Below are 122,261 nucleotides of genomic sequence, written 5' to 3' on the forward strand. Positions count from 1 at the left end.
CTTCTTTTACTGTAAATGACAAACTACTCCAATAAGTATTACAGGAGTGAGATAGGAGTTCTTTAAGTTTGTGATGCGTAGAAAGCTCGGGTGTCAAAAAATCATAAGTTCCACCATACATCCGCCGTCCGGGCGGAGAGTAGTAAGCTTCTTCCGAGTACAGCCAATAGCAATGACTATGTAGAATGAAAGAGTACTTTCGTAGATCAAGGATCGAAATTATGGAGAACAGAAGAAAGTCTCAGGAGGTTTTAGGAGGTATTCCAAGTTGCTAAATTCTGCATGGTTAATCTTTTGGAAAAATAGACTCGTTTCCAGCTCGTATATATGAGAGAGGCTTCGAGCTTTGTGTGTGTTGATTGGTTGAGAGATTGGCCGAGAGATTGGCGGATAGCTAGAAGGATGAATAGTCTCGTAGGTGCATCAATATGAGAGGGGTGGGATTAAATACTTATCTTATAAAATGGATGACGGCTAGAAAAGTTCCCGTATTCCGAATGATAAAGCTCCATTCGCTTGCTATTCTCACACCCATTTGTAGCATTGACAGGAAAACCCAGAAACTTACTGCTTGGCTTCTTTTCAAAATCCCACACCCACTTTATTATGTGGCCATGCTTCATATTTAGATTTGATTCATCGAACCTAGTCCAGTCATATTCAGCCTTATCGACGCTTATCTCATAGTTCAAGACCCGAATACGCTGCTTAGCTTTGTAGTAAAGCCTGGTTATATCGAAACGAAAAGTTTGACCAATCAAATCCGGTAAAAAAAAGATTCCAATATAAAAAATGGGAATCTAAACGTTTAGTCAATATTTCTATCAGATTTTAGCTTCAAACCCTGATATTTTCGAAAAATATTATGATAGTAATCAAACGAAGTTTATTCGGCTAAATTCATTATCAAAATTTATACTAGATTCGAAAAAAAATGTTTGGTGTTTCAATTTTGCCTAAAAATTCAACATTCCCATATCAAAAGTGATCAAATGAGGAAATTCTTCTAGTATATCCAAGATCCCGGTATATCCCAGTCCGGTATAGCCAAGTTCTACTGTATGTACATCCCTCATTCCTTATGAGTATGGGGACTACAAACATCCGAGATAGAAACTTCCTGACTAGGAGCTCACACTCCGCACTCGACTAGTAATGTGATGGATGTCAATGCATTGGCTTAAGGAGCGAAGAATTCTTGAATTGTTATTCTTGTTGTCTAGAGCTAGACGCCACCCATTCCAGACACATTAAGGTTGAGAATTGAAGATTGTACCCGTGAACAAACATCAAGGTAAACAATCGTTTATGGTATGGAGAAGTAGACAAAATCGAGTGAAGATTCATACATGAAAATACAATATCTCCCCCCAGATAAATACAATTGAAGAACGGATTCGTCGTTCGGTATAGTACATTATCCTCATTCTAAAGGGATACAACAGGCTTTGTCTGACGACTAGATCTGCGTCTCGGTTGAATTGTTTCAATATCTGCCGTGGCTTTTGATTCGGTCGATTTTGACGTTTTCCCCTTAGTCAGCTTACTTGCTTTGGTGGAAATAACCCCCGCATTATCATTTATGACCTCTTCTTTAACCCGAATTGGTTTTCGAGATCTGGCTTTCACCTTCTTTCGTTCCGTGGTATCTTCATCAGTTTCTTCTGATTTCGTGGATGCCACGGCAACCTTCCTCTTTCTCGAGCTTTGCTTGTTCACTGGAGCATCCTTGACATCCTCACTATCACTCGACGTACTTCTCTTCTTCATATCACCAGCAACGGCACCTGTTTTCTTCTGTACGCTTGGCACCACACAAGACGTTCTTCCCCCAACGGTAAGAAAGGTGATTTTCTCCCCGTTTGGTAATGCTGTTGGGCCATCTTTCTTCCCTTTCCCCCATCGATGCTTGAACATCCAGTCATCAGGAAATTTTGACGAATCTGCCAACAAGTCTACTGCGGTTTGACAAATGGACATCATCGAAGTATGCAATCGCTTGATCTCTTCGGAGCTAAACGTGTAACTATATTGTTCAGGATGAAGTCGTGCATTATATAGTATTTCGTCGCTTCAAGTGATGTTAGCATGATAGCACATCGAGGTTGAATTTGGTAACCAGGAGGGAGTGAAACAATAATGGCAGGCTGGATAGTTCGGGGTCGAACAATTCGATTGGGGTAAAATGTAAGATTCACTGACCCGACCCAATTTCCAATTCCACTGATATTCGCTTGGTCAAGTAATAATGCCTTTATTGGCACCTGCTTCTTGTTCAATTTTTGTTCGAGCCACTCAACTGTCAAGATGTCTTTATCGATGACAGGATCTGGACCATTCTCTTTAAGTGGGGAAGTGTCTCGAATGGCTTCAGCGACACAATTTACTAGTCGAATCCTTGAAAATCTACGTGAATCTGTGAATGCAGCCTCAACCTTTGGTTCTCCGGCTGTTTGCAGTGAAAATTTCGAGAATTTCGGTGGCCAGACTTCCTTTTCGTCCTCATTTTTCGATCTATAATAGTAAGAGCCTTGCCCTCGAATGTGAAACCATCCTGAGTTTTTTTTTAGCACTAGTCAAGAGATAACTTCAACTATTTCCATACCCGTCATGCCAAAGTGGAACACTGGATGTGGTGGCGAGGACATGATCATCCTGTCACAACAATTTAGCATTGACTCTTGAAGCATCATGGATGGCCCAACCAGAAGTATTTTCCTTGCTGTCCAGCACCTTCAACCTTCTTACCAGTCAATGCCTTCTGGAATTCGGCAGCACTGGTTCCGACCTTTCCAAAGACATTGGCGTCATCTTGAGCGTTAACGACGGCCAATGTTTTGCCAACAAGACTTTTTCGAATATAGTGCACAGCTCGCGCAACTGGAACGTCAAGTCAGTATTTCATCGTAGCTGGTGATGGAAATGAGCTGGTAGTTCTACCCTCGGCGATTTCGGGCATCTCGGAATGTGCTGTAATTGTACTGAAAAGGGTAGATGGGGTAAGTTAGAAGATGAGACGAAGGAAGTCGGATGTATTTCAAATTCCCGGCATGACAAGAAAAACGTGAAAATAGTCAGTTATCAGTAGGTACTTAACATTTATTAGGTCACCAGCTACCTTGGTAAGAATTCTAGCCTTATAAAGTTTCATAAAACGTGACTCGCCTTCTACCAGCCATACATGATGTTTGTATGAGTGCCTTAAAACTAGACTTCGGCTTTTTAAATCATCGGGCCAAGGATTCCCCATACTACCGAGGCATTGAGATGGCCATATCCCATATCCCTTTCACAAGCCATCTATTTCATCATCTCATGCCTTCAAACGCCCTTTGCATTTCCAACCTTAGAATCTAACATCTCTGTTCATATTTTCTCATTACGTTCCTTCTATTTCCTAATTCCATAACTCAGATTATCAAGATGGTTGCCGACACTCTAGTTTACCACCCATCCATTGCACATTACCTCAAATTTGTCGCAACGACCGTTGGTCGCGATAAGCTCCTCCGAACCCTTCAATACTTTTCCAGATTTTACGCCTGGTATCTCCTTCGCACCAATGGAACTCCTAGTGAAATTGCGCCTTACGAGGCCATCAAAAAACAATTCGGACTCGCGCGCAAATTAATGCGCTTTGGCAAGAATGTCGAACATTTGAAAGCAGCTGCCATCGCTGCGGATTCTAAGAGCCTCGATCCGGTAATCAAGTACTGCGCTGTGGGAAGGCAATTAGGATATGCAGGTTATTTAACTTTTGATGCGTTCACGGTGTTGGATGCTGCGGGTATTAGGAAGAGCCCTTCGACGAAGAGGATACAGAAGGAGGCCTATAGGTTCTGGTTGATGGGACTATTGTTTAGCACGGCGTCGGGAATGTACTCTTTGTATAACCTACGACAACAATCTGCAAAAATTGATAAGAAAGATGGAGAAAGTGTGGTGACTAGTAAGAGGATCGAAAAGTAGGTTGAGCCTCACAGATGTCTGTATCAGGCTCGTTGCTAATCTCTCGGTCTAGGGAACGTGCTGCAATCAATATGCAACTCCTATCAGATCTCTGCGATCTCACAGTCCCAAGTTCGGCAATCGGCTTGGCTAACTTCGATGATGGTATTGTTGGATTGGCAGGAACTTTGAGCAGTTTGATCGGTGTTTATGGTCAATGGAAGAAGACTGCTTAAATAATCTTCTAGTTAGGTGTTTCAAGAGCAGGAGAGCACATGAATAATCGCAAGACTTGACAAGCAGCTCTCTTCCGGACTATCAGATTGGTCACGGATGATAAGATTGTACGTACAAGATTGGATCATGTCATTGCAACCTTGTAGGTCTAAGTAGTCTGGAATCAATCTCATGCAATAAAAGATCACGATGAGGGACCAGAGTTCACCGGAGTTCATAACCGAGACTTGTATAAGATGGTTAGAAGGCCCTTACCCGATTGTTCCGAACACTCTTTCTTTCGGAATCTCCATTACAGATCTGCTTGATTGTGTTTTGTTTAATCACAGACGCTCCATTATTTGTTGACAGAAACTGAATGTTGAACGATGGGATCTCTCTAGGTAATATGCTTCCTACTAGCCTTTATTCTATGAGCTTTATAATATAGCAATGTCTCTTTTAAGGACCCCTTTTTCTTGTCGAACTTCCCGTCTGCTCGTGAAACCAATCAAATCAAACCATACCTAACAGACGAGGCGTTGGCTGCCTTTCCAATCGACTTCGGCAGCTATGATGGCATTCATACGCCGCGTGCTAAGAACATTTTCGATCAACAGATACTATTCAACGGCTGTTGGACCGGCCGATTTGACCTAGTGTTGGATATACCTCACGGTATCTGGGTCGCCGAGGTATTCTTTCATCCTGGTATAACTTGAAAGGCACATGCTAATATAGGCAGTGAATGTAATTCTTGGCGCCTTGAAGCGCTCCTATTGGCTACAACCATAGCAACCACTTACGTCCCCGATCGATCACAATGTGACTAGAATCGTTTTCTCTTGGACAATACACTGAGCCTCGCCTGTTCATTGCCATCTCAATATATTTTGAAATCAACCATTCCGACATCAAATAGTGTCTAAATTCGACACTATTCTTGAAGATTTGAGCCATCTGGACCCTCAGATAGTTTACTGGATATTCGATTTCCGACATTAGCGGAAAGCCCGACCCAAGTTAAAAGCTTTACAAATGTCGATGAAAGTTGACCCTTGGGAGCGTGCAATCGAGATTATTAAGTCACCATTTTCTAACATGAAGACCGAGCCTATGCCGTATCGCCTTCTCATGTCGGCCCGATATTATCTGAAGACGCCTCATACCTACAGACCGAGTACGATAGCTACTCTAGAGCAGATCTTCCATTGGTAAAGGGTATTTGATGCCTATCCGTGCATCGACGGCGAAACGAGTGCAAGGCACTTGAGTGTGAACTGCTAGCGTTGTTGGTACAGTATCTCGGAAATTCTTCAATATTGCAGCCCGACAACCTCTCGGGACATACCGAATTCCACTTCTTGTGGGGTATCATAGCCGGGGACTCAGACTCCAGACTCACAAAGTAACATTAACCGTGCATGATACCAGCAATCAACAACCAACAACCAACCAACAGGCAAAGTACACGGGTCCGTATCACTATTGGACGAAGCATATCATATGAGCCCTTGGCAACCTGATAAGAACAGTCTCTTCTAGGAAGTTCAGCGTTAGACTAGGACAAGCCCGTATGGAAACCAGCGGGAGTGACGGGTAGTAATACTTCCCCGCTGCATGGAACTTCCACCGAAGAAAAAGCGTCCACTAAAATAGTTAGTGAGCAAGAATACAACTCTTTAGCTACGGCTTCTTGATAATGAATGACTCTATGGTGTCTCATTTGGAGGAGAACTACTGAGCATACTCATGTAGCTAAGATAGTGTCATTCACTTATCTTGCATCTAGAGCAATCTACTCGTACATGAGTGGAAGTCTTGTTTCCAACTCGACTCCCACTGGCTTACATCGTACATGCAATATGGAACGCCAATCAAATACTAACAAAGCTTTGGCGGCAAGGTTCTCCGATATCAGATGACGGAATTCATCCCACTACAGATTGCCCTGCTTGCGGAGATCTGGTTGCCAAACTTGCTAGCATGCTTGGTGAACCATTCTACCGGTATTCTATTTCGAAATCTACTGGACCGAAGCCTTGCCCTTAGTACTGTCCACTCGGTATTTGGTGTCATTCATACACGGGCCGAGCGATCACCTGGTCTGACCACGGAATGTGTTCCTGCAGTTGGGCGTGATATGGCAAAGGTTTCGACGGAATCAGTGATGAAAAGTATAAAAAATTGCCTGTCTTTAAGTTACATCGCGATCTCTTTTCGGCTAGAGCCGCATTTCCTGAACATATGGAGATTGCTACCCCGAATTAGAGAGCTAGTTTATTGAATGGAAATCGACATACTGCAGCAGAAGGTAGATTCAAGGCAGAGAAGCTGATTGCTTGTATCTCTTGGATATTTACTGGAATTCACTTACAACTCACAATCGTTATCAAGCTCAGACGGGAGATTATGATTCGAATCATGCAGGCGTCTGGTTACCAGATTTGGAAATAGAAGCTTGCGTAACCATTATGTTGGTGATCACAAAGTATATGGCCGGAAAGTGTTGCCCAAGAAGAGAAGGTGCGATGCACCTCGCACCAAGGTATAGCGCACCAAGCGGCAAACCTCTCTTCCAACATACATGTTTACCTTCATATATTCACTCATTCTTGCGCCGCCTATTAGGATAACATCGACTTAAGATTTCTCTCGCTTTTCTCAGGTTTTCAATCCCACACCGCAACTCTGAGAAGATAAATCGTGCTCTCTGACCATTTCACATTTTCCTACACTCAATGGCGCATCCATCTTCTGATATCCCTTTGAGGAAATTCTTCGGCTCTGGTGCAGATGAATCCAAAGTCCAAGCGGCTGTTGCAGATTTTGGAATTCCACTTTCAAATGCAAGCACTCGAGATTTGGAGGAAGGCACCAATGACCAAGACAACACGGATGGAAATATTCCCAGAGCAGATGGAGGTAAAGATGCTTGGCTGTTCTTAGCTGCATGCTTCTTATTCGAAGCGTTAATCTGGGGTAAGTGATTTCCTGTGCAGGTCCGCCTCATCGCGTCCATTTTCTGAACAGCACTGAAAATTACCATCATTATCAAATTCTCAAAACTATGATTGCTTTAATAGAAACATATCAAAGAGAAATTGAGTGTTCATATCAACTAACACATCAACAGGATTTCCGTTCGCTTTTGGAGTTTTTCAGACATATTACTCTACTCACCCGCCCTTTGATGAACATGCAAACGGCATAGCTATTACAGGAACTTGTGCTACTGGAATCAGTATGTGCAAAATTGAATTTCATTTAGATGCTTCTACAGAATTATCTCACCCCCTCTTCGGCTTCGCTCCTTAATAAGTACTTACAAGGTATCATTAGTGTATCTTTTTGCGCCCATCTCCCTATACGTTCTGGAGACGTTCCCACCAATTCGCAGGCTATCATCAGTAGCGGGACTTGTTATTGTATTGATAGCGCTGGTTGCAGCTAGTTTCGCCACAGAAGTTTGGCACCTCATTGCTACTCAAGGATTTCTATATGCTGTTGGAGGAAGTCTTTTATACTCTCCAACAATGTTCTATCTCGACCAATGGTTCGGTATGTAATCATTCTCTTCTCAATTATGGTCCGACCTTATTTGCCTGTCCTAGTATATTGCCATGTTCAAACATGGCTGGATAAATCCACATGGTTATAATCTCTACTTTTGTTTGGTTTTTTTTATGTTCCTTAATTTCGCTACGTTGCTTCCTCATTTACTTTAGCAGTAATTCCCACTGACATTCTACTGGCTGTGTGATAGTCGAGCGAAAAGGTCTCGCACTTGGTGTTATGTGGTCAGGGTAAGCATCAAATATCAGTGGCCCAAAGCTCGAGCTGACCTTGGCAGTGTGGGAACTTCGGGTCTCATCTTCCCATTTCTCTTGTCATATCTTGTCGATCGATGCGGATTCCGCGGTACTCTTCGAATTTGGGCTGCTATTCTGTTCATACTCTGTTGCCCATTGATCTATTATATCAAACCGAGGATTCCAAAAAAGGATTCCAGCCAACCACCATCAAAACCGAGCTACACATTCCTTAGGTCACCCGTATCCTGGTTTCTACAGATAGCAAATATCTTGTCCTCAGTTGGATTCTTCGCACCTTCCATTTATCTTTCGTCATACAGCGCTTCGCTTTTATTCTCCCCTGTGCTTGGAACATCACTCATCGCACTCCTGAATTCTTTTTCCGTGATCGGAGCCATTTCACTAGGTCATCTTTCGGATGTCAGGCATATAACCACCGTTGTGCTTCTTTCTTCTACTCTATCTACTCTATCTGTATTCATGCTATGGGGCATTTCAACTTCCCTTCCATCTCTTATCGTATTCGCCATTATCTATGGAATTTTTGCGGGTGGATGGAGTGCTATCTGGGCAGGTATGATAACAGAGGTCCAAGGCGCAGATAATAGCGCCGGCTTTGGAGTATTGATGGGTCTATTCAGCGCAGGAAGAGGAGTGGGAAGCGTGGCATGTGGACCAGTTACTGAATGGCTCGTTCAACATAGAGGTTTCGGGGGCGTGGGAGGTGGTTATGGCACTAAGTATGGAGCGGTGATTGTCTTCACCGGAGTAAGTGCTGCTTGCGGATTGATAGGGGTAGGAGCAAGGTTTTGGAAAGTAGGAAGAGTTTGAAAGACACACGGTGCACGAAACAACTCAACAGCTATCAGTGCTACTAAATAGCACACTTCAATGCTTCAGTCCATGTCTGTCAATCAAAAAGTGCCTCAAATAATTCCGGAAAATTTGAACGGATTTAGTTCTGGTGTAAGAGTCTATCACATGATCGGGTGTAAGTGAGACAATTTACAATGGTGTCACGACTTGATAAATGAAGCATAATTTTTACACGCTGCTGGGAGCCCTAGTTACTGAATGGTCTCTGGAATTAGATCAAAGATACAAACCTTTCTTTTTGGTGTATAAGAACGAAAAATAAAAGGGCGGTCTTTCCTCAAACATCTAGAACTCTTCGCTTAGTAAAACCCCCACGTTTCCCCCGTGAATGAGATTCGGCCAGCAGGAACATTGGGATCTGCTTGTTGAGATGTTGAAGTTGCTATACTCGGTTAGGCAAATGTTACCTTCCTACTCGGGAGACCTCGTACGAGGGCACAAGGGGGGTACCCAAGTATCTTTACACTATACTATAGGGAGATATGGAGATATGAAGATATGAAGTGGATTCCCTAAATCATTTGCATCTTTAAATAACATTTACGCGATCAACAATCATTTCTCTGACGCAAGCAAGTAAAGTATCATTTTTATACACCTTCAACCAACTTTTCGAGCCAGCCAAAAAGCCACATGTCCTGTATGGAAAAGGATCTTCAACAACGTGCGGGTGTGTTTTCATAACCTTTTGTCCCGTGTTTGATGAATCCTGAATGGTACACCACCACCGTGTAGGTACTGGAAGTTTGTTCCCCCGGTTAATGTAAGATTACTATCGTACTACATAAAGGTATGCTATCCTTGGTGCCTGACCACAATGAAGGATTTTTCCTTCAAATGTTACAGCGCAGCTTCAATACAACCTTTTTCATCCTTCACTCTTATTCAACTATATCGAGTTTGATACCGAATTCAATATACTCCTTTTATTGAATTCTGAAGGTAACCTACATTCTCTACATGGAATATGGTGATTGTAAAATTGCATGGTTTTTATAACATGTTGTTCTTCAATTGCGAAAGATCTTCAAGTGAAGAAAGCCTAGATGACGTTACGGATCTTCATCGTCGGAACACATTTTCTCCATCAAACAAACATTTACATCTAATCAAGATATCTACTTATCATTCTTACATCTTTTTCAATAACATGCAGTACAATCTGACTACATTAGCGGCGGGAAGAGGCGCAGTTGCCTCGGTCCAACGAATGAAGATTCTCGAAATTGACGAGGTTGAGCGGCACAGCTGTCAGTATATGCAAGGGCTAACAGTATTCATGGAACAGCATTCGTAAGTAACCACTTAACTGCCTTCTCGCTCGGCACAATTGTTTCTATTTCTCATTTGGTGTGGTAGTATCTGTGGTGGCATGGTATCGTCTGTTCATTTTACACAAATACATTTTTTTCTTGCATGATGTGCGAGTATGTTTGCGAGGGCTCTAATAAAAAAGACCATGTCCATATCCGTGAGGGTTTTATCTGATTTTACTTTTGGTATTTTTTTTTGGCTCATCAAGTATTCCTTTGGAAAATGCATATTTGTAGTCTTAAAGAAGGCCTTACTTGAAAATGCACCGTCTGGTCTCTCTCCTTGTATTTTGCATTTTTCTGAGGTGCATCAACGCAGATATCGCTTTCACATGGCCCTCTCCAGGAGCCACCTTGGGTTCAGGAGATGTCACTCTTTGGTGGAGGGAAGATGGAAATGTGCTTTTGATCGAGGAAATGGGTAGTCATTTGTTAGTTTTATTTACCGGAAGCAATAATGCTATGGTATGTGGAAGTTTCCTGCTTCGAAAAGTATTTTGAGTAAGTTGCTAATGTTTGCATAGCAAATTTTGAATGAATGGGTCATTCCCGTTGGAACGTACAATGCAACTATACACCTCAACTCAAACATCGGACCCAATGCAAACAATTCCTAGTAAGCAATCACTTTCGCAGCACTTACAATCCGGTTCATCAGTTCGGATAGCTGGATATACTGCTTTCATGTCACTCGCATCAGTTGATTTAACAAATATCAGTTTCTTCGGCGTTCAATCAAACCCCGTAAACATAACGAACTATCCATCAACCTCCATTCCAGTTCTGACAAACTTCTCACCTCGTTTCTCCCTCACGAATATGACGGGCAGAGATTTTAACCCTTCTATCAGCGCTGAAAATGCCCTGTACAATACCACAGACGGGCCGGATTCTGTAATTCGAGACGAATCGCAAGATCAAGTATCTTTTGCTATGGCTCAAGTACGCTCTCTGTCATGCGCCCAGATCACAACTTCCGGGGTGATTCACAATCCAACTGATGGTGTACTCGTTACAGCTATCCCTTTGACACCTCTTGTTTCAGCGACTACTTCGCCTTCGTCCCTTGTAACAACTGTCTTTTTTACATCAACGCCCACTGCCTCTCTTCAACCCGTTACAGAGACTCCGACACTGACTCCGACTTTCACAGCCAATGCACATAAAAAGATTCTGATCGCCGTCCCTGTCGCTATAAGTGTTGCTGCTCTGGCTGGTCTCTTCCTCTTCTTCGTTGTTCGATACAGGCGTCGGCATCCGTCGTCTGAAAAGGTTGACCCAGACGGATCTATTCTCCCATTTTTCCCACCGCCACCTACTCATCCCAATACATGGATGGATACCACGAATTCCACTGTCAAGAGTAAATCCCATCGTTTCTGGTATCGTCTGAAAGCCAAGTGTCCACGAAATAGTGTTGCTGAGTTGCCTGGGTACGAAGGCCCCGGTACATTGAAGTCTGCCTCACAGCGTAACACCAGTCCAAGCGGAACGACAATAACGAACAAGAGTGAAATGGCTCACTCGCCTACAATTATTCCTTCCACTGCAGCAGCTAGAATATTATCGACGAAGAACCCACACCAACCACAAAGCTACCCAGGACGCGAAGTCGGCTTTTTAGCTGTAGGTCCAAATTCGGCAATCAATAACCACAACTCGGATCCTCAAACTCCTCTTAGTGTCACCCACACAAATCATTCGTATCCACGTGCCTCAACTATCAAGACCATCACAACGGAAAGTTCAGGCATTCCATCTTCATCAGCTCTATCTTCATCTTTTGACCGCGAACGCGAACGCGGGCCCTTTCCTTTAGACTTCGGAATTTCTACATTCAAAGAAAGAGCAACACAAATTCCACCACAGCCACCAAGCCCCGCAGCCCTTAGAAGTATGGCAAAAATAGTTACGATTCCGAGGAGTAATTCATTATCACGTTCGGGTTCGGATTTTGGTGCGATACCTCAACCTTCTTCTACTTACTATCCGGCGAGGAAAAGCTCGCTTCAAAGAGGAGGATCAGATGGGTATAATTTTTCGAATCCTACATCGACATATCAAAACTTTTCATATCACACAACTTCGTCCTCATATCAAGCTCTGCAAACATCATTTCCTCCACCACCAACTTCGATGCTATCTCAGGCGTCTCAATCGAAGAGATTTAGAAGTCCAATGGGGAGGACAGATGAGAGTGCGGCTGTTAGAGAAGCAGAAAGAAGAATTAGAGGATTACTTGGGAACAATGGGGGAATCGCTTCTGGTAGGGATGAGATTGTGAGTCCAATTAGTCCGGTTAGTCCTATGTCGAGATGAATGAAGGAGGAATGTTTGGAGAATCATGATCTGTGTATGATGTCTGTTTGTACGTATGTAAGATGTATAAGTAGGTAGGAAACGAATGAAATGAGATGAATGATAGGGGGTATGGGTGGAGGAAATGGCGTTTGGCACTTAATGAAAGGATTTGGTAACGAGGAATAGAGGTTGTTTGTGATGGAAACCGAGTGGAAATGAAATGAAATGAAACAATGAGTTGATTCAATGAATGAAAATGTATATAGCCCACTTCGCTCGTTGAATGTCATTATTTGAGCTGTGTATGATTGAAAAAGAACTTCTGCTCTGAATCTGGATATCTGGAAATTTGGATAACATGATTATTATTAGGTATAATTATGGTTTGGAAATTGACATAAGTTATTCAACTGCTTGATATGAGAGTTTATCTTTTGATTGCTCAATTTCGAATAAAACATTGTAAGTATTCTTAAGATATACTAATCGATATATCAAGAGATATTTCTAAATCCATTGTTGGGAGTGCCCATCAATTCGTATACCTACTGGTGGGCTGATATCTCTGCTGACACCTCTTCTTACTTTTTTTTTTATAGCTTGGTATGTCAATATTTGATCTTATAATAGGAAGGTGCCTCTTCTGAAGTATGAGAGATTAAGGAGAGGTCTTTTGAAAAGCATCAAGTCGAGAGGGGTTTTGGAGGAGCTAGGGTATACCCCCCGCTTTTCTTCGAAGAATTCTTAACGCTCTTTTGATCAATTTTTGCTTGGTCAGCAAATCCAAAATTTCAAGGAATTCATAAATTCGACCTTTGGAAGAGGCTCTGCGTTGTGTGCAAGTACGACACCTGTTTAGACAGGGGGATTGAGAGGGTTGTACTCTCATTAGTGGTGGAGAGATAAGAGTGCGAGGAGTTGAATCGAAGTTGACTTTTTGGCATGATGGTTAGATTTGCGTCACGAAATCAATACACCCAGTGAGATGTCGAAACTCGTCTTGCTGTGCTGTTGCTTCATTGAGGAGATTAGGAGAAGAGACTATTCGAAAGCGATGATTCAATGTTCGTGTCTAATAAACATTGATACGCATGAGAAGAAGAGAGAAGAAGAGAGAAGAAGAGAGAAGAAGAGAGAAGAAGAGAGAAGAAAAGAGAAGAAAAGAAAAGGGAAAGAATGGATTGGAAATTAATTTCTCTATGAACATGAGATCTTATCTAGTTTGTATGTTCGACTGTATTCGAAAAAAATGAAAATGGGATTGATAATATCGGCTCCCTTCCTCATTGGGCGCATACACATACGTCTGACATTTAAAAGGGTCCTCTACCCCGCACTGGGTTTTCATTCTTCTTCATCTTTTTACAATTACTAATAAGTACTCGTCTCAAGTTACAATGTTCTGTGAAACTTGTATAGATTTCTTCAGAACATTAGGGGAGGCTTCAACAGAAAGTGAATTCAAATCCGAAGATACATTCCCAATTACAGGATTATTCGAACACCATACTACTGATGATGCCTTCAAGCGGGCGCTTGACACAGGCTGTATTCTATGCAAGAAATTGAGGGAAAATCTAAGTTACGAAGCTCTTGACCTAGATGGTGATAAACTTGCAGCTTTCAGATTGGTTTGTTCGTGGTATCAGACGGGCCCTAAATCAGGTTTTGATGTCGTATGTTCCGTGGATGGGTTTACAAAGACTTCCCACATTTCTCTTATGCCAGTTAATCCTCCTGAAGGTATCCTATCTATTCCCCAATTCATCAAAGTCTGAAGTCTGTGGGCATCATACTGATAGTGGTTTCAGATCGACTATTGCTACCTGATTACCACGAAACTACCAACACAGGCACTGATGCTTGCTTTGCACTTGCTAACCATTGGCTAAAGACATGCCTAAGTTCGCATCAAGGCTGTAAGCATCTTCGCCCCTCGTCATTGAAAGCTTGGACACCAAGTCGCTTGATTCGTATCAGAGGTGTTGATGATTTGGTTTTGTGTTTACGCCAAATGGGGAGCATTCCTATAGGGGTAGAGTACGCCACATTATCTCACTGTTGGGGCAAAATCCCAGCGACTCAGAGGTTGGTATTAACAAGTAAAAATGTCAGTTCATGGACGCGAGGAATGCCTGACCTCAAAATTATGAAAACATTTGATCACGCAATTATCATTTGTCGAAAACTTGGACTGGAATATATCTGGATCGATTCTCTGTGCATTCTTGAAGACTCTCGGGATGATTGGTATCAGGAGGCATCGCTCATGAGCACGGTGTATAAGTATTCCAAGTTTACTATTACTGCCACAGCGGCCATTGATGATACTGTGGGATGCTTCTTTGATCGTGATTTGAACATCTGTCTGCCCACTAGAGTAGAATTTCTCAAGAATCAGATATGTTTCCTTGGCGCCAGCAAACAATCAATGACTAAATCCAATATTTTTCTAGATGATTCTAGGTCTACGCTTCTGCGAGGTCGTTATGACATTCAAGAATGGTCAACCTGGACCCAGCGAATCAGTAATGCCCCTGTAAGCAAACGCTCTTGGGTTCTTCAAGAGGTATGTACACTGTACAAGACGAATACACTCACTTGATCTACTATTCTAAGAGGATAATCTAGCGTCTTCTTAGCCCGCGAGTTCTTCATTTTTCAGACAGACAGCTCTTCTGGGAATGTGCAAAGCTCCAAGCCTCAGAGTCGTTACCATTCGGAATGCCCGAGGATGCAAATGCACATTTCAAAACCCTAAGCCCCTGTAGATATCAGGGTCAATATTTCACTGATCTCGATTTCGAGGGAGAAACGTTGTTACAAAAGCATCGGCATTTGGAATATGCTTCTCTGACTTGGAAATCAGCAATAATCACTTATACAAAGGGGAAATTGACTAAAAGCTCCGACAAACTCGCTGCGATTTCCGCCATAGCGAGAGAGCTCCAGCCCTTGATGCGATGTCGATATCTGGCTGGTCTTTGGGAATCCGCTCTTGTATTCCGGCTAGCAAGGTATAGTTACACAGACAGCTATCCATCGATGATGTATCGAGCACCATCGTGGTCTTGGGCTTCAATTGATGGGTCGATTATGTTTCATCCTTGGAGTACTCTTGAATCCTTTGATCCGCTGATAGAGATCCTCAAAGTGGTTACAGATCTTGTCGGCGGAGATGAGTTTGGTCAAGTCAAAGGCGGCCATCTGAAACTTCTGGGACAAGCGATCGATTTTGAAATCATTCTCGATATGGCCGAGCACAGAGAGATAATCCATATCAATGGTCAACCCACCATTTTATGTCTAACAAAGGATGATAAGAACATGGGAATCGGGGTTTCAACAAAAAAGTTTTGCTGTCTGCCTCTCTATCTAAATTTGAGCTTCCCACAAGGATTCAGCAGCCTTATCCTCGAACGTGTTGATATCGATAATGAGGTGTATCGACGTGTAGGAACATTAAGCACTTCGTACTTTCTCCCTGAGAAAATCGTGACGGCGTTTCGAGAAGACCCAATACTGTCCATTATTGGTGATATCGAAAAATCAAAAGACGGTTCACTGGCCTTCAAAAGGGGGTCTGCAGATTTGCGAGAGGTTGTAATAGTGTAGACATTCTTTGCCATTAGGCAACGGCTCACGGGAGACTCTTCTTTCTGAAAGTTGGGGCGTGGGGGACACTGACATGGCATAACGAAACATCAATCGAGTTGATGAGATAGCTTTGCACTAAGCAAAATAATTTACGAGCTCAAATTCCGATCATAAGGTTGAAGGTTTTGGCCTGGATTGCTATAATTCATTTCCCCTCCTTCTCCTTTTCCTCTACCCTTAATTTACAAATTATCTACTTCTCACTCCACCATAACTACTCTCCGGAATTCCATCAAAAATCCCACAACTTCCATCCCACCATTTTCATTTTATGACTTTTATCCTATCACTTCCATCCTACCATCCTACTTCTATCCCCCATCATACATCTCCTCCCATGCACTCATTCCCAGAATCTCAGCTCTCTCTCTCTCTCTCTCAACCCACAAGATTCCCCATTTCCTCCCGAGATTCCATACCATCTCAAAATAATCCATCCCACCCCATATCCTTTCCGTCTCATCCCTGGCTCCTCAAAGAATTGGGAGTCAGGACTCCACAGTAATAAGTTACGAACTCTAAACTTTAGTCCAGAGTAAAAGACATGAAGCACAAAGCATACGAGTATAAAGCAAAAAGCATGAAATATAAATTAGAGGACTTGAAGCATGAAGCAAAAAGGTAAAGAATGTTATTTTGACACTGCACTACACTACACTACACTACGTTACACTAGTATCATATAATCAATGTTACTTTATTATACCAACCTACAATACCGCAGGTAAACACGACGGCAGACTTTAGATTTGAAATACAGGGCGAGTAATACTCTAGTGATGTGGAGTATTTTCATCTAGCGGGAACTTATGATAAACCTCTCCTACCACTACCTAGATACTAACGCGTCCCATATTGACATCAAATGAAACAAACGACAAGTATATTCAGGAGATTGACAATTTACAGTATCATTAAGTATCTCTCTAAGAGGTCATTACTGCATTACATACTTCTTTTCCATGTCTGACTCCCTTCTAATTATAATCATCACCCCAATCCTTATCCATTAAAGCTACCCCTCTCCTCTCAAGAGGCAAAAAAACAATTTCTTACTGTTTTTCTCCAATCTCCTGTCTGATAGGAGACTCCTCAAGATTGTCCACTTTTCCCAAGCCCATTTGATTGGTGTCCCATCCCTTACTCTCCAGATACTCTCTAAAAGCTGCATCTTCTGTTGTGATAGTATCCTGTCCAATATGTGGTAAACAGAAGAGCGCCAAAGCCGCACTCAAAACACATCCCGAGCTCGAAACGTAAAATGGGTATTGCGCAGAAGCATTTCCACTGCCACCTGCTGCCTCAATATATGGGAAAACATAAGTACCAACAAAGGCACCAACTTTACCAATAGCGGCTGCAATGGCATAGTATTGTCCTCTAACACCTGTCGCGGAAGTTTTGGACGCGAGAAGTCCAATGTTGTCACCTGGACCGAGTTCACCGAGGGAAAGGAAGATTCCGTATACGACAACAAATGCGGGGACATTCTTGACTTTAGATAATACTGGGTACAAGCCGGACATGATGAAGCCAACAATACCCTGCAATGTGACTCCTATGGCAAGAGCGTAGCGAGGTCCGACCAAATCGGAGAAGAAAGAACCAAGAACAGCGCCTGGAATATAGAAGAGATTGATAACGGTATTCCAACCGAATGATTGAGATAGTGGCGCCGTATCTCCATAAATGTTACTGAGGATTTTAGAGGAGTAAATGCCAAACGAGTAGGTTGAAAACTATTGTCATGTGTTAGTAAAACCCAATCTGAGGATTTGAAGATTCACATACATCGTAAATGAACCAAATCAAGGAAACTATTAGTAGTCTAAACCAATAGTACTTAATTACAAGACCGTAGGGAATTTTGGTATTTTTCATGCTCTCTCTGTTTATGATTAGCGAGTTCTAGGAACATTCAACGGCCGTGGCACATACCTTTGAAACTCTTCTGGCTCCTTCAATTTTAATCGAAGATAGAACAAGAGCAATGGTGGGACTACACCGAGTCCAAGTGAGATTCTCCAGGCAGCTCGCAAATGGTCTTCCGTACAGATGACAACCAACAGATATGGAACAAAAGCGCCGATAACAAAACCGAAATCAATCATAACGTTCGTGAAGATGATAAACCATCTGTTTCGGGTACCCTCTTTTAATTCTCCAGAAGCTTCGGAGCAACCGACAGATCCAGCCGGATATTCTCCTCCAATACCGACTCCGACCAGGAAACGATAAGCAGCCAGTGCAGCGAAAAGACCCTGTACACTTCCATGATATCCATATGAACCAGCGCCAAGAGCAGCGAAGACGATAAGAATTACCGTGGACAGCGTAAGTGTGTTTGCTCTGCCCCATTTATCACTAGTATAACCAAATATGAGCATACCAGCAACCGTACCAGCAAACGTGATTGCGGAAATATTTTTCACGGCGGCAGATTTTGTGTATACGTCTCCGTAGATCACTCCGAGCATAGTAGAGACTGATCCGATTACCTGTACGCCCACATTAGTATGTTTATCATACCCGAACTTATGGCTGGAAGATTAGCATACGTTATTAATATATCCATCAGAGAATAATCCTGAACCACATGCCATAGCTGGCCAGAGTTTTTCCCAGTTTGTCTTTGGAATATTGGCGAGAGGGTCTTCATGGTTTTGCGGACTCGAATTGGAATCGATAGCAAGATCATTGGCATCAGCCGCAGATTTCTTGTTGCGATTAAACATTTTCCTCGAATGACAGTCGCACAAGAACCTCGACTTATATTTTCAATTGGGGAGATTGAGAAAGATTGAAGACAAAGTTTCCAAAAACCGGGTAGACAAGTAGTCTTAAATGAACAGAGCAACGTGCGAACTTTTGAGTGAAGGATCATGGATATTTACTAGTCAGCTAAACCGAACCCAGCTTTTGCCGAAAATGTCTGGGGTCCTAGAATGGGACAGGGTAAGTAATAGGTAATACCGTCGAAATAAAGTCAAGCTTCGTGTGCTAGGGTTGTTAGCTTTGAATCTAAATACGCCTGCCGTACGGATTATTGGCATTTGCTTGTTGTTGTCGAATAACATCATATTCATACTGTATTCACTTGCCCCTCAGTAAACGCAAGTGCATACCTGGGTATGTAGGGTAACATTCAGATTTCTTCTGCAGCAAGCATCTTTTGAGTTGCAGTGAATCCATTCAGATACACTAGCAATACATTTGTCAGACTGCAACACAAGGCTTGCCACTCCTTGAGGTTGAACCTGATGATCCCTTCTAATTTATCTGATTGAATAGGATTCTAGAATTCTGCCACTCATCTGTCAAACACAAATCAAAACTGGCAGGTGCTCAGCTCAAGGCTCAAGCATCTCTTCCCTCATCCCATCGTGTTGTTGCGATGCAACCAACAGGCAAGCGTTGAGCTGCATGTGATGAGATTGATACCCACTATACAGTTTTGGAGCCGCGATTTATTTACGCCGTACGCCGTACGGAGGATTTGATGTTGTATTTAATGGTGGCCCGAAAGATTGTGACGTTGTGAGCAGTCCGAGTAATAAACAATAAACCGTCGATTTGCTAGAAACTTCCATCCAATAATCAGTACTTATTTACCAGGTGGTGGGGAAGTGGACTCCTCTGGATGGAGCAAAATGCTAAAAAATGGTCCAAGACATTATTCTCTCCCCCCCTACCCTCCATACTATTTCAAAGGGGAAAGTATGGCCGAGGTCTTTGCGATCACATAATCCGTAGATAGGAACAGTGTCACAGACTCACGGATACCTAGTCACACATAATGGCAGATAAGTTATCACCGTAATCTTGGAGTTTCGCAATATACTCCTCGTCAACAGACGAGTATATCCAAGATTCGGTTAAATCAACATACATACCATACCTTCTCTTCATCACGAGTGTGTTTTTCCATTACTTACCTTGAACATCCATTGCTCACAAGTTACAACCTACCTTACGTCGGCCCACTTGGCACGTTTTCAAGAAGTTTAAGCCGCCGCCATCTCGACGGGAAATATATCCTTGCTAGATAATCAAGCTTTTTACTATGGAGCCCTCAGCTCAGTCAGCCCCGAGATCCAATCATGAAGAGGTGATGAAGCACGCCCATTTACGATGATAAGCAACGCCTATCGGGAAAGATACCCACATCGGTTTGCCCGGTTTTGAAAATGGGGCAGGCTAAAAACTTAAAAGTCCATCGGTCAACAATCGCATTATCCAAAATGGGACGAGAAATGCTTGCGAGTTCACTCGACTGACCTGAACCAAGGAGGATTATCCATCCCTAGGTCCGATTTCCTCTATCCACTACAGCTTCCACTACTCGAGCATTTGCATGTGCAATATGCAGGTCCTCGATTGGTTGCCAACGACGAAATACTTCGTCTACCATTTTCTAATATTCGTCAAATTTGGCAATTTCTAGAGACGCGTTAGTAGATCAAGGATATCGATGTAGATCTAGTTCCATCCAGATTCGAAACTGTCGGGCAAGAGCTACTATCTTGGCACAGGACCGATATCCAAGGGTCAAAATTTCAATTGTTATCTTTCCCGGCTAGGATTTGGCCACTTCCATTGCGTATGCTCGAGGATGTAGGTTAACAAGTTTTGGAAAGTTAGGTATCAATTTTAACTTTGATCTTCTATTGTTCAAATGCTCAATCATGTGTCGATAATTGTACACTGCTGTGGCACCTCTTTTTGTGTTATTGATAGATATTGGAGTCTAGTGTATCATATTTCTATGACAAGCTTCAGCCCTATCAGCTTTGTGAGATGAGTTTCACGGGCACACCATCTTTTGTGTTACCCAAGCAAACACAAAGACATTGAGCTGCTTGACGGCTCTACACAGCCGGCAAGATCTAGCTCGACACAGCAACGGTGTTGACTGAGAAGCAGAGCTAGCTGGTGGTACCCATGAGAATCGTTTTTTCTTAACGATGATTTATCCATTGCTCCCTCAAACTTTAGCCTTGACCTCCCCATCAACCTTCCTTTGACCCTCAAGCATGGCCACTGCTCTCCTCAAGGTCGCTTTTGTTTCGTCATAAGTCGCTTTTTCCGCCGCCTCATCCCACGAACACCACTTGTATCCTGCGACTTCTTTTTCCTGTAGCTTGATTTCCTTCTCTCCCTCTTCTTTTCCTACCAACGCAAGCCAGTATCTAACCTCCTTTCCATTCTTCCTGACTGGATTCATGTATCTCTCCGAAAAACTTCCATCCCAGTCCTTAGAAACTTGTCCCTCAATCTCCTCCGTGTGTTCAGCTGGTTTAAATCTCAAGATATTCTCAGGTTTAACCTTCAAGGATGTCTCTTCCTCGAGCTCTCGAATGGCAGTATGCAATGTCGACGCATCGCCACTTTCGGCGTGACCCTTTGGAAAACACCAAAATGGGGGAACACTTTCCCAAATGGTTTTCTGAAGGATGAGTAGGATTTCAGTATTATCTGTGCTTGGAGCAGGTGGAGGTGTGGAGAGTGTGAGGCTGGGCAGGTAGCGGATGGTATAAATGCCGTAAGAGCGGTCGGTGATCGGTGGGAAGTCTGCCATTTGAAAGATGAAAGATAAGTCTTCTTTCGATTCCTCGAAACTGCGTAGATGTCATTAAATGTTGATGGCCGCGGAAGAGAATAAGACCATAGTAAACGAGGTTCAAGTTGCGATGTGAGAGGTGATGATGATTATGATGATGATAGCAAGAGTCAAACAATAGATCATAGAGCCGTAGAACAAAGAAGGGGAAGAAACTTGAAACTTTGACTGCGGATTGCTCATGCTTCCTAGATCGAGGTAGGGCTGAATGTTCAATTTTGCCTGGAAAGGCGATCAACAGCATAGCCGTTCTGTCGTTTCCCCTCTTCTTTTCTTAGCATCCAGGCACAGTAACTTCACTGCGCAAAAGGATAAAGCCTAGCGTATTTATTGCCCAACATACAATGCTTCAAGTGAATTCTCCCAAAGCCGTGCAAACGCAGGAAGCAAATAAATTTAAGCATTTGGAATCGCAACTTCACTAGAGCCTTGCTGCTACTAAACAACGATTTCTAAAAACAATGTAGATTCAAGATAAAAAAGACTCACAATATCTGCCGTAGAAATAATTATTCGTGCAATTTTTTGCGACTTCCTTGTGAAATATCTAGTTCTGGAATGAATATGATATAAAATATACCGTAGTATCAGGTGCTCACGCTAACGGCTCGCGGACTAATACTACTGAGGCTTATCTGAATAATATTATCAATATACTAAAAATAGAATTCTACTTGAGCTAAAAGTATGTTTAATATTTTGTAATATAATTTTAATAAAAACTTATTAATCTAAATCTTTTAAATCTTTTAATTTTGTTATATATTCGAATTTTTATGAAAAAGTAATATTTTGAGTTATAAAGTTATATTTTTAATTAAATAAATTTTAGTAATTTTACTTTAAGATTTTATTTTCAATGATTTTAATAAAATCAATTATTGAAGTTAAAGTAATTGAGAGAGGGGGAGGTTAAAGAAAAAACTAATTTTTATTTTATTAATTAAGTGAATGTAATCTTATTTATTACTTTTGTTCACAATAAAGGAGCAGGCCAGTGGAATGCATGTATTATTGACTATGTAGATTAATTGTACTAAGGTAAAATCTAACTACGAAGTGGAAGTGATATATGCACAGTAGCTTAGAGCACGTGCCACAACTTCCAACACTCCCCCAGAGAGCTTACTCTCTCAGCTTCAGTAGTTAGTTTCTTTAAAATTCCTTTTATACGCCCAATAACTGATTGCTTCGAAATTCGTTATTCCTTGATCGTAGGGTTACTGTTTTAATATGGTAGACCATCAAAATCCGATCGTATGCGAACAGACCTTAAGCTTATCTGTTATTCCACGTGATTTTCTTGAAATCATTATTTTTTTTTTTTTTTTTTTTTTTTTTTTTTTTTGATAAATTCGACGTAAGATGAATCCAATGAATCTGATGAAATAGGTGAAATGGGTGGATTCAGTGATTTTGGTCGATTTGGTCAATTTGGTCGATTTAGTCGATTTTGGAGCACATACCACAACTTCCAATACTCTCCCAAAGAGCTTACTCTCTTTGAAACCCCAGCATGTTCTTGAATCTCTCAAATATCACCCTTGCGCATGGTTTTGTTAATCCATCTGCAGCCATATCACTTGTATTGACATAGCTGGTATTGACTAGATGTTTTTCTGTGAGATCTCGAATGAAGTGGTGACATATGTCAATATGCTTTGATCGCTCGTGTAGATGTGGGTTCTTGGTTAACGCTAGCGCTCCTTGGTTGTCTCCGAGCATTTGAACTCCGCTGTTGCTCCCGATATACTGTGGTCGCTCTAAGTCCCTCAAGAGTTGGGCTACCCATTGCCCTTGTTTGGTGAACATCGCCATGGAAATGTACTCAGCTTCTGTACTAGATGTAGCTACAGATGTCTGCTTCTTGCTTGCCCATGAGATTGGTCCACCATAGAACATTACTACCCCACCAGAGATGCTTTTTCGATCGGTTCTATCGCTTGCCCAGTCTGCGTCGGTGTATACTTTGATGGTGCGTTGTAGGAGGTCATATTCTTTGCAAATATCTGATTGAACTCCCCCAGGCCCAAAACGTAGTTTCTGTTTAATAGTTGACCTCAAATATCTCATAAGGTTTTTGAGTGCAACGCTGTGATGTTTGGCAGGGTTAGACATAGCTTGTGCTAATCTCCCGAGACCGAATGCGATGTCCGGTCTAGTGTAAACCATAGGGTGGATCGTACTGCCGATTGCTTGCTGGTATTCGTTTACATCAGTGAGCTCGTCGTCTGGGAGCGTTGGTCGTAGTTGGTTGTAATCCGAGATTGGTATCTTCCTTGGAGTGTGTTGACCATGGGAGATCCCGAATCGGGTAAGCATTGCATCCAGATACTCTTCTTGATCCATAGTTAACACTCTCTCTGATCTGTTACGAATGATGCGCACTCCTAAGATCTTACTAATCTCCCCCAGGTCTTTGGTGTTGAATCGAGCAGAAAGGTTGTGATAAAACCATTGAATATCTCGTTTTTGTGCAGCAGCAGTAACAATATCATCTACATACACTAGGAGAATTAGCTGGCGCGGGTGATTGGTGTATAAACACGGATCCGCAAGGCTTTGTACGAAACCCATCTTGGTTAACTCTCCTTTCAGAAGAAGGCTCCAATCTCTACCAGCTTGCTTTAGCCCATAAAGACTCCGAAGTGCATGTAGAACGCGGCCGCGACGAACATGAACACCTTGAGGGGGTGCTAAATAGATTTCTTCTTTCAAGTGTGATTCGGTGAACGCATTTTTGATATCGAAATGGGAACACTCGAGGTCCTCTCTTGCAACAATTGCAAGGAAAAGGCGAAGAGTATCGAGTCGAACAGTGGGGGCGAAGGTTTCGTTGTAATCTTTACCTAAAACTTGGCTGAACCCTCTAGCCACTAATCTGGCCTTGAATCGCTCTACCTTATTATCCTTCGTCTTAACAACAAATACCCATTTCGTTGAAACTAGATTGCTCCCTTGTGGTAAAATGAACTCTTCCCAAGTGCCATTCTTGACCAATGAGTCTACTTCTTCTTGAATTGCAGCTTGCCAGTCTTTCGCGTGCTTTTTGTCTGCCATTGCTTCTTTATATGTATTCGGTATCTTGATCCCGAGTATTTCCGTTGCTGGTAGAGCGGTCTCAGCTTCTGCTGGTGCATCTGCTAAAATAGTCAAGATCTTCGAAGCAATTTCATTATTCGTCTCCTGTTCGAATTGATGAATATTTGGAATGGCAATCATGGCGTGCTCAATTGATTCTGATCCTGGCTTATTTAAGGAAGCAAGTAAGGCCCGAATGATTTTGGAGTCTCTCTGTTCTTCTATATCGTCGTCATCGCTTCTCTTTCTCTTCCTAAGATTGTATCTCAAAGGTGGTGTGGAAGTAGATGCAGATGTAGATGCAGTAGGTGGTAAAGTTTCATTAGGTAGTGCAATATCAGGTAATACACTCTCAGGTAATGTACTCGAATTCGATGGTGTATGATCAAGTGGTAAAGTTATATCCTCAGGTGCCCTTGACTTCGGTGGTGTATGATCAGGTGGTGAAGTTATATCAGGTAAAGTAACATCACTTTCTTTGTTGTTTTCCCCTGCCGGTCTTGTTAAATCATCAGCCACTTGTCGGATATTTCCATATTCATCTTCATCAAAGCGTGGTATTTCAGTCTTTGTTCGTTTTGGTATTGGCAAGCGCACCTCTATCGAGTCTGTGATTATTTCATTTGGTGATATTGGTGGATCGACTGGAATAGACGATGATTCAGGGACATTCTTAGGTCTGCCGCGAGGCCTGCGATCAGGTTCTATATTCTTGGTACCTTGTGATCCAGCTACACAGTTTCTGAGTTTGAGATCCAGATCCCCTCCTTTGTAGCTTTCGTCGATTGTAACACGATAAGAGCGGTAAGTATAACCTAGCTCTGGTGAATAAACCTTTATATGCTTGGTGGTGTCTTTTGAGTATCCCAGGAATATCCCAACCCTTGCTGTGTCGCGAAGTTTATCATGCCTTTGTCCTTTTGGGATGGTTTTGGGGTTGATATAGGCGTAACATCGACTCCCCCAGACCTTGCATGTATCGATATCTGGTAATGTGCCTGTAAATGCTTCGAGTGGGCTTCGATCGATTCCATTTGCATCTGGGCCAATACTAGTGCGGTTTCGAATGTATACGTCGTGCTCGACAGCTTCGTCCCAAAATTCTAATGGTAAATGAGCTTCTTTCAACATTGCTCTCATGTCGGTTTCTGCGGTGCGTATATTGCGTTCAGCTGGACCATTTTGGTGAGACGATACAACCACTGTAACCTCTGATCGCACACCAGTCTTCCATTCCCGGACGGCTTGAAGAAGCTCTGGTGCATTGTCGGTTCTGGCAGCAATTACAGCTACTCCTGTAGCAAGTTCAATTTCTTGCTTCCAGGCTTTCAGTAAGGGTATTGCATCGCTCTTCTGTTTCAATAGGATGACCCAATTTACCCTTGTGGCGCTATCGATAATAAGGAGAAAGTATCTGTGCCCTCGAATGGTCCTTGGGAAAGGGCCAGCAACATCGAAATGGATCAATTCTAGCCTTTTGGATTTTCGTGCACTTAGTTGACTTGGGATTCTGTTAGTCATCTTTGTGAGAGCGCACACTTCACAGACATCAAGAGTTGAAGGGACCTTGATCGGTCTCTGGAGTGTAGTGACTTTGTGCAGATTCCTGATTTTGTCAGGGCCGAGATGATTGAAGCGTCTATGCCAGATAAGGTATCTTTCCTTCTCCGTCATGGTTAATTCTTCGACTTCCCCTTTTGTACCATCAATGATCTCTGCAGAGAGCGCAAAGAATGCAGAATCTTCGTATCCTGGTTTCACATGCGAGATGATATACATCCCATCTTTCATTGTTGCTTTGATGATCTTATTATTCTTATCGTTTTCTGGTGTGAAATACATCTTCTTGAGACTGAATGTACCCTTGAGTCCTGCCTCACAAATTCTCTTGGCTGAGAGCAGGTTGACCCCCAATCCAGGTACATATAGCACACCAGCTAATGATGTCCTTGTTCCATCCTTGCACACCATGTCCACTGTTCCTCGCTCATCCGAGTACATAGCTCCCCCACCAGCCGTTATCCTTCGTCGCGGAGTACGAATTAGACTTCTGAATAGAGAACGTTGGTCAGACATGTGTGAAGTGGCGCCGGTATCAGCGTACCATTGCGATGGGGATGCCTTACTAATACTTTCTTTGGTGAGATGACAATGCTCAGAATCAGACTCACTATCGACGACACTTTCAGTAGCATCGGAGCTTGATTCGGCGATATGAGCCTTGTGCTCCCTGCGTTTTTTGTCTTTTCGCACTGGAGAGGTGGATTGTCTTCTCTTCTGTTTGTGCTTTGAATCGGATTTCAAGAGACGCTTGGCGCGACGGAGCTGGAAGCATTTTAGGACTGAGTGGCCAGGTTTGTCGCAGAGTTCGCAAGTGATGATGGATGTGTCGGTCTCCGAGCTTGTGCTAGCCTTACACTGGCGATGAGGTGGGACATATTTCTTTCCTTTTGCAAGGTGTGCCGAGTCTCCAGAGGTCTGGATCTCTGCCTCTTTGACCTGTAGATGCTTGATCTTATCGTCAATGCTTAGAGTAGAACTGACGACACGGATCATATCAATGATGACTTTGTACTCATCAGGGAGAGACAAGGTCAGGCTTTGAAAGAGTGATTTATCTGTACACAAAGCACCGGCTGAAGCATCCGCAGATAAGAGCTTTCGTCGAAGATCCTTGAGCTTATCCCATGCACCTATAATAGTCATATCAGGGGTATCGTCGAAAGAGAAGGTCTTGATCTTGAGGAGGTACTCGTCTGCTGCGATATCATCGATTCTGGAGTATTTGACGGCTAGATAATCCCAAAGTTTCTTTGCTGTATCATATTCGTCCACTAAAGCCTCATCATCGTCAGATAATGAGCGACAGATGTAAGATAATGCACTAGCGTCGTCCTTAAGAAAGGTGGCCTTTTTGTCGATATTGAGTCGAATCTTTGTAGTGGTACTGCCGCTGCCGCTGGAGACTTGAAGTTCTTCGAAATCCTGGATTAAGTTGTCGGCTGCTGCAATCCGTGCATATTCATGCAATGTCTTTTCGCATGTATAGAACCAACCTTTTCCTCGAAGTTGAATTCTTATTTGACGAGTCCAGCGTTCGTGATTCTCTTGAGTGAGAGGAGGGATGCGCTTGGAGTAATCCTTGGATCCAGTGTCTTCGTTCATTTTGAAGGTTCTGCAAGTAGAAAGCTTGCGTCGATGACCTAGGCGTGATTGATGGTGGAATGAAAGAGTGGAAGAGGAACTGTTTAAGACTGCGCTGTCCCGATTGGGATGTACTAGTGTTTGAAGGGAGAAATTCTCTTCAAGGCGGGGTAATTAAGAATAGTGAATTTTGATTTGTAGATAATGATTTTTGAAGTGATATCGAACACTATGTAGCAGGTGATGCTCTTCAGCGTTAAGCTGGAATGAATGGTCTTTTCAGTAATAACTCGTAGTTTTCTTACTTGAGGAAAAGGCGCGATGTAAGTGGTTACTTCGCTGTCGCTGCTCAGCAATCTGTTTGCTGTGCGCACCTCGTATGTTGACGTCGCGTTGCGTAGGAGCTTCTCGTCGTCAACCTCTCCTTTGGCAACGTAAGCTATTCAAAGAGCTTTCGGCCTTAGTCTTACTGCAGAGCTACCGGGCTCATAACCTGTTCACAATAAAGGAGCAGGCCAGTGGAATGCATGTATTATTGACTATGTAGATTAATTGTACTAAGGTAAAATCTAACTACGAAGTGGAAGTGATATATGCACAGTAGCTTAGAGCACGTGCCACAACTTCCAACAACTTTGAATATTAAGGGTTTTAATTAAGTTAATTTTGATTAATAATATTACTTCAAATTAAACAATTCCTTGATTTATTAATTATTCAATTTTCAAAGTAATATATAACTTTAAGTAAATATATAAAATTTAGAAAAGAAGAATAATAATAATAATTAAAATTTCAGGAATTGATTAATATAAGTTTTAGAAAATTTAAATAGAAATTCAAATCGTTATTGAATTCATCAAAATTTTAATTATTTTAATTATTGTAATTATTTACCTTATTACATACTTATCTTTTTATAATTTAAATACTTTTATATTTAATATTATTATATTTAATATTAAATTCAATTTTTATTAGAAAATCTTAAGATCTATATTAATCGATTTCTAAAATTTTAATTAATAATAAAATAGGTTTGATTTTCATTTTATAAATTAATTTAAAATTGTATATTAATTTTAAATAATATGGAGTTACATAAGAACTATATTGTACAAATAATTTCTTCAAGATTTCTATAGGTACATTATACAAATTATAGAATTCTTTTTTGTATTAAGTTAGATAGAATTCTATTTTAGTGTATTTGTAATATCGTTCAAATAGGCCTCGGTAAATACACCAAAATTCGCGTCCCCAGATTTCAGCGCGTCTCCCCACCACATCATAATTTAAACCCACCTTCAACGACAAACGGACATCAGCACCAACACCTAAGACCATGTCTCTCCGCAGACGTCTTCAAACAGGCGCTGAGCACCATGCTCCACAATCATCTCCTACACCAGGCAGATCCCGCCTCTCCAATCTAAACGGATCAATTCCCTTCCCAGAATACACTCCACCAACATGTCCTCTCTCGGCCGATGCGCAACGAGCCATTTCCAATATCCGCACTCTTCACAATAGCGCGAAGCTCAAGAAACATCTCAGTCAAGCAATCAAAAATATTACAGACACCACTGTCGCCAACAATGATAGGATATGGGAGCGTAAAAGACAAGTAGAAAAAAATGCGCGGAAGAGGCAGAGAGATGGACAAGATGATGAGGAAATTCCGGCGGAGCATAAAGATTTGGAAATTCATACGAAACATTTGGCGAAGAAGGTTAATATCTGGACGGAGCAGGCGGAGTTGGCGATGCGGGTCTTGATTGATAAGGGCGATGAGGTGGAGAGGAATGATCTGGTTGTGAGGGATGTTTGTGGTAAACTAGCTGAGGCTAATCCGGCTCCTCCAATGCGAAGGACAAGGGGTCAAGAAGATGGAGAGGAAGCGAAGCAAGATGGAGTGGTTGTAAGTGCAGTGGAGTTGTTAGATCAAATTAAGGAGGAGTATAGGTCGAAATATGAGGCGGAAAGTATGACAAAAAGGTATATTATCCTTGTACCTGCGCTCTCATAAAGTTTGAAGTTAAAGATGCGGACAAAAGCTAATTAAATTCCCTACAGATACGCCTCCCATAACGACTACAAGAGCTTCAAGCGAGTAGTCCACGATTCCCTCCATCCAGATGGCGACCTACCCCTCCCCAAAGAATCCACATGGTTCCCCTCAGACCGCTCTCACCCATCTGCTCAAGCCAACGGACAAGCCGAAGAAGACTCCTCCGATGACGAGATTGTAATCGAACGAGTCGTCAAAGATCTCAAATGTCCTCTTACCTTTGCAATTTTCCGTTTCCCATACACCAACAACAAGTGCAATCACAGTTTCGAGAAAGAAGCAATCATCGAATATCATGGGAAAAATGCAACGAATCAGGGCGGTCAGAGAGTGGTCAAGTGTCCGGCGGTTGGATGTGAGAATTTAATTGCGATGAAGGATATGTATGATGATCAATTGGTGATGAGACAAGTTCGGAGGGCGACGCAGAGAGAAAGAAGTGAGGATAGTGATGACGAGGATGATGCTCCGAGAGGAACGCAAAGGAATAGACCTGAGGAATTAGATGATGAAAGTACATTTCTGGATGTAGATGATGAGGAGAGGCGACGAAGTGTAAAGAGGGAGAAAATGGGTAGTAGGCCGCCACCTACTTTGACGCAAGTTGATACGGATGGCGAAGACGAAGATGATGAGGATGAATGAGAGATTTATGAGTGGATTATGGACGGGCTGGGTAATATACAATATCATGGATTATGAGATGTAGCTATATATATATATATGTATGAATTGGTCTACCGCCAATCTAGTAGCTTTTGCTTTCTCCACGGCTATGTCAAGCCAAGGAAAATGATACCAGATTCATCAGTTCCATCCATCAATCTATGCATCACCAACTTTGAACATCGCCAACATCCAACCAACCAATCACTAACCCCCTCCCCAACTCAATAACGACCAAACAAGAAATACAACGCGCATTCCAAACCAAACTTTCCGAAAGCATTCAGCCATTCCAGTCCATCCATCCACCCCGAACATAAAATTTCTACCCTATGAACCTCTATTCGCCCCATCAAAACCCCTTTAAAACCTCATCATTCGCACACCCACGCCTATCTACACAACCCCCAAATACCTCAAATACCAACCGAACGTAGATGTAAAACTTCAAAAGTTACCTTGATAAAATTATTACAACAGCAACAACAAATCAAATCAAATCAATAAAGCAATCAAAAATGAGATACAAATCCTATCATCTCAAGCCCAAAAACACCATGTAATCTCTGTATTTGACTGATTCTTCTACTTCTCTCATTTCAAGGATTTCGCTTGATCTGAATATACGCAGTATTTGCTGCTAACTTGTGAGAAGTTCGAGCTTGGATTGAGAGACCCGAGAGACCTTGATTTGTGTTTGAGACTTTCTTTTATAGCTGGGACTCAAAGTTTTCGAGTAGTGGTTCCATGGAGTGTGACTTGTGTATCCGATGTATGAATAACATAGTAATATCTTACACTCTCATCACCTTGGCAAGAAATTCATACCTTTCATGGAACACCGACAGAATCACCAAGATACACACATTCTCCATTAGGTCTCCGCGCGCCGGTCAATTTAACGCCAGATCACATCATATCATGATAGACCAAAGATTTTACATGATGAATTTTATTTAACTATGAAACAAGAATGCTAGTATTTTCCTCACCAATCTGAAATCTCAATACCAATACCGACTGTCTGTCTTCTGCAAAGACAAAAAAAGGAAATAACAAAATTGTATCAGAAAGAAAACCATAGAGCCATCTCGATCATATGATCCACGTCTTCCATTGATTCCTGCCTACCATATCATTCATAAAACTATCCGCCAAATTCATATCAACTGGAGAAAGAAAGCCGTATCCCATGTCGAGAAAACGTGATGCTTAATGCCCAAACAATCCTACAAAAAGAAACTTGTGTGTATGTCTGGCCAATTAATTGAAACAAAAGACAGGAATGTAAAAGGCAAAGGTACAAAGATATGAAAAGTCAATGCTAGCATAAGTGAGGATTAATCCTCAGATACAAGTCCAGCTACTTTGATATCGAGTGCTGACGAGCCATTAATACAACAAGGTGCATGCTTGATAAACATGGTCTCCAATATCTAATAGATTCTATGAAAACCATGCTAAGCAGACGAGGAAACTATGATTGCAGCATGAGTTGTGAATATAAGATCCTAGAATGGATAATAAGATATCACAAAGTTACATCATTGCAGTTCTGCTTGACGTCGCTTGATAGATGTATGGCGGGCAATTTCTTTTAGGCAATCAAGATAGTCCTCATTTCCTAAATGCTCTGGAGAGCGATGGAAAGATTGACCACGGCCAATACGCGAGCGGTTCTCTGGCGTGCTTGGACTGGCAATACTCCGGGGCGAGGCCACCGCTGAGGATTTACTGGTACATGTCATGTTGACCATAGCAGGAGCCAGAGATGCTGCTGCCGAGCCGCGATTTTGGAGAGGAACAATACCTTGAGCATTAGCCGAAGAAACATGGGCAGGTGCAGCAATGGCTGAATGAGTTGCAGGCTGAAGGTTCAGCAAGTTCTTCAAAATCTGATTCTTTTGCACAGCACTACAAATAATCAGTAAGACTTGGAAGTTTGGGGAAATAGGGTTTACGCACCTGCTTGTAGTTCTGATAAGTTCAACGAAACTAGATTTGCTCTTTGGAGAACCATCTTGAGCTGAGGGAGTGACGATCAAATTCTCTTTCTCGTTACAAGACTGAGTACTCGTCGAAGTACGATGATCTTCACGTCGGGTCCAAGGTCCCATACTCTTATTATCATCGACATCATCCCCATTCATATATGTTGGTGTGACGGTACCTGGTCTGCCTCTGATTGGCGAATTCGACGCAAAAATGCTACCCAGATGTTCAGATGTGTGTAGTGGAACATTAGAAGCCTCTTCAATCCTGTAAGATGGTACGACTTGTGGAGAACTCGATGCAAAAATGCCCCCTAAGTCTTGACGAGTCAATGACTCATTACCAGTAGGAATTGTGTCTTGGTTAGATGCTGGTGCATGTAGATCGTTCAATGGAGATGCACTGCGCAAGTCTTCAAACGTTCGGGAATTAATGTCAGAAGTAGTCGAGTCTTTTTCAGCCTTCAAGGAATCTGTGGCATCTGGTTCATTTGAGCCAAAAATAATACCAAGATCTCTGCGTGTCAAGGACGGAGTACTAACAGGTCTTGTAACTCGTTTTGGTGTCGATTCACGGGGCTCCTCCGTAGAAAAGATAACAGCCAGATCCTCGGATGTATAGTGACGATCAAGAGAGGGACTTGCAGTTTGAATGGAGTGATGAGTGGGTGTTGATGCAAATCGATCCTCCAATGCAGAAACCACTTCAATATCGCTACGAGTTGACGAGCGTATACTGGCGGAGTTCGCAGCCTGTTCAGTGCAAGGGCTGTGGAAGGCTGCAGACTTCTTGCCTGAGTCTAAATTCTTTTCAGGAGCCTCAGCAAAGACATCGGAGAGTATCTTAAGTCCTTCAGCATCAGCAGTGATCTCACGTGGTGTGTTGACAACTTCGGGAGACGGATTTCCATGAGCGTTGCTAGTAGACTCATTGGCAAGAGATTGGGTAGTCAAATTGAATGGTGAAACTAATCTGCCAGCTCTCGATTGTGTGTCCACAGCATTATGACTGGCAGAATTTCGCATTGGACTATGCCATGGCGATGCATATTTTGTTACGCCTGAATCAGTGGTTTCATTGAGAAATATTGATTGACATTTGTTGAGATAATCTTCCGTACTGAATGTGGTCTGATTGTTATTGTTGCCATGGTCAGGTGAAGTTTGTGCGAGTGTCTGTCTACCAGTATCAAATCTTGGAGCTTGCCGAGAAGAGCCGAGGGTTGAAATATTGCTTGCTGAATTGCCAAAGTACTCTTTTTGAGCAATAAATCTCTCCGGATCATAGCTTTGAGTATTTACTCGAGCGTATGGTTGGAGACTTGTGTTATTTGAACTCATAGCAGGGCCATAAGACATCTGTGCCATCTGCGAAACAGAGATAGGGTGCGTCTCAGTTCTCTGGAAACTTGGCAAGGATGCTGCATGGGTTTGAAATTGAGGTACAGGCATTGTCTGCGATCTTGGCATGCTGATCATGCTTGAGCCAGCAGCAGAGTCCTCCCAGCGAGTCTGACAATTGCCCATAAGTCGAGCCAATCTTTGAGCAGTGTTTTCCGGTGTTGCTGGTGGTGATGTTTGACCTCCCGGACGAGGATCTGTCACTCTCGCAAAATCCTCCCATTCAGCAGCACTGAGATCTGTACGGCAGCCACGGGGTTGGAATGGTGGGGCCATTGCTGCTGTAGCAGGCAATCGTGAGCCAGATCCAAGTTTAGTAGTGGAGGCTCGCGGAATGGTTGGAGAATCAACACTTCGCGTGGTTGATGAGTTTGCATAAGCGACGGAGGGCTCCTGACTGCGTAAGGTGGTGCTTGGGCTAGAGCTGACAATGACTGGACTTCGAATATCATTCGTGTTAGATGAAGTATCAAGTGAGTTTCCAACATCGACAGAGGTTTGAGACGTCACCTGTTCAGTTTGGGCGCTACCTGATTGGTTACGCTCAGACTGAAGTAAATTCGTCATCCTCGCAATCTCTCCCAGGAGAACCTGGCGTTGAGTTGCCCAGTAAGGAACTAATTGTAGCGATTGACGGGATATGTGATCTTCTAGCATCATGAGATGATCTCGGTGTTGTTGAAGAGTCTGCTCGGTGGAGGTCAATTGAAGTGGTGGCATCGGCGACATTGGAGCTTGTTGTGGCATCATTGAGAAAATTTGTCCATTAGGATGTTGCATCATGGGTACTGGAAAGTTTCCTGGAGGCATTGGAAATGGAATGGGACCCAGCATTGGGTGAGGCATATGGTGTCCTGGAGGGCCGCCTAACATAGGAGGGACAAATGGTGGGGTTCCTACCAAGCCGGAAGGAAATCCGCTGGGAGATTGAGGAAATCCCGAGGTGGGGAAACACAACTGGTTATTGACCATCATGTATGGACGATTTGGGTCGAATTGACCAGGATGAGAGACTCTGACTGGTTGCAAAGAGCTATTAGTGCTATCGTTACCATTGGCGCTTTGAAGGAGAGGCTGTGTGTGGCCTGGGTGACTAAATGTTTGGCCTGGCATATTCGGTGCACCTTGCTGAAAATAACCATAAGGTGGTAGGAAAGAACCAGGAAAGACAGGATGAAATCCCGGAGGGCCTTGTGCTCCAACAGGAATTAAAGATGCTTGAGCGTCACCAGCAATGCTATTTGCAGCTCGGCTGCGATCAATTTGTTCAATCTCGTTGATTTTCTGTGCAGACTCGGATGTATGCTTGTTGCCAATAGGCTCAAATGATGGTGGTGCCATTGCTCTAGTGTTTGGAACTATGCGGCCACCAGCAGTAACTCTTACGTGAGTTGGAGAAACAACTGCTCTATAGAATCTTCGAAAGTTCTCGGCCTGATGCAAATTTACGTTAGTCGGCGCAGAATGTGGTTGAATTTGATTATCAAAGGTGCGACGTGATTCAGAGTTGGTGTTTTGACGTAAACACCAACTGCCTTGACTGCGCATTGATTGAGAAGAAGAAGAAGACGATTCTCCGCGACGCGTTGTAACTTCAGGACGTGTATACTTGTGTTGGTTCGAGAGGATTGTGGTCAAACAAGTGTAAGTGTGGGGATTTTGGAATGCTTGCTCAGGAAGGGTGAATATAGCAGCTGCAGACGTCGTTTCGTTAGTAATTATGGATTGGTGAATAAAGGAAGATCGGGATAATACTAACCAATATCAGGGTGCTTGTTTATGTTGTCGATTACACAAGAAACAAATGGAAGAGATCTCTTCAGATGAAGCAACTGATCAATTGTATAGCAGTGTGCCTTCATGCTTGTATCTTCAAGAAGAGACATTGCGGAGAGTCGATGAACCGACTTGCCAAACACCACGTTTAGCGCCGCCTCTCAGCTATATCTTGTGATTTACGACAAGAGTGAGAATGGACCGAAAATTCGATATTGAGAGCGTGTACTCCTGGTTATTGTCCAACAATTGAAGTTGTTCAGCGAAAGAATCGCAGAATGGAGTCGATTGGAATTTAAGAGTAGGGTGGAATTATGTCGCAGAAACAATTCAAAGGTTGAGTTGTTGGGGTTTCCTTTTGAATACCTGATAGATATCCTTTCAGGCTCGTCGCTAAAAGAAATCAAAGATAGCAGTCAGTAATTGAATATTTTCAAGTGAATGCATGAACAAATAGGCATGTGCAATGTCAAAACACATCTGCCAGCTTGAGAAAAGGTGAGGTAAACAACAAACATCCTCGAGGATAGTTTATTGGAAGCTGGGGATGACTGCTTGATGATCTCAGATCACCATGGTGATGGTTGTCATCCACAAGTCATGATATGCTCTTCTCTGATCTCGAATATCATTTTATCATTCTCATTATATGGACAGCTTCACAGGCTTCAATGGTAATGGGATGATATACAACTTACTGGTATCGTAGAAGAGAAAAAAACTATTACCAGGAACAAACAGGTGGTAAACAGGTGAATACCAAACAATTATTTTGCAAAGCGTGGATAGCTGGAGACAGACATAAACAAAGCGATAGAGGAGAAATAAAGAGACTGTCACAAGGAGTAGCAAGAGGCAGAGGGTGGCTCTGTTGGAGAAAGACTTTGCTGATGAATGGATTCCATCAACAGTAATGCTGAAATTGGAGGGAGTGGTGTTGCTGTCCTTTGAGGGAAGAGAAGTTTCCGTTATGTAGGACAGAAAGAGCACTTACTATATTGGGTAATTTTACGATTCGGTTCGAGCAAACGAGAAGCCACTACCTTCAACTGATGCTTACTTACAGAGGGCGGTGTGATGAGGCTGATTGAGGCAAGGGCAAGAGCAAGACAGGAACCACAGATTGAAGCTTCACTTTCAAGCACCGCAACAATCAAGGAATCGTCATAGATGACCCAATAGAAGCAGAGCCATTCCATCTCCCTCCAACTACAAACTTAGAGCTTGATACCGTAATATGTAGAGAAATGGTCTGTCTAACGATCTTCACTATTACCAGCCAGTACCAAAGCACTTAAGCATGGTGGCGAGTCTAGCCACATGAAAATTCAGAACACCCAGGTGCTTTGCAGTTGATATACTGATATTCCATTCCTATCAGTTATCAAACGGAACATACAAATCGAAGCAATCAGAAAACCTCCCCTCGTTCCAAGGATTTATTGACTATGATCACGTGTTGGCAGCTCGTCTAGAGACTTTGGCTAGAACCACTGATTTGAATTTGATGCAGTAAGGCAAGCTTTGAGGACTTGATATGACCCTTCCTGTCCTAAACTGTTCATGCTTGGGTGGGGGGAACAAGATGTTGATGTGCAAAGCACGAAGCTTGAGTGAAGTGATGTTGAGACAGAAGCTAGGCGAGCTTTCAACCTTACTGATTAAGGACTAGTGAGAACTAAGCATGACTATCTTTACACGTGACTAAGATTTCTTGGTATGAACAACTTCGGCGAATCGGAATGAACAGTATCGCTATTATTCTTAAGCTTTTACCGTGCTCTTTTTATTCCTGCTATGTCTCCAACGTATGTACCATAGCAAACATCGATTTGCACAGTAAATTGCAAATACTCGGGAACGACGTGTTATCTCAGAGATTCATTATTGACGTCGAGATGGTTGATTGGCAGATAACCGCTAAATGAATGCTGAGTTCACCGAAAGAGGCAAACGCTAACTGAGCGTAGAATCATGTACTTCCAATGTTTCCGGACTTCTGCTTTTTTTTCCCAAAAGCGAATGTTCTCGTTCAATAAGATCGGAAAGTTGATGTGGTATCAAACATGCAAGGCCGTGAAAATTTTCTCCATACTCCGTGTGTGGCACTGCTCCATTTCTCAAAATTGTATTTGGGAATCTCCTATGCAGACTGCTCTTTGCTGGGTACTTTCTTAGCAAGATCTTTCAATGGCATGAAATATGTGATGAGTCACATGTTTTAAGTAGCTCCCTGGATGCGCACGCAACGCAATCCGTTGTATCGTGATTCAAGATTTTGTTACACCCTTGCCTGCCCGCCGACTTGATTAAAATACAAAAATTCTTGACCACATGAAGATATCCCCATACGATGCTAAACTATTTTTGACAACCAAACAGAGAGCGTCGCAATTGCAGAAAAGCACTTTTCATTTCCAAGTTATCCCATTCTGGCCAGCATTGAAAATTGCCCCTTTTGGCGAGAAAACATACCAGCAAAAATACTATTCTTTCACTGTCGAGCAGACGCAAAAACCGGAGAAAGGAAATGATATCCCGGAGAAAGCAACCGAGATTGGATTAGATGTATGGTATCTATCCGCCGTCCTTTTGTGCTGGTAGAATCTGCTCTCTTGTAACTTGAGAAACAGTACCATCGTTTGCTGGAAGGCTCTCGACCGTTGGTGAAGTGGTTGTTGGAAACTCCACGCTCTTTGGCTCCTTCACTATCCAACCGCCGTCAAAGTCGCTCAAAGCGACAATCTCCATCACTGTATAATACAAACTCCCATCTTGAATCTGTGGCACGATTACCTCCCTTGACATTCTAAGTTGAGATGCAGAAACGATAATTTCATCTCTACCGCTCGCCTGACTGATATTAGCATGTATCGGCTCATGGATGACGATTGGCATACCAAACATTTCGCACACGATTCATTGTTAACCCAGACCCAATTTTCACAATTATACAATAACCAGTACTTACACCGGTACTTGTAGTATCCTCCACCAGACCCACTCATTGTGTTCTGGATATGTTTTTACTGACTGCTAGTAGCAAGATATCTTTCGGATTTGATTGCACTACCCGCTGGTAGGAGAGCGGCTCGAATGACAGGATGGCTACAACAGGGCAGCTTTAATGACACAATATGGCACCGAGAACGTAAAAACTATGTCCTAATTCTTGGTATGGACGCACAGCCTGCAAATGAGGTTTAATAAAATTATGAGTAAAATTTCTACCTTTTGACAGGAAAGGGATCGGAGTCAAGATATATATAACTGACATCAAGACATCTAGAATTATGGAAAGCAGTAGGGTACTTTCGAGACCAATAATACTCCAAATCTTCAAGGCAAATTACATGGATCAAGATGATATTCCCCGCTCAAATCTCATAAGGATTACATGGAAAGTCCAATGTTGCAGATTTGTGTCGAAAATGTATTTGGTTTCTCCAATAATGTCTCATGCAGACTTCACGACTTTCGCAGCGCAGCAAAGAAAGAGTCCGCTCGCATCTGCAGCAGGCCCAAATGGAGTTCTATACGTAATAATGTGGCTTCAGATTTCATTTCAGTGGCACTCATAATATTCGAGAAGTCGACGTATGATCCCCAGATACTGAATCATCTGGAAGTTCATGGACAGACAGTTAGATCCATGCGACAGAGAAAAACAATCGAGGTCAAGACCCCACTTTTGTAAAGGATATCATATTTGACATCGGGCACGGATTCATTCATGATATATTTAAGCAGTCAATCTCGAATACGGACTATTTTCTGGATGACTGTACCTCTGCGGTCGCTTGTTGAATCATCACCAGCATCGATGTAACATTCCACCTGTCAAACTTGCAGGCGCGCAAGACTTATGCAGCTAAGGTAATGCACCTCTTACTAGCCCATACGCAGTTCTCGCAATCAATCGCCCTATCTCGATGCTACATGGGTGACTACTTCTGTCTTTTGAGAGCGTTGCGCCGCAAAGCAATCGGCGATTGTATCCGTATCCGTATCCGACTGAGGACATCTCAGTTTCCTCCGCGAAACACAGCATGTGTAGCTAAGATTAAAGACAATATCGACTGCATTGTTATTTGTAATTATTGCTGACACATGAATGCAGATATGAAGCTATAATCTAATATCCGCGGACGTCTGCAATGTGCTAGGATGTTCGGGTCGTTAGCGAAGGCTTTCCGGGTCAGCTTCCACACTTCCTGCCCGCCTTTGTGCCGTCGCAAGGATGATAATGGTACTTGATTTAGTGGCCGTTGCACTTAGAACGCTCCTAGACTTTCAGCCCCGTGGATAGGCAAACATCAATCCGTAACATTTTCGTCGAACTTGAGTAGTTACACGTGGTGGAAAGCAAAAGTATGTGGCTCAAAATAAGTCCACTTTATCTACTCCGAAAAGTATCTCAAGCCTCAGGACTTCTTCAGTGCAATTGACCTGTCTACATCTAAATGCAGCATTGCTAGCCCCTTGTGCACGCAATTCATTAAGACTGAATTTCAGCTCGGAGTCATTATTGTTAATAGCTTATCCTTACACCTACCAATGGCCTCCGCTTTCCTGAACAATTCACACTTCTCCTTGTTTCTTTTAATTCATGTAATCACAGTCGTGATGAATGCTATACCAGTGGGATAGTCGCAGGCCGATGAATTCGAGTTATGTAACCTTGTGTAGTACAAGCCTACAAAATAACGTTGTGAGACGCTTCACGGTTTCCTGTGAGTTTTAATGCCTCTGATTTGTTACCACAGAAATGGCCGAAGAAAATAGTCCTGATTTAGATGAGCAGATATGGGAATTGGGCTTCCTACAGCGCTGATACATCCTCTTTTGCTGCCGTACAGCACAAGAATCGGCAGCAGAACTTTAACTTTTACATGTTGAGTTAATTCATCAAATCACTATGCGAACAGACAACACACAAGCTCAACGGCTATCGTAATTGTAATGCCATTGGAACAGTTTAATTTAAATGGCTTTTGGCAGACTTTGTGCCACGGACTACATATAGATGTCAAAGCATGCACTAGAGTAGAGCATTTTATGTTCAATCTGTCGACCTACATTAGCCGGGATGAAATTCTTAAGCTTTTAAGCTGTTAGTCCCTAATGCTTAATTTTTCTCTTAAACTTTGTATTCTTGCGGGGAACTGAATCTTGCCGCGCGAGATCTTTGCTTCATGGCCTGATTTTTTTCGAGGCTACTTCCAAAAACCTGGGTTTCGACTGTTGAAACTCAAGCCATATTACACCGCGGCTGTCGTGCACTCTATTGCCACGATCGGTTCGATGATTGACTGCCAGTTACCGAGATATCGGTGAAGTTTTGGACTACGTAGGTATGTTTGCAAACAACGGCAGTTAAAAAGGCCCCGGGTCAATCTTCCGGTTTGTGGATCTTACACGCCTACAGACGACTGTGTCACAGTGGATTGCATGCTTGAAATGGTTTACAAGAATATCTGCATAATGTGAATGTACGATTATCTCGTATCCACAAGTTCAACTGGCGCTTTCCTATGCAAGATTAATTTCTTTATTAGTGTCCATGCTATTGACTGTACATCTCTTATAGGGCATGAAGTAGCTTAATTATTTTGAATCAACCTCGATTACATCAGCTTAAAACATGATCTAATATCGAATATTTGTAATGATAGCCGTTATTTGACCGACCTCTAAGAAACAAGCAGTCACAGAAGAACTTTTTCGAAAACTCGCTGTTGCCCGAAGCATCACGGAGGACCTTAATGTATAGCAGCCATAGTGACATCTGCTATCAATCATGGCATGAGTCTATGTTATCAAGACAGATCTCTATTTTGAATGGTGCTATGTTGAACAACAGCTTTTAGAACCTATCCTGCTTCAATCAAACCATTAGCTGGAATTACATTGCGCTATTCAAACCGATAATTGCACAGATTGATTGCAATTTAGGTTGCATTTTCAGTGGCCCATGAATAGTTTCCCAAATTGGCAGCGCCTCTGTGAAATATTTCTTCCATGACGACCACTAAGACTAATCACCCTGGGGTAAACATATCGGACTGCAAGAGACCAATTTCAAGGTATCATCTCAGATGTTAATCTTTTCCACACTCATTTGAACTGTCACTTTCGGAGAACATTATCAAAAGTGTGTATCATTTTGCCTACCTAATATAACGGTGTCTCCCCAATCAAAATTTTGCCACAATCACCAGCTCGCAGGCTTTGTTGCACCAGGTATGAAAGTCGAACCTCAATTATTAGCCTCTCAGAGTATTATCCCACAGTCTAGATGTGGATGGTGCTTATTGAAGCATTTGTCTAATATTAGTGTTCTCGGAGAATATTGACGCCACCTCGAAGTCGTGCAAGAAATCTTGCCCAGTGCCATATTAGCCTAAATTGCTAATGCAGGAGACACACGCGTACAAGACAAATTTTATATTCATCGGTCATTTTTTTTCAGCCTTGGATGAATCTTTCGAAAGGAATACTCTACTCTTCTATTCTTCTACTAATACTCAAGTATAGGCTACTGTCTACCTTCGTTGGTATGATGAACAAAGAGAAGCAACATTGACCGACTCTAATTTTTCTCATCAGAAAAACAGTATCCCGAAACAATGGACCGGCCGAAATACTGCTTTAAGGCCACCTGCATGCTTGTGATGATGCAAGTGAGCGGAACGGCGCGATACTGATCGAAGATATGGTGCAAACTTATGCAAATCTCCGCGGATATCCCAATTGGCTGCAAATACATGTCATCAACAATGGCTTTAGTTTCTACTAGCTCATATTTAAGAAAACCTACTGCAAATACAGGGAAATTATACTTCAAACATCGGAGGGTGCCGAATTGAGGGGGGGGGGGGGCGAAGACCATGTTTTGCTCCCGGCCGGCTTTTGTTTCTACCCAAACCTTTCTTGATCTTTTGAGAGAAAACCTTGACTCTTTCGTTAAAGTTTGATATTAGAGCCCCAAGATACGTCATTACAAGTACATCCAAATTGGCACTTCAAAGCTTTTACTCCAAGGCTTAAGCTCCGATTATTTAGGATTGCCGTATTTGTCTATTTCTGTATGGAATATTTCTTGACAGACCTCCCCGCCTTAGTGTCATCTACTGATAACGTCACGCGACTCACACTTGACCCCTGAGCATCAAAACAGAGTCTTCAACACTAAATGAACACCACATTATATACTTTATATTCCGTATATCACTTATAAATACAGCATTCTATAGTTTCGGTTCATAATTTCGTCTAGTTGCAAGAATATGCAAGACACTAGTAGGTATCCAACCTCCATCCATCAGCGACCTGGAGGCTTAGCCTTTTCTCAGAGAGAATAGTCTACTAGATCACTAGATGATTCTTTGGGCCCTAAGGAGCATCTACGTATGATGATACCCGAGTCACATGAGTGTTATCACTCAATCAAGGGAGGCAGAAGAGCTATGCCACCCATCCATCTAGCGCAGTACCATGGTTCCAGATATCCATTACGTATCTTAATTTCTTCGCTCAGAATGAACACTCAAATGATACACAATACCATACTTCCGGCAAATGATTCGTTGAAAGTTGCGGGCTGTCAATTTGTAAACCGAACTTGACGAAATGCAATCAAACTTTCAGAAAGTTCGGCGCAAGATTGAAGATTCTCCAGTTAAGTGACATTACCAACTTTTAAACATAGTGTTCTGACCTCCCATTCCGAATTGAGTCCGAGTCTATTTTTAGTGTCTCTTTTCTCTACTTGTTTGCTACCCCGATATCTTCTATGGTAACCGTCTAGCAAGCTCTTCCCAATATCACCTTCTACTTTGCATTCTGCTCCCCTTCATACTGCTTGGTCTGCATGTAGCCTTCTACATGTCGTCTTCAACTGCAGTCTTGCATGCATATGTTAATACATCCAAGAAGCTTATCCTTCCTCAATTCATTCGATTTTTTTTGTATTAACCTGTCATTCCCCATAGCTATCTTACACAATCACTTACTTACGCTTCCTTCTTTGTCTCCAGGTTTTCTCTGATCAATCAATTCGTGGGAAACTTGAACACCCACCCATTGTTCTCTTTCATTAGAATCCAATCTATTGTGCAAACTCCGCAAATATTATCCGGACCATGAACACAATCCCTTAAATAAACAAACCATCTAAAACTAGTAACGGCTATTGTTCTCCATTAGGGACATCAAAAGACATACCAAGGCTGCTCCAATCGCCCAGGCTCTCTCACATCACCCTACACGAACGTTGCTTTCGGTAAACATCCGCGAAGCTAGCTTATGTTCTACTGTTCCTTTTCGGAGGGCATCCTCTTTTACCATCAATTCGTATCGAACCATACATCATGGCTCTTCTTCTCGGACGTCAGAATGCTGCTGTGCTAGAACTCATAAATTTTGATTACTCCACACCTCCCCCTCAATCTCGTAGCCTAATCCTCCTTGCCTCACACATCTATATTATTTCCATCAGATATATCTTAGCATTTCAGCCTTCGAGTCACATCTTGTCGTACTTATCTTTGTCATCTCCGGTTTTCAGATTCCCCGCGCAGACTGTCGTGTCTTCCTCGCCTCTTCACAAACTAACTAATCTTTACTTTCTCAAGGCATCTTCTACTATACCAGTCTTCATCATCCATCTACGTTAGCACATATTGTTTCATCACAAGGTCCTGCCATCTTGGATTCCGATCACATTCTATGGTAGCAGTATATTACAGTTCGGCAACAAAAACATTATTAGCATCCTAGTATTTGATCCGGCTTGCCGTTAATCTGTTTTCGCGGATTTGAACTCTCTTTTTGATTATTGATTCCTAGGGCCGAGGCTAGCTGCCACTACAGGATTTGTTTATTGCAGTGCGTTGTGACGTCTATATTGCGAATGTTATTTCATCTTCGACATCTAATACTTACTATGATTCAAGTCCTCCAGGTGCGCATTGCTAAAGAGGGGCAGCCTATTCTTTCATCTGTTCTTTTAGCTTCTATGTTCAACTTCGCTTTCTGTCATCATGGATCTGTCATAAATCTGTGATAAGCACATTAAATAGTCAGATCGTCTCTTTCAAACAAACAGTCCATTCATAGAGATGCAAAATAGTGATGGAGTAAAAGTTTTTATATTTTTTCTCTTTCCCCTCGTGATCTATCTATCGCATACGCATTTCTAGATATAAGCAATTATTTCACGTTCCCTTCATTTCCTTTTTGAGTACCCTTAGACTATTCTAATAGCTTTCAACGAACTTTAAAGAGTCCATGCCTTAAGAATTGCCAGCCTCGTAATGTTTGTAATCTGAAAAATGTACATGCATAACCCAACTCCTAAATGGCATCATCGAGCGCAGGCTTATCTCTCCTTCTTCACCTTGATTCGTTGATCTGAGTCAACTACTAACACACCATTGACGTAATAGAAGTAAGTCACGACATCAGGAATGTATCCCGTGCTTGATGTGTTGTGGAATTAAGAGGACCGGCATTTATCTACCACCCTTCATAGCCTGCCTCCTCTTAACTTTATCTTGAGCCCGCAATAAAGCTGTCTTAATTTCTCCTTTTCCGAATGTTTCAAGATCGTAGTATGTTGGCGCGATGTCCTGTTATAAATTAGCTTATCTTCAATTCACATGACGATTTGAATTTCAGTCGAGGTAGTAGACGAAGGAGAAAATCAAGGAATAATCATACCAATAACCACTCCGGTCTAACAGCCGTGACACTTCTCACATAGTTCTTTGTCGTGAGCACAAATTCATTGTACAACACCCACTCAGCATCCTGTTTCAATACGGTACTAGGATGCAATAGAACACTCTGGTCATCCTTGACCGTCTTATAGGTCTTACCCGTCGCTTCCTTCTTTGCAACTTGCATGAAGAAACCTGCTACGAGTGCACGACGAATATTAGTGTAGTAGGATTTGTCGTTGAAATCTGTAGATACGAGCTCGAGCTCTGATTTCTCCATGATTCGCTTAAGTTGTTGACGGACGTTATCAGCTGACTGCAGAGCTCGGAGAGAGAGGAAATGTTGATGGCACCAGCCTTTCGGATCGGATTGTGCAGCTTCCCCCTTGAAAGCGTGATAAACGTTGAGCATGGTCAAGTGATCTCCGTCTGGGTGGGCAAAAAGATCTTTCATTTCATCGGCGCGCTTTCTGGCCGAAGCAGGTCGAACAAAAATTTGAGGAACAGAGAGAAGGGCGGTCAGGGATAGGATTTCGTTTGAGCAGTAAAACTCTGGAGATGAGATAAGCATCACTGCAAGAGCAGGGTCGAGAGGGAACTCTGAAGCGAGTTTTCCTAATTGTGTAAGGTTTCCATCATCGTCAAGACAGGCAAGGTAGTTCAGTTCCTCCAGAGCTCTCATGAGGGTTTCTGGAGCTGGAGGATCCATAAGATCGAAATGTACTAAATCGTCAATGCCAAGCTTCTTCAATTCTAAAACAGTGTTGGCCAAATTCGATCGAAGAATTTCAGGGTAGGTTTGTTCGATAAGTTCCTTTTTGAATGCTGCTTCGGTATACAATCTGAAACATTTACCGGGTCTAGTACGACCAGCACGACCTGCTCGTTGTTGTGCAGATGCTTTCGAGATAGGCGACACAAGAAGGGATTCGACTCTGATTCTAGGATTGTAGACCTTCTGTTTACTGAAACCAGGGTCAACCACATAAACGATACCATCAATGGTCAAAGATGTTTCCGCAATATTCGTTCCCACAATAACTTTTCGTCCTGGACGTCCACCGGGTCTCAATGGCTGTGGCGCTGGCTCGAAAATTCTTTGTTGTTGTGCCGGGGGCAATGTACCGTACAGTGGATAAACCTTTAATGGACCAGCATCTGCTTCTCTAATCATCTCATCTGCCTCTAAGGATATCTTTCGGCATGCATCTTCAATCTCCTCTTCACCAGTCAAGAACAACAGAATATCTCCCTCGGCTTCGGTGGCGTGAATCTGTAAAACTGTTCTAAGTGCTGCCTCAACATAATCTCTCTCTGGCTCTGGGGTGTAAAAGATCTCGACTGGATGTGTTCTTCCAGGTACTGCCAAAAGTGGAGCATCATTGAAGTATTTCTGGAACTTTTGCGCATCAAGTGTAGCAGACATGATAACGATCTTGAGATCTGGTCGTCTGAGCGCCACTTCCTTCAACAGACCCATCAAAATATCCGTAGCCAAAGTACGTTCGTGAGCTTCATCAAGAATGATGCAGCTATACCTCGTCAAATTGTGATCGTGCATGGCTTCTCTGAGAAGCATACCATCAGTCATATATTTAAGTATGGTTTTCGAACTCGTCACGTCCTCGAAACGAATGCTGTATCCGACTTCGTCTCCTAGTTTGACGTCCATTTCATTTGCCACACGCTGCGCCACCGACATGGCTGCTACTCGACGAGGTTGTGTACATGCGACGAGTTTGCCAGTAAGGTGAGGAAGATCATCGTAGAGAACGAATTGAGGAATTTGTGTTGTTTTACCAGAACCGGTCTCTCCGACGAAGACCAAAATTTGGGTCTTTTGGAACATATCAAGAAATTCTTGTCTGTAGAATAGTTAGAAACTGATAGACAATTTGCCTGGAGTAAGTAGAATCTCACCTTTGCTTGTGAACAGGCAACTCCCTTCTGGTCTTTAAGATATTGAAGTACTGTTTCGAAAGTGGCTTTTCATTGAAAGGATTCGCAGGTCCATCTTCAGCTTCATGTGCCTGTGCAGCGGTTGTGTGATGACGTTTGAAGTTCGAAAGTCCAGATCCAGCGCCATTTGAACCATTGCCCCAACCGTTACTTTCCTCCTCATACATATGCGCCAAATACGGATTCGTCTTGGGATCCATATCGTCGGTTCTTGCACGCTTTGCTCGAGACATTTCTACTTCTTCTGGACGACGGTCAGCCATTGTTGAACGTCAATCAAGGATTGTTTGTTGTTATATTTACTTCTCCAAGATTTGCTCACAAGGCTGATCAAAATTCACGCAAAAATATTGCAGATAGAAAAAGTTATCGATATGCTGTAGGGACATTGATTACGCTAGACTGATTCAAGTCACCGCCTTGACTCCAGTGAGGATTATATAAGCGAAACCGACCATGAATGTACCAGGAGATATTGCGAATCTCAAGGTGTCGCAACTTCGTAGTCATTACAGGATAGTCAAATTCTCTCCAGAAATATAATCATGGCTGCACCATCTCCAGATCCCGCTATGGACCTCGTTCCTATCAAGCAAGAAGAAGATACTGTTGAAAATGATGCTCCAGCACAAGAACCCAAGCTTCCAACCAAAAAAGATATTTCACTCAAAGAGTTTCTTGGGAAGATGGATGATTACGCTCCAATCGTAAGATTTCCTTGTTTTGCATTGTTTTATGATTTTGGTATCTAATCCTTGTCCGTAGATTCCTGATGCAGTGACAAACTATTACCTTACAAAAGCTGGTCTTCCACCCCCACCACAAACAGATGCGCGCTTGGCTCGTCTGCTTGCGCTTGCGACTCAAAAGTTCATCGCTGATATTGCGGCCGATGCTTATCAATATTCCCGCATTAGGTCTTCCAATTCCTCAAGTGCTAATAACCCCATGGGAAACTTGGGCGCCGCAGCTGGTTTCCCAATTCCAGGTCAGCAACCAGCTGGCGCAACAGGAGGAAAGGACCAACAGGGACGTGGAGGACCTCTCGGTATTCAAAGACCTGGATTTGGTGGTGGTGGACAAGGAGGCAGTCAGAATCGAACGATTCTCACCATGGAAGACTTGGGTATGGCCGTCGGAGAATATGGCGTAAATGTAAAACGCGGGGAGTTCTATCGTTAAAATTCGCAATATCATATGGCATAATTTGGTAATGGTTGGGGGATTCAATGGCGTTACGTTTTACAAGGAGTTTTGAAGAGGCATAAGGGTATATGGAGAACGACCCATCACGAAATTGTAAAACGGTTCTATATTTCAGGTACAGAAATCAAATAGATATTTATTCTCATTCGACCAATGTTTAACTCATTGTAAATGAGTATTTGAGAGCTGGGCGCATGTCTTATAGATACTGCCTTTTCAGTCGGCCTTCTGATATATCAAATGACATGCTACCAATGCCATAGAAGCTTCGATCCGTCTCTCAGCTGTGAAGCTACAATGGTTCTCACTCAGTCATGGTTTTGTGATCTTCGGCAAGGGCTTCCGGAAGTGGAGGCAACCCATAGTTCTTCCAATGTATCCATTGTCCACCAGCTCATAAGATACACCTGATGTGCAACACAATGCACATACGCCAAAGCCCAAAGACTCTTTTCCAACCCAAAACGCCATACCATGACATATGATGCTAAACACTCCGCATTTACTTGTTCTTACTCTGCTTATACGTAAATCGTTTTCTTGTTCTGTCCGCGAAATTAGCCCTTCGTCCCCGTCATTAATCCTTAGAACATACGACGAGAATTCCCCCAACTTATGTCCTACCATATCTTCCGTAATGGTCACCTCATTGTAAACCTTCCCATTATGAATCTCAAAGGTCAAGCCAACGAAATTAGGTAGAATAGTCGCAGATCTTGCTTGCGTTCTAATTGGTAATGTTCGAACTCCCGGTACTGGTTTAACAATGGGGAGACTGGTGAGGAGGGGTGATTAGAGAAGTTATAGAATCTGCAAGGAATGTCTTACGGAACGATATTGGGGCCTAAAGCTTGTATTAGAATTGTATGATTAGACTTGAAGGCATAAGTTAAAACATACCTTTCCAGACCGACCGTGAAAGAAGAACTCTACTGGGAAACATTGTGTCGTTGAATTGATATCAAATTGTCTCGTCGCCAATGACGGCAAATCTTTCATGCACTGAACGGAAAAAGCCGCACCCCCAACACAATTTATAGGTACAAATACCTACTGTATCTTGGTGCTAGAAAACAATGACAGTAGTAGTTTGAGATACAAAAATTGAGATTCTTACAAATGAAAAGATTACTATTAGTTCTAGAAGAACTTGGATCTGAAATAATGATTATCCGATTTTAGATCGATTATTGAAAAGAGTAAATATCTCTAGCTGGCAATCTACTTCGTCCCTACCCTGCGAACCTTTGTCGTCTGATGAATTTTTAAGTGCTCGCATTCTGCAGGGGTAGCAGACACGTTAGCCCAGATCGCGTCTCCCAGATACTGCAGGCAACCAAAAACTTTAGATTTTAATGGAAACCGTAAAGTTGTACGGGAATGCTACATCAACTGTTGATTTTTTCGTGTCTTTGATACTGTTGATCTCTATCTAAGTGATTTTATCGTCTGCGTTAAGTCGGAACAATTACAACCTTTCTGGAGAGCTTCCTCTGGAAGAAAATCGAGTGGCCAAAATGCCGACTTTCACTGGTAAGTTGTATTGCCTGAATAGAAAACGGTTCATTGACTTCATTACAGCAGCAGATACCATTCGAATACTCATTGCGACAGATAGCCATGTGGGATATGCAGAGAATGATGCTGTGCGCAAGGACGACAGCTGGAGAAGCTTCGACGAAGTTATGCGTCTAGCAAAAGATCGAGATGTAGATATGGTCTTACTCGCAGGCGATCTCTTTCACTACAGTCAACCTTCCCGAAAAGCCATGTACCAAGTTATGCGATCATTGCGAATGAATTGTCTCGGAGAGAAACCCTGCGAATTGGAATTACTCAGCGACGCAAACGATATCTTTGATGGCTCATTCAATCATGTCAATTATGAGGATCCAGATATCAATGTTGCTATACCAGTTTTCTCTATTCATGGCAATCATGATGATCCGGCTGGCGATGGAAACTACTGTGCTTTGGATTTACTACAAGCTTCTGGATTGGTCAATTACTTTGGTCGAACCCCCGAAGCTGATCGCATTCAAATCAAACCAGTACTTTTGCAAAAAGGTCAAACGAAGCTGGCTTTATATGGCATGAGTAATGTAAGAGACGAGCGTCTTTATCGTACATTCAGAGATGGTCATGTCAAATGGTTCAAGCCAGGAGTACAACAAAGGGATTGGTTTAATATCATGGCAGTTCATCAAAATCATCACGCTCACACGGAAACCTCTTATTTACCCGAGAACTTTCTTCCTGATTTCTTAGACTTAATTGTCTGGGGCCACGAACATGAATGTCTTATTGATCCAAGTTACAATCCCGAAAAGTCATTTCATGTCATGCAACCTGGATCATCAGTTGCTACATCCTTAGTCCCTGGTGAAGCTGTCCCAAAACATGTTGCCATCGCCAGCATCACCGGTCGTGAATTCAAAATCGAGAAGATTCGTCTCAAGTCTGTACGACCATTCATTACAAAAGAAATTGTCCTCGCTACAGACAAGCGAACTAAACATCTCGCAAAAGTAAAGGACAATCGCACGAAACTTACCAAAGAACTTATGACCATTGTGGATGAACTCATAGATCAAGCACGCGCTGAATGGATTTCCCTTCAAGATGAACCAGAAGAAGAACTCGACGATATTCCCCTCCCTCTCGTCCGTCTCAAGGTAGAATTCACTCCACCAGAGGGCGGTAAATTCGACTGCGAAAATCCTCAGCGTTTCTCCAGTCGTTTCATCAACCGTGTCGCAAACATAAAAGACGTAATTCAATACCACCGCAAAAAAGCCAGTGCGACCCGTAAGTCCGCCACTGAAATCGATCTCCCAGAAGAAGGAACTCTCGCGCAAGTCGCCGGTTTCGACGACGTAAAAGTCGAACTCCTAGTTAAAGAGTTTCTCGAAAAGCAATCCCTTCAAGTCCTCCCCACAACCCCCTTTGGCGACGCAGTAGGTCAGTTCGTCGATAAAGATGATCGTCACGCTATGGAAATCTTTGTCCAGAAATCCCTCAAAGCTCAAGTTGAAGAACTCATCAAGCAAGCCAATGGCACAGACAACGAAGTCGGAGACGAAGATGAATATCTCAATGCGGCCATGGAAAAGTTTCGCGCTCAACAAGAAGCACTGGCCGCTCGTTCAGGAAGTAAATCCAATAAACCAGCCAAGAAACTCAAACCGAAGCCCAGACCTGCGGATTTCGACTCAGATCTCGATGGAGAATGGGGTGAAAAAGTCGAACATTGCGAAACAGACAACGGAGAAAACAATGATGATGATAGCGACGATGCGCCACCTGCTCCCCCACCCAAACGCGGAAATGGCAACGGAAACGGAAAAAACACGGGCGGATTCATCATCAGCGACGATGATTCCGATGACCCCTTCGCAGAAGCCGTAGATGAAGAACCCAAACCCACCACCACCAAGAAACCCCCCGCTAAACGAGCCCCAGCCAAGAAAGCCTCAGCGCTCAAGAAAAATTCTGCGAAACCAACCACCACGACCACATCAAGAAGCAGAAAAAAGATCCCCGAGCCCGAACCAAGCGATGACGAAGACGAAGATGTAGATGTAGATGTAGAAATGGAAGAAGCTCCCGCGGTCAAACCAAAGAGCCAGCCAAAGAGAGCGGCTGCAGCGCGCGGAAGACAAACACAAACACAGTTGAATTTTTCGCAGCCGAGTCAGGTGACGGGGAGAGGAGGGGGAGGAACAGGGGGGAGAAAAAAACAGGTTGTTGAGTTGAGTGATGACGAGATTAGTGAGGATGACGATGATGATGCGTTTCAACCGATGAGTGCAGTTAGTTCGGGGAGAGCGAGAAGGAGATAGTTGAATGGGGTTGCGCGTGCGTGTGTGCGTGTGTGAATTCTGTGACCAAAAGAAAGAATAACGAATGAAAGGAAATGAAAGGAAGCGATTGCTGGAATATTTACGGATCTGCTTGTAGTTCTCCTCCCCAGAAATTACGAGAACAGCGATCACAGGAATAGGAAGTAAGCGTACGTGCTTATTACGAAGTTACGAGATGATGATATCAATTGCTTTGGATCTGAGCAGTTTGCATTTAGTTCAAAAGCTTTCATGGCTTGTATGGATGGATGGATGGATGAATGGATGAATAGATGGGTGTATCTATTTTGCAACTTTGCAATGTCGCAATTATACAATCTTGCAGTACCCATAATCATGGTATGAGAGTATTACATACATACAAATGGTGCAAGAAAGTACGTAGCTTTGCGAATAAGTAAATAAATAGCTCAAGTGAGTATTAGCGATAGTCGCAGCAATGCCATTCCATGCTACTCACAACCCGCTCTTCTTCTCATCTCGTCGCATTCTCCACATCCTAGCAAAGAAAGACATGTAACCGTGTATCGACCCACTTCTATGCTACTTCTCATGCTCGCTCGAATGTTGGTTCTAAAGTTGCCTATGCTAGCTCTCAAGTGTCTTTCAAGTCTCTTTAGAAGGGTAGATACAGATACAGATACAGATGAATCCGCGCATAACCCTACACATACAACTGCAAACTACAAACCACAAACCATACCACTGCCCCCTTTCAAGAAGTTTTCGTATCAAAATGGTCCGTGTAGAGAATACTGTACACCTACCTAACGGTTAACTCAGACCACCTCCTAAAATACTATCTGGCGCTTGATCGCTGTAAGTTTCAGACTCCACTCCATGGGTGTTGGGTTTTCAAGCTGGTAGCTGGTAGCCGCTATGGTAGAAGTTATTGCTTAGGGCGAATGGGGTGAAGGAGGAAGGGAAGGGGGGACGGGCAACGTAATGATGTAATTTGATGCAATGACATAACGTGGAAGAAGAATAGAGTGGTCGGAAGAGATCTGGATTGATAGATTAGAAATCAAATTTCTCATGTTTGAAATGAGCTCACTAAGTGAACTCTCCAAACTTTGTGGTGTGAAACTATTGTTATTTGATACTCCAAATGGTCAAAATGTAGTCTAGCACATCGGAGACCATTGGCCTCAACATTATACTTGTAATTGAATCGGAGTCTGTTATATGAACCTATACACAACAACTCGAGATTACTTTAAATCAAATATTGAGACTCTTTCCTTTTGAAGCTGGTGGTAGTAAGTTTTGTATCAACTCGTCAATTTCCTAGTAACATATCTCCAATACAAGAACCCAATATATCAAACCAAATCCCCAAAACCATCCAACATCCCCCCCAAAATAGACACTAGAAGAAATCGATCCATGTCACAAGAACCCAGATTAATCTTCCACCTCTTCAATTCTGTCCGGCATCATCGTAACTTCTACTTCCTCCACTCCCGTCACGGCCTGCCTAGCCCTATACTCCCGCAAAAGCGCAACCACATCTTCATGACCTTCCATCTGCGCAGCCTCAATAGCAGAAGGATAGAATATTCCCTCAATATTCTTTCCACGAGCCAGGATTGAATTAAAAATGATTGCGGTCCCCCGCTCAACATCAGCGCCAGATTTAAGTAGTAATTCCACATTGACAATGTTTCCCAGAGCAGCAGCAATAACCAGCGGTGATGAATGTTCTTTTTCTTCAAGGTTAGATGGCATTACTCGTGCACCGTTGTCGATCAATAATTGGACAATCCACACCGGACATATCGCAGCTGCAACAAACAAAGGTGACCCCAGCTCTGTGCTTATGTTGGTATCGGCTCCGTCCCTAATCAAGCTTTTGACAACTCTCTCGCTTCCAGAAATCACTCCTGCAACCAACGCAGTAACTTCAACGCTTTTTTGGATCCAATAGCCCCCATTCTCACACGTCTGAAGCCCATCCGAAGTATAAACTTGACGCCCTGAAATAGGTGCTAAGCACTTGTTTACATCATGAGGTTCGCCCAACAAGAGTTCCATGGAATCTGTGTGTCCACGAATTGCTGCCAATGCTATTGGTGACCGGCTCCCATCAAGTATCAGGCCAGGGTGACGTGGGTGATTCAAAAAATGTCGCACCATGATAGATTTATCACACCCATCTTGATCCACAGACCTCACTAGCTGACTTTTTACAAACTCACAAGATAGGGGTTTCGGTTCCGAAAAAAGTGTTTTCAAGATTCCATGTTTGCAGGCCCACTCGCCTGATTTTGCACCCTCTGAGCTTTCAAAACAAAGGCTACAAAAGGATTGCAAGCAGGTTGTGCACGAGCAAGGCACCCCTTTGAGGATAGTGCAGGTGGGATCAGCTCCGGAGGATAGTAGCAATTCAATATTTCTCATACTCCCGGCACATAGGGCGAATGACAAGGCCGTTTCAAGATATCCTTTTGCCATTGGGCGCACCAATGAATCGAGAAATAATGGGACAGATTCCTCCCTTCTATTTAAGACAGCCATATCTAGTGCATTGTACACATGGATTCTTTCACCCATTGCGACTTCCACAACGGATCGAAGAATATCGAGATTACCAATTCTCAGAGCCTCTTCAAGAGGCACGCCCATCCCCGTCGTATGATTCGCATCAGCACCACTCTTGATAAGTAGCTGCACCTATATGATGTTTCAGCTTGAAAGAAATGCGAACAGTATCTAACTTGAACATACCATATCAATACTGGTATTCGATATAGCCAGTAGTAGTGGGGTATAGCCTTCTTTGCATGTCTCTAGCTCTTGATTGTCGAAATTAGGATCAAAGATCACATGCTTACCAACTTCGTAAAGATTGAAATACGAGATGATCATGAGGGCTGTTGTGTCAATGCCTCCGCAATATATTTGTAGGCTCCCGTGATAATACAGTCGTCCCCAGTTTGTGCGTCGATTAGAAAATGAACACAAGCTGGCAATGTCGGCGGGATCGAAAAAAGATATCGCGCACTTATAGTGTACAGTCCAAAAATTTGCACAATATTCTAAGAAACAAGCGAATGGTTCTAAGAGTTTTGAGCGACCGTTGTCAAAAACTAAACAAGAGTTAAAGTTATCAAGGAAAAAGATAGGAGATGCATGCTTCTGCTAGAATTCTTTGAGATATATCTAGCTGGAGACAGTGCTTCCAGGAACCATGCTCTCTTTCGTTTTGTTTGTTCTCGATAAGAAATTCTTTCGCTGTCTGATGTATGAGGTACACTTTTGAATCCACAATCTGTATGAAGAGCCCACAGAGATTGCGAAGCATGCCTGGGTAACGTTTGCTATCTTCCAAAAAAATATCCTCGAAAGCTTGAGACCCACTGTAACATACTTTGATATTCATGGCAATGTTAATTTCATCCGTACTTAGCGGACGTTCAGCCCCGACGATAATGTGAAGTAATTTCTCGGTATCTGATCTGCGTGGACTTTTATTCAGAATGGCCTCGTATCTAAAATGATTATATTAGCATGTTGGCAACATTCTCAGACGCCATGAAACCCCCAAAAGAGAAGTTGGGACGATCCAGAAACTCACGCTTGCTCCACAGTTATTGGTAGTGTTCTCAGGCTTTCTTCTATCTTCTCGGCGTCCCCGCTAGTAGATACCCTCTCGCGGACAACGTCCATAATCAAGTATAACCAAAGATAAGTTCTGTGTTCTATTTCTCGTAGACGAGCTTTAATATAACTTTTAACGTTCTCATTCAAGTCTAGCTGCTGAACCTCATGGTTGATGACTAGGTTGATTTCCTGCGAGATAATCTCAGATTCTATTTCCCCGGCTATGCGGATCACGGGAAAATCGTGACGCAACCTTATGAATATTCCTTCGATCTGTGAATAAGGGCGACTGGTAACTACGAACTTCATGTGGCATGGCTGATTTTCGTATACAAGCCTATGCATTCTCCGAATAAACTGCTCCCGCATATCGTAGCCTGAATCACACTCGTCTAAAGCGTCAACGACGCAGATAATATCACTAGCAGCAGGATCACTAGCTATAGATTCTAAATTGCCCTACATGCTATCATGCAAGTTGCAAAGCTCTCTGCCGTTGAGCTTCTAACTATCTATCACATGTGTCTAGAGATGACGATTCTTCGAAACTATCTGGTGGATCAATGCTGCAATTGCCTTTTTTGGATTACGCTGTTCTGGGGAGAGATCCTTGAAAAAGAAGTAACATATGGTAGTTGCAGGAGATATACTCACCAGTCTTTCGTCCACGAATGCTTTAGAAAGAACTGACTTTCCACACCCTGGATCTGCTGAAATCCAAAGAAGACCTGAGCTTTCACCGTCCCTCCAGTCGCGGAAGCTCTGTGATTCAAATAACCACGTGCAAGTTCCCTCAACACGATCAGGATTCCGATCCTTTTGTTCTTCATAAAGATTAGCCAAACGAAAGGCCTGCAGACATTCCATTTCCTCTTTAGTTCTTTCGCGTTGTTTAGATTCTATTCCAATATCAAGAACGGCCTGATATGTCTGACTTGATACTTTGAGGAGCTCCGATCTGAACAACAATCAGCTCATCATCTTTTTGGGTGTGAAACTGGGGACTTGCCCGATGGTATGAAGCTCTGCCAGTTTGCTATTGTGTTCCGTCAATAACCTACTACAACGATCGCTATCAATCGCCTGGGCTATACCCCAACATCGCCCTTCTATGCGCAAGACATCGTGATGCATGGTTTCCCACTTATCCGTTTGGAAAACTTTTCTCAAATAGCCTTTGATCGTTGATCGATTTAATTGACATACAACCTCAGCCTGAAAATTGAGTATCTTGGTATATAAGTCGATGATCCCACTAGACAACATATCAGCCGTGGTAGCAGTTGCTGAACCTGGACTTTTTTTATTGCACAGATGCTTTCCACTAGACTATACTTGTGGATGAGAAAGGGCAGTTCCTCAAGACCTTTGCGACAAGCATCATCTTGTTGAGAGGGATTGAGTAGTAGCTAAGCCTCTGTTAGCAAACCATAAGCACTGAAAGTCATGAAAGAAGAACAAGAGAAGGTAGAGAGCAAGCTCCGAGTACAAGAACATACCGGAAGGAAAAGACAGACACCTGCCCAAGCTACTGCTCCATGAGGCTCGGCACTAACAACAGACCCCACGAAGTCTTTAGCCAGGCCTACAATCTCAATCGTCTTCTTGAAAACTTTATCAGCTCTGCCACGTGGGGCATTCATGGTTTCGAGGCTATTTTGGCACACTTTTAGAAGCGCCGCTGCATTGGCTAAGGATTTTGCGGACTCGTCGGGGTGGTGTTCATCGCTCTTGTCTGCTTTGCGACGTATAATGAGTGAGTATTGTTCATACTACATGTAGCAAAGTTAGCTAATCAGAAGTGCTTTGAGATGAAATAACAAAGTTACATACCAGTTCCGGATCATTAGCCTTGAGCTTCTCTGAAGCTTGAAACCAAAGGTCATCCTCATTTGAGAGCTGCAAATCGTTTGTGGCGGTCGTTAATGACCCTGTCATATAGCAAGTTGGATCATCGTGTGCAAGCTCCTGTATTTGCTCGCCGGCTGCTTTCTTGCCATTTTGAATAACAGATTCACCACTCTTCCCAACAGCTACCGCCACAGAACTCTTTGTATCGACACTCGATTCGGACTGAACAGGCTCTTGCAGAAGATCAGAGCGATTCTTAAGACTTGCTTTGATTGAGCGGAAGCCTCGTTTGAATCTCTTGCCGATAGGCATAGCTGCTAATTTGACTACAGAAAATCAGCCAATCCTGTAAACCATGACAAAATTTTAGTTTCAAAACGAACAGACAACAACAAGATGAAGACAAACTCGACAAGGCTCTCCTGTACCACCCACCACAGCACAGCCCTCACCGGCTCCCCACATCTCGATCTTCCACCACATACACATATTTCAATCACACTACATACCCTTTTCGCCTCATCTTGTCCTAATTATCTCACCGACCCCAGGTCTCCTCGAATAACTTGATCTCGAAGCGACACCGTCACACCCCAAATGTGCATCTCGTAGGTCGTTTACATTACAAGATGTTACCCTTCCATCATTGCCCGCAAGGGCGAAGCTTGTCTCGTCAACGAAGAAAGGCGAAAGCCACATCATTCATTTGAATCTGCACATCAATTTGATATTCATGCGATGGAAAACTTGGATTGAGAGATGTCGAATCAAAAGCAAGAAATCGTGAGTCGAAGGACATGAAAACGATGTCCGCATCAATTCTGTGCATTCTGTCCCCTCTGTCCCCTTTTTGATTGACCAAGAGTGTAACATTATCGAAACTCAAGTGTGCGAGGAATCATTCCTTAGCGCTTGAAATTCTTGCTCACTAACTGACCAAAAGAGTAAAAACGTAGTCGCACTTGCCTTTCCAAATATTAATCCAGCACGTGACGTACTGCACGGCAGGGCTTCGCACCACAACTTTGAAGACCTACCCTCACATATTACACGCAAATTCGCCTATTTAAATCAACTCCTTCACTGAAGAAGATGTAGAATTCCTATCAACTTATTGATCTATCAACATGTCCCTCTAACCTGCTAATCCTTACTACCCGTCCAACCTCCCTTTCCCTTCGGCTCCGATTCCCCATCTCCCATCTCCCATCTCCCAATCATAATCAGCCACGGAAAAGGAAAGCCAGAAGCGCAAAACGCCATTCTCTTAACCGGTACGCGCCATACCCACAATGAACCCCAAATCTGTGTTAATAAACATAATTCAGTCAATGGACCGAACATTCTGGGGAAAAACAACACAAATTCTTAAACTCTTTTCCCTATACCTCAAAATTCCCAAATTTAAACCCCCATAACCTTGTCTTTCTGCTCCCTTCTCCCAGTTTCAGTATTTACAAACAGAAAGAGGTAAAATGCGTTAGCGTTCGTCTCGTATTTGTGTTATTTTCTTCAAACACTCGTCTGCTTGCTGAATATCAACCGCAAGCAATGTATTAAAATCATCCAGTCCTTGCAATCAAAGAAATGACATAGGAAAATATGCTCGCGAGATGTCTTTTGTCCCATCAATCATCCAAGTGACTCCCCCAAACTCCATCACATAGTATAGACGATAAAGAGTTTCTGATATGATGATCGCCAAAACTTACAATCACCGACCGTCGTATCTTCCATTATGTTGATCCACGGTTTGATGGTGATCGTCACCATCGTGGTGCAGTGTGACACTGTTAAATTCCTCGAAAGGATCAACTTCGAGTTCGGCAGCACCTGGTGTTGCCAAACCAGAATCAAGTGGTACTCCTTTGGCGGACGCCAAGGTTCTTGATCCGCTGATATCAACACTTTCGCTCTCCTTAACATTTCTGAAATTGACGGTGTCGATACCGCGACCTTGGTGGGGGATCATAGGAGGCTTCATATGTCTGATAAGTGCCCATTGAGTTGTGCGGAAGAATGGGTGAGTTTTGACATCAGAAGCTCCAGCTCGAGCCCCCAGCCGTCGGTTTTCGTCCTTGATAAGGAGTTTTCGAATCACTGATTTACAAAGACTAAAATTTGTCAGCATTTCTGGAAAGTCAATTTGTGAAGAGTAACCGACTTTGAGACTTGGGGAGAGCCAGAGTGTTCCGGGAAAGGAACATCATCTCTCAAAATATTTGCAAATGTAGCATTTCGATTCTTTCCCTTGAAAGGCGTTGTGCCAAACAACATCTCATAAATCAAGATTCCCAATGTCCACCAGTCAACTGCACTTGTATGACCGCACCCTTTAATAACTTCCGGCGCTATGTATTCCTCGGTTCCAACAAATGAATTCGTGCGGAAATTTGCTATACATGACTTTGTGTCGATCGTTGGTAGGGAATTTACGTTTGTGCCGTTTCGGCCAAGAATCATGGTTGGTTTTCCGCCAGGGGCCGATTGTTTCGAAAGATCAAAGTCTGACAACATGATATGACCAGATTGATGGAGTAAAATATCTAAGCTTGTTAATATTTAAACGCCCAAGCTTCAAGAAACAACTTACTCTCAGGTTTCAAGTCTCGATAGATGAAACCCATCAGATGTAGATACTCCAAGGCAGCAGTGACTTCGGCCGCATAAAATCGAGCATCATCTTCTGGTATACATTTGCCTGGTCGAGTTTGTAAAGCTCTGAAGAATTCTCCACCACTGCAATATTCCATGCATAGATATAAATGGTCCTCGGATTGGAAGGAGTGGTACAGGGTGACAATGAATGGATGATTGCTCGTAGCCAGGATTTCCTGCTCTGCCAATGCTCTCTTGATCTTGTTGCGCTTAATCATCTCCTGTTTGCTCAATACTAAAGAATATTAGACAACATACAGCATGTCTATCGTGATATTGCATACCTTTCATGGCGTATAATCTGCTGCTCTTCTTCTCTCTTACCAAGTAGACCTTTCCCACATCTCCCTTACCAATCAACTTGATCTTATCAAAACTCCCCGGTCCCACCTCCACATCACGTACTTTTATGGAATTTGAGCTGTACGTCCTCCTGAAGGCTGGATTATTTCGTAGACTTGGGGGTTGCAAGGGTGCCAAGTCATCTTCTGCACCTACACCCATAGCATCTGTTGCATCCACCATACTCAACATTGTCGTGCTCGCATTGTGTACCAAAGGTTCCTTTCCAAGCTCGGCAGTAGCCGGTCGATCACCATCACCCTTACCCGAGAAAAGACCTTGTGCATTAGGAGCGCTCGCGACTCTTCTTAATTTTCGGGCCAATTCTTCTTTGCCAGCGGCCGTGGCTTGATCATTCACACCTGCAACGGTATCGACTTTGAAACTTGGAGTATCGGGAGGACTTGGAGGTATCGATGCATCATCGTGATGTCGCAGGGCAGGAGGGCCTTGATGTGCAAAGTATGGATTCGCATGTGCGGTCGGACTACTGATGCCATCGTCTAATGCGTTGCCTTCACTGGCTACTGTCGTTGATCGATTTCGTCCACCACCTGGAAAGAATTTGGATTGTCGAAACCCCGATTTACCTTCGGACTTTAATGAAGGATCGCTCTTTTCACTATGATTTGTTGAACTGTTGATTCGAAAGAAGTTCTTCAACTTTTGAGGAAATGGACTGTGGCCATTGGAATGCTTGTTCGACGACATCGAGGAACCGGACAAATTCCGCTTCTCGTTATTGGAGGGAAGAGAATTTGGAGAGGCACTGTGAAATAACTGAGTCATTGATATCGAGTATCACAGCTTTAACAAGAGCTGCCACTCGGACTTATAGGGACGATGTTGATGGAGAGAGGAATTTGCAATGGAGTAATAATTGATTGAATCTCCAAGACAGGAGAGAATGTAGAATGTAGATACAAGAGACCAGTTAATAAGTCAAGACAAGGAAGGTTAGGTTTAAGGAAGAATGAATCGCCCGGTGGGTTTGTCGTCCGCTAAGTTGGACCGTGCTCCAGTTTGGATTTCCAATCTTTTGGTATTGGAATTGGATTGGGATCTTGTCCTGTCATGAGCTGAGCTGAGCTGACCTGAAGGAGACGATGACTACCTAGGTAGGTGTACCTAGTGTGGTGGAAAAGAAACCGTTTGTGGGTGAAGTGAGTGAAGTGAGTGGCGCAGTTGGATTTCTATTTCTATTTCTTTTTCTTCTTCTTCTTCTTCTTTCATTTAAAGTTTTGGTAGTATTTTCAGTTGGGGTATGGCTTTGTCAGAGAGTTATTATCATACCAAATGTCAATACGAAGGGCAATGTTTCGGATAATGATTTGAGAGACTTACTACCCTGAGGATCGTACAGTAACAAGTAATAGTGCACGTATGGAGGTTGGATTTGTTGATAACACGAAATGTAGGTGGAATGGGGCAACGTTCGTATTTGAATTATCTTTTGATCTTTTGATCTTTTGGGATTATCCCTCTCATTCAGATTGAATCATTTCATTCTTTACGATTATTTACTATGACCTCTACTACCTTGGTCCTCTTCTCTGAACTCGGGGATTTTGTGAGAGAAGAGTATCACGCGAAACAAGGAAACAAGGCGTGTGGGTGAATGAGTTGGCCGTCTCGCATTTACTGGTTTCCTGTGGTTAATAATAATAATAAGACTTTAAGATTTCCTGTAGGATATTGCACCAGCATTTCTACCAGCTTGGGAATCGGGATCTTAGGGGAAATAGGGTTCACTCTGACCACTGTCTGTATGTAGTAGTCGTATATACTTTTGTTTGAATGGTCTTGGCCTAGCATCGGTAAACAAATGATTTGGGCTTAGTTGAAGGCTGGGGTTAGGGTGAAGATGTAACCTTAACGTGAATGGAGGAAAGGGTAGGAGGAGGTAGGAATTGAATAGGGAGTAGAAGGGTAGGAGGAGGTAGGAATTGAATAGGGAGTAGAAGGGAAGTAGAAGGGAGTAGGAGGGAGTAGGAGGGAGTAGGAGGGAGTAGGAGGGAGTAGGAGGGAGTAGGAGGGAGTAGGAGGTAATAAATGATAAATAGTAAGGAATTGAATAGTAAATAGAAGAGAATAGGAGGTAGTAGTAGGTAGTAGTAGATAATAAATGGTAAATAGTAGTAGGTAATAATGATAGGTAGTAGAGAATTGAATAGTAAGTAATAATAGCTATAACATTCAATACTCAATATTCAATCTGTTACATCTTCATATCTTCATATCTTCATTGTCAGGAAGCCTCAGATCATTAATATCAATATACATGAACCGTTCATTAATTAATCCTCACGACCTAGGACCTAGGTACAGTCTTCATCCACCTCCACCTCCAAGGACGAGACCAAGAACGAGACCAAACCCTTCTCTCTCCACATAAATTGGGATAAACCATCCGGGCAACTTGCCTCTTTAATCTTCTATCTATGTAAACGGCCAAGAATCAATATTCTCCATCACCAATACAGACCCTTTCGACCCTTTCTCATTTCTTTCTCTTTCATCTCCGTTTTATGTTTCGGACGCTGATATGCTTATAGAGCATCTCTTTTGATAAATACTTATTAACCTAGAACCTGTCGCTTCACCTCCCTCATTGGTCAATTCTATCATATCATCCCCTTCCCTCAAACCTACATCCATCGTACACAATTTGATTTGTACACAGTTCAGTTCAGTCCATAGACCCAGACACAATCCACTCCGTAACTCCATACTCGCTCTACGCACGAAACATCGGAAAACCCAAAGATTCCATACAGAACTTGCTCATCATATCGGAATCCCTCATCCGGTTGATCAATTATCCATCAATTATCAAGAATTATCAAGAATTATCAAGAATTATCAAGAATTATCAATCCATCCTTTTTCGTGATTTCATCTCCTCGTCTCCATTCATTCACCATGATATCATCTTACATACTTACTTACATACAGACGTGCCTCCATACATCTTAATAACTCCTTTAATACATCATCACATCATATCATACATCGTACACCATACTTATTACAATCCATTCTCCGCTCCTCCCCTCCCAAGATCAAGATTTGAGATTCAAAATTCAAAATTCAAAATTCACATCTAACCAACCCTCCCTTCATCAAAACCCCCCATAAAACTTCCTTCTAATAAAACCACAAGATTATACACAACATACACAGTACTACCTACCTACCTATTATTATCTCAACTCCATCTCCAATCATAACTCCAACCCTAATACAAAAGAATAACCAAATAAATAACCAACCCACTATCCCAAAAGCAAGCAATCAAAATAAACAAAGATCAAGATCTGCCTTCTCCAACACCTCTCGGGCCTCTCTATCGCGAACCTCGGAATTTTTGCTTCTCTTCGCTTCGCTTCTTTCTCTATAAAGGTCCTAGATAATAAGAAAAGAATACGCTCTGTACGAAAATGAGGCTGGTCATAATGATTACTGAAGATTTTGGTTATGATATAGGTAATGATAGACTTAATCTATTTACGGAGTAATTAGGTGTCTTTCTTGCTATACTATAGGGTTGATACAGTGCTTCTATAGATGTTGAATCAAATTACCGTACATCCATCTAATAACCTTACGCATGATAGTCATGACTTTGAAAACTCACAACATCTAAATCTCATACCTATAAAAAGTATTCCAGTGCATCCCTATCCAATAGGTATTCCAACACACTACCTATACCCCAATTCTTCCCCATAACAACTATTCCATCCCACAATACCATCTACTCTCTACCCTTCCCTTCCCTCCCTCTCATCCCTAACCACCTACCTCCCAACTCCCCAAAATATAAACCCAGAGTCAAAATATAAACAATAATAAATCCACAGCCCCCAATCCAAAAGTCCAAAATTCAAACAAAGAAGTGGAGAAAATATAATGGGCTCCTCTCCTTCTCATGTTTTCACTCAAGCCACCATTACCACTATCCATCCAAACGTTCTAGATTCGCTTACACATACCGAGAGAGAAGAGAGAGACTCCGCCACAAATTACCATCACATGACATGACATGATATACTGTGGCATGGTGTGGTGACTATATATTATATTCTGACAATCAATCGATCAATCAGTCAAGCTATGAAATAAGTCATCTACAAGCTGAACCCTTCACTTCCAAAGTAAACAAGAGTTCCAAGGTTACCCCAGTTAGGTAGTGAGGCGAACTCATGAGTCATGTTGTGTTTTGGCCCGCCTCAGCCTCCGACTTCAGGAACCGAAAGAAGAAATGGCTACAAGGACGTGAGTAAATATGTCACGTGTGTATATGTCTTTTCTTATTTAGGAAGTGGTTTGAAATGGTGTGTGTGAAGTGGAGTGTTGATCGGATAGCCATGTACCTACCTACCTAGGTAAAGATATCTACCTCCGAGATGTGAAGATCAGTTTCGTCTCGAGACGTGATTCATCCTGTGCGGTTCTTTCGAGAAGAAGAATTCGTGCATGAGCTAGTTTGAATGTATTAATCCGATTAGATTCTATTACATAATTCGCTCTTTTTAATAACGGATTTTTTGGTTTCTGTTGAATGTGAAATCGTAGATTTTGTGTAAATTTTTGTCAATCAATGAAATATTTTATCGGTCTTTTAATATAAATCTTAAATTTAGTTTGTATTTTAATTTATATTTTCTATTAATTTATATATGAAAATGAAAAACTTGGATTAAAATATTAATTAGAAAAAGCGATTATTGTTTTTAGTTCATCGAAAAATCCGCGACTTTATAGGTTTTTATAAACTTTATAATCTAAAACTTTAGATTGTATTTATTTAAGTTTTAGATTATCCAAGTTTAAAGTTTAGGTTTTTTAAAATTAGAGTTTAGATTTCAATTTCAATTAAATGAAGTATTATTTTTATATTTATTTTAGTCAAATTAAAGTTATCTCTATATTTGCTTATTTAATTATTTAAATAATGATAATAAGTTTAGAATATTTATATATTAATGATTCGAATTTCCTTTATCTAAAAGTATAGTAAGAATAAATTCTTAATCGATTTAGTCTATCTATAGCTAAGCTATACTAATTATATAATACATTTAAATATATCTAATTATATAAAGTAAATAAGAAAAAATAATAAAACCTATCTCCTCTTAAAACTTATTTAAGTCTACTGTAATAAAGTCCTATTATATCGATTATATATATAGTCTATAATACCTATACTTTCTAAAAGTATATATATATATTCTACTTTTTCTTATTTTTATAAATTTTATATTAGAATTAATATACAAATGAAAAAACGAAATATAAAAATTCACTTTTTTTAAAATAGAAAATTATTATTATAGAATCCGTTGGAATATAAAAAAGCGGAAAATTTGATTGGAATTGACAGCGAGTTTAACTAGCCCTAATATTATATATATTCTTATAAATGACATTAACAATTATAATTAGGGTCTACTTGAAAAGCTATCGGGCTCTTTATTTTGTAAAGTTACTAGTACTTTGACTCTCTACTAATAAGAATACTAACAGACGTATAGATAGACAGATAGATATATAGATGAGATGTAGTTGCTGGGTGTTACGACGACATCTAACATACCGAGTCACCTGATCAGAAAGTCACGGGATTAGAGATTCCCACTGGATCCCACTGCTCCCACCTGGTGGGACACGATGGGATCAATGGGACAACAAGGAACGAAGGTCTATATAAAGAATGGGTTTCATTACAATGTAGAGCTTCGTGCTCAAGATCAATCATTAGTTTCATACTATAGTTACGAGAATTGCAACCAGTTACAACCTTATTGAATTCCTACTTGAAGTCTAGTCTAAACCACCTCGAGAGATCTCTAGACACTTCCACGTGACCCTAGAGGCAGCTCCCGTAACATGCTACTACTATACTTTAGAAGCGATTTCATTAACCTATTAACCTAGATTTTATACATCTTTTTCAATATATCATTCTAAGAAATAAAAGCTTTGATTATTCCTAAAGACTATGTATTTAGTTTAGTGCGGACCCTTGAATGAACATTTACACTAGATTGCGGTCTGAGTCTCTAAGGAGACGAGGAAACTTCTGAATGCTAATTATTCCTCATACCCATTCCTCTACTCTATTCCACTCATCCACTCCTCTCTCTCCATTTCCATACCTTAACAATCTCATATCTCACACCTCTCACTCTAACAATACTATCCCCCTACCCCCCTACTCCCCTCCTTCTTACCCGTACCCTCACCTCTCTTCCTCCTATCCAGATTCTAGTTCTCGCTTCCTGATTATCGATGCTTAATTCTTGATTCTTGATCTCTGTTTGGTAATCTTTGGCTGTTTATATATGTAGTAGAGGTAGTAGAGTAGTAGAGTAATAAAGTAGTAGAATAGTAGAATAGTAGAGTAGTAGAATAGCAGATGGCATACTACCATGTATCCATTCACCAGCCATTCATTCCAACCCACAACCCCACAACCTCAACACTTTTCCGCATCATCATATACAAAAACTCTGGCCTCTCGCTTCTCAATTCTTACCCCGCCCCCAACTTCATCAAAAGAACAACCAACAACAGCAAGATAATCATACAAACCATCTCTAGATATATCCAATGCACTCAACACACCAAATGAAAGCACATCACATCACGCCCCCAATATATCTTATCCATTGATTCTTCAATTAATTCTACTCAAACACTTAAATACACAAACAGATAGATCCATTTTACAACCCCCATAGTTCTTCCCCTCTTCTTTTCTTTCTCGCCACTCATTTGTATGCATTCAAATCTGATCTTATTCAAATACGCCGAATGTCAAATCTCCCCATCCTCTCCATCCAACAAACCAGAAGCAAATCAACATTTCAAATGCCTAAAGCAACGCCTATAAATGCATGCATGCATCCAATTCCATTTTATGTTCCTCTCTCCATCTCCAAGTACCACCATCACACACCTCGCCCCATATACCACACCACACCATACCCCAGCCCTAACTCCTCTCTCCTTTTCTCTCAAACCCCACCCGCAAAGATTCAGAGAAATAGAATTTAAAAATGGGGGTATACACAAACAAAACCTTACTATGATACATTAAAATGTCCCAAAACACCACCATCCAATCCTATCCTGTTCATCCATCCATCCATCCACCCAATTAACTCCATGTTAAGTGCTTAAGGCACCATGCCCACTTCTTACACACCATCTGAATCTTATGTACTCCCCCACTTATCCACTTCCGCTGCTCTCTCCGATCTCTCTTATTCACCACCTATACCTTATTCAACCCCCACTCGAAAAACCTCCATCTTTATCATTCCTTACTACCTCTGTGGTCGAAACCGCACTTCCAATTTCTACTCTATCTTCCGTCTCTGCCGTTGCCAAATCAGCCAAACGTTGAAGACCTTGATTCGCAGCCGTAATCATATGTTGATTATCATCTAGCTTTGCATTGACCACTGCACTTGTAGCTTGCTGCGCTCCTTGACTTTGACCTTGAGACAAACCAATCGATGCTCTTCTTTGAGCTCCCAAATTATTGATCAAGAATTCCCTTATTACTTTATCCCAAGACGAAGATGCAAGACGACCATCTAATATGGTTTTCAATGTAGTTTCTGCCTCTTTCTTTGTAGTCTCGATTTGCAGAAGATTTGGAAGTGCGAGAGCTGCGAAACATTTGTAGTAAATTATTAAAGGAGATTTAAGATCTGGGTTAAAAGAAAGTTGGCTGATAATATAATGAGTAGCTCTCATTTGTTCATCGGCGTCTTCTTGTGGCCCTTGAAGAAGTAGTATGAGGAGATAAGCACACCAATAATTGATATGAAGAACGGGAGATTCGATAGGTGTGATACCAGAATTACTCAATTCATGACGCACAAGTTCAAGTTGGGTTTTGAGGAGTCGGGAGTGAAGTCCACGATGAACTGCGAGCGGTGGCAAGTCATTTGTAGCAAGATTCACCTCCGTGTAGTTTCCAATAACAACGGCGATACCTATGTAGTCAGCAAGAGTCAAGCAGGCAAGATGAGAAGGCTGTACTTACGAATTAAATGGTATGTAACTTCACCCAATATAGCTCGATCATCAGGATAAATCTGTGCAACCGAATCTGGAATTTGTATTGGACAAGCTCTCACTGCAGCATTCCATCTCTCCATAATGACCAAACTGAACCAAACTCGCCTCGCATGCTTGTCATCAGAATCCGGATCATTGTTCGACTTGTCAATGGGTTTGTGTGCGTGTAATTTCGTAGAATAGGCAAAACCAACAGCGGTACTCAACCAAACAGATGGTAACTGAGTAATTTGACCGTCCTGAATATCACAAGGGAGATTGTTGGCCTCAATTGAAAGCAGCATCATGATTTGAAGGTATGCGATCATTGTAGTAGGAGAACGGATGGTTTGCGAATCATATTGAACTGTATGGATGAGTCTGACAGCGTTTGTAATACCTCGTGGCTTGAGAGGAACTGCGGTTGGGAAAGATCTGATTGCCGCATATAACGCCTCCCAAAAAGCATGTCTGACAGGAGCAGGACAAGAAGAAAGCCGAGAAATTAACCTAGCTTTGGTGAGGGATAGTATAGGATAAGTTGGGTGTATGAATTTGTAATAACTAACTGTTGTTAGTAAGTGTGCACTTTGTACGTTCTAAGTGATGACATACTTTTCAAGAAGAGAATCATCGATATAGTCCACAGGATCTTCACTATGAGGCTGTGAGGTATGATTGAGTGTTTCAACAGAACCACTAACATCAGGCGCGTTCACCCACTTCTGTTGAGGAACTGTCATATTTGGCGAGTAGTTTTGCTCTCTGGTGGGTAGTTGAGTGGTACCGGGTAGTGGTGCACCGGTAGGATACGATGAATTTGAAATTGAAGAACGCGGTTGTTCTTGAGGGATCCAATTGGAAGCTGACCTCTGTGGTTGATTCTGATACGGAGAATTAAATTCGCCGACCCCGGAAATTGAAGAATAACCGCGCTTGCGGGGAAGTTGCTCAGGGTTCGGAGTCGGAGAAAACTCTTCGGAAGGTCTTCTTTGTAAAATATCTTGTGATTGTTGATATTGAGGCATTTCACTTCCTTGCACTTGACCTTCCAATGTATTGATCCGATCAGCAAGCTCTTTAATGTAGCTACTACTTTGTCAGTGAGTCTCCTTCAAGATCATGATTGCTGGTTTTACAAAACCTACCCTTTACTTGGTCCACGTTTCATAGGCTGCCTGCTAAATTGACAATGAACACCAACTCTTTTACAATTTGAGCATATATCTTCATTTCCTGGTTCGTTGGCATTGCATCTGATTTTTTTCCTTCGGCATTCATCACAAGCTCTCGATACCTTTGATCTCTTTCTTCCAGCTGGAGATATAGAATCATCCTCATATTGAGGACCCACTTCCATAAGTCCATGGTTCATAGGTGTATGTCCTCCATGCATTTGATGATCTGGTTGGTATTGGTGGTTCATGTTGACATTCCCTTGATTTCGAGAATCTGGATTTTCGCTCATTCCACGATTGGCTCCCATATTCGGCTGTATACTGCGTGATAATTGAGCATCGGCCGATAGTTGTTCTGCAAGTTGCAGCTCATCGGGAGAAGGTAAATGTTGCTGATGTTGATTGGGATGTGGATTCGAGGAATTTGGTCCATAGAAAGGTCCACCACTACTATCAGCAGCAGTCGCGTTAGGAGATGGATAGGATTGCATTGTTGGCGCGTCGTTATGATTCATTTTTTTCCTTCACTTTGACCTCATCGGCGCAAAAGAAAGGAAGGTTGGATATTTTCCTAATTGAAGAAGCGTCAGTTATGAGAATTCTTGCCTATAGTACTTTTATTCACTTCCGTCTCGATCCCAGTAGGTATCGCACATTAGGTTATAGTTATAGTTCCGGGCATTCTCAAACAATGAAATTGGCTTCAATGAACTTACTTGAGAGGATTTTTGAAGGAGAAGATGTATGCGACTCCAATTAATTAGTTTGCAGAACAGTAAACAAGGCGATGCTCACTGTACAACGATCGGAAGTTGTAGATTGTTACCTTGGATGGTGTGATGAATATGGAAATTTTCGGTCATGGAAGAACTGTTGTCCGAGAAGCTTCACAAAGGTAGAAAGTAATAAGCTGAAGCATTCAATCAGTCAAGGACTCTTATTATTATTATTGAAGGTTTGGAGAATTAATAAGAGATATCCAATGAAATTCACCAGCTCGAGACACTAATGAGAATCCAGGATAAGGTGGAGCTTTCTTCCTACCTCGGTGATAGTAACCTCCGATGGGGTAAATATGTTCATTCAATGTTCAACATTCAATCTTCAATCCATACAAGCCAAGAGTCCCGAAGTACCTCGAATGAAGAAAGAAACAGAAACAGAAACAGAAACAATAACCATAACCATAACAACAACAATAACAATGCTGGATTGAAACGGAACTTTCGGATAATCCGTGATGAGGGGTTAGATTTAAGGTTTTAGACCTAGGTAGGGTAAGCATGAGAGAAGTAAGGAAACTTGGAATGATAAGAAGTGGCTTTTAAGACGATGGAAGTCATGGGGAAAAGGGATCGATCATAAGAGAATGAATGAATGTGCAATAGATGGATAGATGGATAGAAAGAAAGAACAGTCCAAGGATTGATTGGCCACTCACTGAAAGATTGAAACGATTTCCAGTATAGTAATATGAGTAGGTAGTTAGGTATGAATGATCCGGTATCTGTATCTTCTTCATTGATGTTTCTTTGCTTCTTACTATCTTCCCTCTCGCTTTCTTCCGTGGTAGAGATGCCACTCAAGATGTTGTTCCACAATACCTTGTTTGTACTGCATCACAATAAAACACTTCGGAAAATTGGAAAACCTATCAACTGTGAGCTTTTCCATATCTATTCATTGGTATACACAACCAACTCTCATATACGAAGAAGTGTGTTGATCTGACCTGGAAAGCTTTAATTCTTTGATTCTGGATGTTGTGGTTGTGGTTGTGGTTGCAGTTGCAGTTGCATCAAGAATTTCATTCCTTCATCCTTCTCCGTTCATATCTCACAAGTATGTCGGTAGGTCATGATCATGTTCATGTTCATGTTCATGTTCATGTTCATGTTCATGTTCATATTCATATTCATGTTCATATTCATATTCATATTCATAAGTGAAAGAAGCTTCCTCGGCAGGTGATCTTTCCAGCTTGTGGAGAAGGGGGAGGGAGGGGGAGGGAGGGGGACGGGAGCTACGAATGTTGGAAATGTGGGGGAGCAGGGTGTGAACAATATATCCACGGCCAGGTTAACTAGGTATCTCGGAGAAGGATTACGAGTGATGTCTAGAGGGAAAATCATGATTGATTGATTTTGTTTAACTTCCTGTTGATCCACCATCGGCCATATCTACAAATACTGACCAGCCTCCATGTACGCTCTCGGGAGCCCTTGCAGAAGGGTTGGGGATGATACCCTCGTCCTCATATCTCCTTCTCCTTATTGGACCTATCATCTACTGCCCTGCCAGTTCCACTTCAGCCTTTTGGAGACGAGTTCACGCTTACATACGGTATCCTGCCAACTTTCCCCAAACAACCGATGGAATCTATACTCATTTGATCACTTGCATAGCACCCTCATGCATCTATCCAGCCTAAATACCCCAGACCATCCTACCCATTCCTGAAGAACTTACAATTCCACCACTTCCCTCCTTCTCTCTGCCAAAAGAAGCCTGATCTCGCCGGAAGAAGAAGTACTCTTGTTCTGTTCGAGTCCACACTATTGATATCCTCCTAACCTCATCATGCGACGTAAATCCTAAGAATGCAACTTGTGCCCATATTCGACTCCCCGATGTAACGTTCAAGTCACTCATCAGCCTATACCGGCCGGGTATCAGTGTCGTATTATGAACTAAGATGTGACCCTTTCAATATTAATAGGGATGTGTCTGTCTTGGCAAACAGGATCTTCTCAATCCCTCTTACCTCCAACTTCTCCGTTCATTTTCTCTCTCGCATACAGCGCAGAGAGGAGGGGGCTCGGTCAAATGTTTTAAAATACCGAGATCTTCTGTCACAACTGGAAGATATTTATCCCATTTCCTCCGCCTTAGAAGAAACATACTTTACCTACTGTTTGAACGTAGCATGAATCGTCCATGCAATCCGACAAGCGTGCAAGTGACTCGTCGAATCGCACCAATCTCACCTAGGACCTAATCACCACTTGATCAATCTTTAATAAACTTTCAATAACGAGATCCCAACAGTCACAACTCCTCTCCATATCTAGATCGTGTTCGATCAAATTTGCGATTTGGATGCCACCGTTTTGCCTATCGGCGCTTTCTTACTACTTTTCTTACCACCCTTCTCGTGCTTTTACAATACGAAGCCAGTCGGGGGAAGTCAACACCTAATTCATCAGCCGATCTGTTGTCTTGTTTATGGTGACATTGCGTCGAGCAAATTGAGAGCGACTGATGCAATTTAAAGTATTCCTCGTATCGTTAGTTCGGCATAACCGTTTTGCCTGCAGAGTCATCTATGTATCATACATGGGTTGGCATCCGGTCCTCAATTTGTGGACGGAAAAATATATCAACGCGAGATCATCACTAAAGTCAGTTACTTCATATCAAGTGCATGCACAGGATGCATCATGATATAATTTGGTCATGTAAGTCATTTATCGCTATTCACACAAGAGACGTCTATAAAATATAATGCCACCTGAAAATGCTGCACTTCTTGTGCCAAACGCTATTGCCGCCAGTCTGTACTTGAAACTCATGGGAAAGTGATCATCGTAAGTAATCGAATTCGATATCCAAAGATCAGGAATTTGCACACAGAGGCCATTTGCCTTTCCACCAGGGTTATTGTCTCCAAACAATCTCATCCTGTACTCCATTCGTATTGTTAGCCGCAATGTTGTTTGCAGCCGAATATTCCGTCATCCAAAAATTGTCGGCTTCTTCTACATCTATGGGCAAAAACGTGTTGTTCTCGTCGAATGGTATTTGCAGATTATTCTTGATCTCGGTTGGATATCCTGTCATAGGTAAACCTGGGTTTGAAGGTGTCAATGGTAAAAATTCGCTGGAGCTTGGTTTCATGAATTCCTCAAGTCCAAAATTTCCAACATCATTGCTTGCGAGCATCTGCATCTGTGACATGTCGAGATAGGATGATGACGTCGTACTTAATCTGTATCTATCAATTTCTCCACCAAATTCTGATGCATCAAGATCAGACCCGTATTGGTTGTTCTGATTGTTCATCAATGCAGGCCTGGAAGGATCCGATACACCAATGAAATCTTCAATTTCTGATTGTTCCCCAGAGGTTGATGTAGTCGTTAATGCTGGATTATCGATACTAGAAAAGTCGAATCCATTGAATGATGCTGCTTGGCTATAAGAAGAGGCTGCGAAATTGTCATCGTTAAAATTTAATCCCGGATAATTACTCCAATCGACAGAAGCGGAACCGATTCCAGCGGAGAATATCGGTTGTTCGAAATCTTGAATTGCCCCACCATATCCATCGAATTGATATATGTTGTTGTAATCTGGGGTCGACATATTTGTTATATCCAAAGGTGGTAATTGACCATTAATTTGGTGGAAGTTTGTTGTAGGGCTGACGAGTGGCGATGCATGTTCGGATTTGATCATTCGCTGCTCCTGTTGAGCACTCACTATAGAGTCTTTGATTTGAGATTCGCTGTGTAAAGTATCGATAGCGCTCGTGTGTGGTAAATTATCAACAGACCTATTGGCCAGACTCGATGATGATTGTCCATGGATTGAGTGTGCTCGGGGCACGGTGTATGGCAGACCGCATTTGTGAGCCATGTTGTTATTCTTGTGTACGGGCTTGTGGTGTCCATTTGTAAATATTGTCAAATTGTTTTCCGATTGAGTGGTCTGCGCACGAGGCCGTCTTGGTTTGGATACTGGTATAGACATCGAAGGGGTTTCATCAGAGTCGGACTCGGGTACTGGAGGGAGATGATCATTTTTCAAAGCGCAAGTGCATCGGGCTCCATGACTGCAACAACAGGTATCTGCTTTAATTATGTCAGAAACTGGAATCGTTGTGCCAGGAGTGTGTCGTAAAAGCTCACCCTGTGTATCTCCATTTTCCAGACAGGATCCTTTGGAATGTGCCTTTTCTGAACCGCATTCACATCGAACATGTGCTGCTCTGGATTTGCGCATTGTTCGACAATGAGTACATTGTGAGACAGGACGGCCCTGAACGAGTCTGGTTAGCAAGATCGGCACAACAAAACACAATTGGTATACCTTTTTATTGATGTGTTGCAGAGGTCTGTCTGAATGATGACAGTTGCTAACACGATGACCTCTGACGCAAGCGTCACAAGCCCACTTCTCCCCGTCAATGATCATCTTGAAGAGAGATGAAATCGAGCGTGAGATATATATGTATTTTATGTCAGAGTAAGGATAAAGTTGGACGACCGTCAAGAAGTCGTCACTGGTAACAAGATGGGAAAAAACCACCCTCAAGATGATAGATGAGATCTTTAGGAAATTGTATGCAATTCAATCGAATTGCTGAGTCGATAATAGATCGAGTCGAAGTAAATAAAAGTTAAGAGAGCAATATGTGAAATTGATCTGATATATAATAAAAGTAAAATGCCGCTGCCGTGGGTATATGCCCTTTGACTCCAAATTTGAATATGTGATCCAACGCCGGTAAGATGCGATATCCGAGAATAGAAAATTGAAGGAAGATTGAGGGGAGATTTGTTTATTTTTTTAGGATTTTATTTTTTTACAATGGCAGAGCCTTGCACCGTCTGGCGCCGGCTTAGAACAGCGGGACACCGAGGCCGGTTTGGCTTTACCAAATTATATGGTTATGTTCCTTTGTTTGGAGGACAAGTTGAAATGTGAATAGCTGGATAGAAAACTGGGCGATGAAAATGAATTATATGAGGAATACGGTGACCCTTAACCCACAGTATTAAGATTTGAGTGTTTGTGATTGAAACAGACCAAAGACGCAGTTTGTTCAGTTCGTTGGTTTATGGTGTGGCCAGTGTGTACCGTGTAATGAGGGTAATGAGGGTGATGAGGGTAATGAGGATTGCGTGGGTGAGAAGTGGGCTGGGTCTGATCGCTTGTGGTTGTAAGAAGAGTCGGTGGGTGTGTATTATTCCTACCCAGGGGCGTGGTGGGAGTGAAGAGAGAGGGGAGAAGTGAGTGGTGGGGAGTGAAGAAAAGAGAGGAGAAGTGAGTGGTGGTGGGAGTGAAGGTGAGTGGGCGTAAGAAAAACTAGGTAGCCAGGTAGTAAGGGTTTATGAAGTATTTCATGGTCTAATTCTCCCACTATTTTCTCCAAAGTGGTAATTGTTTGGTTAGTCTCATCGAAGCGAAACACTTCAATTTCATTCATCGAGTTCATTATTCATTCATTATGATTTGACTACTCGTACTCCTGTCTTTTCATTGATCTTGAATCGGGTCGAATCAGGTCGAGTCAAGTCAAGCCAAATCAAGTCATATCAAGTCATATCAAGTCACATCAAGCAGGTTTGGTGACTGTGCCGGTATAGGCTTTGGACCCTCTGCCAGCGAAATAAAGGATGAATGATGACCACCTGCTTCTGATCATCAGTAATATAGGCTGGGAAGAATTCTTCTTCTCTGTATTCCCCTGCTCTACTAGCTGCCATTACTACAGTGCCACACCACCTAGTGTACTTTACTACCCGTATTCGATTGCTCATATGCAGATACCGAACAATCTACAATCTACAGGAATTCAATATATGAAAGATCCAGTACTTCCTCAGCGCCAAATGTTGATTTGCATGTACGCAATTTCAGCCATCAATGTCTGGGTGGTGGCTTCTTTTCTCTCCTTAAAGGCTATAGAGTTGGACCTGGTGGACCTACACAATCTGTCTGTCTCCCAGTTCAAAGTTTTAAACCATGGCGTCTTGGAGAACTCCATATACGGGCAGGTCAAGATTAGGGTCAAGAGAAATAATATCAAATCAGAGCAAAAAGATGATCGGAATCCACAATCCATCCACAAAAAGTTACTTCCCCGGAAACGGTTTTGACTTCATTGAAACATATTCCTGTGGTCAGCCAATCTAAGTAAGCATTCACACATGCAGATAAGCAAACAGATGATGGATGTTTTTATTGTTCAACAACCGATTCAACAGTGGATCTGTTATTGGTTCACCACAAGAACGAATTCTATCAAGGTTTCCAGTAACTCTAAACATCCTTCCTTCAATGAGAATGCATCGAGAATACATCGAAAACACATCGAGAATTCATCGGCCCACTATCACCCTCGAATCGCTCTCTTTTCACGCCTTGCCCTGAAAACATACATTGAAATTTCAAATACAATGAATGCCTTTACGGTTACTGTACACTTTCTTCAAGGGAGATATGCAAGCCATTCACACATCCCACCACACCTACAGATCCCCCATGAATCAGCACCAGCATTAACACCAACGACTCAGCCCCAAAAATGATACCCGCCCCGTATAATTACCGTTTTTCTGACGGACCCGGAATATCAGTAGCCCAAGATAGTCGACGTTACACCAACTTCCATGTATCATATTTGATATGGCTTGACATGATGTGCGCGCAAATCATGGTGACGAAGAACACTCGGAACTTCTACGGGACGGGAATGTTATCCTCCTCCCATCTTACCTTATGGCTCACGCACGCACCACGGTTGAACGGAGAACACAACCTATACTAATGGCATGTACACAAATCGATGTGCATCTCCCGAAACATGTGTCTAGCTAATTGACGATCTTATCACTAGTTCTACGGCAGTCGGTAGTCGAGATCGAGTCCTTGACGTTTGCAAATTCACCAACTCGAGACTAAAGAACCCTCAATAAAAACATGGTATGACAGGCCGTCATTCACATTAGCACTGTAGTGCAATGCATGGTCGGCGAGTCCACCAGAATGCTGGGATTTTAACGCTGAAGCTATAAGACTGTCGAAAACTTTGTGCAACGTACGAATTTTAGAGTTGCCACGTTCGAAGACAGCTGCACGAAATTATTCGCAAGGGATGAGCTCGCCTGGCTCTTTGTACATATCAAATGAACTCCAACCCCACGAGGGAAATCAGAGGAACGATCAAAATTTGACATGCATGCTGCGCCCTCTTCGTCATAATATGACTGATATCAACCATCATTTAATTGATGGTACAAAATTCCGATGCCACGATGCTCTATGGTGATGAAAAACCAACCTTAAGTGTAATATGATCATTTGCTCACCTGCACTTCTTTCACTTTGAACAATCACACGGACCGATTCTGCTTGTTTATTTACTTTGAAATGATTAAATGCTGTAGGTACAGAAATTCTGCGGGGGTCAATTGAGCTTCTTATATCATGCATAACATGTTGTATCTTTGCAGTCTTGCAATGATAGAATTGTTTGTCCCACAAGCGAATGGAGATTAAGGGATGGACCCGAGAACGAAACTTCAGTAGCTACTCAGCTCCAATGCTTTCCTCAATACCTACCTACAATCCAGATTTCCACCTTTTTCATTCTAGCTGGATATTCAAATTGAACCACAAGATCAGAACAATTAAAACATCCTCTCTCGCGCGAGTCTCGCGCTACCCGCTCTCAATTCAATTCAATTCAATTCCATCCAATCCTCCTCCCATATGCAATGTTTACATTGCCTACAGAACCAACTAATGCAGATGCAACCTGCTTGTAAGCTTCAAAACCACAACCCCACGCATCAAATGTCCTCGAGCTCAAGACCTTAAACTTAATCTGTATCCTCCTCCGATCTCCACGAACAAGATGCACGCAAACCGGGCACGCAAACAGGTTCTCACCGCCAGAGATAGGTACTCGACAAAATGAATGGCATGCGAAGTAAAATGAACCAATAGAATAAATACCTCATTTGTGTCACGTGGACTGCATGTGCAATCCATTCCTCCTCGTGGACTTGCGGCAAGCAGGTCGAGCATTTCCGATTACGAGCAAGTGAGAAAACCCTGGATTCTCAGAGGTGCGGTGCATCATCCAATCATCTTTTGCATAATGTTAAAAACGGGAGGAGATGTAAGGGTCCTAGATTTGCACTCCTAGGTCGAAGAAATTAAAGAATGCGGCAGCAAACTCAAATCAAAATTATCAAATCAAAAATAAGCCACGTGTTGCCAAGGAGACAAAGAGCAGTCTGGATCTTGATTGACGGTCGTATATTAGTAGATTAGTCAGTGGTTTCATGAATAAATTTGGAAGAAGGATGGTTTAATTGCCGTTGCTATTAATGTTTATAGGTGATAAGCTTTTTTGGCAGGTAGGTAGGTATGTGCATTGACGCTCGTGAGTGGTAGGGTGACGATGAATCAGTTCCGGATTCCGAGGGGCGTACGAGGTGGAGGTGAAAGGGGAGAGCATGGGGAAGTTATGGATGTGCTGGATAGGATTTTTTTGGATGTATATTTAGAGAGATTACACACCTAGTAAGTAAAAAGTAATATAATAGTCACTGACTCGAGTTAATGACATTCATCTTAGTCTCTTCCTCTCATTCTCTTCTCGTGAGCATAGCAGATTCATTTGAGATTTCACCTACTAATTCGACACCTGCGCGGAGATATCAAACCTGTGCATCTGATCTCCCAATACGCATCGACTATGGCGTGCGTGGCTATTCACTCCATCCAACTCCTCTATCAAACAATCTCGAGTCTGAGCGCAACCCCAGTCTACAAATAGATGCGCATCCCAAAATCCGGGACGCCGGGACGGAGATACCCATAAAGATCTTCGTCGATGGCTTTTATAGTTGCAGAAACGGGATTATCCACATCTGGAATGAGAATACGCACGACCGAGATGATTCATTTCGATAGGAGAAATGCTTAGTGCTTCGTATTGACCGGTATAATAGGTAATTTTGAGGGAATCAGGCGAGAAAATGAAAACCCCCTTTCCATGCGAGCCTTGTAACCGAATACTACTTACATAGGTGCCTATACTTTATCTATTTTACATGCGAAACATTTGAATGGGTAGGGGAAATGCAGAGGTAGATGGATCAATGCGCCCCCACGGAATCTACAGTATCGCGGAATACATACTCACGTCGTACGGAATTTGTACGATATGACTCGGATTCCGGCTCCGATAGATTCATTTGAAAGGTGGAAAATGTCACACGATGTGTAGTTCATCATCTGTGCGTCACTCCAAGATGGATTTTTGTTGCAGGTGTTTGCTTTGGTTGTTGTATTAGTACTACGTAGTGAGGTATCATTAAGTGTGTTCTGCAAGATAACCGCCCCTTTTTCATTATTTTGTCCTTTCCTTTCATCTCCTTCGATTTCCTGCATCCGGCAAGCGCTCCTATTATGTATCCCAATGTTGTTGTTCCGCTGGAAGTTTCCTAGTACTTGATTTCTTCATATCATGTCCTGCTAGCGCGCCTCTGCGCACCAAGATTTGAGAGAAAATTAAATTTAAGAAGTCTTCTTGGCGCTACCGGGTGCAGCAGTAACAGGTCTTCCTTGACTGCGTTGATAGACGGTGTATGCAACGAAGGTAGCGCCGAGGGCGGCGACGATAACTATGTTGCCTGTTTGAAGAGAAGATTTAGCTTGTGTTCTCACATTTTCATCGTTAATCCTTCCCATTTCCTTTTTACCTCCTATTTCACCAATTGAAAGAAGAAAAGTATACGTACTCAAAAGGAACTTGACCAATCCCTCAAATGTCTGCGCAATACCCGCGAGACCAGAACCGACTGCGGCGAAGAATGCATTGATGAGGCCGAGGATCGTGCTGAGGATTGATTGGAGGAAGGCGATGATGGAGCTGAAGGTTGCGATAATGGCGTTGAAGATGGAGGAGACGAGGTTTGTGAGAGAATCAACGAGGGAAGGCATGATTGCTTTGGTATTTGCTGTTGATTCGAGTTGAATTAGGCTAGATCGTGTCGTTCAGTTTGATTTGTTTTATAATTTGATTGCGATGGGATTGTATTGTAGATAGGTAGATATATCATGAACTAGATTCAGAATTAAGTAGATGTGGCGGTGAAATCTATCAATTTATACCTGCTACCGCTTCAATCCAGCATCCATCGCTTCACCTCTGTGGCGTCACTTATCAAAGATGACCTCATTGTCGTGAGCAAATAACGACACAAAATATAGCAAGGAGCAACTGTTCCTATTTATTGCAAGCATCTGCGTCATATCAAAAACCTGTTTACAGCCCTATCACCGTCAACCGTTTACATCCAATTTCCGCATTCCTTACCCTGCCATTCGTATATCCTGTCTCGCCTTGTCACAATCAGGAGCATCTCACCGTCTATCAAGGAAAACATGGCATTTCCAAAGCCCATCTTTCGTAAACAAGAAAGTGAATGGCTAACTCCAAGTATCGAAATAGAAAGTCGATATTGTATGATAGAATGATCCTCACAGGGTTGGTCGCCGTGCTCGTCATTGTTGCTGGGGCTTTGTGGGGGCGGACGCTAACGGACGCCAAGGCTTGGCGTTTGGGGATGGAAGATTTTTGGTCTGGGGCAGGCCAATTGATCATGAGGTAAAGAGGTAAAGAGGTTGAGAGAAATCATTTGGGAATAAGCTCAGTTCCTATACAGATATATGCACACGGATTTCAGGGATCACGAAGATCGAGGTGTCTGTTTCATCGATCTTGTATTTCATTGAGGTATCTTGAGCTGTTTTTCAAGAGATGCGCGTGAGTTAGGAGACGGCTTTGGAAACTCAATTAGACCCCAACCGTCTACACAAATTCTTCACAAAAGAAAATGGCACCATCTCAACCCCTGCCCAAAAACTGGCCCTCTCAGATCCCATATCTGACAACCCCTACATACTGCACAACAATGACCCCCTCACATCTGAAAATTCTCCGCACGCCAACCGCAGACTCCCTTCCCATTCCCACTTCTCACACCAAAGGCCCCTCACCCCTCGTCAAAATCACGTCCATTAGCGATCCATCTCATCCTGCCAATGGCCAGAGTGGATTATTCGCTACGAGAGACTTGAAACCTGGAACTTTCGTTCTGCAGTACATTGGTGAAGTGCATGCACCAAGTTCTTTAGCGGATGAAAAGATCAAGAAGCTGGTAGAATGGCATGAGAAGAGTGATTATGATTTGAGTTTGGATCGAGAGGGAGGTATTGGGGTTGATGCACAAGGAAAGGGGAATGAAGCGAGGTTTATCAATGATTTCAGGGGGGTAACTATTGGTGGGGAGAGGGCGAGGGTTAATGCTGAGTTTAAAGAGATTTGGGATAGTGCAAGGGGAGAGAGAGGTATGGGAGTCTGGGTACTAGGGGAGAAGGCTGGTGGAGGGAAGGGAAAAGGTGTGGGAAAGTGGAAGGGGATTAAAAAGGGAGAGGAGATTTTGGTTAGTTATGGAAGAGGGTTTTGGGGAGCAAGAAGAGGAGAGGAAGATTGGACAGAGGCTGGGGATGAGACACCTGGAAGTGGTCTGAAGACTTGAGATGGAATGATAGGTTACACTTCAAACAGTGCCCGAAAAGTCAGACGATCTGTTGACGGAAGTTGGAAGTCATCATCGAAGTCAAGGCTATCATCAGGCCATCAGGAATGAAGGTATTAAGAAACTTAATCACAGGACCGGATTCGTCCAGCCATCTTACAATACTCGACAGAGAAGTCGGAAATCATGGGTGATGTTTGTTCATACTCGATCAATAATTGAGATAGGAGTTACATTTCACCGGCGAAGATGAGCCCATTAAGAGAACACTGGGATGGAAACATCAGCCAAAAGGTTCGCTTGTAGCTATGTTGAGAGGGGCTGGCAGAAGACAGACAGCAGGTTTGGATTCGAGGAAAAGTTCAGATACATTTTAGACCTGCCAAAAAAAAATGTTGTGGTCATCATGTAAAGTATACATTTCATCATAGAGATCAGAGTCCAAAGATTGGAAAATGATAGCACAGAACTACGGGCTTCATTACCTAGATTTCCATACAGAATAACAACCAATAATAGAGCGTGCTTCGACTTCCTCTTAAAAATACGATTTATGATAGAAAATATCGAGAATGTATCGAGAATTGCATGAGCATGTGGGTCCCTTTCCTTCACCGCTTCAGAAAATGGCTTTTGGAGTTAAAGCACGAATACATAAAGAAAGCTTCATGCCAATATATTTATTACTTTCTTCCCAAGCTTCATTGAAAGTTACAAATCTTCAATTTTATCATTATATTACGTATTTAGGTAAGAAGTTATGACGGTAGGTAAGAAAACACGATGGGTCTCGTCAAATAATTGCCCCACGTTCAAGATACTCCGTAAGCATGCTGTTGAAGTCGCCATTCCGATTGGCCAGGACATTTATCGCGTCGCACAATATCAACGGCCTTCACATTGTGCGACACATTCCCAATAACCATATCGATACCGACTCAACCACTTTAACTTACATTAACAGCAAGACCGCAGATTTCATAACGCGATATCAATCGAATACATGAAATCGATCAAAAACATTTAAACTCTACAGGTATCGGAGCTCGTACAACTTTCCGTCAATAGCATAAGCACCCCCGCTTCACAATCGCCCAAGCCACCTTGAATTATCGATTAAGACGTCTGGCAGACCAAGCCCAGACTTTATTTCTCTTATATATTACCAGGAGTCTTCCTCCGCTTCAAAACACCTTTAAAAACGCCGTGTCCCCCGAGGCCACAGCTAGGTGTTCATTGAAGTAATCGGAAGATATCCTTCTTGCCACCCTCATCCACACATGAGCAATCTTCTCTGGAAATATTATCTCGAAGATGACGTCGATAAATTTCGACGCATATTGGCAAATGTCGCCAATACGCCGCATACATTGAAAGGACACGGTGGAGGAACGGCATTCTCGAGTAGCTTTGGGAATAAGATAGGAAGTTCGGGAGGGTTTGGAACGTCACCCAAGACTTTCGGCAAGAGTCGCAAGACTTCTGGTCCCGCTGGAAACATAAATGGGACCAAAGGGCAGGGAAGTTCGATCAGTCGAACGGAGTTAAATAGCAGAGATCATGCTGGGTTAACAGTTCTGCACCGAGCTGCGTCTTCGACAGCTGCGAATGCAATAGAATTTGCTACCGCCCTTATCGATCATCCTTCTATCGATCTCTACATACAAGATACAGAAAGTGGATGGACAGCATTGCATAGGGCTTTGTATTTTGGTAATGTCACGATTGCTCGAGCAATCATTGAAAGGGACTCAAAGGACCGCGCTGCTGGAAACACAGGAGCCAAGCCGGACTCGTCAGTTATTAAGATCAAAGATCGGGAGGGAAACACTCCTTTTGATGTCTATAATGCGACCATCGCACCACGATCGATTCGGGAATATATCAGAGAGCAAAGATTACGTCGCGCTGAAAGAGACGACGACTCTAATGACGGTGATTCTGAGCTGCTCAAAATTGATGTGTCAGAACCGGAAATTATTGATGGGGATGAGCTTTTTGCTTTTGGTAGCAACAAAAACTTTTCATTGGGGTTTGGTGATCAGGATGATCGTCAATATCCGGAAAGGATAACACTGAAGCGTCCTGACCGATTGCTCTTTCAATTTTATGAAAACTACCTAGACTCTGTCCGTCATGACAATCCTGTCGCGGGTCGCGAAAACTTTCCTACTACTGTATCAGAGCTTCCGTCCATGATCCAAAACAAGCCCATCATCATACAAGATGTTGTTCTTTCCAAGTTGAGTAGTGCTGTCTTGACCACCGATCCAGAATCAAACCTTTACATGTGTGGCTTTGGTCCTGGAGGTAGATTAGGGATGGGAGATGAAACCACTCGCTTTAATTATGTGCCAGTCAACCAGGGCGGTTTAGCAGGGAAGAAAATATCGACTGTTGCTCTCGGCCAGAACCATACCCTTGCTGTATCATCTGAAGGAGAGATTTTCAGCTGGGGCACAAACACTTGGGGCCAATTAGGCTACAATCTACCTCGCCCTGCACTGAAGGATGAAGAACCCATCTGCACAATTCCGCGCCAAATCTTTGGACCTCTGAAAAGAGAAACCATTGTCGGTATTGCTGCATCTGCTATTCATTCGGTGGCTCATACATCTAGCTCACTGTTCTGTTGGGGAAAGAACGAAGGGCAATTAGGCCTTATGGATTCTGATTCCCGATCCTTGGAGGCTCAACCAGTACCCCGTAGAGTTGCGGCATCTCTATTCAAGTCATCGATTGTGAAAGTTTCAGCTATCAATAGTGCAACTATATGCCTTCTGGAAAACCATACCGTCTGTGTTTTCACGAATTATGGTTATAATATGGTCAAATTCCCGTTACATGAAAGCTCCACAAACTACTATCTTCAAAGCACTTCATTCATAACCCGATATGACAACGAGTCGAACAATATCACTAACATTGAGTCTGGTGGAGACACAATTGCGGCCATTTCTGGTAGAGGAGATTTATACACCTTCAACGTAAGGAAGGTTGATACGAAGGTTGCGGCAGCTTCAACAACTAACCCCTCAAAAATCAAGGAAGCTCTATCACAGCCGCAGCGAGTCTGGTCACTCCGCAAGGGTAACTGGGATGGAATAAAATCTGTTGGTGTTGCCGAAAATGGATCCGTCATAGTTTGCACCCAGGCAGGTGCTGTGTGGCGACGTGTCAAGAGAGCTAAGAATAAGGATTCTTTCACTGGGAATAGCGATTATGATCGTAGAGATTTCAAATTTCAGCGGGTTCCTGGACTTACCAAAGTAGTTGCTGTCAGAAGTAATCCTTTTGGTGTGTTTGCGGCGATCCGTAAGGATTGTGACGTGACTAGGACTCAAGTGAGAATTGAAGATGAGACATTGTTGGAGGAACTTGCACCATTGTCGAGCATAAAAGATCTCGTGGCTTCAGAGTATCCAGTAGAACAGCAAGCAAAATGGAAGAATCGCTTAGACAATTTGGCATCTGATTATGGGTCTGTTGTGGCAGCAATCATTACTTCTCCGGACCTTGAGGGGGACGTCGAACGCTTGTTCATGGGTCAGAATTTTGATAGCGGCTATGATATTGAGATCTGTACCAGCACATCTGACATCGCAATACCTGTCCATAGCTTCTTGGTTGCAGGTAGATCTTCTGTACTAAGATCACTTCTAGCCGAGTTCCGTCACAGTGGAACCGCGTCGCTGCCCGATCGTTCTAGATCGGAACCGGATGTTCTCAACATTCAGAAAGGTACAAGTGGTAGAACACAAATCACTTTCAACGGCCTGGATTTTATCACTCTCGTCAACATTGTTCTCTTCCTTTACCAGGATGAAGTTGCTGATGTTTGGAACTTTGCAAATTACTACCCACAATTGGCTTTCAGGTATAGAAAGGTTAGGGGTCAACTCATGGAACTTGGTTCCTATTTGAATATGGAATACTTGAATGGGCCTGGACTTCATAGACGGCCCTCGGATTCAATAACCACCGACATGGACAATGCAATCAAAGATGAGAAGTTCTTCGATGGTTGTGATGCTCTTGTTGAGCTGGATGGAGGAGAAATCCCTATTCACAGTGCGCTTGCATGCCAACGATGTCCTTTCTTTGATGGTCTATTCAATGGCCGGTCCGGGGGTCAATGGCTTGTTGGTAGACGTGCGGAAAACACGGGTCCGATCAGAATCGATTTGAAGCATATTGCACCAGAAACTTTCGAGGTCGTATTACGCTATCTATATGTTGATATAGGGCCTGAGCTCTTCGACCACATAGTCTCCACAGACATCGATGAATTCTCGGAACTTATCTTAGATGTCATGAGTGTTGCAAACGAGTTGATGATTGATAGATTATCCCAAATTTGTCAGCACGTTTTGGGTCGGTTCGGTATGTTCTTTCCTCAACTCGTGCCTCACAGATTGTTTTACGAGTAATACTAACTTCCTGAAAGTCACTACACGCAATGTCTGCAATATTGTCAATGCTATAGCACCTTGCTCAATCATCGAGCTTAAGCATGCTGGCCTTGAGTATATGTGCTTGCAGCTGGAGTCAATGCTTGAGAATCAGTAAGTCTATTTTCGGCATTCTGATGAGCTGGAATATCTTAGTGTCTAGTCTTGTGCATTACTAACTTGAAATAGTCTACTTGATGATCTTGACGAGGAGCTTGTTCTCGAATTGGATGAAGTCGTACGCGATAATCAATTACATTGTCTGCCGTTTGCAAAAAGTGGCCGAGCCGATCTGGACTTACACGAGAAGTACCCGGAATTGGCAGAGGACATAGACGAGGAAAGGCGTCGCAGACTTGGAGATATGATTTTTCGTGCTCATCTTAAAGAAGATGATAGTCGATTATCTTCGTCCTTCAAGATGCGTATGGGGAGTATTGATGATAATTTGTCCTCTCCCAGTAATGAGAAAGCCAGGAGAAGATCCAGGGTTGCCAAGAACGAACCTTTTAGCCCAAGTATACGTCCCAAAGATGCGGCGGCCGACTTTATGTTCGATATGGATGACGACGAACTGCCTGGAAGTCCACCTGACTTGAACTTGACTATGGATTTGACTTCTGCTTCTCCTGGTGGTCCGGCCACTCCAAGTTTTCCTACATGCAGCTCGACACCCAAGATTGTAGAGTCAGGTTCTCTTACAGACCTACCAAGTTCTGTTGGTTTAGGAATCAATCACGCTCTTGACACACCTCAATCAGCAACTAAGACATGGTCTTCCCCCAATCTTTCACTGAAACTCGATATGAAAGAAATCATGGCCCAGGCATCAACAAGTCGTACTTCCAATTTATCCTTGAGCCTCTCTGCCCAAAAGGCCAAGGATGAAGAAGCAACTGCTAAGTCGGCAACCCCAAGACTCTCACAGAAGGAACGTAAGAAACAACAGGCAGCATTTCAACAAGCTGTACAGACTCCCGTGAGTAAAGGCAAAGAAAAAGCATCGTCTCCTTGGCAAGTTGCGGGTGTCGGTTCGAGAACAAATCTTAAGGAGGTCCTTGATAAAGAGAACAAATCTCCACCGGCATCTTTAGCGCCATTGTCAAAGATTTCACCGGCGATTTCACCAGCAAATACTCCCTCGACTACACGCCGAGTTGCGTCTCCAGATACTAGATTCGCCGGGCAGAAAAGGAATGATGGCAGTAGCATCACAAAAGCACAAAAACCATCACCTGGTCCATCAAAACAACCAATACCATTATCTAAATCTACTCCACTCATTCCTCATTCTAAATCATACAAAGCACCAGCATCCAAGGCAGAGCCCTCTCTGCAATTATCAATGGCCGATATCATTGGAATGCAACAGAGAGAACAAGAAGTAATCAAAGAGGCAGTTGCAAAGAGAAGTCTTCAGGAAATTCAAGAAGAACAAAAATTTCAGGAGTGGTGGGATCAGGAAAGTAAGAGAGCAATTGAGGAAGAAGCACAGAGGATGAAGGCTTCTAGCAGTGGGGTTGGGAGAGGTGATGCAAAGAATGGTAGCGGGAGAGGAAAGAGTGGGACGAGAGGTAGAGGAGGTAGAGGAGGTAGGGGGAGAGGTGGTGGAGGTGGCGTAGAGCCTGTGAGGGGTGGCAGTGGAGGAGATCCTGTTAAGGGTGGAGGTAGTGGAGGCTCTGGAAGTGGAAGTGGAAGACGGGGGAGAGGGAGACTACAGGAGAAAACCAGCGCTGCGATATAATCTGATACTCTTCGTTTCGTTGTATTCTAATATACTTTTGCGCGCGAGAACTTAGGCATGGGCTCGAGATAAGCTTCATAGCACAGCAAACATGGAATTAGCTACGTATATACACATATATTTTTAAATCATGAATGAAAAGACAAGTTCATTACATTAGACGAACATTCATACCATTATGAAAGTTTGGAGTAAAGAATAGAAATAGAGAATAGAGAATTACATCCACTTCAAGTTCTTGCTATTATATGCATGTCTAAAAATATTCCTATTGCGTTGGGTATGTGAATGAATATATCGATTGTTTTCGCTAAAGTATTTGCTAAGGAACATCTGTTTCTCTTAATGGGGGGACAAGATGAGAGGAAGTGGAAGAGTGGGCGATGGTGTGAGGGTTGATTCATTGATAAAATGAAAATCAGAAGCTTATTAATTAGGGGGGATTTTATTTAATGATATTCGAGGAAATCTACATCTGAATTTGGAACTTGGAACTTGGAAGAGGGTTTTGTTGAGTGTGATGATAGTGGTTATGGTTAAGAAATTTGTTCTTGAGAGGAATTTGGGTTTGTTGAGTTGCGAGGGTAAGATTTATTTAAGTAGATAAGGAGTAGGGTGATATGTATACCATGAAAGGAAGGAATTGGGTGGGGACGAGGATTTGAAATCCTTGAGGAACCCCAATTTGAAGGTTTGGAAGTCTGGAGTTTGGTCGGATGGTCTTAGGCTTCGGGGTTCACAGGATGGGTGACGTAGGAACTGCTTGGTTTGATATGTGTATGTAGTTAGAAATGGCAGGGGGGAGACATCATGAATATGAAGACTGCAATGAATCATGTGATCGCGGATTAATTTGTAGTCTTTGATAATTATGCAAATTAGAGATTTAGAGTACCGGCATCTTATAATATAGACAGACGCTGCGCTGAGCATTAACATGAGGGCAATCATTCCTCATCGCTAGAAACATATGATTGATATATAACTCCCACCTCTCTTTTCTTCCCCACATCTACTCCACTCCATCCCCCTCCCAAAATGCCCTCCTCCCCCTCTCCCTCACCAGCCCGAACAACCCACACTCCTCCACCATCTCCAATAATCCCTCCACCAACGCCTCTCTATCCCTATTCCTCTCCTGCCTATCCTCCTCCTGCCCATTCTCCTCCTCTCTATTCTTCTCCCATCCACACCTCAAAATCCCACCATATTTCTCCTCAATCTCCTCTTCCAACTCCCTCTCATATTCTACACCCGCTGCTCTCGCCTGCGCACGTTTTTGCGCGATGACGCTTTTCCAGATCGTGATGATGTTGGACGGGATATAGGTGGTCATTTCTTCGTCCGAGATATCTTCCCAGTAATTTTCGAAGCCTTGGGTGAGAGAAAGGACGGGTGCTGAGGATGAGGATGAGGGAGTGCGGTTCTGAGAGGACGATTGGGGTAATTCGTTTCCCCGCGTCCATTCACTAGGGGTTTGAGATGGTGGGAGGATGTGGGTATTGGTATGGGTATGGGTTTGTAGTGTTCCTGCTTTCTTTCTCCTCTCAGATGGTTTGGGCCAGCGCCATTTTCGGATAGGTGCAGATGCTGGTAAAGTAGTCGATTCGACATTGGCAGATTGCGGTTGTTGGGTTATCGTGTCCGAGCCGGTCATGCTGATTGGTAAATCATTGTTTCTGCCAGCGCTGGAGATTGAGAGGGTTTCAATCTCGGTGGTGATATTAGAGATTGAGAGAGTTTCAATCTCGGTAGTAGTCTCAGACATTGAGGGCGGTTCAATGCTTGTATCAATATTGTAGAGTGATGATTGAAAAATATTTGTATGGGTATTGGATATTGGGAGTAGCTGCATGTGTGTGTCGATGTTGCGGATTGATAGTGGTTAAATATTTGTATCACGGAGAATAAGGTAATCGAATATATGTGCTGATCTCAAAGATTCATAAAAGTTGAATATTCGTATGATTATTAAGATTGAAAGTTGTAGTATGATATCGTACGTATCCCCTTGAAGAATTGCAAGTGTGCGATGCCCAAATCTCTCGTACAGAAAGAAGAAAAAGATAAAGAAGAACAAGAAATTCGAGACATAATTTACTCATCGATCATGACGAAATGTCCATCCCAAAAAAAATTGTGCGGCCGTTAATCTCCAAATCCAAAGTTTCATATCTAGACCCCCCCTTAGTTTGTCGATCGAGGCCATCCGGTTTTGCAACTAAACCTCTTCTGAACTTGGGTGGTGCACCCCACTACCCCAGATTCTCTGAATTGGGACATGGGGTTCATTTAGTTGGCTTGAAACCAATGTTATGGGTCGCACGTGGTAGATTTACTGCTTCGAGTAGGTAGGTTTGGTTGTTATCTAGCTCCTTCCTAGCACCGTCGGCCTCTCGCTTAGGGCCTGTTTGGTAGCCGAATTAATTCTGGTATATATAACATTTGAAGAGTAGTATATGAAATATTATGAATTTCGTGTTTAATATATAGTATTCAAAAACTACTACTACTACTACTACTACTACTACTACTACTATATACTGAAAAAGAATAGCTTTTTATATACTACCTTTCGAAAATATAATTAGAATTTGAAAAATAAAATGATATAATCTTTTAATGTTTCAAAAGCTAATAAACAATAAGCTTATATTATTTGAAGATTTAAGATTCTAATTAAATAATTAAATAATTAAATAGTTATAATCCTTACTTTCTTTAACTTTAAATATAATTAATTGAATTTAATTCAAGGATATTTAAAAAAAGATTCAAATTCTAGATTAAATTTTATTATCAAAAAAGGTTAGATGATTATTCTAGAATTTTTTGATTAATTATTACTAATTATTGATAAATTCAGATAATATATTCAAAATATTCTAAATACTATACTTAATATCACCAAACATAATTTTATTTTAAATATTTTATATACTACCGGCTACTAATAATATATGAAATACTACCGGTTAAATTTCAATTCGGCTACCAAACACCACCACCTTATCACCCACCCACCAATATATCATATCATCTCGTTAGGAAAGATATTGATCAAGAGAAATGAACTGCAAGTTGTCCTATTGGAAATTCTGGTAGTGGGAAGCTAACAGCTGGGCTGAACTCACTTTAGTCCACTAGGCAATCATCAAGCATCATGAATTTTCCAAATAGAGACTATGTACTGCTATGGTGACCAAAGCCTATTTTATGAGCGAATACTGTTTTACCATTTCATTAAAGAACCATATCGAAGCGGAATTGACTGTTGATCATTAAAGCATATTACTAAATGAGCTCACTCCCCACAAGTTGGATTACTTTTACCCTCGACTAGGGAATTCTCCGTGGAGCATTCAGGAGACCCGAGCTTTATATTGAGAAAAATGGATTTAGTAGAAGTAACAAGAAATGAATGAATAGATGCAAGAATGAGTACTTGACTGAATTCGAAATTGATTCATGAACCAAGCCAACTATTTTATGCATCACTTGACTACAGCCATTGTGCTTCATATTTCATTTCAAAGGGACAACCAACGAAACCTGAAGTGAAGACCCCAGATCCTTGTCTCCATCTCCGAGTATGTTTCCATGCAACAGCCCCCTAACATGTCGTAGCATCACCCAATCCCAAGCTAACAGCAGCAAGCAAAAACTCCATATAACCAGCTCCAATCTCTTGCAAATTGTAGTTATGCTGAGCTTGGGTGGGGTAGAATGGGCAATTAGATGCCGAGTTTCCAAATCCAAATTCAATGGTATAGCCATGGATAAGATTCTTGGTCGTATCGGCAAAATGTCTAGAGTAAGAATAATCATCACTGGCACCACTGGTTGGATATAATGCCGCAGCTGGGATGACAGAGTATGTGCGTCCAGCAGCCGCACTCATACCTGCACCGATCTTTGCTGCAGCAGCTTTGTTGGCGGTGGCTTCGGCTGTGGGTGAGTATTCACCGTAGCCAGAACCAGAACCAGGAGTATCGGATACGATTCCGCGCACTGAGTTGTAGGCCGTGTTCAGGAAATTCATGGTAGGGTAGGAGGCTTGGTTTGTGTCACTTCCCCAGGAGTAGAGAACGTCACCGGCGTAAGAGTGAAGGTCGATGAACCAGCGAACTTTGGAGTAGGTGTCCATTACCCATTTGATGCTTTTAGTTTCTGGCTCTGAGAAGGCGGCGGTACCTATAGAGTGAGATTGGTTAGAGTTAGTTTGAACTAGGAATAAAGAAGCATAAGTACATACCATGGAATACTTCAGAAGAAGGACTGGAAGATGCAACTTCACTTCGAACGCTTGAAGCCCACTTGGTCAAATCCCACAAAAAGTCAAAGTTGCGGTTCAAATCCACACCAGCAGAAGAACCAGTTCCTGATACTGGGTTTCGGTTCTTACGCCAGCAGCTGTTGGTGGACTGATCATAAGCAACACCATCAGGGTTACTAAGCGGAATAAACACAATTCCTGTCGACAAGGCAGTCTTCACCTGAGCATTGGTGTAAGACTTTGAACCGAATTTCAAACCGAGACCATTCTTGTTCGCATACAAGAGATCACTAATGAAGAACAACAAGCCATCAGAAGAACCTCGCTCTCTTGCGTGAACGGCTGCATTCAAATACACGCGAATCGCATCGTTACATGTTCCATTACCTCCAACTTTAGCGCCAGTGATGGAAGCACCGTTATATGTTTTGTATGGGGTGGTGAAAGTGGTGATACCGTATACACTCGCAAGAGCTTTGAGTCCACTTGAGATCTCGTTGACGTTCAAGAGTGTGGTGAATGTGGTGGTTTGAGATCCCACACCTCGTGGTGCAATAGTGCCAGCGCTGTAGCGATCACCAGTTCCGATTGGTAGGCCGTTACTAGTTTGACGACGAACGACCCTTGGTTTTCCTTCCCGTTCTTCTGGGAGAAGACATCCCTGGGAAAAAATGGGAGCGAGAGCCGCAATGTAATACAATGATGTCAACTTCATCGCGGCAGTTGAGGAGTAAGAAACTGATCAGAAAACTTCATGTAGACCATGATGCTCAAGTATATATATGTATCAATATTGTGGCTTTCCCATTCACTGTTCCCCCTCAACTCTGCCTTGTAGCTTCTCCTTGGTCGCAAATAGGTATGTGAGTGAGGTTCTTCAAGATTGTGAACCACTTGGCAAGCTTGGCTATCTTGGCTGTATATATAAATTTCTCTACCTTCTCTTTTGAGAAGCTCTTTCTAGTACCTGAAAATCCTATTCTTAAAATGGAAAAGAACATTTAGGAAGGTTGAGAATGAGTGACACATCAGCTTCAGATAACAAAAACCACTTGCGTATCTGCAATCCAAATGCCGCGAGACCAAGCCCGGCATTCAGGAAGCTGGAACCTTAAGCGATTAATCACGAGTGAAAGAAACTGGTGGCATATCTGCAAGCTGAAGTTGGGCGTACCAAGCCCGGTGTATTGGAAGCTGTGATCATGATAACGTTGGGACCTGCCACATTAGGTTGGTGCGCCAAGATGTATGCCTAGGTAGGCAAAATAAAGTTCGAGATGCAAATTCCAAAGATTCAAGGAACATCGATTTATCCACCATAGAAGGCATACAAACGTGGCTCCCTTTGTTGTCACCGATACATGTCGGTCTCCAAAATGGAAGTTCAATCCAAAGGTTGTTGTTGTTTTTGTCAAACCGGCGGCGCTTTACATCGGGATTTAGAACCGCGGCTTCATTGACCAATCAGAAAGTAACGTAAGTTTAAGTATCCATAAATCGGCAAATTACAACACTCCGTGTAACTCCATGATTTATCCGCTGTTGCTCATCACAGGTCATAAAGGGGTAGCTTAGCTTGACATCGATAAAACGTTTATCTATCTGCCATACTGACTTTGGGACTTTTGAAGCCGCCCAGTACATTCCTTTCTCTCGATATGCCATCCACAGCCTCAAATTCTTAATGAGAATTCCTAGTATCATGCATACCCTAAAGTAAATGCAGAAACTGAAAAGTTAAATAATTATAACTTGAATCTATCGTTAATTACTATTCATCTCTATCGCTATTTGGTATACGCTATCATACTATTACAAGTACTCACTCAGTCTAATGACTTCTGCACAATGGTGCTGATGTTCATGCAATAAATTTCCAGTGACCCATTCTACCCATTCCAGACATTAAAATTAAAACAGCACTTAACCCCTCTAAAGCACTTGTGAAAGAACCACTTCTAGGTCTCCTTAGCATTCTTAGCCTCCTCTTGAGTTTCCCGCGCCGAGTAAAATCTCTCCGGTCCCGGACGCGAATGAGCCCCTACAGCCGAGAGACTCGGACTCACATGATGAACATCATCCTGTCCATCCAAGTTCATCGTTGTCCTCAACGTCTCCGGCATTTCTTTGCCCTTACCACCCCTCTGAGGTGTATCTAGCATGTCCAATCCCCCTTGTCCTTCAATTTCGCTTATCCCATCCGCTGAACTATACACAGGGGAACTATCGGGCCCAGCAATATTCTCTCCCGCACTCAACTGCTCGTTCTCCTTCCCCTTTCCTCCATCCTCTCCAATCTTCACTGTTACATAATCCTCTACTTCATCATCGTACTTCCGCTCATATCCTTCTGGAACCAAGCTCCTAACACTACCAACCAGTGATTCTGTACTGGCATTGGCATCTCTCCCCATTTTACCATTGCGCGCATTTCTCTCCCGAACACCATCTTTCATAATCCCATCTACGCCCTCCCCACCCATGCGCATGGAAAATGGGAAAGCTATGCCTTGTGCCGTAGGTCTCCTCATTTCCTCTCCGTTACTAGTATACCTCACTACCCCCTCTTCATTTTCGACTCCAATAACCGGTTGGCTTATTGTTATTCCTGGTACATCTGGCCTTCCTCCAACTTCACCCACTTCTTCAGCAGGAGCTCTTGACGCCAAGGTTGCGTGAGGAATAGGTTCTTCAGCCTGGGTACTAGCGATTTTTTTCGTAGAGAAAAGTGAATCGTCCACAGTCCTCATTGATTGTTGCATATCAGAATAGGTGGTCAAAAATTCCCCATTAACTTCCCCGCCCGATTTTCTCTTCACATCAGCTTTCTCATCCGCTGTATCAGCGCTTCCGCTCCTATCCACCTTCATCTCAGTAAACCCCGCTCTAGTCTTTGTCGGCGTTTCGACGGGCTGATTTACCACATGAGCTCCTAACATTGGCTCGCTGCAAACCATACCGGTCTCATGAGCAATAGTATCATTTGTCTCGCTACTGTGTATGTCCCTGGCTCCAGCCCCATGTTCTGCACTCGCAGTCGTAGTCTCGATATTTTTACCCGCTCTTTCCGCTTCAATCCCACGATCTATGGTAAGCTCATCATGTCTACTAGCCCATCCACTCCATTTCGATAATCCCCAACTCTTCTTTTGCTTGCCCCCACTTTCCCTGTCTATTTCGACACCAACTATTCTACGCCCGGCTAATGCGCTAGGAGGTGGCATTTCTGGTACTTGTTGTAAATCTAGGAATTGTTCATATCCTTTTGCGATTTCCTTTGCCCTATTCTTCTGTATCTTTCGCTTGTCCTTAGCGTATTTCGTATCGAATTTTGTTTTTACAGCCATCCATTTCTTGACTGGCCCAGGTTTGACGACACCGACATCATTGGGTAAGATCTTACAAGCGGGAAGTTTATCGGCTGGGTCAAGAGGGAATATATTGCCATGACGGTCGACACGTTGACGGATCATATGATCTATAAAGGGAGGGAGAGGATCGCCTGCCTTGCCTATTGTTCCTATAGATCCAGCTATTTCCCCCATAGATTCGAGTGTTTCCTGGTTTTTATTAGTTCAACTGATTCAAATGTGAAAGAATTGACATGGGAAAATATACTTCTTGGGCATCATCGCCCGAGTCTGAAGACTTTGAGATAACCGAAATGTCATCATCATCTAGGATCTCAATCCCCGTTTGCTGAGCTTTGGCTAAAGCCCAAGCTCCAAACTGTGCTATCGATCGATACATATGTTTAGCTGGTCGTGTAAAACTCAATGTTGGTGGAACGTGACATAAGTCATCCCAAACTTGTAATTGTACATCCGTTGGTGCCCACTTGGCCCATGCTTCTAGACGAGACTTTGAATCACAATACGCATCCCCGGGTGCATATCGAACTGGATTGGCAGCTTTGTGTGCAATATAAATTTGTTCATCCCGTAGCATCTCGCCACCGCCTGTGAGAACGAGAAGTGGTGGAAGACCACCAAGCGAAGTTTGAAGGACCGGAGAAACTAGAGGATGGGATAATAGCTGGTTTGTGGTATACATTTGAATTTGGTCTTTTATCACAACTAGCTTTCCATCAATCATGACTGATAGTTCGTGCCCAGGTTTAGGAACCGAACTTGCCAATGGCCCTCCATCGTTGTCAGATGAAGGTTCAGTAGCAGCAGCAGCAGCAGCGGCATTATTATGCGTCCCTGGTGCTGGGCTAGCAGACGTGAATCCCCGAATTGCATCCTTTTCCGTTTTTTTAGATGAAGCCTTGCGTTCTCTCTTCGACGTATTGTTAGAAATCCCTCTTTTTATATCCGCCAAATCATCTGCGTTTGGAGGTGGCCAGGCTGGAGATGGTCGGTGGTGAAATCCATGTGGTGGGATATAATCCAAAGGGTTATCTGCAGCAACGCTCGGAAACGAATGAGTCAAATCAACCCATGGTGAAATAAGAATAGCACCCGCAGGTAAAGGTAGACCATTATCACGCAGAATGACAAGCATACTCAACACCATACCACCACCTGCTGAATCGCCTGCAAAGATAACACTGGATGGTTGCAAATCATCAAGAAGACTGAGATACACTGCTAAGCAATCGTTAAGGCCACATGGAAATGGGAATTGAGGTGCCAAACGATATCTAGGTGCTACGACCACGGCCTTCAACTTCCTGGCATGTCTTTGCATCTGATATCTATGTTCATCCGTACTTCCGAAAAAGTAAGCCCCTCCATGGACATACAGCATGACTCTCTTGGGATCTTCTCCCTTCTGATTCCTTTCTTCAAGATCTGCCTTCATCTCGATCGTTTCAGACTTGAGTTCACTGCCTGGCCGCCTCCATTTCCACCATTGATGCCCCCCAACTATCCCAATTCCGCCCTGTTTCTCCAATTGAATCGACAAGTACTTTTCTGCTTCATGTATATGCTTCTCTGCGATGGTCGTCTCTCTCACGCTAACGTAAGGAGGATGAGGTACCCATTGCGAGGTAAAGGTTTGAATATCTTCGACCGTATGTTGAGATGCATAAAGCAGGAATTTGCGAATTAAGTGAAGACCTTCATCGTAGGAGATATGTGCAGTAGGTTTTTGCTTTTTGAGTGACCGATCTCCCAGATACTGCGAAATGAATTCTTAGAAAGTCAAATATGTGTGCAAGAAAGGGAGGAACTTACGTGAGATACAAATGTTTGAAATACAACAGGAGCAACTGCGGTCCCGACTGAAAGTGTACTAAGCCCCATACTTGCTGGACTCTGCGAGCTGGAGATCCGGTGTTGTTGTTTGTGATATAGTCTCGATTGGAACCAAGTGGTATATCTTTCGCAAGTCCTCGTATCTTCGATCTCTTAAACTCAATTGCAGATCAATCCCCAACGCCTCACTCTCAACCACACAGAATCTTCTTCTTCCACAAATGAATGAGCGTCCTAATTAGCTGTGTATGTGTATAAAAAAGCAAGAAGAAGATTCAAGATCTCCCTGTCAACAACAATAAACATGCAATCTTTGTTAACAATATTCTCTCTTCCCTGGGACGTGAACCCCTTTCTTTCACTCTACACGTCTCAAACACAACACGACCAAGTAACGAATAGTGCGTAAAGAATGCTGGAAAAAGGAGAGGCAATTAATCATTTAATTGATGTGCGAATAATACTTGGTCCGAATGAAGGATATGAATATGAAATCGAGACCCATACTGCCACCCAGTGAACCTACCTTATCTTATTACCTTCTTGGCCAAATTGCATACCCAGCCGCTGTCGCACGCTCCTTCTTATGTATGTACTTACTGTATACAGTACATCCATGGGTTGATTAACGTCATAGGCGGCGTCCCCGGTTCTTTCTTGAAATGGGGATTTGCGTACTCGCACATCACAGATCACAGCTGATAAACACGATTAATTTATTTGCAGCGTTGTGAGTGGTTGTCCAGGTGGAGAGATCGGATCCTGGGTGCATACATAAATTTTAAGCTTTAAGGTTTAGCGTAGTACAAATTATGCTGGGGATAAAAAATTGTTAATTTTGCGTCGGAAGGTTACCCCGCGATAATAGTATTGGGATTGCTTGTCGCAAACCACCTAGAGCTCATAATATTCGAGAAAGGACTGTGAGAGAACAGTCGCAAAAGAAAAGAGAATACAGATTGAGAAATAGAGAAAGAAAACATTATGGCATCTTCACAATCGAATGGAGGAAATGGAGTATACTCTCCTGGTATGTGATTTTTCCCCCTTCTCCTTACTCGATCGCATTCCTCATCTATATACTTCCCGTTCATTCACCCATCGCATTTGTATACACATAAGTATATTCATGCTTTCAATTGCAAATTACTAAAGTCCATTCTCCAGAACTCCGTCTCAAAACCTTTCAACGCAGCATCGTCCTCTCCATCTTCCTTTGGCCCTCTCTCTCCCTCGCCGTCACATCCCTTTGGGGAGGCCCCGAGTCCGCCGATAAACGCGAATATATTGCCGGCACCCTCATCGATCTTCTCTCGGAAGAGGAAAACAAGGATGTAGAAGCAGACTGGATCGAGACAATCCTGCTACAGTTCATGTCTGACGAATTCGAAGTAAATGTTGACGATGGAAGCGCTATGGAAGTCGCCAATGGTATTGTTAAATGTAGAGAGGAATGTAAGAGGGGTGCTTGGGAGGACGAAAGCAGTTTGTGCAGGAAATTAGAGAAGGCATGGGAGACAAAGGGTGGAAAGAGTGACAGTTTAGCACAGTTCCAGCAAGGAGAGGACCAGGGAGAAACGGACTCAGAAGCGAGTGGGGACGAAGATGAGGATGGAGATGTGGATATGGATATGGATGAGGTGCCACAATTGGTGAAGGTTAAAGAGCCGGTCGTGCCTCAGGTGGATGAGGATGGGTTTACTATGGTTACCAAGAAGAGAAGATGAAATGGGCAAGAAAACAAGAAGAAATAGAGAGTGGAGGTGTATGAGGTGTTGAAGTTCTAAAGATGTTCATGGAATGGCGAAGCTTGACTGGCCAATGGGCAATCTAGTTGGGATAGAAGTGGAACGTCCTGAGATCCTCATTTTCTCGAGGATTCTGAAGCTGACGAATCATGATGAAGATGAATTCGCGGAGGGGACGAGGGATAGTTTTGGGGGAATAATTACAGTTCGAACATATAGGCGAATCGTTTTGATGAAGATGGATGGTTCTATCGAAATCTAGCGTCATCTTTTGGGTGGAAGGTTCTCTCAATCTTATAGTAGATAAAAGGACCTCAATGCCTCAGCACAGAGGAGACCCGCACCAAAATTCCTTAGATGCCAATTTTGGCCTGTTCATTTCATTGGGCTATTTAAGTGAGCACAGCTGCCTGCACGGGGTGTTATATAGATCCTAGCCTTAAAGATATTCAATGCAAATACGAATATATGAATAGGATGATCCGACGAAATCCATCACTTCCCTCGCTTCTTCCTTATCCCAATTCCACCCCGCTGAATTGATAGGTACCGATACGTCAGTCATCTCCATAGATACTTGGAATCAAGCAGCCTCATGTTACAAACCACATCATTCATCCATTCGTTTGCCAACCAACAATCCACCACCTTCATCTCTTCTTCCAAACAATCAAAATTGCATGCATACCCAAAACCTCTGGACCCTCCCCCCTTCTTCTTTCTCCAATCCTTCACTCTCCAATACCCAGAAACCCCAAAGCACCCAGATGCACCCTCCAAGTTAAACTCTCCCCATCCATACACACACCACCTATCTCCCATGCCCCATCCCAAATCACAAAACCATCGCTCCTCTACTCCTCTAGGTCCTAAATCCATCCTTCAACCATTCCTCATCCATCATTAATCATCAGGCACTTCTCTCCCCTCCCAAATATTCCCTCTCCCTACAAATAAATCTCCCAATCTGCCCCTCTCCCTCTCCCTTTCCTTACCTGTCTCTCCCCAATCCTGCTCATCCTCATCCCCATACCCCCATACCCCTCTATACCCCAAGACACCCACACACCTCTCTAGAAACCTCCTCATCTGCCTTCCATTCGTCCCACTCTTATTTATTTCAGTCTCTGTAGTTTGATATAGGAATATTAACATCAACATTAACATTAACATCAACATCAACATCAACATCAACATCAACATCAACACTAACAGCAAGCCCCACCAGAAGTCACAAGACTCCAATAATCAGAACAAATATATATATATATATACCTAACACCTAGAGATTAACAATTAAAAACGTATACTTATATCATCTATGTATATATATATATATATACTTATAGACACATAAACACACAAATACCCATGATAGATTCACAATAGACAATGACGCCTAGAAACTAGACAGACTACCGAGCCGAATGCCATTAAGGGGTAAACGAGGATTCATACCTACCCAAACAAACAATATAAAAACATTGCCCCATCACAAGATAACATGTCTCAAAATTACCAGTTAATGAAATATGATCTATTTATTGGCTACAGGTCTGAAGACCTGATGCGGATATCTGTAAGCATAGCAATCGCAATAGCAATAGCATCGAAAGGCACAAAAAATGCATCTTTCAATGAAAAAGGTCGCTAAGAACAGAGAGAAAAAAAAAGAGAAATCCAATCCAAAAACTCCTCGTGTCAAATTATCCACAACGCCTGCGCCATCATCAAGATATGTTCAATTCCCTTCACAGACTTAAAACATCTATTCCCAATCCTCCTCCTCACTATCGTCTTCATCGTCGCTCTCTTGCTTCTTTGCTCCTGCACCTACAGCCTTTTCCTTTGGACTATTAGGGGCCCGACTAGGAGCTCCCGATGCCGCACCCACAACATCATAACTACCATCGCTATCCGCTTGAGATTTTTCATCATTAGATTTTCTTGGTTCGGTCGGTTTGAGAGTTGGAGTTGGAGATGTAGCAGTAGACTTTTCCTTATCTTGTGTTGCGGGATGTAAAGTAGTAGATGATTCTGCAGAAGCTGGTCTATCGGAAGTAGTCTTGACCTTCGTAGTTTTGTCATCTTCAACTTCAGAATCATCGTCATCAGAGTCCTCTTCTTCTGAGTCGTCTTCAGAATCGGATGTCCACTTGACTTCTTCTTCTTGTTCGGTTGCTGCAGCGCCTGTTTGTTTTATCGTTAATGCATGTTTCTTATACGTTCTGCGTATCATAAGCAACCATACCTTTGAGTAAATCTCTCCTCTTAGCTTCGGCCGTTTCAATACTGTGGCGAAGGAAATAGTATCGCTTGAAGAAATCCTCATATTTGACCTTGTCTGGTACCAATTTTTCCATTGAACTTCTCAACTCTTCATATTTTTCCAAGTCCTTAGCGATATCATCCGTCTTCTTGTCAACACTGAAAGTCTTAGCCCATGGTTCGAATTCCTCGCTAATTGGATCGGTGGTGAAGCTATCAAGTGTAGAATGAATAACATGAAGTTGGGCATCGAATCGTGTAGTATGGATAACTCTTTTCCCTTGAGAATCCTTACTCTCGAATAGGACAGCATTGGCTTGTCCATCTGCATTCGAAGTAGGCGGTGCAATGCTAACAGCATCTTTCAAGAAGTTTCGAATGTTTGTTCCAAACTTCAGGAGCGCTTCATCGGCAGCATCTTCCGCCTTTTGAATCTCTACTAATCTCTTCGCAGCCTCGGTCTTCAATCTTGCTAAAACACCTTCCGATTCCTTTAATGCCTCATCTGTTGTGAGATCTTTCGAAGTTGACTCCCCATCTTTGCTGGTAGACCCCCCTGCTGCCGCTTTCTCATCCTCTTGGGCTTGTGTAATCGTAAGTCCTCGTGTGCGACTGATGATCGAAGATCTTAGGTCGGTGAATCCTTTGGTAGCTTCCTCACTAACAGTATTGAACTCCTGTTGAGCCTCTTTATAAACATTCTCGCCCTGTAGATCAAACAGATATACTCAGCCAAAATACTCATATGTTTACCAACCATCATCTCTTACCTGTTTGACGACACTTCCAAAGAATCCACCTAGCTTCGCACCCCAGGGACTAGAAGAGATGGCTTTATATGCTTCTTGGAAATCGGCATTGAGAGTTGGGGCAGGCTGTGTTGATTTCTCCTTATTCTGATCTGGTTGGAGAGCTTCTTCTTGGATATGATCATATGCGAGATCCATCTTGACAGGAAACAGGCGGTATGATTTTGTATAAATTTAAAAGTTCACAGGGAGTTTATCCAATTGTTTACGCATGGAATAATACTCCATAAGGTGGAGCAATAGTACGTTGTGATTGATCTGCAAGCAGAGCGGAACCTCGCATAATAATATTCCGCTTTCAAGCCTCACCTGATCAGTGGCTGAAATAGTGCACCAGCCACAAAGTCATGTGCATTTAGTCTTCATCTTTTGGTCACACCAATTTGTAGACTGCGGGTGACTGTAGAGATCAGTTTCACAGGTTGAGACGAGTTGTAGGATGAGAGGTCAAAGGGGGTCGATTAGTGATCCCTCTGATGCGGCGAATGTCTGTCAAACCGAATTTTCGGGGTCCTTTCGGAGACTACCCACCAACCTAGGTACACACATTTCCCTTGGCCTCGGTAGTAGCATCCGGCAACTTGGTTCTTGCATTGATTTCTTGTATTATGGTTTTTGGGTGGAATTTTGAGATGAACAGCAGTAGCTACTCAGATGGTTATATGCTAAGAAGAAAAGACTACTCTGTACACCTCGGTAGCCAGCTGGAAAGGCCGCAACATGGGAGCCCCCGAAACAGCTACAAGTTAGATGTTAGAGTAGTGCATATGCAAAGCTGGGATAGAAACTTCAACGTCGCATTCATTGATTTGTTCAAAGTTTGAAAGGTTAATATCGAACACAGCATAAGAGTATTTGATCTCTCCACTTGCGTCATTTATGCTGTTGACTCACACCTACCGGTAGGTACATACATACAGTAAAGCAGTGGACACAGTTGAGACCTTACTCTGTGCAGGAAAGATGAGCAATGAGCACAGCATCTAACTAGTATGGTAGAACTGTGAGGCATGCCTTCCAAAGGGTAGGCATCTTCTACTCGTCCTCTGCTTGTCCAGTAATGGTGATATGATACTCAAGACCAACACAATCATACATCGTACAGTAAAATGCTGCACAATAAACGATCAAGCATGAACGAACGTGTTGTATTGATACCTAGGTAGCTGGGTACTTCGTAGTCTCTTTATACGTCAAATATTGTGCCAAAGACAAGAAACCTTGATGTGATTCGTAGGATACACTGACTCGTATCGCCAGAAGCAGATAATCTTTCTCCTTTGTGTACAATGAGTACACTGAACCTACCTACTTATACCTCGTATACAATTCACCCCATACGAGTGTACTGGTGTGAAGACTCTCATCTCATCTCATCTCGCACACTTGAACGAGCCCTTTGAGCATCACATCAAAGGGGACTAGATCGCATCCGGATTTAGCGGACTTTTCAAATTTTATTGCTGAGAAATCAAAAAAGTCAAAAAATTCACTGCCCCTCTAGAATCCCTGGAATGTTGAAGAATCATCTGAGGAAGGGGGGGAAATGGAGTAATGAACCTGTCCCTGTCCGAACCGCCCAAATATCGTCAAATTATTAGCTGAGTAGAACTTTTATTTCCCTACCTGTTACCTACCTGTCACCTACCTGTCACCTACCTGTCACCTACCTACTCAAAGTGTGTGAATCGTATTCCCCAATCCCATCATTTCGTTCCATCCGAGGAAGACATTACGACTTTCCTTTCCTTACATCATACGCATACATATTGGAGAGAGAACGAAGCACCTACAGAGTAACATCACATCAACCAATATATTTCACCTGGCGGTCCATCCGTCCATCCGTCCATCCGTCCATCCCATCCCATCCCATCCCACTCATATATCAATTGAGGCCACGAATTCGAGGCTTCAAGAATCAAAAGAGGTAGACAACCATCGCAACCCATTACCTTCCTCCAACAATACCATACAGTGTACACCATACACTCCCTCCACTTTTCGCCTCCCATTTCTCATTCCCCTACAAGATACTTGCCCAAGACATCTGGCCCCTCTCTTTTATCCGCCGAAGTGGGATTGATTGTCCTGCATAAGCTTACGGTTGAGAAGAGTCAATCGAACTTTGATTCCGACCACCTCGAAACCATTTTCCACTCAACTACAAAACACAATCCGTCCATACCTTATATCGGACTCAAGTCTCGTTTTTGATTGGCGACATTTGATTCATACTAGTTTAGTAGATATCTAAGGGAATGTGAGATCGTTCTTCGTGAAGGAATCTCTCATTTCATCATACAAAGGAATTCTATCGCACTCTTCTTATCTACGTCAGAATCACAAATCAATACATAATAAGGCTCTAATGGCTACTGCCAGTACCAACCATTCAAATCCAATAAATCCGGATTTCGCCTTATCTCCACGACAGGAGGAATTACTTTTCGCTGCTCTCAATTCAAATAAATCTTCAAACAATATGGATACTTCGATTTCTGCACAGAGCAATGGCCTCCCAAACGCAACACCCGCATTCAACGAATCTCCGACCCAAGCTCCGGGTTCGGGTACATTGAACGGATTGGAAGAGAGTCCTTTTATCGATTACGACTACGAATTCGAAGGTGATGATAGTTTCAATTTCGACTTTACCAATGAATCGCAAGGACAAATGATTGGAAACTTGCCTGGAACTTCGTCAGATGGTGATGCTGATAACCATGAAAAGAGAAGTCATCCAGACGATGACGATGATGAAGAAGGTGGTGGTAAACGAAGAGAAGGCGATGATAAATCGTCGAAGAAGCCGGGTAGAAAACCTCTTACATCGGAACCCACTTCAGTGAGTACTCCCTGCTGTTTTTGTTTTCTTGAATAGCTTCTAACGTCTCAATCAGAAACGCAAAGCTCAAAATCGTGCCGCACAACGTGCGTTCCGTGAGCGAAAAGAAAAGCACTTGAAGGATCTCGAGACGAAGGTTGAGGATTTGGAGAAAGCTTCCGAATCTGCCAATCATGAGAATAGTATTTTAAGAGCGCAAATCGAACGAATGTCGATGGAATTGAGGGAATACAAGAAAAGATTGTCTCTCACTGGTGGTGTCAACCGAAGCTCAAATGCAAACGTTCCAGTTTATTTCGCAGGCAAAGGACTTTCATCTGCATCTGCTAATCCAAATGACGTCAACTTTCAATTCGAGTTCCCAAGATTTGGTCGTCTTCCCGGACCCCCTATCACTAACGGAAGCTCATCAGTCGGACCATCCAACTCCCCAATTTCTACTCAGAACGCTCCTAGTCCAACTGACAAAAGTCAAACTAGCTCCCGCAATCAATCCAATGCAAGTACCTTTGGTGTTGGTTTGACTCAAACTCCAGCTCAAATTGGCGGTGATGACATGTCTTCATTCTCTGGTTTATTTTCCCCTGAACTTTTGGAAAGCGCATCCAAAAGCTCACCATTCGACGCTTTCGGAAACCTAACCAATGGTTCAATGTCAAGTAACGGCTCGCCCAATGTTTCCACCAATGGTCAAAGTACATCATATAGCTCACCGTCGGCTTCCTCACACTCCAACAATGGAGCAAGTTCATCTTGTGGAACCTCTCCAGAACCTACCAACATGCAGTCACCATACAACAAAGCGATTGAAAGTAAGTTAACAACCATTGGAGAAGAGAACACATGTAGTAACAGCAACTCAGCAACAGGTGAGCTGTCCTTCTGCGAAAAGCTCAACATGGCTTGCGGCAATGCCAACAATCCTATTCCACGTACAATGTCTGAACCGGGTATCAATCCAGGAAATTTAGCAACTGCCGTTTTCGATGTCAACGGTATTGATTGGTTCGCTCAACAAAACAATAATCAATTTGATCCTCAACTTTTCGGTGACTACCGCGAACCTCAAAATAATGTTCTTTCAAACGACCCTTTTGCTCTTGATGATGGTTTCTTCGCAGATGCATTTGAGATGCCAGATTTCAATACTCCATTCAATGTTCCAAGTCCCGCAACTGCAAAGAAAGATCTTGTACAACAAATCGATGAAAATCAAAATGAAGATAATGAGGTAGTTCCAGGTGAAGACAGATCGACAATGCTCACTTGCAACACTATTTGGTAAGACTACTGCCTTGCGATATTATTTGATATATTTGCTAATTGATGATTTAGGGATCGTCTCCAAAATTGTCCTAAAGTTAAGGAAGGCGAATTTGACCTTGATGGCCTTTGCAAGGACCTTCAAAAGAAAGCTAAATGTTCGGAAACAGGCGCCGTCGTCAATGAATCTGACTTCCAGAAAATCATGAAGAATTACGCCCCTCAAGGTTGCGACTCTATGACCTCTCTAACTGCTAAGAAGGCATAAATGATCGATTGGATATTAACTTTGGGATGATACCTAAATTGGAACGGAATGGCGTTGCAAACACATTAAAATGACCACAAGGTCGGATCATGGTTAAGGATAACATTTTGCTAGGACAAAGCAATAATTCTGGCGCCCATGTGGTCATGATACATCTCACGGACCTTGATTGATTTTTGTTTCTTCTCTTTTTCTTTTAGGGGTTCGGAATGGGAATTTGGTTACCTGATTTTTGACCCTCTTCAGTTTTATTTGATTGGTTGTCGGCTCGTTGATTTGAGCGGTCTGTAGTGTTTGATCATAAATGGGTTTCATGGAGTGGATACTTCTTGTGATGGCTCGGGGGATGGATAAGTTTACAGTAGATTGTTGACTTGTTCTTTTCGATCTGGTTCGCTGGATGAAGGGAATGACCGATCTCTATCCTAGTGCTGTGAGATGGAGATGACTTGCATGGTGGGAAATGGAAAGGGAAAGGAACTGGATACGGGAATGATGATATGAATGAATGGTCTGGTATGGTTTATATGGTACAAGAATTGATAAGCATTAAATAGCAAATAGCAATTTAGCATGTCCCCTCTAGCTTGCATGTTTTTGTGATGTTATGTGTTGTTGGTGTGAGCATTGCGATATGTTTAGAGGGAACTTGACGGTCAGAATGAAAGTGCATTCATTGTCTTCTGCAAATTTCTTATCTTTTTCTTTCATCCTCGCTATATATATATACATATATATAAATCCCTTTCCCGCATAGACACGACCTTGTTCCGTGCCCCTTTGCTTCGCTTATTTCTCCTGGTAATCGATAGTGCCATGCAAAAATCTCAAATTGAAGCAACGAACGGATGAGTTTGAATAATGCGAATCATGCGAATGGTGTGGATTTCTAGAATTAAAATGGGAGGTTCTTAGGGCCTGCTGGCTGGATTTGCAAATAAGTAGTGGGTGGGAAATTGGATTGAAGATTGAAGCCTCGGTTGGGATGGGCCGGGATGGGATGGGTTAGTGTTGATTCTGGAGGGGGGTAATGGGGACTGAAGGGGATAGATTACTTCGTTTTTGCACACGCTTTTTGGTTTTTGGTTTTTGGTTATTCTATTATGTTGGAGATAGGATGGAGAATGAACTATTGGGGAGGGGGAAGGGGCGGGGGGTTGAGACTCGGGAAGTGGATTTTGTGGGGGGGGCGATATGGGGTGTGGATGGGGATGGGTGTGGTGAGTGTTGGTGGATAGTGTCTATGAGATTTTGGGGTAGTTGATGAGAGGAAGGGAAAGTTGGGGAGAGTGGGTAAGGGAAGGAGGGTGAATAGAGGTAGGCTCGTCAAGTGACTTGTTGGGCTTCTGGTGGTCTAAAAAGCTGGAAAGCTGAGATGTGTCCAAAAATAAAGAAGCTTGATTAGAATTGAAAATTGAATTGAGATAAACTTGTTAAGTGATTTACTAATGTTTAGGTAGTCTGAAAAGCCGGAAAGTTGAGAGGTGTTCAAAAGTAGGGGGGTTGATTGGGATTTAAGGTTGAATCGAGGTGGGCTTGTCAAGTGACTTGCTGGTCTTTAGGTGGTCTGGAAGGTGGAAAACTGAAAAGTTGAGAGGTGTTCAAAAGTAGGGGGGTTGATTGGGATTGAAGATTGAATCGAGATAGACTTGTTAAGTGATTTGCTAACCTTTAAGTAATCTGAAAAGCCAAAAAGCTAAAAGGTGTTCAAAAATAAGGGGATTGGTTGAAACTGAAGGTTGAATCGAGATAGGCTTGTCAAGTGACTTGCTAATCTTTAGGTAGTCTGGAAGATAGAAAACTGAAAAGCTAAGAGGTGTTTCAAAATAAGGGGTTGATTGGGATTGAGAGTTTTTGTGAGGGGGTGGGGGGCGATCTAGATCTTGAAGAGGTCTAGAATGCTGGATGATCAGTGAGGACACTTTTGTGTGAAGTTTGAATTGGAAGGAGGGGTGGTCGAAGCTACTAGATTGAATACAGAGTATCCAATAGTCTGGACTGAAGCCCAACAATGAAGACTATCAAATAATCAAACCAAAGAAAAAAATCTTCAAATCATCTGAGATGTCGAATTCGATTAGAATATTGAACTATTCTCACATTTCTACAGTAACTACTTTTAGATATTCAATAGATGTTCAAACTCTTATTATTCAACTGCAGTCTGGACTATTGAATACTCTAATCTAACTCTGACTCCGAGGGTTTTCATCTTTTAAATAGGATTCTATTGTAATTCTCTAGCTTAGCTGGTCTTAACACCCCTCGGGAATTAAGCCCTCGGGAGGTCTCCCTCTAGACGTTAAAATACATACCATACCATACCATAACTCTGACTCCCACTCCGAACTTCAACTCCCAACTTAAATACACGATAATCGCTGCGAAGACCGGAACGCGCAATCCGAGAATACCAAAAGAGATGTATATATCATGTATACTGTGACAAATAACACATACCTACCTAAATATGTGATCAACTCAACACGCTTACTTCTATTCGAGACTGGCTTAAAAGCAAGCGATTTTTATTACATAAGAGATGGAGATATCGGTTGTTGATCTCGCTTTCCTTTTTAGCTTTCGTATTCTCGTTTATTTGACGGCTAGCGAGTGATAGATAAGCTTGGCTTGGGATTATGATTGTAACATGTACCTTCCTGTGATGACTCGGTATCGTGTTTGGTTTATGGAGTAAATTTGTTGGCTGCAGATTGGGATGGATTTGTTGCTAAATTATTATCACCCAAAACGTGGAGCATTGAAAATCTGGGGTAATTAGCCTCTTCATTAGCTTCTATAGTCAGGAGAAAAAAATTAGGTAGGACATCCAACACAGCCCGATTATAAGAAACGGCAACTCCCAGGACAGATCAGTATATCTGGTCAATAGTACTTGGGTACCTTGTCGGCATCTTAATACTAGTTGATCAGTTGATGAGAAAATTCTTCGCTTAGACTCCTGAATCCATGGATGAAAATGTTTTTTAAGCCAAGACTTTACAATCGGTATCTGAATCATGGCATTGAAGTGCGATTAAGCTGAGATTAAACAGATTGTTTATCTAGTACATGAAAAAGAGAATAACAATCGGCTCTGGTCGGGTGAAAGCGAAATTTTCGGAAAAGTAACAAAACCTATACCTGTAAATAAACTATCGGTTGATCGGCTTGATGAGGATACGTGGTCAAAGATAACAAACATCTTCCGAATTGTACCGGTTCCATGGGGAAATTGTACTATTGAACTTGGGTTTGCAATCGAATTTCTTAGTACATAAATTTCTTGTCCAATTGAATGTCGGAGATGGGGACAGCGAGTCGATTTTACCCCGGATTTGCATACGAGAATAGACTAATATTATGTAGTAGTGGTGTCATGTACTTTTGATTTCATGTACGAGTAGTGCCAAAGATATGAATAATACACACGAAATTACCCCAGATCTGCAATCTCGAATCCACTAGAATCGTAAAAGCCAGATCATCTCTGAAAAAGCTCGAAGGTGTTTGATGTTTTTCTCATGAAGTAATAAGCGAGAGCAAGGCCTCGAAAAGTATATAAGGTCCCTCCTCTCCTCTGGTATTTTCTTTTCCTTTTCTTCGACAGATTCTCAACATGTTCATACTTTGCTTTTCCTTACTTATATCTTCTTCACATATCTCCCTTCGCACATCTCCCTTCACACATCTCTCCAAAAAAAAAAAAATTCTCAACACAACATCGACAAGTCCGACCTCTTCGGAGTATGACTATAAGCATATGGGGCCAATATTACCCGGCCTTGTCAACCGGGATACCAGGAGAATCGACTCGAGACAAGACCGATCTCTTCGGAGTGTGGTCTCTAAACTTCCTCGACAATGGGCGCCAATATTACCTAGATTTCGCAGCTAGGATACCAGGCAGTCGACGCCAGTGCGAAAATCCGCACTATAAACATAGATACCTTGGGGAGCCCAATATTACCTAGATTTCGCAGCTAGGATACCCGGCATCGACGACAGTGCCTCCTCGACCGCACTATAAACACACTGGGGGCCAACATTACCTAGATTTCGCAGCTAGGATACCAGGCATCGACGACACTCTACCTGCCCGGGGGTAGACCAAACAACGACAAGGTGATCACTTTCCTCTGATGATAAATGCTAACTTCGGGTGTATAGGGAGGCTAGTCTTGATCACACGTCCACGTCGTGCTAGCTGGGTACCCTCTCACGAGGAGCTAAGTGATCACTCTGTTTTTTTTTTTGTTCAATCAACACGTTCTCTCACATTGAGGGAATATCGCTCAAAGTCACCTTCGGGTATACTTTGGGTAATTCGGGAGAAGCGAAAGAAAGCCCGAACCTGGGGAACCAACCAGATCGCTCGGAGAATGTACTTGCAAGTGTAAGTATAAACTCTGGGGAACCCGGAGAAGCGAAAGAAAGCCGGCTCTAATCTTGGGGGTCTTTGTTTTTTGGGAATTCTTCTGTAAGTACCATCACCTTGTATGGATTCTTTTTGGCAGCTGGCTAACTTGTTTTTAGTTCTGTACGCCACCAGTGGGTCTACGTACTGATAGGACACTGCAAAAATGAACTTGTTGTTAAATAGACGTGGTTCGTGTGGTGCTGAGAAAGGGAGCTAGTCTCAATGAGACCTAGTAAGAGCTCTGATATATATATATCGGAGCTCTTATCCGTATGATTAATTAGTACACTGAATGAAATACTATGAATGCCTTCATGTTCTAGCCTACGCTTCCCACTGTATTCTGTAGAGAGTCGCACTTGAAACACTTGTGAATTTTCTTGATATATCATATCATTTATCTTAGGAATTGTCACAATTGTTGATTAGAGATGCAACAATCAAAATAAAAATTTGATATCAAATAATTGAAGAATGAATTTCTTAAAAAAATTGAAAACTCAGAAGTGTTCTGTTAGCCCATGTATAGACTAGTGGATATAGAAAAGAGGCTTGATAATATTTCATGCACTTTACATTTGAATATCCCGAGAATCGTTAAGTTAATCAATTGAACATGAAAGAATAGATGTATAAATTTAATATCAAATGATTTAGTAACGAAATTTTTATGAGAATTAATATTTAAATGGGAATTGATATTTAAACAGAAATTAATATTTGAAATCGATTTAATATTTATACGAAAATCAACATTTAAAATCAATTCAATACTTGAAATCAATTTATAATTTAATTCAAACATAAATCGATATTTGAAATAAAATCAGTATGTAAAATGAATTTAATGTTTGAGTGGGAATTAAAATTTGAAATCGATTTAATTGAATAAAAATCAATGTTTGAATAGGAATTAATGCTCTAAGAAATTGAGTAACATAGTTGACGATAGGATCTTTATAGGTGGATTTGTTTCGATCTTTCAAGAGCCCTTATGTGGAAGCTGTGGAAAGACTCGTTACTACAGCTATTATGAGGACCATGTCGATGAATGTCAGAATATTTCGCATGAGTTCTGTAGTGGATATTGCGTTGATGGCCAGAAGGTCTGGCGAAACTTATGTCGTGACTTGCGTTCCGGATGTGACAATATCATATGGAGGTTTGAGTTCGAGATTATGTAATGACTGTATTAGATATTAGTGCGCTGTTCTGTATGCACACAATAACTTCACGAACACGTAGTGGAGACTTGACAAAGCTGCGGCACACTGCCGATCGAATGGAAACTTGATTTGATAGAGTTAAGTAATCTAAAGAGCAGATGGTGGCATCCAGCTGCCAGCGCAACGCTACTTTGCTCTCCATTTTTTTAGTGCTAATCACGTGACACTCAAGGAGAGTCGGACGGCAGCCCCCCTATCCGAGCCGAGAAACAGGATCCTTCCAAATCATAAGCGTAGAGCAGTGTTCCAAGTTCTTCTGTTGTACACAACCAGAGTATTTTCTCAAGCAGTGGAAATTGCACTCAATGATATTCAAATATTGAATTGATCTTAAACATTAAACTAAATTCAAACATTGAGTCGATTTCAAATATTAAATCCATTTCAAACATTTATCTCCATTCAAATGTTGAATTGATTTCAATCATTCAAAGCTTATATCGCGAAGTTTAATAGTAATGTATTATTCACAATACAAATCCACTTAATTTATTCAGAACCTATGATCTTTTCGATCTTTAGACTGTTCACTACGAGCATCTCCTCACTTTCCTCCAAGTCTTTCTAGTCACCGATAATAACATAGCGATTAGGCAAACTGCCACGTAGCCCCATGTTACCCAGTCACTTGAATCGACGAGATGACTCTGACTGTGGAGATGTTGAAGAAGACAATGTTCTTTTTAATAGGTAGTTATGGACTTGGAGTCGGTCTTGGACTCTAAATATAGTTGTCCTGGAAATGTGGAGAGCACTTCATTATTTAGTTTTGCCCATCAAGAGCCAAAAAAGAATCGACATTGTATAGCAGTACAATACAGGATAGTCTACAAGCAAGAACTCCATGGCGACGTACTAAATTTTGAGAAGAAGACTGAATCACCGTTTAAGGTGGCCTTGTACGACAGGATCATTATGCTTGAGTTCCTTGCCGGCATTCTTAACTATAAGGCGGTCACAACTTCGGAGACCCGTTTCTATCTGTGATGAATTTTGAGACAATTTCGAATGTTTGTGCGTTAATGACATGTGATTGAAGGGTACAGACGCTGAGCTGAGGAGTGAACCATCGAGGTAGGATGATACCAGTGGAAGTCAAATACACTACTTTCAATATGGATTCGATTCAACTGTAATACTTATCAGATATTATATCTATGATAATCTTTGATCCTATAATACTTCAAATACTGATACTCCCCCCTTTAATTATGTAATAAAATTGAATCCAAGTAGCGTTCTTAGTCATTATCACTAGCATCTCATTCTACATTATCGACAGTGCAGTCTTGAGCGCCTATGCCCGATGAGCCATTTCAACCTTTGATGGAGTGATAGTTGATGACCTAGAAGACCCGACGTAAGCTAAGGATCCAACCTGCTTGCTCTTGCATACCATAAAATGGTGATACCAAGTTTTCTCGCATAATGTTTCTATCAATGGCCTCCGACTCTCTTCTTTCATTGACACTCGCCAGTTCCTAGGTCTCGGGAAGCTTGAAGAAGGGGTCGGTTAGGTCCCATCCAAACTTCTCACACATCTCTACCCTGTCCCTTTCATCAGCTACAGGGTCGTTCCTCCGCTCGCATTCGTTTTTCTGCCTCTAAAATTTCATAAACACGACAACAAGATTCCCTTTGAAGCTTTTGATACTCCACGGGATGCTTGAACTGCCACGGTACTTTTGTGTCGTACTTCCCTTCATGTTCGAGAATTAATATCTTGAGTATCTCTCAATCCATAAGTTTTTTCCTGTCCATCTGTAGCTTCAAACCGAGCATAGTCATCACTATTGTATAACTCATCATCTTTTTGGAAGAAAGTTCATAGCTCTGGTTCGAAAACGAACGATACGGTAGAAATCGGCCACGCTCTTATCCACATCTTTGATCTTTTTCTTGTGCGCAGCTTCCTCTTCATCTATTCTTTCCAACTGTTCTTTCATCTCCGCTTCTCTAATTTGATTTTCCGCAGATCTCTTCTCTCGTTCGGCTCTGATCTGAGAATTTACGTCGTAGCGCAGGAAATCCAACCACGAACTTTTACTTTTCATGACCATGAGGAGAATCGCAAGCCAGATAATAACCAAAAAGGCTGCTATTGGCAGACTTAACAAAGGCATCTATCAAGAATTCGAACCATGGTGTTTTTTTGTGGTTGTTGATGTAGTTATGTTGGATGAGTTGCTTGTGAGAGATGCAAACTGTGAGATCGGGGTATTAGTATTGCCTACTAAGCATAAATCTCGCGAGACAAGTAGCAGAACGAGGAGTCAATACCCTGTGGGAAGCAAAAGGAATATAAGCATGAGATACAAAAGCAGAGAGCAATTGGGCAATAGGATTAGTCAGTCAATATGAAGGAATTATTGAATAATTTATACTCACAGGTGAAAATGTGGATGTTGTGCCGTTGGTTGAAAAGGTTGGTGTAGTATTAGCGATATTTGCAGTGGGACTAGGGCTGATGGCAGTGTTTAACGTAGTTAATGAAACGATATCATATAGGGTTTTAGTCACAGTGATCGTTGCTGTCACGGAAGTGGGGGTAATGAAGAGCGCCATCGTATGTCGTTTTTCAATGGAAGTTGTGTGTTGCTTTGTGATTACTGGGGAGTGAACATATATATATAGTGAGGAGGTTGAGTTTAGCTTTTGGCCAAGAATTTCGTCCCAGGAATGACTAAACCCGAAGAATCTTGACTTGTCTTGATTCATGAGATGAACGTTTTAGGCAGATGATTAGGGCTATGAAGTTCGGTAAACGATCTAATATAATACCTTCATCTATTCACTTGACTGATGATCCATATCATAATTTGATGCTTTAAATTATCTAAACCACCGTAGTGCTTTAGGAAGCAAACAAGTGGGTCACGAGTAACTTCACTTGATCTTGATTGGAGCCCTCGTGATAGATTCCTTGCTACACAAGTTAAATGTCAGGATTTGATCTGGAAGAACTGCTTTTCTAGAGGCGCTAATTCCTCTAGGTGAAAGACATGTGATAGTTGGAGTAAGATCGCAGGGAAGATGGAGATATTCTGAGGCTAAAACTCTTAGTACTTGACTAACCAGAACAATTTAAAACTTTAAAACTGTGAACACATATACCTTATGGGAAAATCTGAATCATGCCCAGCTGCTAATAATTGGAATAGAATCAAGCTAAATCCACACAATCTACTAATTTGGGGTTACGCATTGCACACGTTGTTCTGGAGGCCTGGGATAGGGAGTGGGAGTGGAAGTACAGATACCAAAGGGGGAGCATGTTATGATCTTCAAATCCCCTTCAAAGCCCTATGATCATCCCAATTGATATGATAGTTTCAATTGATATGATTATACAAATTGATAAAACTACCTTGATTGGCATAAATGTCCCAACTGATATGATTCTTTCAACTTATATCATTGTCCCAATTGATATGATTGTCCCAATTCACACCATTCAATCACTTTCATTCCCTCATACTACCATACAAATCCGCCTACACAACCAAACTATATAATTCGATTATTAGCCTAGTGTAGGAAGACCCCATTACGCCGTACTGCGACTTTTCCGTAAAAACCTTGGCACAACGATTTTCTCGCAGGCTCTATAACATACCCCCAAAACACAGCTTCCGCCCATTAGTTCCACAACCCCAGCTCAAATTTACATATTCATAAATAAATGCAACAAATTTCCTCCATACTCCTGGTATCATGCTACCAAGAATCCAAAATGTGGTCAAATCCTTCTATATGCAAACGTCATTCATACCGTCGTGAAATTATACCAGCCGCGAGGGCTGCGCATTCAATTATTTGTACATATCAACTCTCTACAACCCTCACCAACTTGGCAGAGTAGCTGACAGATATTGCTTAATAGTATTCAGGCAATGCACTGAAGCTCGGGACTGTTGATGAACATTTGAAGTCTGGATCGTATGCTAGCTTTGGCAAGATGCCAGCTGCTAATCCTCTTTGGTAGCCTATTCAATCAATCTGTTAGCAACCATCTAGCGATATTCTTCGTGCTTTGGTTCTTGATTGCCCCTTTCACACTATTCCCACCAACGGAGTCGTAGGTGTGGGAAAGAAGAAACCTGTAGATGCGAGGAGTCGGGAACTTACTCCACTGTGTGCCACCACCCTCACTAGTCTCCGTAGTCCAAGTCCAGTAAAACCAGCCCCAACCCAATTCAAAACTATGCATCTGCGCCTCGGCAAACATTTTCAAAAAGCTCTTATATGTATCACTATAAGTACTCGGATCTGCATTTGCATTGGTACAACTACAGGTACTATCTTGCGTTGGACAATCTGGTGTCGTTTGCTGTGTCGATGAGTCTCCGGTATTATATGTTCCCTCCCATCTATTTCCTTGATTAACGTTTGTGAGAAAGGTTGCACAATCCGTATCGGCTTGAGACCATTCAGCAACCATCGTTGGCCCAAATCCTGTACTTGTGTTCATAGATATCTCCGTTTGTTGAGTCCAACCACTACAAGCATAATTTACTTTCTCCGTATGGTTATAAAGAATCTGTCCGCTGTTGAAAATGACATATTGATGAACATCCAAGACCAGATTGTTATAACTTGTTAAGTCGCCCTGCCAATTCTCGAGTCCACGGAATCCATCTCCAATAACGACATACGCGGAAATACCATTCTTCACGACCATGTTAGTAACTGTAGATGTCCACTTTAGGACATCATTGATATCAAGAGACGTCATTCTAGGTTCATTAGCGAGGCCATAGAAACTAATGATGTTCTTATAGCGGTCTTGAGCGAAGAACTTAGAGAGCCTATCGTGGATTTCGATACTGCGTTGAGCGTTTAGGTTGCCATTAGTTCCATTCAACCAACCAATAGCTCCTTGACGGCCGGAGTGATTCCAGCCATTTTGAGAACCAGGGAGCGCATGAAGATCCAGGTTGATACGGAGACCATACTTGCGAGCCCATTCTATACCACGAAGAAGATAACGCCATGAGGTGCGGAAGACATAGGGGTCATCATCGTAGGTTATTACAGCCCAGTACGAGTAAGGAATGCGAACGTGGTCCAGTCCAGCAGCGGCAATGTCGGCAAATGTCTGTTCGGAAACGAAGGTTGCATAGTGTTTCTCAAGAGTAGATGCAGCCGCAGTTGCACCCAATTTTTTAGTCAGCGTCCACTCATCAATGATTCCGTCTGCTGATGAGTATGAATTGAAAAGGGACGGCGTGATGAAAGGTTCGATAGAAAGCCAGCCACCTAAATTGACACCTCTAGCCGGTCTTGAAGTATAAGCTCCCCACTCTGCAGATAACTTTGGTGCCTTGGAATTAGGTGCTACATCATCGCTGTATGAGGTATTCAACCCCATAACCGGAAGATCTCCAACAGTCTCATTCGTGTATGTGACATTGAAATCCAATGTATCGTACCATGTGAATGGGTCCAAATATGTGCCATGGGCTGCAACCGGAATATCACTTTCTGACATCCCATCAAGATTTGAATTTGAAGGAGTTCCACTTTCTGTTGCAGGGGCTGTAGAGGAGGAAGAACTTGAAGTGTGCTTCTTGCTGGTGCTCACTGCAATTGCTATTATAATTATCAAAATTACTATGCCAATGCCAATTCCCATCCCTAGATACATTATCAGCTCTCAAAATTGACTCCTTCGACCTGAGTTTGAGAACTCACAAATACGTTTCCGCCTTTTTCTAAAATCTTCGTCGCTTTCGATGTACTTGTCAGGATAGCTTGATTCAGTAGGCGCATATCCACCTCTCAACCCTTTCAGATGTCTCAGATCATTTTTTAACTCTGCGCCACTAAACATTCTGCGTTGCTTCAACTTCCCTTCACCTTCTTCCAAAAGTGCTCCACTGACAACTCTCCGTTTCTTTCCTTTTGGCTCTTTCCGAGCTTTCTCATAGACAGTCTCGTCATCTGTATATGTGTTTGGTATTTTCAAACTCCGTTCCTCTTTACGCGGCGCATTTTGCTTCGGCTTCGGTTTTGATTCGGGGATACCGTTTTGCTTTCTTCTCTGCTTTTGAATTCGTAGAGCTGTTTCTGCCGCTGTCTCGTAATCGGAATAGTCTCTCACTTTCTTGTCTTTGCCCGGGTATTTAGATTCATCATCAGTATATCCTCTTTCTTGTCTCCTTCTGTCCTTTCTTGGCGAACCAGATTCATCATCGGTATATTCATTTCGTCTCCTTCTTTCTCTACTTGGTGATCCAGGAATCTCATCATAATCGCGTTCTCTCCTTCTATTTTTAATCGGCGAACTAGAATCCTCAGTCGCATATCCGCGCTCTTTTCGTCTTCTATCTTTACTGGGCGAACCTCGTTCCCTCGATCGTCCATGGTCTTCCTTCACTGGTGGTCGCGATCTTGATTTCCGCCTCTCCTCCCTCCTCTTCTCTCGTTCAAGGGAATCATTTAATCTTGCCAGGGAATCAATTGATAAAGTTTGCGACCCAGTTGGTTCAGAAGGCGCCTCTGATTCTGCGACAATAGCCCTCGTTCGTCGTTCTGCTCGTCGTTTTTCGTGTAGCGTACTCTTTCTATGTGGTCGTTCAGTCGCGTCCCCAGCCATTCTCTCCTCCTCCAGCTCTCGCAGATTATGAGTACAAGAGATGGGCCAAAATAAATAAATTATAGAATTCACATGGTTTATATGTACAATGAAGCGTGCTCGTGCTGATCATGCATCAGAAAAATCTGTATGCTCAACATACGTATGCGCATCGAATTTCCAGGATTATTATCTTGTTTCCACAGCAACATCCTCATCCGCATAAATTTGGGGGCTGGTCTATAATAGGTTGGCGCTTAGATCCCGTCACTAAACACGTGCTACGAGATCTATCGGTTTATCGGTTTATCATTTGAACGCTTAGATGTGGTTACAAACGGCTACCCCAGATTTCTCCGCGTTTTGTAACTGTACATCAACAATGTAGTTTCATCGCTATCATGGAATTCTTTTAATACAATACAATTATTTCATTCAACGTTGTAGAACGTCGTACTTGTGATCATAACTCCCAGCCATCATGCGAATAACTTCAAGACTATCGTCTCCCTTGGTCAAACCACTGAAACCCTTATGTGTTGTACACAATTCGAGATTCCCAAGATCATATTCCACACATCCTCCACAAGCAAAACTCAATAAGGCAATTGATTATGGATCAACTGCTATCTTAAGCCATACTTCATCTAGTGCATTGCAGAACCCAGAGCTTTCACCGGAAATACGAAATGGTGCCACGAAACGAATGAACCTATTCCAATCAATCAACGATGCATTATCACTCGCATTATCCAAAGATGAAACAACTATGGTTTTTGGTGAAGATGTAGGATTTGGAGGAGTATTTCGTTGCAGTACGGGACTTGCAGAGCAATATGGATCAGAAAGAGTTTTCAATACACCATTGTGCGAACAAGGAATAATAGGATTCGCGATTGGAGCAGCCGCGGAAGGTATGAAGGCTGTTGCAGAGATCCAGTTCGCTGACTACGTATATCCGGCTTTTGATCAATTGGTCAACGAGGCGGCGAAGTGGAGGTATAGAGATGGAGAATATGGGAGAGGACTGGGTGGACTCACTGTTAGAATGCCTTGTGGTGCAGTGGGACATGGCGCTTTGTTCGTTTTCATATCCATGATCTTTTTTGACGAAACGCAGACTAATGAAGAGATCCCAACAGATATCACTCTCAATCTCCCGAATCCCTATTTACACATATTCCCGGTCTTCGAGTCATAATGCCACGATCGCCAATTCAAGCAAAAGGTCTTCTTCTCTCCGCCATACAAAGTCCAGATCCATGTATCTTTATGGAACCTAAAGCACTGTACCGAGCAGCCGTCGAACAAGTCCCAGTGGATGCTTACACACTACCTCTTTCGGTGGCAGAAGTGGTCAAGCCCGGAAAGGATCTGACTTTGATATCTTACGGTCATCCTATGTATACATGTTCTGCTGCACTACAAGCTGCAGAAAAGGATTTCGGGATAAATATCGAGTTGATCGATCTGCGAACCGTATATCCATGGGATAAAGAGACGGTATTGAAAAGTGTAAGAAAGACCGGAAGATGTGTGGTAGTACATGAGAGTATGATAAATGCCGGCATTGGTGCGGAAGTCGCTGCAAGCATACAAGGAGATAAGGAGACATTTTTGAGAATGGAAGCACCTGTCGCTAGAGTCGCCGGTTGGGGCATCCATATGCCATTGATGTTTGAGAAGTTTAACGTACCAGATGTTGCTAGTAAGTTCAATGAACTCACAAGGACTTGATTCAATCGCTGATAATTATAGGGGTGTATGACGCTATCAAGAAATCTATACAGTACTAGATGGGCCTCAAGACGCAGGAGGTATGGACTACGAGTCTGAAAATGATTTCAAGGAGGTTTAACTAGGCGTTATAGAAAGGGGATATTCAGTTTGTAATACAGATTCACAAACAGACAATAGAGGAATTCCTCCAGCTTTGGAGGTATCTTTCAATTAGCCCATGGCCACACTTCCAAAAGTACAATTCTCCTCGACCCAGAGTCCCATATATCGATTATTTGTACATATGCAATGAGAGGTTTTCACTGTGCATGCTAGCTTTATGTTTTGAATGATGTCGTATTCTGGACCACTAGATGAAGGTGAGATCCACACAGTGATAAAGCGTCAAGCTCCTCCATTCTCGTTATGTAAACCGAGTAGCTCCCCGTTCTTCTGATCCTACTTTACACCCAATGAATTGGGGTCTTTGCACCAGGTTTACAATCGCTGCTGTTCCTCTATATTCTTAGCACACCTCTCTGTCTCACTTCAAAACCCAACCTTTAGAATCAGAATCCAACGTGTCAACTAGCCGCTGGAAAATATATTCTTCATGTTGATACAAGTTCACCTCTGCAACCCAGTTCCACGAAAATAAGGCCTCAACCAGATCGTGAAGAGGGCCGTTTTGTGGTAATATTGCATCATTTATATCTCCACATCCTTACTGCGGAATCATCAACAGAAATTCAGATATTG

General features: G+C 42.5%; 29 protein-coding genes across 29 annotated transcripts; 12 read left to right on the top strand and 17 right to left on the bottom strand.

Moving 5' to 3' along the window:
- Window positions 1-1,428: 1,428 nt before the first annotated feature.
- EAF01_010543 (uncharacterized protein) lies at window positions 1,429-2,959 on the bottom strand (the record flags this gene model as incomplete). Its single annotated transcript, XM_038918800.1, has 5 exons — window positions 1,429-2,071; window positions 2,203-2,554; window positions 2,606-2,655; window positions 2,706-2,880; window positions 2,941-2,959. The coding sequence occupies 5 exons, from the start codon at window positions 2,957-2,959 to the stop codon at window positions 1,429-1,431; spliced, it is 1,239 nt and encodes a 412-aa protein (XP_038765503.1).
- Window positions 2,960-3,423: 464 nt separating this feature from the next.
- Window positions 3,424-4,184, top strand: EAF01_010544 (uncharacterized protein; the record flags this gene model as incomplete). Its single annotated transcript, XM_038918801.1, has 2 exons — window positions 3,424-3,965; window positions 4,022-4,184. 2 exons carry the CDS (start codon window positions 3,424-3,426, stop codon window positions 4,182-4,184), a joined length of 705 nt encoding a protein of 234 aa, XP_038765504.1.
- A 2,721-nt stretch (window positions 4,185-6,905) lies between these two features.
- EAF01_010545 (uncharacterized protein) lies at window positions 6,906-8,810 on the top strand (the record flags this gene model as incomplete). The annotated part of the gene is made up of 5 exons (XM_038918802.1): window positions 6,906-7,146; window positions 7,301-7,408; window positions 7,507-7,725; window positions 7,931-7,970; window positions 8,018-8,810. 5 exons carry the CDS (start codon window positions 6,906-6,908, stop codon window positions 8,808-8,810), a joined length of 1,401 nt encoding a protein of 466 aa, XP_038765505.1.
- A 1,619-nt stretch (window positions 8,811-10,429) lies between these two features.
- Window positions 10,430-12,487, top strand: EAF01_010546 (uncharacterized protein; the record flags this gene model as incomplete). Its single annotated transcript, XM_038918803.1, has 3 exons — window positions 10,430-10,633; window positions 10,693-10,784; window positions 10,888-12,487. The coding sequence occupies 3 exons, from the start codon at window positions 10,430-10,432 to the stop codon at window positions 12,485-12,487; spliced, it is 1,896 nt and encodes a 631-aa protein (XP_038765506.1).
- A 1,379-nt stretch (window positions 12,488-13,866) lies between these two features.
- Window positions 13,867-16,084, top strand: EAF01_010547 (uncharacterized protein; the record flags this gene model as incomplete). The annotated part of the gene is made up of 3 exons (XM_038918804.1): window positions 13,867-14,212; window positions 14,281-15,038; window positions 15,101-16,084. The coding sequence occupies 3 exons, from the start codon at window positions 13,867-13,869 to the stop codon at window positions 16,082-16,084; spliced, it is 2,088 nt and encodes a 695-aa protein (XP_038765507.1).
- A 1,094-nt stretch (window positions 16,085-17,178) lies between these two features.
- EAF01_010548 (uncharacterized protein) lies at window positions 17,179-18,861 on the bottom strand (the record flags this gene model as incomplete). The annotated part of the gene is made up of 4 exons (XM_038918805.1): window positions 17,179-17,865; window positions 17,918-18,014; window positions 18,065-18,624; window positions 18,685-18,861. The coding sequence occupies 4 exons, from the start codon at window positions 18,859-18,861 to the stop codon at window positions 17,179-17,181; spliced, it is 1,521 nt and encodes a 506-aa protein (XP_038765508.1).
- Window positions 18,862-21,110: 2,249 nt separating this feature from the next.
- Window positions 21,111-21,704, bottom strand: EAF01_010549 (uncharacterized protein; the record flags this gene model as incomplete). The annotated part of the gene is made up of 1 exon (XM_038918806.1): window positions 21,111-21,704. One exon carries the CDS (start codon window positions 21,702-21,704, stop codon window positions 21,111-21,113), a length of 594 nt encoding a protein of 197 aa, XP_038765509.1.
- Window positions 21,705-29,316: 7,612 nt separating this feature from the next.
- EAF01_010550 (uncharacterized protein) lies at window positions 29,317-30,687 on the top strand (the record flags this gene model as incomplete). Its single annotated transcript, XM_038918807.1, has 2 exons — window positions 29,317-29,969; window positions 30,048-30,687. 2 exons carry the CDS (start codon window positions 29,317-29,319, stop codon window positions 30,685-30,687), a joined length of 1,293 nt encoding a protein of 430 aa, XP_038765510.1.
- Window positions 30,688-32,252: 1,565 nt separating this feature from the next.
- Window positions 32,253-35,986, bottom strand: EAF01_010551 (uncharacterized protein; the record flags this gene model as incomplete). The annotated part of the gene is made up of 3 exons (XM_038918808.1): window positions 32,253-32,622; window positions 32,674-35,794; window positions 35,860-35,986. The coding sequence occupies 3 exons, from the start codon at window positions 35,984-35,986 to the stop codon at window positions 32,253-32,255; spliced, it is 3,618 nt and encodes a 1,205-aa protein (XP_038765511.1).
- A 2,467-nt stretch (window positions 35,987-38,453) lies between these two features.
- EAF01_010552 (uncharacterized protein) lies at window positions 38,454-38,884 on the bottom strand (the record flags this gene model as incomplete). The annotated part of the gene is made up of 2 exons (XM_038918809.1): window positions 38,454-38,729; window positions 38,777-38,884. 2 exons carry the CDS (start codon window positions 38,882-38,884, stop codon window positions 38,454-38,456), a joined length of 384 nt encoding a protein of 127 aa, XP_038765512.1.
- A 6,134-nt stretch (window positions 38,885-45,018) lies between these two features.
- On the bottom strand, window positions 45,019-47,872 carry EAF01_010553 (uncharacterized protein). The gene is made up of 3 exons (XM_038918810.1): window positions 47,519-47,872; window positions 45,600-47,463; window positions 45,019-45,508 (listed from the first exon to the last, which is right to left on the bottom strand). Exons 1-3 carry the CDS (start codon window positions 47,818-47,820, stop codon window positions 45,392-45,394), a joined length of 2,283 nt encoding a protein of 760 aa, XP_038765513.1. The 5' UTR covers window positions 47,821-47,872; the 3' UTR covers window positions 45,019-45,391.
- Window positions 47,873-48,102: 230 nt separating this feature from the next.
- On the top strand, window positions 48,103-48,739 carry EAF01_010554 (uncharacterized protein; the record flags this gene model as incomplete). The annotated part of the gene is made up of 2 exons (XM_038918811.1): window positions 48,103-48,264; window positions 48,323-48,739. The coding sequence occupies 2 exons, from the start codon at window positions 48,103-48,105 to the stop codon at window positions 48,737-48,739; spliced, it is 579 nt and encodes a 192-aa protein (XP_038765514.1).
- A 526-nt stretch (window positions 48,740-49,265) lies between these two features.
- Window positions 49,266-49,706, bottom strand: EAF01_010555 (uncharacterized protein; the record flags this gene model as incomplete). The annotated part of the gene is made up of 4 exons (XM_038918812.1): window positions 49,266-49,308; window positions 49,359-49,538; window positions 49,592-49,607; window positions 49,664-49,706. The coding sequence occupies 4 exons, from the start codon at window positions 49,704-49,706 to the stop codon at window positions 49,266-49,268; spliced, it is 282 nt and encodes a 93-aa protein (XP_038765515.1).
- A 425-nt stretch (window positions 49,707-50,131) lies between these two features.
- Window positions 50,132-52,605, top strand: EAF01_010556 (uncharacterized protein; the record flags this gene model as incomplete). Its single annotated transcript, XM_038918813.1, has 2 exons — window positions 50,132-50,296; window positions 50,345-52,605. Exons 1-2 carry the CDS (start codon window positions 50,281-50,283, stop codon window positions 52,603-52,605), a joined length of 2,277 nt encoding a protein of 758 aa, XP_038765516.1. The 5' UTR covers window positions 50,132-50,280.
- Window positions 52,606-54,030: 1,425 nt separating this feature from the next.
- On the bottom strand, window positions 54,031-62,510 carry EAF01_010557 (uncharacterized protein; the record flags this gene model as incomplete). Its single annotated transcript, XM_038918814.1, has 13 exons — window positions 62,425-62,510; window positions 61,023-62,348; window positions 60,674-60,973; window positions 60,245-60,626; window positions 59,803-60,194; window positions 58,063-58,406; window positions 57,729-58,001; window positions 57,565-57,638; window positions 56,884-57,187; window positions 56,204-56,688; window positions 55,915-56,117; window positions 55,354-55,499; window positions 54,031-55,299 (listed from the first exon to the last, which is right to left on the bottom strand). Exons 2-13 carry the CDS (start codon window positions 61,867-61,869, stop codon window positions 54,031-54,033), a joined length of 5,019 nt encoding a protein of 1,672 aa, XP_038765517.1. The 5' UTR covers window positions 61,870-62,348; window positions 62,425-62,510.
- A 5,249-nt stretch (window positions 62,511-67,759) lies between these two features.
- On the bottom strand, window positions 67,760-72,244 carry EAF01_010558 (uncharacterized protein). Its single transcript, XM_038918815.1, has 9 exons — window positions 72,070-72,244; window positions 71,779-71,988; window positions 71,382-71,605; window positions 71,164-71,247; window positions 71,054-71,087; window positions 70,308-70,908; window positions 69,775-70,248; window positions 69,146-69,723; window positions 67,760-69,095 (listed from the first exon to the last, which is right to left on the bottom strand). Exons 6-9 carry the CDS (start codon window positions 70,850-70,852, stop codon window positions 68,377-68,379), a joined length of 2,316 nt encoding a protein of 771 aa, XP_038765518.1. The 5' UTR covers window positions 70,853-70,908; window positions 71,054-71,087; window positions 71,164-71,247; window positions 71,382-71,605; window positions 71,779-71,988; window positions 72,070-72,244; the 3' UTR covers window positions 67,760-68,376.
- A 1,750-nt stretch (window positions 72,245-73,994) lies between these two features.
- EAF01_010559 (uncharacterized protein) lies at window positions 73,995-75,533 on the bottom strand (the record flags this gene model as incomplete). The annotated part of the gene is made up of 3 exons (XM_038918816.1): window positions 73,995-75,187; window positions 75,248-75,377; window positions 75,429-75,533. 3 exons carry the CDS (start codon window positions 75,531-75,533, stop codon window positions 73,995-73,997), a joined length of 1,428 nt encoding a protein of 475 aa, XP_038765519.1.
- A 5,121-nt stretch (window positions 75,534-80,654) lies between these two features.
- EAF01_010560 (uncharacterized protein) lies at window positions 80,655-81,080 on the bottom strand (the record flags this gene model as incomplete). Its single annotated transcript, XM_038918817.1, has 1 exon — window positions 80,655-81,080. The coding sequence occupies one exon, from the start codon at window positions 81,078-81,080 to the stop codon at window positions 80,655-80,657; it is 426 nt and encodes a 141-aa protein (XP_038765520.1).
- Window positions 81,081-81,976: 896 nt separating this feature from the next.
- Window positions 81,977-82,681, top strand: EAF01_010561 (uncharacterized protein; the record flags this gene model as incomplete). The annotated part of the gene is made up of 1 exon (XM_038918818.1): window positions 81,977-82,681. One exon carries the CDS (start codon window positions 81,977-81,979, stop codon window positions 82,679-82,681), a length of 705 nt encoding a protein of 234 aa, XP_038765521.1.
- Window positions 82,682-83,961: 1,280 nt separating this feature from the next.
- On the top strand, window positions 83,962-88,876 carry EAF01_010562 (uncharacterized protein; the record flags this gene model as incomplete). Its single annotated transcript, XM_038918819.1, has 3 exons — window positions 83,962-87,064; window positions 87,129-87,246; window positions 87,322-88,876. 3 exons carry the CDS (start codon window positions 83,962-83,964, stop codon window positions 88,874-88,876), a joined length of 4,776 nt encoding a protein of 1,591 aa, XP_038765522.1.
- Window positions 88,877-89,888: 1,012 nt separating this feature from the next.
- On the bottom strand, window positions 89,889-90,644 carry EAF01_010563 (uncharacterized protein; the record flags this gene model as incomplete). The annotated part of the gene is made up of 1 exon (XM_038918820.1): window positions 89,889-90,644. One exon carries the CDS (start codon window positions 90,642-90,644, stop codon window positions 89,889-89,891), a length of 756 nt encoding a protein of 251 aa, XP_038765523.1.
- Window positions 90,645-92,489: 1,845 nt separating this feature from the next.
- Window positions 92,490-93,867, bottom strand: EAF01_010564 (uncharacterized protein; the record flags this gene model as incomplete). Its single annotated transcript, XM_038918821.1, has 2 exons — window positions 92,490-93,070; window positions 93,132-93,867. The coding sequence occupies 2 exons, from the start codon at window positions 93,865-93,867 to the stop codon at window positions 92,490-92,492; spliced, it is 1,317 nt and encodes a 438-aa protein (XP_038765524.1).
- Window positions 93,868-95,110: 1,243 nt separating this feature from the next.
- On the bottom strand, window positions 95,111-98,404 carry EAF01_010565 (uncharacterized protein; the record flags this gene model as incomplete). Its single annotated transcript, XM_038918822.1, has 3 exons — window positions 95,111-96,712; window positions 96,771-98,279; window positions 98,336-98,404. 3 exons carry the CDS (start codon window positions 98,402-98,404, stop codon window positions 95,111-95,113), a joined length of 3,180 nt encoding a protein of 1,059 aa, XP_038765525.1.
- Window positions 98,405-99,340: 936 nt separating this feature from the next.
- Window positions 99,341-100,083, top strand: EAF01_010566 (uncharacterized protein; the record flags this gene model as incomplete). The annotated part of the gene is made up of 2 exons (XM_038918823.1): window positions 99,341-99,386; window positions 99,524-100,083. The coding sequence occupies 2 exons, from the start codon at window positions 99,341-99,343 to the stop codon at window positions 100,081-100,083; spliced, it is 606 nt and encodes a 201-aa protein (XP_038765526.1).
- Window positions 100,084-101,872: 1,789 nt separating this feature from the next.
- On the bottom strand, window positions 101,873-103,319 carry EAF01_010567 (uncharacterized protein; the record flags this gene model as incomplete). Its single annotated transcript, XM_038918824.1, has 3 exons — window positions 101,873-102,294; window positions 102,356-103,079; window positions 103,143-103,319. 3 exons carry the CDS (start codon window positions 103,317-103,319, stop codon window positions 101,873-101,875), a joined length of 1,323 nt encoding a protein of 440 aa, XP_038765527.1.
- Window positions 103,320-104,808: 1,489 nt separating this feature from the next.
- EAF01_010568 (uncharacterized protein) lies at window positions 104,809-108,145 on the top strand. Its single transcript, XM_038918825.1, has 3 exons — window positions 104,809-106,029; window positions 106,085-107,310; window positions 107,365-108,145. Exons 1-3 carry the CDS (start codon window positions 105,553-105,555, stop codon window positions 107,558-107,560), a joined length of 1,899 nt encoding a protein of 632 aa, XP_038765528.1. The 5' UTR covers window positions 104,809-105,552; the 3' UTR covers window positions 107,561-108,145.
- Window positions 108,146-115,011: 6,866 nt separating this feature from the next.
- Window positions 115,012-115,771, bottom strand: EAF01_010569 (uncharacterized protein; the record flags this gene model as incomplete). The annotated part of the gene is made up of 3 exons (XM_038918826.1): window positions 115,012-115,304; window positions 115,347-115,410; window positions 115,595-115,771. 3 exons carry the CDS (start codon window positions 115,769-115,771, stop codon window positions 115,012-115,014), a joined length of 534 nt encoding a protein of 177 aa, XP_038765529.1.
- Window positions 115,772-117,082: 1,311 nt separating this feature from the next.
- Window positions 117,083-119,804, bottom strand: EAF01_010570 (uncharacterized protein; the record flags this gene model as incomplete). Its single annotated transcript, XM_038918827.1, has 3 exons — window positions 117,083-117,192; window positions 117,335-118,843; window positions 118,901-119,804. The coding sequence occupies 3 exons, from the start codon at window positions 119,802-119,804 to the stop codon at window positions 117,083-117,085; spliced, it is 2,523 nt and encodes an 840-aa protein (XP_038765530.1).
- Window positions 119,805-120,264: 460 nt separating this feature from the next.
- Window positions 120,265-121,579, top strand: EAF01_010571 (uncharacterized protein; the record flags this gene model as incomplete). The annotated part of the gene is made up of 3 exons (XM_038918828.1): window positions 120,265-120,863; window positions 120,926-121,491; window positions 121,542-121,579. 3 exons carry the CDS (start codon window positions 120,265-120,267, stop codon window positions 121,577-121,579), a joined length of 1,203 nt encoding a protein of 400 aa, XP_038765531.1.
- Window positions 121,580-122,261: the final 682 nt, after the last annotated feature.

The sequence above is a fragment of the Botrytis porri genome, assembly GCF_014898465.1.
Source record: "Botrytis porri strain MUCL 3234 chromosome Unknown BPOR_017, whole genome shotgun sequence".
Taxonomy (NCBI): domain Eukaryota; kingdom Fungi; phylum Ascomycota; class Leotiomycetes; order Helotiales; family Sclerotiniaceae; genus Botrytis; species Botrytis porri.

Coding starts and splice junctions, on each gene's coding strand:
- EAF01_010568 (XM_038918825.1), top strand. CDS start 105,553: ATGGCTACTGCCAGTACCAACCATTCAAATCCAATAAATCCGGATTTC. Junction 106,030..106,084: donor TTACATCGGAACCCACTTCA/GTGAGTACTCCC, acceptor CGTCTCAATCAG/AAACGCAAAGCTCAAAATCG. Junction 107,311..107,364: donor CTCACTTGCAACACTATTTG/GTAAGACTACTG, acceptor TTGATGATTTAG/GGATCGTCTCCAAAATTGTC.
- EAF01_010553 (XM_038918810.1), bottom strand. CDS start 47,820: ATGGCTGACCGTCGTCCAGAAGAAGTAGAAATGTCTCGAGCAAAGCGT. Junction 47,464..47,518: donor TTGCCTGTTCACAAGCAAAG/GTGAGATTCTAC, acceptor ACTATTCTACAG/ACAAGAATTTCTTGATATGT. Junction 45,509..45,599: donor TTAGACCGGAGTGGTTATTG/GTATGATTATTC, acceptor AATTTATAACAG/GACATCGCGCCAACATACTA.
- EAF01_010558 (XM_038918815.1), bottom strand. CDS start 70,852: ATGAATCATAACGACGCGCCAACAATGCAATCCTATCCATCTCCTAAC. Junction 70,249..70,307: donor AAACGTGGACCAAGTAAAGG/GTAGGTTTTGTA, acceptor ACAAAGTAGTAG/CTACATTAAAGAGCTTGCTG. Junction 69,724..69,774: donor GATGATTCTCTTCTTGAAAA/GTATGTCATCAC, acceptor AACAACAGTTAG/TTATTACAAATTCATACACC.